Source organism: Camelus dromedarius, chromosome 30 (genome assembly GCF_036321535.1).
Source record: "Camelus dromedarius isolate mCamDro1 chromosome 30, mCamDro1.pat, whole genome shotgun sequence".
In the NCBI taxonomy this organism is placed as follows: domain Eukaryota; kingdom Metazoa; phylum Chordata; class Mammalia; order Artiodactyla; family Camelidae; genus Camelus; species Camelus dromedarius.
This window is the reverse complement of record NC_087465.1, coordinates 4,395,634-4,539,812: the sequence shown is the minus strand read 5'-3', so window position 1 is coordinate 4,539,812 and position 144,179 is coordinate 4,395,634. Positions and strand designations below refer to the sequence as shown.

Sequence of the window (144,179 nt, the reverse complement as noted above, 5' to 3'; positions counted from 1 at the left end):
GACTTGTGATTGCAGTCAGATGGTGGCTGGTGCTGGGCTCATCTTCAAAACTTCTTCATTCACAAGTCTGGTACCTGCACTGGCATCTCACCATATATCACATCTTCATGTGATCTTTCCCAGAATGGTACCGTCAGCACAGCTCAGCGGTCTCGGAGTACACAGAAGGAGGGAGGGAGGGAGGGAGGGAGGAGAGAGGGAGGTTGAAGGCAGAGGAACACAGACCTCACCTGTCAGTGAGGGAGTGTTAACGGCACATTGGAAGATGAGCATGTGGAATGGAATTCGTGTTGAAGCAGCAATAAAATACAGTCTACTGTGGGACACAGTGCGTGTTCCCCTGAGTTCAAAACTGAGACTCAGGTCTGGATCACAGGCACGTGGCCACTGCGGTCACACAGGATGCCATTTTGCGCCGGGCTCTGCAAATTATGTAGCTGGTTATGCTGAGATTGTGAACTGGACAATCAGGTAAGAAAATAGGGTTACGGTTTACTGGGGTGACTAACTCTGCGAAAAAATCCAGCTGCTAGTAAACTATAGTAGTTAGGAGCTGGCCACTGGCACATAAAAAAACCAAAGGAAGTCTATAAAAGAAGTACTACCAAGGGAACCCAGCCCTCAGAAACAAACATTTTCAACGTCCTGTAAAATGCTGGCTGAAGGCAAAAGGCCTGGGTAGGCGAGGAGGCAAGACGTAATTACTAAATAAAGCCTGAGGACCAGTTACAGAAGGAAGAACTCGAGCATGTAATTACATTTTATTCCTTGTTTTCATGCATATCTTTAGTAACTACTGTTCTTCTTTCTTCGCCTTTTAACCATTTGTGTGTGTGTGTGTGTGTGTGTGTGTTTGTACCATTTAGTCCATAGGCTACAAAATAAAAAGATAAGATTATGACAGAACTAAGGAAAGAATGAACATAATTTTGACATTCTGGATCATGATGGCTGCAGTAATTAATGGGAATTTATTTTTTATTTCTTACTTTTTTAATTGAAGTATAGTCAGTTTACAATGCGTCGATTATTTCTGATATATGACATAATGTTTCAGTCATACATATACATACATATATTCCTTTTCATATTCTTTTTCATTATAGGTTACTACAGGATATTGAATATAGTTCCCTGTGCTCTACAGAAGAAATTTGTTGTTTATCTATTTTATATATAGTAGTTAATATTTGCAAATCTTGAACTCCCAATTTATTCTTTCTTGCCCCTTTTTCCCCCAGTAACCATAAGATTATGGTTATTTACTATATCTGTGAATCTGTTTCTGTTTTGTAGATAAGTTCATTGGTGTCTTCTTTCTTTTTTTTAGATTCCACATATGAGTGATATCATATGGTATTTTTCCTTCTCCTTCTGGCTTACTTCACTTAGAATGATATTCTCCAGGGTCATCAATGTTGCTGCAAATGGCATTATTTTTTATCATTTTTTATGGCTGAGTAGTATTCCATTGTATAAATATACCATAGCTTCTTTATCCAGTCATCTTTTGTTGGACATTTAGGGTGTTTCTATGTCTTGGCTATTGTAAACAGTGCTGCTATGAACACTGGGGTGCATGTATCTTTTCAAATTAGAGTTCCCTCTGGATATACGCCCAGTTCCCTCTGGATCATATGATAAATCCACTTTTAGTTTTTTGAGGAATCTCCATACTGTTTTCCATAATGGCTGCATCAAACTGCATTCCCATCAACAGCGTAGGAGGGTTCCCTTTTCTCCACACCCTCTCCAGCATTTATCGTTTGTGGACTTTTTAATGATGGTCATTAATTACTTTTGGGACAGTGGTGAGCATATTTTCAGAGGGTTAATTGCATCTTGTGTGTGTGTGTGTCTTAAGAGTGAGCTGCAGTGGAAATTTGTCTTTTATTTTAGGCCACGTAGCACCTGTGAGGAAATATATTTGGCTAATTCCTTATCTTCTGGAGCTTAATTCAGCTTCAACTACAGAAGCTGAAAATGCCAGATATTCATTGTCCTGGCTCTCTTGGGGCTAAGGGGTGTGTGCATGGTAGGCCTTTGCTAGTCATGTGTTGACCTGGTGATGCAAAAGAAAGTCATTCTGGTGATAGATTGCATGGCAATAGCTACGTTCACACTTTTCAGTTCTGTGGTATCATTTTCAGTGCTACTTTTCACCAAGGAGTTCCAGCCCTGATTCACCAGCCGTCTGGATGAGTCTGTGACCTACTCAATATTCTTTTCATAAATTCCTCTTCTGCTAATTTCAGCCAGAGTCAATCAGGTTTTGTTGTTTGCACATAAACCTCTGACTAATACATATGGAAATATGGGTACAAAACATTAAGTGCAATTGGGAATTTATAAAAAGGTACCATTCTCAAGAATGGGGAAGGGAAATAAATACCCCTAGTAAAAAGATTGGCCAGAACACACAAAAAAAACCCCTAAAAGTGATTATTTCTGGTTCGTGGGACCCTACGTGCTGCTTTCTCTTCTTCCTCTTCCTCTTCCTTATCTTTTTTTCTTCTCTTTTTCTCTCTCGCTCCCTTAGGCTCTCCCTTCTCATCTTCCTTTTCTTCTTAAAACATCTTTTCTGACATTCTTTTACAGTATATAAAAATAATTGTTTGCAATGCCTTTGTTAAAACATGAGGCAGACAGAAGGTTTACACGTATAAATTTTAACAAATTTTAGAGGGTAGTAACTCAGAAATTAAGTTCTCCAACTGCCTCATTTATACAGGACAAGATATCCAGGGCCCAAAAGTTTACTAACTCACAGTCACACAGCAAGTTTGAGGTGGGATTAGTGCTAGAACATAGATCCTCATTCATTCAACAAATCTGTATGCGTCAGGCACTGTTCTAGGCATTGGCGAGAGAGTAATGAGTGAGGTCACTGTTCTCCTGAAGCTTAAATGCTATTGGGAGAAAAAAACAATAACCAGACAAACAAATAAATAATTTTTTTTAATATATATGTATTTTATTGAAGTACAGTCAGAGGTTACAATGTGTCCATTCTTGCTGTACAGCACAGTGTCCCAGTCATGCACATACATACATATATTTGTTTTCATATTCTTTTTCATTAAAGGGAGCAGAGGACACAGTCTTTCTGCTTTATTCCCCGTGTCCCCAGAGGCATGGGCTTGTTCCTCTGGACCTATCTGAAAAGTCACCAGATAGAACAACATTAATTAATTGCCAAGACCTTTATCAATAATTTGGGAAGCCACTAGGAAGAAATGGATCTCTCAGGAGGTAGACGGGAAGAGGGAACAGAGCATCACTGAAAGATGAAATAAAGCTAGTGACACTTGGACACGTCCAGTGATTTTTGGAACCAGTAGGCCAACCAGTTTTAATACCCAATAAAATAAGACATTTTGAGCAACATGGAAGAAAATTAGCTTCCTTTATAACGTGTGTTACATAAGTAATCAAGGTAGACGGGGTTGGCATAAGATTTTTTTACATCCTCCATTTTAAGGAATAAATGATTTTTTTAAAAGACCCTATTATGCCTTATTTCTCAACTTTTCCATAATTGTGACTTCATTAGTTAATCCAGGTATAGAATTTAAACATCTAATCAAGGTAGTAAGAATTAGGCACTTTAATTTAAACCATTCAGATACTCAATTTGGTATTCAAAATAACCCAAACGGCCTGGGATTCCGATGTTTTAATACGTTCCGAGTTTTTATATCATTAGCCATCTGCTTATGCAGCAGACAAACTGAAAACCCAGGAATACGGGCGTATCAAATATTCATGGAGATCAAATAGAAATACATTCTTCAGGGAAAACCACTTATACTTCTAGATGCGCTGCGACATGCAAATCTGCGTTTTGTCGTCAGGAAGAGGACATGGCATGTTTCTTGCTTTGTTTTAGACGTAGGCTGGTGGTTTTGACCGATCTGCTCCAAATTCTGCGTGACCTCCTTCTGTGGGAACCAGCAGGGGCAAGGGGGCGCTTTCCGTCAGCTGTGGTTTTTATTCATGAGCTCTCGCAGTCTTTCTTCCTCCCTTGCTTTAGATGTTTTCGTGTATGACACGTTCAGAGGTTTGGTCTTGATAAGCCTGTGCAAGTTTGGATGTTTATTTAAACCTCTTGCATCTGCAAAAACCCAGCCAGGATCTTTTGAGAGCAGCCTTTCTTGGAAGCTTGCCGACGCCTCTGACTTTCTTCCCTACTGGCAATCCCAGGTAGACTCTCTAGCTCGTGGCAGTTTATCACTTTGGCTTTGAGCCTTAGCAGCAAAGGAGAGACGCAGGTACTGAGTCCACATGCCCATTTTGAGAGAGAAGGGAAGGACTGTACCTTCAGCATTGGCTCCGTGTGACCTCAGTGGATGTGGAGGGACAAAGGGATGGCCATGACCTCTCAGACTTGAGATACTGAACTGTGATAAAATTTAAGGGACACTATGCTTTTAAGTTGTAAACTTCAGTATTAACCACTTTAATCCTGTAGACTAAAAAGTCCATTCTAGCTCATACACATCACTTTATGTTAATCTACATTTTTGGCATTCATTCATCTAGTTTATGTTAATCCTGTGCTGGGTGCTGGTTGCAGCACTGGGGTTCCATTCACGGATAAACTTCGGTAAATAACTAACTCCAGAAAGTGCTCCCCTGGGAGGATCCCTTTCTTTCCCCTTCCGCTGAATCAGTGCCTTTCCAGCACCCTCCATGGCACCAGAGTAATTATTCAACAAATATTTCTTGATCATTTTGTTCACTAGGAATTGCTACAATATGAACACTGCCAATGATGAAGCCTCGGGGACAGGCAACAATAAACTTATTTCTTAGTCCTTCATCTGCCTGTGAGGTGGGTGTTGGCTGGTGGAGGCTGGCTTTGTTGAGCTTGCTTCTCAGCGGTGAAATGGATCCAGGTCTGCTCCATCTGCTTTCTGTCCTCGCCAGACCCCTGGATCTCCAAGGACTGGCAGAAGCACAGGAGGGGCAGGAGGAGACGTGTGACGCTCTCGCGGGCAGAGCTGACACGTTCTATTGGCCAAACAAGTCACAGGGCCGCCTTCGCCATCCATGGCGTGGGGATGTGCACATCTTCTTGGGATCTAGTTGGGGAGGGAGGGGATGAGTATCTGCTGAACGGTCATCTGCTCTGTCACCAGCACCTGCCATGTGCCCACGATTTGCAAGCTGCTAAAGAGGAAATGCCTTCCAGAAGGTCAGAGTCTCTCTTTCCCCTCCACTAAATAGACAAGGACAGCAGGTCAGCTAAAGGCAGTGGAGGTGGAGTTCAGGATTCGAGTGCTGAAGTCAGGCAATCTGTGAATTCTGGTGGTTCCATTGATTAAATCTTGAACACAATCCTTTTTTCTCCTCTCTGAGCCCCAATTTCCGTATCTGTAAATTGAAAGTGACAATAAGTTACCCATCCCAGAGGGTTCTTGTGGGGATTAAATAAATAATGCACGTAAAGTTTTAAATTTAGAGTCTGGTGCCATGGAAGGGCTCAGTAAATGGACATTATCATCATCAACACCAGGCAGCCCAGATGGCCAAGAGGAGCATCCTTGTTCGGGATGTGCTGGGCAGTAGACTAGGACCTGGAGTGAGCTCTGTCCCAGTGTCTCTCCAGTTGGGTTACAGGCATTGGGTGTCCCGTCTGCATCCCCAGCTGCCCTGTGAGCTCCTCCAAGACAATGTTCATGCCTCCTTCCCCCGCTGCTGCCACCCAGCTGGCACTCAAGGCGCACTAATGGTAAACCACCTGCATCCAGTCCCCTCCCCACTGGGCTCTCCACAGCACTGCTGCTTAACGAGGTGCCGTGAAGCATCTGTTTGGCTTTTTGTTTGTGTTCATTGTTGTTGCTTTTGTTTCCAGTCTGTTGTGGACCAGTGTTTTATTTGCCCAGGGAGATAGACCTCCTGATCTTATGCCTGAACGTTGCGGGCACCTCAAGTTGCCATAAACGTTTCTAAACATTTCCTGGAACATTTACTCGCTCTTTCCCTCCGCATCTCTTTGTGAACTGGCAGCAGTCATTCTGCAGACCAGCACCAGTTCCCAAAGCCCCTCCCCTTTGAACAGGGCTGCTGTACTTTTTGTGTTTCCCCCTTACCTCCTTGCCAAGGACAGCCTACAGATGAGCAGACGCAGCCTTCTGAGAGCCTTCCAGGTACTTAGAGCCAATGGGCTAAACCATCGCTTATCTTGTCAATGGTTTTCTCCCTGATAATTTGTCCCTGCTTTTTCTCCACAGCCCAGTTTTCCTACAAAAGCACCGTGGAAGCTGCTACAGATGCAGGTCCATGGGCCAACTCCGAACAAATCTCCGGTGTGCGGGCCGGGGGCGTCTGAGAATGCTTCAGACCCGGGTGTCTTTCCAGCAGGGGGCTGTGATCTCCCGGAGAAGAGCTTGGCCTGCGCCAGAAGCATGTGAGTACCTCCTGAGGCTCCCAGGGCTGCCGGGAAAAGTCGCTGAGAACCCAGGCGAGAGCCCCTGGCGGAGCATCACGTGTTTACGGGCTGTTTCACTCCTGCCTGTTTCCGGATGCTCAGGGAGCTCCCCGCACCCCCTGAGTGGATCTTCCCGGCTGTGACTTCAGCCTCAGCTCTTTCTAACTAACCTAGGCCGGAGCGGGGAGCTCCAGGCCCGGAACAGGTGTCGGGACCCAGCGGAGGGTTTCCAAACCCTCCAGCCGCAACCCACCCCGCTCCATCTCCCCTTGCTGCCCGAGGCTGTGACCCTCACAGCTCTGGAGCTGCTCTCATCTACCGGGGAGGGGAGTCACAGCGCGTGGGTCCCCCCAGTCCCCAGGAGCTAGTGGGGGTGTGTAAGAGGGCCACACCCGCTCCCTTTCCTCCACTTCCCCAGGGGGAGGGGAGCCTCTCTCCTTCCCCAGTAGACTCCATATGCCTGTATCCTTAACACCCCAATCTCTCCCTGAACACCCCCATTCTCCACCTATGGGTGTTGGGCGCTCCTTGACCCACCCAGATTCAACAGTACAGGGGGACTCCCCCACTGCTCCTCTTTCCATCCTGTGACCCCATGTCTGGGGCCTCATCACCCTGGAAGATGGGGATAGTAAGGGTATAAGTGGATGGGAGGTGTGGGGAAGGTTTTGGACCAGAACCAGGGGTGTGTATGAAGGGGGTGACAAGGTCCCCCAACGGGGAAACCAACCTTGTCTGGTGGATGAGAAGGCATGTTTATTTTTCACTGCATAATACATAGCAAGAGAATAAAAAATCTAAATGGGGAAAGAGACCCTGAGACGCTTCCAACTCACTGTGCTTCAAGCATCCATTCTGATCAGAGGTTTCATTTCTGCTGCCACAGACTGGGCTCCAGCTCCCCGCTCCCCAGCTGCCTGTAGGCTACCGGGGACGCTCCAAACATTCCAGCATCATTTAACAAACAAACAAACAAACAAATGGGCTCAACAACTCCTAAAGCATGGAGCTTCTGTTTAAAAAAATATGATGGTTCTTAAGGAATTAGCCTAAATGGCTACAGAGCAAAACTCTAATTCGTTAACCCTTAAGCTGCCTTTCCGGTACCGCCGCCCTCTGCTGATACTCACGCACCCCGCAGGCAGGGGAACTGAGTCCTTCACGTAAGCCTGGTATTTCCCACCCCGGTATTGCTTGTCGGGCCCCTACCTTCCAAGTCCACACGCACAAGGTCTACCAGTCCTTTATCTCCCTCATTCATGTCCTGCATTAAACCTTCCCTGCTGTGCCAGAGCACGATGACTTACACATAGTAGGACGTCCATTAAATGTCCCGGGATGAAGATATTTAAGCAAAACTTCTTTCCTCTTCAGGATGGGGGCCGTGTCATTTTGTTGCTCAGTTCAGCCAATCAAGACTTAGGTTTCAAGAAAATTTTTATATCATGAGGTTTTTTTTTTGTTAGAGATGCGGCTTTGGACAGTATGGTTCCAATGATTGACTGGATTGAATGAAAGAATGAATGACTTTGACCCTTGTTGAGGGGCCCTGGGAGTTTTGTTTCATTTTTTGTTACCCTTGGAAGGGTTTTCCTGGCGGGGTTTGAGTTCTTTCTTTTTCCCTGTCTCAAATCTAAGAAATTGCAGTCATTTTATCAAAACTCCTGACTCTGAAGGAAATTGCTTCTCTTCATTCGTAGCAAGTTTCCAAATCGTCCTACAAATGAATGGTTGCTGAGTCTATGAAGCAGTTCAGACAGAGAGATCTCCTCCCTAGAATCTTAGATGAGGTGGGAGCTGTCTGTTCCAGGAAGGGAACCAGGGGTGCAGAGGATCCCTCCCCTGTGTTCCCAGATCCCTCCCCTGCGTTCCCATCGGGGGCTGGTGTCAGAGGCAGGACTAGAACTCGGGTCTGCAGCTTCCCTCTCGGAGCACTCACCACTAGGCTTCCTTCCCCTTGTGGGAGCCTCTCCTTGGCCTTTCTTGTAAGTTTGAGGTCCTGGGAGGGGCAGCAGGAAGTGGAGGGAAGGCGTAGGTGGACATGGACGTCCTGGTGACACTTTCTATCCTAGATCGCTGTCAAGGTATCAAATTTCACTGCATCTGTTACCAAACTGGTCAGGTCCTAGCCAGAGGAGACCCCCTTGTCCAGGCCAGGGAGGATTCACGGAGCCAATAATGAAACTGATTTGAGGTTGGAACAGCACAGGCTTTAGGCAATGGCCAAAGACTGGAGAAGCGGGAATCTAGCTTGCAAACCAACTTCTCAACCCAATTTGGGTGGAGACACCAAATATAAAGGCAAGTCTAGGTAAAAGGGAGGGAATTGGAAAGAGCAAGAGGAAAGAGTGGGAGTTAGCTGAGAACAGGGTTGTGGTTTGGGCCCAGAAATGATGCAGCTCTTCTTTTCAGTCTTTGTATGGGCTGTTCTGGTTGTTGTCATGGCGATCGTCAACTGTCATGGCGCCAGTGGCTGGCTCGTTCAGCATGTGCTGATGCAGCGCAGTGAGCATAAAATAAGGCTCAGGGTCAACTGGGAGGTGGTAAAATGGTGGCCTCCTAACTCCATCATTCTCTGTTACCTAAATTGAACTCATAATGTAACAGCGAATAAGACAAAGACTCTGCCTCGAGGAATTTACACTGTTTACTCCTTCAAGACATGTCTGTTGTGCTAGGAATACTTACCATATGACCCAGGAATCCCGCTCCTGGGCATATGTCCAGAAGGAACGCTACTTCAAAATGACACCTGCACCCCAATGTTCATAGCAGCACTATTTACGGTAGCCAAGACATGGAAACAGCCTAAATGTCCATCAACAGAAGACTGGATAAAGAAGATGTGGTATATTTACACAATGGAATACTACTCAGCCATAAATACCGACAACATAACTCCATTTACAGCAACATGGATGCTCCTGAGAATGTCATTCTAAGTGAAGTAAGCCAGAAAGAGAAAGAAAAATACCATAAGAGATCGCTCATGTGTGGAATCTAAAAAAAACCCGACCAAACAAAGCATAAATACAAAACAGAAATAGACTCATAGACATAGAACACAAACTTGTGGTTGCCAAGGGGGCACAGGGTGAGACGGGATAGACGGGATTTCAAAATTGTAGAATAGATAAACAAGATTATACTGTATAGCACAGGGAAATATACACCAGATCTTATGGTAGCTCACAGAGAAAAAAATGTGACAATGAATATATATATGTTCATGTGTAACTGAAAATTGTGCTCTATACTGGAATCTGACACAACATTGTAAAATGATTATAAATCAATAAAAAATGTTAAAAAAAAAAAAAAAAAGCATGTCTATTGTGACTCTGAGCTGTGTCCCAGGACCTGCGGTTAAACACTGGCAGCACATCGTACAGCCAGGCACCACCGCCCCTCTCCCCGTGGAGCTGACTGCTTTACGCCAGGGCGAAGATGATCCACGCACGAGCAAATAATGGAAAGAGGACAGATCTGCGGAAAGCGCTGCGGCGTCCTGACGGGGGCGGCAGGGAAGGCGGTGCGGAGCTCGGTCTGAGACGGGGGAGGGAGCAGGCATTTGCCAGTGAGGGTCGGGGTTGGGGGGAACCCACTCTCGTGGGCAGGGATGGAGACAGGCAGCTTTAAAGGAGTCCCTTCCTACTCTGTGAGGCTTTCCCTCCCACACCATCCCGGCCACCCACCTCCAGGCGGACTGAAGGCCACCGTGCCTGAGGGGACCCCTGCGTCAGCTTGGCCCCTACGGAGGGAAACATGGCCTGACCTCCCGCCTCCTGTCCCAGACGGCCCGTCAGAGAGATGCGTTCGTGTCTCGGAGGGAGAAAAGAGAACCATCTCCCTTCAAGTGCTTGGGTTGGGTATCAGCATCCTCCAGGCTTCACTCAGGGAACTCAGGCCCTGAGACAACGCCCTAGATTGAAAATGCAGAATCAGAATCCTCCCGGGTGGGCTGGGCCTCCAGTTGCTCAGCTGGAGGGGCTGGGCCGGGGCGGGGTGGGGCGGGGCGGGAGCGTGGCTGGGGTGGGGCGGGGTGGGGCGGGGCGGGGCCGGGGGGGGGGCGGGAGGGGCTGGGAGTTGGGTGTGGCGGGGCTGGGGCGGGGTGGGGCGGGGCTGGGGTGGGGTGGGGCGGGGCTGGGGCAGGGCGGGGCTGGGGTGGGCGGGCTGGGGCGGGGCTGGGGCAGGGCGGGGCGGGGCTGGGAACCACACTCTCAAGTTTCCTGCAAGGATTCAGTGTGATTATGCTTGGAGAGCCCTCGGCTCCTGCTCACACCTGGCTAATACACACATGTATTAGAGGCCGGTTCCCACTTTTATTTGATTTTTTCTCATTAGAGACAGGGTCTGTTTTGGTGACTGTTATTAATAGGGCATGACATACCAACAATTCATGTAATATAGTGTGGCCTGATACACGAAGCCATGAATATACGTAATATACCATCACACACTATATCTTATTTCAACGGAGTCGTCATTAAAACAGCCATTTGATATAATTTTCCATCATGTTAGAAAGAAAACTCACATGGTGGTGGAACTCTGCTTTTGTTCCAAAAAAAGAATTTTAAGAGCTGAGCTTGAACTTAGCATAATGATTTTTAAAAAGTGACAAATATAGAAATTAAAGAGTAGCCTTGCCCCTCATTGCTAATGATTATAGTCGGAGTCCCTTCCACACCGGTGGTGGAGCAGGGTCACCAGGCTCTGTTTGGGTTGGGGCAAGACAAACCCCATACCTATTGGGTGTGTCCCACCAATGCTCTTAGACTAAATCTCTGTGACAGCGAGAGGGACTCAAACCCAGACAAACAATACTTTCCATGTCCCCACACTAAGAGGACTGGGTGTTTCCGAAGTGCCTGCAGCTGTAAGGAGTTACGGCAAGGACATATGCTTCTCAGTAAACTGGCTGGAACTCATGCATCTAAATGAGGCCCACCCTGCGGAGCAGTTGTTGTGGGACATGCTCTGTACACATCCCCACAGAGGTGTCAGTTCTTAAAATACCCGGGAGCTGTGTTTTTGGAATGATTCTAAGATAGATTTTGAAAAACTGCATAAGAATGATCAATGCACCATTCACTCTATAATTGTGTCTTACTCTAAAACAAAAATAAAGTCTGATCACTCATGTGATTCTCCTTTGTTGTTTCCCAAAACGAATCCAGTTTATATGGGCTGCATTTGGAATACCAAGGAGGACACTGTGTCCTGGGACCAGGGCTCAGGAGAGCCCTGTGCCGCTGAGCTTTGATCCTTTGGGTGGAAAGAGGACTCCTTTTGGGCATCTTGGGAGAACAGAATGCAGTAGATGGGATACCTGCATCTGACGTTACTGAAGCTTAAAAACCTAGCAAGTCTCTGAGTCAAGACTGAACGCAAGTCCCACTCCAAAGCCCAGTGCCCTGTAGAACTCCACCTGAGCTGCCCCGAACCGTGTCATGAGATGTACCTGAGATTAGGTAGCTAAGCAGGGCTTGGGCGTCAAGGAAGCCTGGCCTGTCGTCTCCAGCTGCAGGGAGCCTCATTTACCCCTGGGTGCCTTGCAAGTATGATTTCTCAGCGGGGCTTGGAACATTTGGAAGTACCACCTGGTGCAGTGACACTTCGTGCCGTCACTCACTCACTATTTTAATTGATTATTAATCCTGACCATGAGGCCTGCACAGTGATCCATCTCGAAACGATCATAGTGAACGAGACACAGCCCTGTGTGTGTGTTTAATGGGCGTGGGAGGGATAGACAAGGATTAGCAACATCGTTACCTACACGAGTCATGAGAATTCGGGAGAAATGTTCCTCTCTTTCTTTTTGTCTTAGTTTTTCCCAGTTTTCCTATAACCACCATGTATCAGAGAGCAGTTCACCTCCTGGCAGAGGGAGCCCCGGGCTTGGGCTGGCCACATGGCGCTTTATGGCCCAGACCGTCTTAACAGCCCGTGGACCCCGTCCCTCTGGTCCTGCTCTGATGCTCTATGAAATCTTCATTTGCACCAAGCTTCCAAGGAGAGCAGGTGTCCAAGAAACTGGCTCATGTCTGAGAGTATTCACTGTCCTTAAATAGAAATGTTCTCAGAGGCACCATACGCAGGCCAGTAGTCAGAACTCTTTTTTGAAAGCCACGGAAAACCCAACTCAAACTAGTGCAAAGAGGTGGGGGCGATTTTATTTTTTGCCCACAGAATTGAAAGTTGGGTGGGCTCTGCTGAGCAGCCAGCCTCACCCTAGGCATTGGCCCAGCAGCTCCAGCCTTCCCCCCACCAACCCTGACTTATTCTAGGGACCCTCTCCCCACTTCTCACTGGGGGACCTCTGGCTGGGCTGCGTGGCCAGGGAGTTGGGACCCTGGAAGTCACAGACAAACTCTGAGTCATGGAGAAGCCTCTGAGCCTGGAGGGCCCTGCAGGCCAGCTGCCCCGCATGCGGGGGAGACGGCATCAGTGTTGTCCTGCTGGAGCCATCAGACCTCATCCGTGACATCACCACTTGGCAAAATATTTAGGGCTTCATTTTGAAGGACAAGAATAGCTGCCAGAGGTTAAGGTGCTCTGAGCACTTAGGAGGCAGAGCAGCAACAACAAGGTCAAGACCAGGATCGCTACTTGAGCTGCTTAGACCTTCAGTCCCGGAAGTGGCCTTGGCTTGCCCCCTCCCCAGTTTCTGTCCCTAAATTTCCTGCGTGGGTGTCTGCACGCTCGGTCAGCCCCGGAACCCTTGGAACAGACTTTCCCCAGTGTTCTTCGGGGAGCACAGCACCCCATTGTCAGCTACGCATCCTGGGACGCCCTCTCCTCTACCAAAGGGAAAACTGTTGTCACCTAAGAGATGCCACCTCACTCAGAGTCAGTATTGGTGCTGGACCCTGGGTGCTGTTTGGAGGGACAAGGCCATTGTTGCTGCTGGTCTCTGACTGAGTGGTGTGTGGGGGACAGTCCCGGTGAGGGTGTCTGCAGCTGCCACGGGCTGCTGTGTGGTTTGTCCTCCAGCCTCGTGTGTTCTCTGCAGGGACATCCGTCCAGTCTGCAAGGTCTCAGGGAGGGAAGGAGGTCAGCGGGCCTAAAAGATTGGCTCAGACAGAGTGAGAAGCAGAAACCAGACCCGCAATGCGGAGTCCTGTCCCCCATTCACACTTTCAAATCCCTAAAGTATAGAGTGCAGCTCCTCTCATAAACACCAGCCCTCCCCCCCCCCAACACCTGCAGAAAAGCATTCACACAGAAAATCCTTCCAGGCTGACACTTCCAGGGCTCGCAGCGCCCGCTTCCCACCAGCACCTGGAACGGCGCTCCGTCCTGTGTGGTGGTCTTGCAGCTCCTTAGCGCCCCCTGGGCTGGCGATGGCAGCCGCGCAAACCCCAGATCTCAGGCGAGCTCTGTGAGCGTGGTGGTTTTCACTCACTGTCTGTTCTTGGTCTGTTTTCCAGCCAGCTGCCACAAGTTCACGGCCATACCCCAGTTCTGCACAGCCGAGCCCTGAACCCCAGTGAGTAGATCTAACTACTTGTCTACCAGGTAAGCTACAGTGCGCAGCGTGGTTGTAATGCCTACGGAGTTCTGCAGAAAGCTTTATCTCAGGGAGTCCAGCTCACAACAGTGTACAGCGCTCGGGGAACCTTCTCTGTCTCTCTCCTTGGCTTCCCTTCCTCCCCCCACCCCAAGTTCACTATGTTGCTATTACTGTAACAGTGAAGCGCCATGGAAAACCTAATTTAAAGCAATTAAATGGTATTCAACTGCAGGCATTCACAGTGAAAGGAACGGCAACACTCAGTTCAGAGCCTGGATGGTCTGTCTGGGTCTTTAATTAACTGCACGTGTCTGCGCGTCCTTACACCCATTGGAACCAAAGTTATTTTTAGAACTACAGTTACTTGTGTAGATAAACCCAAACCAGAATGTCTTAGGAAGTAAATCCGAGTTAGAGTTCACGCCAGGGCAGCTTGTACGCAAAGCGGGTTTTCCCAGATGAAGCCACAGCGTGAACATTTAGATGGGTGGGCTTTCCCATTGCCTTCCCGGTGGGAAAAGTTAAACAGAGCAATGCCAGGTCTAAACAACCATTTCTAACACCAGTTTCAAAAAAACAGAAGACAGGCCACAGGGCCATGCATGATTTATTGCCACGTGTTCTCCACAGTGAATAGCTGTCATAACCCATGCAGAAGGGAGGCGCTTCCTGCTGGGAAGAGCAGGTGTGGGCTGTGCGGGGGCAGGACGGGGAGCCCACGGCGCTTGATTTGGGCTGAAAGTGGAGGGAGGCGGGCTCAGAGCTCCAGGCGCTGGGGCCCCGCCCTCTCCCCGCCCACCTGTCTCACTTCTGTCTGTGCGGAACCCCCCTACCCGGCGTGGGACACTCCTGGCCTGCAGCACATATACGTATACATACATGTATACGTGCACACACACACACATGCACACACACAGGGACAGACACATATGTGTACATGTACACACATATACAGTGTATACATATACTATATATACTAATTATATATAAACATATACACATATTTATAGTACGTGTGTACATCAATATGTGCATATAGCATAGGTATGTGTTATATGTGTATGTATAGTATACATATGTTACATACATATATGTATAGTATGTATTCGTGCATGTATATATTCATGTACATTTAAGTAAACATATATACTATACTATATATAGTATATATTCACTATATAGACATATATGTGTACATACAATTATACACATGTGTTATTACTTTATTATACAGGTCTGAAAAAGCTGTCTATTTGAAATTATATTATCCTGTATTATTTGCTTTTCTGTTACACAAATGCTATTAAGAAACAAAATGAAAATGGGACTAGCTCACAGCGCCGAGTGGCAGTGACGAGCAGCGGGACTGAGTGACAGCGTGTGCTTAGTCCCCTTCCTGTGTGCAAGGAAGACGTACTGTTTTTGTGATGTCCTTTCTGTCGCCTGGCACAGCAGGTCCCTTCAGCCCTCCTCCTCTTTCTCGAATGTTTGAATGTCTCGGGCTGGTTAGGATGTGCTGGGGACACAACCGGTGACAATGTGGCTCTCGAGTCAGCCCCCATTGCCACTCCCCCTCCTGCCCCTCAACTTCCTTCTGTGATCTATACAGAACTGAGTTGCCCAAAAAATGGTTCTGGACTCACATACACTTAGGAAACAGTTTGTACTAAAACTGCCTCTCGGAGATGAAAGGCTCCGATAAAGATCCCAGAGAACCAGCTTAAGTTTGTCTAACCTGGGCTTCCCTCTAAGTGGCATTTGATTGCTAGAGCATTTTTCTTTCTTAGCCCTTCCCACTAAGTAGCTAACAGGCCTTACCTGATCCCTCTTCGTTCCTCTTCAGCCCTACGGGCCAGCCTCCCACCCTGTGATCGCCGTGTCTGCAGCCTGATTGCTTTCTCCAGATCTCTGCAGGGTTCCTCCCTCGCCTCCTTCAGTCTTTGCTCAGACGCCGCCCTGAGTAAGGCCACCTCCTATCACTCATCCCTGCTTTGTTCTTTTTCCCTCAGCGTGTGTCATTGTCTGGCATTCTGAGTGCCTGACTTACTCAGCTTGTCGTGTTGCCAAGGGGACCAGAGCTCCTTGCGGTGGGTGCTTGTCTGGAGGGCTCCCTGCTGTGTCCACAGGCCTGGAGCCTAGAGTGGTGCCTGGTGCAGACCAGGGACTCACAGAAGGGCAATGCACCGGAGGAGACCACAGAGGGAGGGAAGCCCGGGGAAGGGTCAGGCACAGCCAACGGGAAGCCGCCTGCTAAGCCCGTCAGGTCTCTCCCCTCGGATTAGACTCCTAAAATGATCTTGGGTTCTCTCTACCACATATTCACTCAACAAACGTTAGGCACCCGCACCCAGTACGTACCAGACAGGTGACTAGGCAGTGGTCGTAGTGGGCAAACAAGCGCCTGTCTCCAGGGAGGTTACCTTCTGGCGGGCAGGTGTTCGGGGACAGGAAGAGGACTATCCAGTGGAACCACATCCACAGCATTAGCTGTGGTTCTGTCTGCTTAATAGGCAAGGCGTTTGCTCTCCATTTCTCCTTCTCCCCCAAAGCTGAATGTGTGGAAAAGCAACTCAGTCACGAGGAAAGAAGGGTTCAGAGCAGCTCACTGCTAAGGAGAGAAGGTGCCTATATTTCCTTTCCAGCTTGAAAGCAGCCTTACTACCCGCTGTCTGCGTAGCATTTCAGATCCCACTGAACAGACCCCCAATCACTAGGATTTTAATTTAAAAAAGAACTGTGCTGTAAGGTGACCCTCAGCACACTTGTCTGGAATAAATTCTTTAAGAAATCCAACATGTGCATGCATATGAACACATAATCGTTTAAGTGCAGAAGGTACAAAAATCCATTTCCACTATTAAACTGGATTTAAAAGGCATCACGTGGTGAATTCAATGCTGAAAACAAAACCTTGGGAACCTGCAATGCTGTCCAAATCTCAACTCACAGATTCTTTCAACCAGAGAATTCGCAGCAGATGGATGCAAATCCATAAGCTCAGAGCCAGGCGTCTTTAGGGGAGTTGGGTTTGTTTTCTGTCGGATGCCTGGACACTGAGATGCTCGGGGAAATTTGAAACGTGGACAAAAGACATCAAGCCTTTGTCCAGGCGAAGTGGAGTGATCTTCCTGCAGCCACAGACATTAGCCCTGCATTCCTAAACCCTGTGCAGCTGTCAACTCATTGGAAGAAAATAAGAGCCTTTAGTGACATAATCATGTGCCCATGAAGTTACTAGATGGATGTTTCAACATTTCCCACCAAAATAAAATGCTCAGTGGTTCAAGTCCTTAAAACGTTCAAGTCTAAGACTCAATAGAGGAAAGGGATGTGACTGAAACACTTGGAGGCTTGTCTACCAGAAGCTAGCTTGTGGTGCACACACGTAACTCACCTGGCTGCTGTGCTCCATCTCTGAGACAAGAGAAGAACCCACCGGAAAAGACTAAGGATGCTTAGAAATCCTTGAAAGTGTCCAACCTACTTACACGTAAAGGCAAAACCTGCGAACCCAAACGTTTTCGGAGGTGGGGCAGCGAGGCTTCTCCCCTCCCCCAGTTTTCCTTTCCCCACTTGAACTTCCATATGTTCTCAATTACGAGCCACACAGTGTGATTCAGCTGAGGGGGCAGTTGCATTCATGCATGGCTTGCCTTTTTTTTTTTTTCTCTTCCCCAGTGAGCAGAATTTTCAGAGAATGAGATGGTGAGCCCTCAGTTGACAGGTCAGATGCACATTTGAAGGCTAAGACATTAGGCATTTCTGAAGCAGATCTGTCTTGCAGACAGTCTGCCAGGAGACCTTCAATGGTTCGTACCCAGTAGCACTGCCTGGAGTGTGCATTTTCACGCAAAGGGTAAGCTTTTGTTTTTTTGGCAAAGAAAAAGGTATGTAGGCTTCTCCTTGACCTTTGGGACAAAGGAGAGTGCCAAGCTAACAGTCATGTCTGCAGCCTTAGATTTTTGTGAGCAGAGGAGTTAGGCTGGGATTCATACATTCCGTCCAAAGAGACAGATCATCCACCAACCCTGTGCCAGGCACTGAAATAGGTAAAAGGGATAAAAAGTGCCCAAGATAGACAATAACTTAATGAATGAGAGAATTTCAGATTGTGGTGTAAGTGCCAAGAAGGAAATGAGCAGGGATGGCGGTGAACACTTGGGATCTGCTTTACACAGAGCGGCCTTCCGGGGGGATGACCGCTGAAGAGGAATCTAAGATGATGAGCATGGAGACGGAATGTCCAGGGGGAAATGGCCTTTAAGGAAGAGTGGCGTGGTCCTGGACCTTGGGCAGTGGGTGAGATGCGTGTGGATGTTCTACAAACACGGAGTGAGGGTGTGAGAACGGGGAGCACCAGGGGCGAGGGGCAGGGAGACTCCTCCTTGACCTTGGAGACAATGAGGGAGTCAAGATAAAAATCATGACTGCAGTCTTAGATTTTTGTTGTGCCTCCCTGTCCGACCCCAACCAGTAGAGCCTGGAGAGTAAGGAGGAAACAGCTGCAGGGTCTCATTGGCCAAGGGACCACATTTTAAATTTTGTCATAACCGCAATGGAAAACGACAGAAAAGTTTTCAGCAGCACAATGACACTTTGTACATCACTTTTTCAAGGGTCAGTTTTGCTTGCTTTATGGGAAGAAGGTGAGGGAGGAAGAGCACAGCGGGTCACCCAGTCAGAGGCTCTGGTCGCAGTCCAGGTGGAAGACCACGCAGCTGGGCAGGGTGGGGCAGTGGGAACGGACAGAGGTTATAGCATGGCTCCGACCTGCAGACTCTGTCCTAGCAGACGGGTGGTCTGGAGTGTATTTTTCATGTCTGAAAATTAGACTCCGAAAGGCCAGCGCTTGTAACTACGATTCTAAGATGTAACCAAAGTATCTTCAAGTATCTGGCAACTGTAACATTTTCACCAGTTTTCCGGTTAGCAGCATTGAAAGCAGATTAATTATCTGTGAAAGTAGAGACTGGAATTTTAACATGTCTAAGAATCTTCTGGAGGGCACTTGTTAAATTCCTGGACCCGGAGTGGAGCTCAGGAATTTGCTTTGTACTGAGAACCTCAAAGAACTCAAACGTGTTTGGGGGTGCGCTTTGAGGAATAATGTGTTCAGCCTGGCTGTTTGATTCTAACACGGTGGAGTAACACGGTGGTCCTTTACGTGTACGCTGCTACGCCTAGACTGGGGCTGCTCTTCCTCTGAGGCAACAGTCAGGTTGTGCTGCAGAAAAAAATGATCCTCAGACTCTCAGTGACTTACAAGAACAAAGCTCATCCCCAGGGCTGGGTGCGGAGGGCTACGTTCCCCACTGTCCTTGTTCAGGATCCTAAGAGCAGCTCTGCTTTCTGGAATTTTGTCGGCTGCCATGTTTGAGGGAGATAAGATGGCACATCTGGGACTGGCTCTTCTGCGCTTCCTCCCAGCTATAACACTTGTCGCTTCCATTCCTGGTTCATTGAAATGCAATCTTCTGGTGAGCCCAGAAGGAGAGGAAAATGCCTGCTGGAAACAGTGTTAACATCTACCCCAAGGAATACAGGAAGCAGAGGCATCAGGCTTGGGAAAACTGTTCCTAAGCTCTTGCAGAACACCCAACACCTAGGGACGTGGAGGCATTACAATTATATTAAAATAGTGGTAATTATTTCCTGAATTGCCAATAACTTCCTTAAAGAAATGTCTTAATTTTTAAAAAGTATTTTATATCTGCTAGGGTTAATTGAAAAATAGTTAATGTATATCAACAGAAAGTCTTCTAATTGAAGTTTCATTAAATATCTGATCGTTTTTGAGATAAGGAACACCGCATAAGAATAACAGAGTGAACACTAATCAAGTCGCATGATGAAGCTGTCAGTGGTCCCGCTGCTCCCTGGCTCTGGTCCTTAGAGAGGGTGGAGGGCACTGGTCTCTGTTCTGGCCCCATCTGCCAGTTAACTGTGCTACAACCCGGGCTGAGTCCCACCACCTCATTTCTCTGCATCTGTTTCCTCCACTATAAAATAAGTGGGGGAGAGACAGTTATCACTAATATCTCTCAGAGGAGCCCTGAAGTTTCAGTCCTAGCGTGATCAAATATAATGAATAGTTTTGAGACACTCACTGTATGGAAGAATCAAAGCAGCACACGCAATCATGCTTTAAGCTTCTGAGAAATATCCTGCAACACAGCTTACTGCAAAGGAGCAGGAATGGCTCCTACCACGCTAGGTGCTGAAAATCCACTACAGCGTGAGTCTGAGGATGTGCTGTATTTACCCGGGTTTGCATTTCACTTTCCCCGCTTATTGGACGTGTGCCTTTGAGAAGCTGTTTTATCCTCGGATCGCTCATCGTCAAAATGGATTCTAATTTGCTTCTAAGGTTCTTGTGAGAATAACATGAAGTAATGTGACAACGGGCTTCGCACCGCGTCTAAGACATACTGATGGTCGTTTTGTGAATGCGAAGGGAGTGAAATGTCCAACTAGTGGAAGCCTGTGTCATCGTTACCCGTTGTGCGTGGTGTGTGCCTGCTTACGCTCAGCTCTGCCAGCTCCTGACAGCCCGATTCCTCGCATTCAGAGAAGGATCCTTTTACAGACGTCACTTCTTTCCCCAACTAGAGTGCTCTCTGCCGCCGGTCATGCAGCCCTTCCAGTGAGGTGTTTGGCCCCCGTCAGCCTCGCCCGCTCCCCTACTTGGCAGGACAAGTGGGGCCCACTCTTCCCTGAACATTCACTCCTCACATCTCATCCTGATGTCCCCCCGGAACAGCTCTCAGTGCTGTCACAAAGCCCCAGGGCCACGGGAAAACATGCGTGTCGGCTGGCTTTCCTGCCATTTTACAGATGAGGGGGTGCGGGCAAACTTCCAGGCAGATGGGTCTCTGTTACTGAAGAAAGGGGCTCCAGAGGGCTGCTGAGACCCCTCTCCCTCTGGACTTCCCTTCTGCTGGGGTTCTTCCACAGCCAGGGCGTGAGCTGAGAAGCCCTCCACGAGGCTGACTTGTCCAGAGCTAAACGTGCAGCCGCCGAGCCTCCGGCCCCTGGCAGGTCGGGGCGGGCAGCACGGGAGCCAGTGGGAGGCTCAGGCATCTCCCAGGGCGAAGCAGACAAGGCAGATCTGACACTGCAAAATCACAGTGAGATGCATCATCTTTTGTGAGTGAAGAATCTATGCCATGCCTCTGGAGACCCCGCCACCTGTTTATTCCTGCCCCAGTGCATCTTCTGGTCAAGACACACCATGTACATCCATCCCCGACGGTGGGAGCAGGGAGCGATGCTGATTCACCACATCATCAAAACGAGTTTCCTGCTTGTTGACCCGTGGCCAGAACTTTCCCTCTACTGCCTGCCCTTCGAAAAGTCCTTGATCAAAAAAGGAAGGGTGGGGTTTCAGAACGGCATACTCGAAACTGAAAAAATGGTATCTAAGCCTTGTCTCTCTGAATTCAGTGGTCTGTAAGTTACTTATGGTGGAACAGTGGACGTCTTCTTCCAATTTTTACTGGTTACCATTTGGGTAAGAGTGAGATTGCTGAAAATCTGACTCAGATGTGCTTGTATACACAGGCGGCAGATAAAGTTATCAAGAGGAATTTAAGGGCGCTTTGGTTTTTAAGTACAACACACTCTCTCTGCCTGGCCTTGTCTTGAGTTGGGCTGCAGGGAGGGGCAGAGCTGGGATCACAGAACTGAGTTTAAGTCCCATTCCGTCACTTACTTCCTCTGGGGTCTTGGTTAAGCAGCTTAATCTCCATGGAACTGAGGTCCTTCACTTCTAAAATGGGACAGTAACTACCACCTTGGCTTCAATGTGACAGTATTTATGGTGTAACTAGCACAGGACTAAAATGTGATAGGTTCAAAATATCACAGCAACATTTATTAAACATCTGCTGTATGCTCTGGGCTTCTGTGTGGCCTTCTGCCCAACTCTGGGGCCATTGTTCGCACCGTAATCATCAGAGCTTTGTGAGTTTGTTAGGACAGGTTTCCTCCCTCTCCCCAGGCAAAAAATAAAACATTTTTAGGAAAGTATATGACCTAAAAATTCACACAAAGGCACCCATTTAGTCTGGCAAAGGCTGGGCCCATGCTGGTAAAGACAGAAATGATCACCAAATGGGAAAAGGCGACACTGAAACTTAAAAAAATCTCACTGGTTGATAGTTGAGTCTGTGAGGCCAAGGAGGGAGAAGAAAGGATTTCTTACAGAACGAAGATCTACCGAAGCCCAGCAGTAGTGGTGATACTGAGATATGTCCATAAATTCCTTGGTATTCCTTCCTTTAAAAGCTGGGGCCACACTCTCCTTTCCATGTGTGGGCTGCATGTACTGACACTCCCCTGATGAACTGAGCTTGGGGGTGAAGGTGTGTGACTTAGGATGTGGGGTCACCAAAGGCATGTGGCTTCGATCCCTGCTCTCCGGGGTCACTCCGCCTGGGGGAAGCCAGAGGCTATAGTGTGAGGACTCTTGTAGACACCAGGAGCCATCTTGGAAGTACTTTCCTTGGTCGGTCAGGCCTTCAGATGACGCAGCCCTTGTTGACATCCTGTCTGCAGCCTCACATGACACCCTGAGCCACAGTCATCCAGCTAAGCCACTCCAGGATGCCTGATCCATTGACACTGAGATAATAAATGTCTGACTTAAACTGCTGAGTGCTGGGGACATTTGTTATGCAGCAGTAGGGCACTGATGCAGTAGTAAAAAGTCCCCACTTCTTCTGGGAAACTTCTCTTTGGTTGGAGCCTGGAGACCTAGGCTGGGTGGTTGAAGGGGACACAGAAGATGAGTCTGAGAGGGGAATGTCTGACTTTCCTCTGTTAAGAAGTTAAGATTTATCCTCGCAGCAACTCATTCAGGCTGGAGGATGTTTTTACAGGGAGGAGTAACGGGATCAGAGCTGGTTATGTCTTCGGCACGAAGTGGGATGTAAGAGGCCGACCGGGGGAAGAGGGAGCTTCCAGTTAGAAAGTTCTAGGAACAACAGATTAAGATTGGATGTGAGCCTATACTGAGGCAGTGGAAGAGGGGGTGGATGTGGGACGACTGCCTTAGAATACAGCGGTCTGCATGACGGTGGGGAATGAAAGGCTGCTGACCTGTACCACAGCTCTGTATTCATACCAGCAGTATCATCTCTCTCTCTCTCTCTCTCTCTCACACACACACACACACGATACTGCCATGAGCTAAAAAAGTGATGAGCATTTTGCAAAAGGACCTGACTGGGAAATGTCTTGCTCTTACAATTTAATATTAAGCGTTTGAAATCATCCTTTATAGAAACTCTAATTTCAAGAACAAAAAGAAAATAATGAGCTCCCATCTTCCATCAGGACCAAAAGCCTCACAGTCGTCCATGGTATAAATAAGGCCACAGAAGATTAGACCGAACTCCAGTCCCTGTACTGTGGGCCAGCTGCAGTGGGACAGCTTGTAGCTGTGTTGGAATACAGGTCAGACGTGGTTTTGAAGTGTTGGAAGATTCAAACAGGATCTATAACTAAAACAGCACAGGCAGAGACGGTAACTCAGCTCAGTGCTCCTCTCCCTCCAAAACTGGCTACCTGACGAAAATGACATTGATCTTTAGTGTTTCAATAGCTCCAGAAGTAGACGGATGTATAAATGTTAAGCTATGAATATTTTAGACAGCCACATTTCTGCCCAAACGGCAAGGGAAGAAAACGTGTATGTGTGTATATATAAATATGTAAAACTTTCGTCCTATTATCTTGAATGCACTGGGTCATCACCACTCACAGCAGAATTTCCGGGAAGTGGTGTTCTAGTTGAACTTAAAAATAAGCAGAGAACCAGAAAAATTCAGAACTAGTAGAGAGTCGAACCAGATTTGTTTTCAGAAGGAAGATGTCTGTGAACAGTAATAGTGGAATCGTATCATTTGTTTCTGTAACTTACTTTTAAAATAATCCTTTCTTTTACCTTTACATGTGATATGGAACTTTTTAAGAAATAATAATCTGCAAGTAACTTGATTTAATGAACACCTGTTGAATACTCAATGTCCTAATAATAAGAGAAAAGACAGGTCCACTAAGGGGACTGACATTTCTCTTAAAATAAATGTGAAAATCTAAGTTCTTCAAGGCAGACACTGTGCTGTTGACCACAGCAGTCCTGTGTCTACAGGGGGCTCTGAAAAAGAGAATCACTCTTCAAATGCACTTTTAAAAGAGGAATGAAGAATGAATGACGGAACGGACCGGTGTATGAATACACGTAATGTTAACGACAATGGACTTGTACAAGTAAGAACAAGGCTATACATTTTAAAGGTATGTCTCCACTGTAAGAACTCACACGTATTTACAACTGAAGAGCCAGGTGGAATATGTTTAAGAAAAGATAAAAAATAATGGAAGAGTGAACTGAGTAAAGCAGCAGCAGCATATTTTCGGAACCTCGGTGAAACTATTTTAGCACAAAGCACACTGCTCTAGCGACGAGGAAGAACACGGCTGTTCAGAATAATTGTGATCTGGTGAAAAGAACTTAATGAAGTGCTGTCTCTTCAAGACCATCAAAACTCAGCTCACAGTCCAAAGTGGAACTTCCGTGGAGGGCAGAGGAGCGGACAAAGAGAAACCACCACCGTTAGCGCCTGCACCAGAGCTGTTTATTAGAGTAACTTTGCCTTTTTTTTTTTCCCCTTAAAGATTTCATAACAACTGAAGTATGTACAGAGTCTTACAGCATTTACACCATAAAAAAATGTCCTTTGAGCTGATGTCTAAGGCAGTGCTGCCAACAGCTCTGGGGCATGACCACAGGGCAATGAAGCCGACCAGCGCAGGTGGACCCCTGCCTACCACATCCCGACTGGGGGGCAGGTTAGGGTGGGGGGAACAAGCTGATATGCAGAACTAGAGACCACAGGGTGGGAAGACTACAGGAAGTGGTGTTTCTACAGTTTCCTAGAGCAGTGATGAGGGTCCACAGCCTGACGGGTTAGCATATGCACGGGGACTCAGCCATGCTGCTCAGATATGGGTTTGCTACCAAAAGTACTGACGTTTGAATAGGAGTCTCTCTAGTGATACTGGTATCTCCCTTTGAGTTCATATCTTCAGATGGCTCCCACCGCCCCAGCCTGGCTGCCCTCTCCCAGCTACAACAACACAGGGAGGGAAGAGAATCCGCCTGGAATTAGTTCTTGACCAAAAAACCAACTTAAAAAAAAAAGACATTCAGATTTAGCCTTAGGGTGGCCATTCCTGCCACCCTAAAAGATTAATAGGAGATTAACAGGAGAAATTTCGGAATCAACCCAAATAAGAACAGTTATCAGCCTCGCCCAACACCCAATCTGATTTAATCACCTTCATGGCCTCTGATTGTCTTTCCTTGGGGTCAGGATTACACAGAACCACGCACATTTACACACCGAATAGGACACAAAACTGACGTAGCATTGTTGCCCCCGCCGTCTCTTAAGTGGCCAGACACCTTCAACAGGTAAATGGCTAACATCGCTCTCTTCCTCTGAGAGCCTCGCCTGGCTCTCTCCGTCAGTCACTATCTCCGCTGGGCAGCAGAGCCCCCTCATCTTCCCGTCTTTTCGGTCTCACAGGTTGGCATTATTGGCTTTTTATTTCAAAAAGATGCTACTCTCAACTTAAAAGCCAGTTGATAAAACTTTTAATTAAGACACAATAGCGCGGGATATAAAAACACAAAGGACCACATAAATATTTAAGTTGTATACCGTTTTCGTGTAAACAGTTCTGCTGAAGATTGAAGCCCTAATTAGCATCTGGCCGGAAACTTCTGGCAGATGACGGTGTGCTCAGCCAGGCTCTGCGGCGATGGTGGACGTGGAAGCCAGGTGAGGCCCCATGTTGGCAGGCATGCAACTTGAAAGACATTGCACAACAAGCAACACAAAGAGAGCGGCGAAGCTCACAACACTGCAAGGAGACCTCACAACCTTCACGACTGCGGGTGCACAGAGACCCCCCCTCCCTCCGCTGCGCGCCCTTTCATCTTACACGTGGGAGACCTTCTGGGATTCTCTAGCCTGTTTGATGCTATACAACCATTTGATGATCCTGGCATTTCTCTCGATGGCAGAAATGCCGTAGGGCACCCGGTCATTGGCACTGTCATCATTTCTAAGGTCACTGTTACTGTCCTGAGACTGTTCACAGTCTGAGCTGATCATGCTGGCGCTGCGGAAGTTGAGGGATATGATGTCGGAGTTGGCCCTGGCGAAGTTCTCCATGCCCAGGTTCTCCAGCTCTTCGGGGTCCAGCCCGCAGTAGTTGAAGAACCGCTCCACGTCGGCGTCCACGCGGAAGTACCTGTCGCTCAAGTCCGACTTGGACCGCTGGAGCGAGGGTCTCCTGCTGACCCCGCAGGCCGGCTCCAGCGCCTCGGCCTCGGGGGACTTGCCGGCGCCGGCGGCGGCGGCGGCGGCGAGGGCAGCGACCTTGGGCTTGGGCGGCAGGGGCGGGGCGGAGCTGCTGCAGGGGATCGCCTTCAGGGGCTTGACGCTGGTCACCTTGCGGATGTCCGAGGAGCTGTGCGACACGTGCAGGAAGGCGTCGGCGGCCGGCTCGAGCAGCCGGCGGCCCACGTGCGAGCCGCCCTCCTGCGGGCTGCCGCGGCCCGGCGTGCTCGGGTAGACCCGCAGCGACTCGGCGAAGGAGTGCCGGTGCAGCTCGGCCGCGTCGGCCCGCGGCGCCGGCCAGTTCCGCGCGCCGTGCTTGTGCGCCGAGCCCGCGCTCGAGCCCTCGGAGCTGTTGATGATGTTCTTGAGGATCTCCAGCTTGAGGCTCTCCCGCTGCGCGCCGCCCTCCGTCTTGGCGCCGCCGCCGAACACCTTGAGCGTGGGGCTGCCGAGCGCGCGCTTGGCGGCCGGGCACACCGGGGGCTTGGCCAGCACGGCCGGCTTCACGGGCTCCTGCTTGGCGTTGATGACCTCCTGGCTCTTGACGTACTTGGCCTTGTCGGCCTCCAGCCTCTCCACGGCGCTGAGTCTTTTGGGGTTGGGCTCGGCCTGCCGGCGAAAGTAGTCGGGCCCCTTGTTGAGGATGCGCAGGGGCACGGCCGACGTGAAGGTGCCGGCGGGGCTGACCGGCTTGACCATGCTACCTGTCTGTAGGCTCTCCGTGGGCATGGCGGGCGGTCTCTCCCCGGCGGCCGTGGTGGATGCTCTTCTGGGCGCCTCCGGATGCGCTGAACAGACACATGTGCGTGGAGCACAAAGGGCGGCGGACGGTCCCGGAACCTGAGCGTCAGCAGCTGCGGCGGCGGCGGCGGCAGCAGCGCCTCATCTCACAGCTCATGACCCGCCCCGGGGCTGGAAGCCACTTCCCCCGCCGACGGGCAGCCCCGCGCCGAAAGGCCACCAGCCACAAGTTCCTTTAATCTGCTTCGCCGCCTCCTTTCTTCTCCCCGAAGGAGGTGGGAGTCTCCTCCAGGTCTTTGTGTTCGGCTGCAGCAGGCAGAGCTGAAACACACAACAACCAACCGCGGGTTAGGATGGGCGAGTGACATCACGGCTGTAGCAACAGCGGAGCCGCGCGCCCCCGCCCCGCCGCCCCCGCCCGAGGGCGCCCCCGCCGCCCGCCCGGTGGGAGGCGATCCCGGCGGCGGCCCGAGGTCGGCCGCCCGCGCCCCGCGCCCCGCCCGCGCCCGGCGCTCGGAGGCCCGCGCTCCGGAGGAGGAGGAGGAGGAGGCGCAGGGTTCCCACGCGCCAGCTCCTCCGGCTGCCTCCCCTCTGGGGGAGAACCGCCTCCCGATCACGCCCAGTTGGCATCACTTATATCAGAACCCAGGAAATACTGGATGCGCGCAGAAAGGCGGGTTTGCCACAGCCCGGTGCACTGGGTTCCTGAGAATCCCTTCTCTGCTTTAGGCGACAGCCTCGTTTGCCATGAAGCAAAACTTCTGACTTCTCACCATCAGTCTCTCCTAACACTTCCACAAGCCCCTCACTCTTCAGAAACTGAAAGGTGGGCAATAAATAGCAGGAAAGATGAAAAGATCTTTAGAGAGTCAACATGTTCCTCTTACTTTTGCCCACCAGTATCTTTGACAACACTCTCCCGAAAATTAAGAATGTGTATGACGTTCATCCCATTAAATACAAGCTTATTTTTAACTAAAAAACAAAATACAAACAAAACCCCCTAAACCCCTAGAAACACTTCCAGATTAACCAACTGTATAGGTAATTGGATTATAAATGTCCCATAATTTTTCACACAAGGAGCAGAAATCAAAAGTTTGTGATATGTATTTTCCCCAATCCCCTAGAAAACTGAGAACAAAATCTTAAGATGTCAGTCATACATAAATGTTACTTTATAGAAAACTTGTATGATAGTTAAGCACTCCTGGGGCTTATTTATGGCTTTCTGAACAACTTGACCCCCCCCACCCCCCATCCAAAGCCACTATAATGAAAGTCTTATCAATACTCCCAAAATAAATCTTTAGGGAGTCTTTCTACTTAGCGCATAATATAGTGTACCATCCCCGCAGCCCTCTGAACAACTCCTCGTTAGCCTGTCACCGCTGGCAGAGAACACTGACAAATAATACATCAGCATTCCAAGGCACTGGTTAAAGACCTTTTCAGCATCTTTGGTGATAATCAGGAGTATTAAGAGACTAACATATTCAACTGACACATCAAATAGCTAATTCACAAAATAAATGAAGTGGTATGACTATAAAACCATTTGCTCTCGTGGTAGGAAAATCAAGAGCCTGTTAACAACACGCTTTGGAGGCGGGGGGAGCCTGGTAGATTTCCTTATCATCTTTCAGAACTCTTAATCTCTAAGCACACCCATCGTCCTGTTTTGTTAGAGACAGTTTTGGTAATCTGCAAAAGGATCTGTTCTAATAAAAATATTTTCGTTTGTAAGATTTAAGAAGCCCCAAGGCAATTCGTCCACAATGATTTCCTTTAATTGTGTGGTTCTATGATGATACTTCAATTTAGTTTAAAAACCATCTCCTCTCATGAAGATTAAGTGAGATTGTTTCTTTGAACAGTCTGAATGCAACGCCAGGGGAGAAGTGGAGTCCTCTGCAGAGCCTCAGAGCCTGCTCCTCTCCTACCCTGGGTCCACACAGCAGGGAGATGAGCGGGCAGAGGAGCCTGGGCTTGGAGACAAACCCCTGGGCAGCCCCCAGGGCACCTGAGAGCCCCAAGGACAGGCCATGTTTCTCCCAAGCGTGTGCAACATCTCCACTGATTCCCTCTGTAGCTTCCAAAATGTGTCCGCAGAGGGGACCTTGCTAGAAGGTTCAGGGACAGAGTGAAGGACAGGACTGCAATCTCTGCCCGCCAGCCTGGTACCCAAGGACCACAGCACACCTCCGGCCAGCGGGGAGAAGGCCCGGCGGGCGACAGGAGGCAGCCCTGCGCCCTCTCCCAGGGCCGTGTCTTCTCATCTGTGACGTGCGGTGCCTGGACAAGACTCCCACTCTCTTCTCCCTCTGAGGATGGCTCTCCCGGGCACCCCCATCCCACACACCACGCCCTGAGGAAGCAGTTAGTCACAAAACCAGCATGAGATGCTTCTGTCAGAAAAATAGTAATTATTTGTAACCAATTTACACTTCATTTCCTTTTTGTATCTACCCCTCTGCCATGTTTCCTCAGTTATTCCCAATATCCCTAATCATTTTTAACACACTGGTGATGTTTTGAAATGACCATGGTCACAGTTTAAAAGTTTTCATTTAAACTCTTTGGAAGAGGGGAAAAGCATCTTCTTAGAGAACTCGAAAGCCCTGAAAAAGCTAGAGGAACTGACTGGGGCCCCCGGGTAATCACGCAGCACCCTTGATGTTTTCCACCTGTTTTTGCGAACAACCTGAACCTTCTGCAAAGATAACGCAGGCGGAATCGGCTGCTCCTCGTCTCCATCTTGACATCACCCTTAAACTCCTGCTCTCTTACTTTTCGATGTTTAACCCGTGTTGGCTGAGATAAGCTGCACACCACGTACGTTCACGACGACCAGTCAAATGGTAAGTGACACACCTGGAAGCCTGGAGCTACATCGTGATGCCAGAGATGGGATAACCATTGGGGGACACCGGGCACGTGACCCTCTGCTGATGGCGGCCTGGCCCTAGGCCCCTGACACCAACAGGCCCCGCAGGTGTGCCCGGGCACTGATGGGAGCAGCCAGGGGCTCCTATTCCTCTTCTTGTTTCACGGAAGGAAAATCAGATCTCAGCTGTACAGGGTTTCATAAACAGAAAGAATTATCCAGCCCCGCTTGGTCCCCCACTGAGCGCAAAGGAGTGAGAGCACAGGCCTGAGGGAAGTGTCCATTCACAGACCATTTGCCTACATTCTACCCCCATTTAATATCCATTTGAAAATTTCATGAGAGCTTAAAAAAAATTGGCAAAACCAAGGCCCCCTGAGTCAGGGCAGACATGGACCCAACAGCAGCTGGCCTGGGGGTCATCATGGGAGGAGCCGTCTCCTTCCCACTGGGGGACCAGGGCTGGAGGGGGTCATGTTATCCATGCGGAAGGGCTGGTGGGGCAGAGAGTCAGCTGGGGACAGAGGACATGCTCCCACTGGTTCTCGCGATGCTTCTCCGTGCCCGTGCCCCTGGGGATCTGCTCCAGACCAGAGTCTGACTCAGCAGGTTCAGGGTGGGCCCCCGAGGCTGCATTTCTCACCAGATCCCGGGAGACGCCCAGGCAGCTGGTCCAGCCTTTGCACTCAAGGAAATGGAAGGAACCTCACTCCTGGACCAGCGAGCATCAGAGTTCGTCCTGGGTGCTGGCGTGGAGAAAGCCAGCCAAGCTTTCTTGTCTCGTAAGTGAGTACGAGTCTGGGGCTCTGGGGGCAAGGAAATAGCAATGCTAGAGAGTTCAAAACTTTTAAAACCAAAATGGCCTGGATCCTTCTAATTTGAAATCCGCCCGCGGCTCACAGGGGCAGTTAGGTAGAGACCAGGACCCAGGTACCCTGGTCTAAGAGCGTTTACCACCCCGGAGGCAGTTAGGGACAGAAAATGAGCTGCAGTACACACAGTTCATGGGAAAAATGCTTCAAGTCCAATTCCTGTAACCCAGGCAACGTGTACCTCCACGTCTCCGAGATCAGGCTGGTAACAGGGACTGTGGCCTGTGTGAGGGGGCCTCTGGCTACGGGCTGCCACGGGGAATGGCCTTCACTGCTGACGCAGCCAACCCAGATCTCTGAGTCATCTCTCGAGATTTTAAAATTCAATAATAGAAAACAGCGTGGGCCACATGCTTCCAGTAAGCAAAAAGAAACAGAATAGTTAATCCCTAATTGATTCTTGAATTTTAGGCAGGAAGAAAGCACCGCTGCGAGAGCAAGGGCCCTGAGACCGAACACCTGCCCGCTTTCACCCGCAGAAGTTTCACAAGTATGTGAAAACTGGTCCCTTCTCTTGTGTGTTACGGTGGAAAAAAAGGTGGGGATACTGTTTCAAAGAGGGAGTCACTAATGCCCCTTGGAGTCACCTAACATCTCAGTGTCTAGATCTCACCTATGAAAATGGACGTGTTCAATTTGGGGAGCCTGAAAATGTCTGCAGCTCAAACATTCTTGGAGGCAAGGAGCAGAAGCAGCAAATTTACCTTGGAGCTTAGAAGAGCTCTCAGAGAATGGATTCTCCTGGCTTCCTCACGTCAGATCAGAAAGCCTTTAAAATATGGGCACACTTGTCCCAAGCTGCTTTCTGGTTTTTCGTAACAGCATCTGTGCTTACTGACTTTAGGCGTAAGATTCCAACCAGCCTGGCGGTCACTCTCCTAACTGCAGTCTCGGTTTTCCCCATTTAAGAACAGAGACACATTCTTCTTATTAAAGTAAGAACGTAGTCTCGCATGACAGTGTTAACCTCTGAATTCTTTACAAACATAAGAGAAAGGCGCTCAAAATCTAAGGGTGCTCACTGACTCACAGGCTGCGCTGAATCAACTGATTAGCACATGTTGACTGAACAGTTATGTGTAAGATGGAAAGGAACAAGAAAGTCATGACAATTTAGGAAAAAAGATTGAAAAAAATATGATGACTACTAATTGAATGACGTTGATAAATATGGCAGGACTGTCACAAAGCACTTTCCCACCCCAAACTTCTTGCGAGTCAGAGGATGGAACAGTGAGGAGGGAAGACGGGGTTAAACGGCTGGAGACTGCGTGTCTGTCCCCACAGCAGCTCTTTCCTGAGCTCACGGTTCATCCAGGAACCCTAAGGCACACCCGACGGCGACGCAGAGCGCCAGGGGATGGCGGCGTGGGGAGGACTGAGGGGTGGATGGGCTTTGGGTTTTATGCAGAGTAGTGGGAGAGCCGTACAGGGGACTGCAGCATTCGTGACAAGGTCAGATTTGTATTTTTAAGAAGTCCCCTGGCTGCAGGCAGGGGACAGGAGGGGGGGCAGGATCAGCTGCAGAGGCCCAGCAGAGGGAGGGGCAGCGGGCTCTGAGTGGTGGCCCACCAGGCACTGTCTTTGGGTTTGAATCCTGGCTCTGCCCTGAAGGGCTGCGTAGCCTGGGGCAGGTCACCTCCCCTACCGGTGCCTCGGGCTTCCCATCTCTTGGTGGAGATCACTACCTCCAGTTCAGGGGAACTGAGCAGGTCAAATAAGGGCACAAAGATACTTCTCATTCATGTTGCCCTTTGGAGGAAGGTGGCTTTGGGGATGGAGAGAAGTGTGGACAATTTCAAGAGATGCTTAAGACGCCCACTGGACGGAACTTGGAGATGGACTGGTTGTGGAGGAGGAGGGCGCTGTTGAGGACAGTTGTGGATTTCCTGTCTGACTGCTGACAAGCGGTCTGTGGGGAAGCGCACACACCAGTCTAGTCCTCTGTTCCTTCTTCTTTTGCTCCCTAGGCTCGAGCCGAACCAGCTGTGCATTCATACATCTGCCTCCCTCTGCCTGAGACAATTTTAACCAGCAGGGTCTCACATCAAACTTGTCATCTCCTTAATGTGCATCCCAAAGTGTTAACACCATTGTGCTCATCACAAAAATTATATTTAAAAGCCAAACGTATTCATAAATCCAGTGCTCAGTTCTGTGGGCTGAAGGAAGCAACGCCATTGCATTTGGAAGACAAGGACTTACCCGTTTTAATTAATACGCCGTGTCTCTCAACGTCTTCCCTTTCCCTCCTCTTCCTAATGCATAGTCACTTTTATTAACTGCTTTTATGCCATGAAAATAACTTGTAAAGAATGCAAAAGGAGAGTAATGAAAGTGAAAAGGTAAACAGGGGAGTAACAAAAGTATGTATCAAAAAAGCCTGCGTCTGACACGGCAAACTGAATGGAAACTAAGAAGCCAGAGGGCCAAACATCTGGAAGCGTTAAGTCGAAACCACCACCCCTTTGGGACCTGTACTTTTTCAATTACTGAATGACGTGCCTCCTTCCTTACTGCCTGGTGAAGTCCCTCACCAGCTGCAGTTCTGACGGCTGGATCTTCCCTCTCCTGACGCCAGCACTGCCATCAGCGATCAGCTCCAAGCTGTAAATGAAATCATCTTCTTGCCAACACCACCACCACCACCACTTGGTATATTCTCGGAAAGCCACGGACTGGTCCTAACAACGTTTAAACTTTTGATTTCTGAATCCTTGTCATTTTTTTTTTTTTGGCTTCCTTTTTCAGTTGGCTCGAGCAGGTCTTCAATGTCATATAATAAAAAAAATAATCCTTGCCCTGGGTTTTCATTACTTTGTTTTCATACCCACCTTTTGTGCGAAGCACTTCTCCACATACTCAGCAAGGTCTTTACACCTGTTTCTTTTGCCACATCCATTCTGTGCAACCGAGTCTAGAAATGCCTGCTGGAATGAGTGAAGACAGGCTGAGGCCAACTCTTGCCTTCTAAGGCCTTCACGGGTACAGGCCATGGGGTAACGTCCACCCCCGGGACGGCTCTCCTAGGATGTGCGGAGGCAGCACAGACGTGCACAGGTGTTCTCCGTGAACGTGTGACAATGACTCCGTCAGGTACAGCGTTACGGCGACAGCCTCCAGGGGGCGCTGTGACCTGCGCTAGGCAGGCGGGAAGAGCGGCGGGGGTGCAGCTGTTGCCCACGGAGCTTCCACGGGAGGTGCAGTGGGCAGAGCAGGAAGTGGGAGACAACCTGGGCTAACGGGCAGGTATCAGGACAGGTGGTCCCAAGCCCTGTGCTCAGAGCCTGGCACGTGCGCCCACCCTCCCCTCAGACGGGCTGAGGTCGGACGCAGGCACCCTCCCGCCCCCAGAGCGCCTGACCCGGGTCTCTTGGAGCTGGTGGAGTCTGGCAACCCTGAGAGGTCTAAGGGCAGAGTTGGCCCTGGATCTTCTGCCGCAGGCCACAGGCCACAGGCCACTGCGTGGAAACACGTGTACTTGGGGAAAGGTGGTCTGGGGTTATCTTCAAAGGAACTCTCCCCAAACAGCCCCCCCCCGGCAAAGGAAGCCGAGCCTGCACTGAGGGGTGAGCCGCAGCGCCCCCAGGGACGGCCTGCCCCCGGGGAACCCAGAAGCTCCCAGACAGAACCACCTCTGGGTCCCAGGCCCAGGGGACACTGGATGACAGGTGTCAGAGCCAAGGAGGGGACCCCTTGTCATCTTCTGCCATGCATTCATACACCTCACGGGGCCTGCCCCCAGGGGAGAAGTCACGTCTAGTCATGAGTGGGAAAGGAGCCGGTGCCAGGAGAGATGGAAAACCCATGAGATTTATCAAGCCCCCTCCTCCACAGAGGTTTCCAGACCAACCCAGGCCTGCACTGGGAGAGAAGCCAACTGAAACAGGAGAAGAGGCTGGAGTTCCGGTCGTGGCCCTGGCCCGGCTCTTCCATGCCTGAAACTGATCTGAAGACTGAATTATTTAAGATGAACTGAAGAGACTACGGGTCTTGTCTGAAGTTTCATCCCAGAGACAGAAAAAAGAATTCAGGATGAATTCTAGGGCCCGAGGAAAAGGGGACGCTCACTGTCCCCAGATGAATTCAGGCCAGAAAGGAAAACAGGTCGTTCCGGTCTGTCTGCCTGTTAACTCGGGCCCCTCAGTCCAGAGCCAGGTCCCGGGGTCAAGGTCGACCGCGATTACTCCAGAGCCGGCCACTCACAGCCCTGCGACCCTGGGCGAGCTACTCAAGCTCATGCACCTCGGTTTCCTCCCAACAGCTCGGTGATCACGATGGTGCCGCCACTTCGCGGGGCTGAGGTGAGACTTCCACGAGGGCCCAGGTCGAAAGGGCCCAGCGCGGAGCTCGGAGCCACGTTTGTCGGTCACCCAGCGCTGTTACTAAGTGTCGTCCCCAGTGTCCACGCTTGGCACTGACCATCCTGTCATTAGATTTCAAGCCTGATGGCAACTGAGTGATCTTTTGTCTTAAAACAAGCCCGCTGCTCTCCAGCGATAGTGTGTGTGCTACTTCTGTCGAAGTGGGTGGACTCTGTGGTTTCTGTCTGAAAGGTCATTCGCGTGACCCCATTTTTATTTGAGTTACAAAGAAAATATGTGGTTTCAAATTTCAAAGCAAACAGTCATGTGAGCGAAACAGCCTAGGGTAAATAATAAAGCCATTATTAAAAATGAAATCCAACCGAAGTTTGGTAGGAGAGAAACCGCAGGTCAAGTCTCCCCCCCCGGGAACGGAGTCTGGACCTCAGTGTCACTCTCTAAGGTCACTTAGAAGACTTGTTCACAAGCGTCTTTTTCATTTGCAAGTAAATCCATTCTAACAAAAATGTGACGGGTTTCTTTTACAATTGCTTTTTTCTTATTTGGGACAATGACAATGAACTAGAGAATCAGGAAAAAAAAATCACCTTTCTGGTTCAACACTCTTCCTTGGCTGAAGGAAAAGAAAATTTTGCAATAACAGGGCCATCAACCTGTGGCGATGTTGGGCGGGGTGGGGTGGGGGGCACCCTGCTTTTGCACCTGAAGTCAGTGCTTCGCGGAGCCAGCACCAAAAATCACTTGGAAATACAATGACTTGTTGGATGGAAATGATGACAAGTAATTAAAAAGCAGGACTTCTAGAATTCTTAATGAAAATCCAGTAGCACTGCTTGCTTTATCCAGAGAAACACAAAATAACACCGCTTTCAGCCACTTCTGTCCTCGCCGGTGGCTCTGTGCTTGACTGAGAATGTTCAGGCCTGGCCAGAGTCTAAAGGAACGTGGGGTCCAGGGAGCACCGTCCTGTATCACAGACGAGAATGCTCAGGTCCCGGGCTTCACAAGACTTGCTGGTTACTGTTGAGGCTAAGAGGTAGCTGGGACCCCAGGCAGGCGGACCAGGAGGACCTTCTAGCAGCAGCAGTAAGGGCTCAGCGAACTCAAGGATTATCAAATCTAGTAACAATTCATGGAGTTCTTGGGGCCACTGCGCTGGGCTCACAGTCACCACCTCACGCACCCTCACAATTACCGTCCTGTACCAGCAGGAGGGTAAGTACTTGTGAGAGGTACCCAGGGAGCCCCAGCCAGGACCCAGGGCCATGTGGACCTGGGACCCTGCATCCAGTTCTCCCACCCACGTGGATTTGAAGCATCTGCACTTTGTATACTGTGTTTTTTTTTTTTTTCAGCTGTGTAGACTTGTACATACTCGTGGCAGCCGGAGCAGGTAACAATATAGATCGAAACTTTATTTGAGAAAATATTTTAAATTCCCAGGGAACAGCCTTGGGGCAAAGGATATTTACTCTGAAATAAATATATATTAAAACTATGAAACATTTCAACTTGAATGAAGAAAAAGTAAAGCAGCATTTTTGGAAGGAGTGGACCAAGTTCACTGTGAATGTATTTAGAACACTGCTGTCTAAATTATGTTTAAAAATTAACCTGTTCATAATGACCATTTTGTATTAAGCACATAAAATAATGCATTTTACAGGTTTTAAAATTCAATCTCACCAGCATCTCTAAAACAAGTGTTATTATCCCCATTTCACAGACGAGTAAACTGATGTCCAAAGACACCAACAAAGTTGTCTAAGAAATTCTGCTACTGTGTGGCCGGGGGCTCCACACCAGATCTGCATACCTACACCTTGGTCCACCTCACCGTGTCACACTGTCATTCCAGCTCTTAAAAAGATGCGTGAATGTATTTACCTTAGGAAGGCACGCTAATTATATTTTAGTTCCTAAGATCTAAGACCTACTCTTTTGGCCACTCACTGCTTAGAACCAGTTTCCCCCAGCAGGAAGAAGAGGGAAAGAAATCTTTTTAACTTTTTGTTAAATCAGATAATCATGTTACTTGCTCACAGCTTAAGTGCACAAGCAGAGAAGGGAAAAATGTTTATAAAGTGAGTTCCATTTATTTAATTTTCTTTCTTGACACCACTGACTGTAAGGTAGCGCAACTCTGGCGAAAGTGCTAAGTGAGGGATAAAAAGAACAATAAGCGATGTGAGGCGGTGTTTCATCCTGACCGCACAGAGCACTGGGGAGCAGGGATAACTTGCTTTTTACTACCATTTCTGACTAACGCCCCCAGCCGTGCACACAGTAGGCACTCACTAAAGCGGGCACCAACTTAAACCTAGAATCTAAAATGCTAAACCCTCAGTAACGATCTAGCGCATCATTTTATGCTGTAAAGGATCAGTGATGGTGTCAGATGAAGAACTTGGGAAGCGGAACTTGGGGTACACTGTTTATAACTTGGGAACAGCACTCCCGGTGCCTCCTTGTGGCTGGAGAGTGTGCGGGAACAGCACACCCGTGCACAGATCCTGCTGATTCACAACTTAGCGGACACACTAGCCCTGACCTGCGCTTGGAACACCAATGTGGCCCAAAGGGAAATCGATGCCAGGGAGCACATCGAAGCAGAACCAGCGGGTTCACTTAGCACATACCGGAGACTGCTGACCTCGCTGGCCCGGGAGCCCTGGGACGCTCTTCCGTCTCGTGAATCGCTCCGAGTCCAGCACCTGTTAGCACAACTAGTTCCCTGCCCCGAGTGTACTCAGGAAAGACTGCTTTTTCACTTCTAAAGATTCAGATGGAACTGCGGGACAAACAATAATCTTCAAAGTAAGACACGGACGTCTGCAGACACCTGTTACCGCAGCACACATTTTAACCTGTAGCTCTCACCACGGCTTCCATCAGCCACCTCCAGGTCTAGAATGGTGCAGGGTGAACAAGGCTTTGCTGCAGTCTGCGCTTGCAGCGCTGTCCCGGGGACTGAGCGACGAGGAGCTCAGCGACGACTCAGAAGTTCACTGCGGTTGCCCAGCCCCGTCCCAGCCCTGCTCTGGGAACTAAAGCAGCAGGCAGAGGGACACGAGTGGACATGAGCCAGGAAGGCGGGGAGCAAGGAGCACTCGTGGGCCCCTCCTCCCCGCCCCCAACCCGGGGTCACCAGGCTGCTCCCATCACGAAGCCCCTCTCCTGCCGCGGTGGCAGGGCCTGGGTACCCACCGCAGGGAGATGCTGTGGTCCCCAGTACTTGCTGTGCCAGAGGATAAAACAGTGAGGGGGGGTCAGGGGCAGGAAGATGTTCTGGAAGCTCTGTGAGCAGAAGGCATTCATAAATATACAAGACAGGCCCGAAGAATCCAGTGTGTGGCAGTGACAGTAAAGCTCTTTGGTAAGGTTCTCTGAAGGGCTCGCAACATTTCACTGCATCCTCCTTAGTGGAAAATAATTATTCCAGTATCTTGCTAAGGAAATGAGAGTATCTTCCGAACAACAGAAAGGTAACAGGCTAGTCATCACTCGACTAGATAAAAATCAAACTTCTCAGTGCTTCCCTGGAGGATGGGGCCAGCCCCTCCAGACCATGGAGAACCCCCAGCGTGGCAAAGACAACTTCCTGAGACCCTCCTGCCCTCCAGAGGACAGACCCCCACAGGGGCCTGATTAAGCACGTTTATACAGACGGGACAGCTGGAATGAAGGAAGCAGCAGGAATGGGTTTGTTCATTGAAAGATAATGTTTACTGAGCACCTATGATCTGCCAGGCGGCGAACACAGTGAGCACTACGTGGAACTCGTAAACGCAGCAAAAAATAATTAAGCAGAATCTGCAGTTTGAGAAGTGCAGGTGCTAACAAGAAGGGGAGCACCAGGGTTCAGCAGGGTGGTAACTGCTGCTGATTCCAGTAAGAAGAGTTTTTGGGAAAGTGATCGGCGGGGGTTCTGGAGAGAACGGAGTGGATGGGTGCTGGTGGCGCCCAGGAGCTCTGGGAGGCGCCGGAGGCTGGAAGCGCGAGTAGGACTGAGAGCGGGCGTCTTCGCTGAGACGGCTGAACTGAGCGCACGTTGGTTGGCTGACCAGGGCGATACGGCAGGAAGAGGAAAGCCATGCAGGTGACGCAGGACAGACGTCACACTGCCTCCTTGGCTACTACACACTCTGCGAGCTCTTCGCCGTTTTCCCCCAGCGTCTCTGATTCCCCGTCGATCAACCTGAAATTAGCAGAAGCAATACATTTTTGCTCTGTCTTCCAGGAGATAAAATTCTAATTCATCAGATGATTTGCTTTGGGCAGGAGGAATAAAAATGAGAAGTGGAAACTTTAATCTGCGGTAAGTCACGGCTTACAGGTGCCAGGAGGGTGCGTGGGACTTTCCACAGCTTGCCTGCAACATCGGAGGAGACCTCTGTTGAGATGACAGCTCTGAAGAAGTAGGGGGAAGGCGCTGCTGTGGGTGAAGGCAGACCTAGGGACCCCCTCAGAGCCTGGGGTGGACACACACAGCACCTGCCGATGCTGACGGGTGAGAAAAATGGTGGCGGTGCTGCTGTGGGAAAGCAGACCCCAGAGAGGCAGCGTGACCGTCCGGTGCAGATGCCGACCTGCCACAGAGGCAACGCCTGACAGTGACAGCATGACAACTCCCCATTTGCTTCTCCTCCTGCCCAAAGCAAATCATCTGATGACTTGTAATTTTACCTCCTGGAAGACAGAGCAAGAATGTATTGCTTCTGTAAATCTCAGGTTGATCAAAGGGGAATCAGAGATCCTGGGGAAAAACAGCGAAGAATTTAGAGTGTGTAACAGCCAAGGACGGGAAATTCCATCCTTTGACAAAGACCATCGGTGCCTGTCAGGGGCCAGGCACGTTCCAGGCGCAGGAGACACTGATGTGACTGAAACAGACACAGTGTGGCCGTCTGACGACGTGCCAGCCCGCAGACTGCACAACTCAGAGTCAAGTGAGCGATTCTACAGCTGGGTTCTAGGGCACCAGGGCCGGGAGTGCCCGAGTGGGAAACGAGCATAGTAACCCCTAACCATTCCAGTGGGAGGACGGGGGAAAGGCGTCTGAGAGCAGAGGACAGAGACCTCATGCGGGAAGAAAACAGCGAGGAGAGAGGGGCCCAGAGAGCAGGTGTGACCCTGAAGGGGAAGGGGCTCGTGGGGGTGCATCCTCCAGGGTCTGGGGTCAGAACATGGCTCCCCCCACCCCTACCCTTTATCCCCCACGACCTCGGGTCTCTCTAACCCTCAGGCTCCTTACCTGCACCCCAGGGATGGCCCCAGGCCCTAGCTTACTGCGGGGGGCAGTGACACGGCTAGCCACTGCTCTTTTTAAAGGGCTGGAGAAAATGCTACCAGACGAACCACACAGATGGTAGAGGCAATTTCAGACTGACTGAAGGAAGAATTTTTGGACAATTAAAACTGTCCTGAACTGGAATTGACTCCTTTGTAAAGAGTGAGATTTTTATTCCAGGACGGACTCGTGCAGACAAAGGCTTCCCATCAGCCCAAGAAATTTTAGAAGGGATTTCTGCAGTGGAGGACGGGTCCTTGAGGGGATGTGGCCGACGAATAGCAAGTTCTGTGGTCCTTTGACACTTTTCTTGCTGCTGAGATTGATTTACTGTGTTCAAAGCCAAAAGCCGGGAATGCAAGGACAGAGGAAACACACAGACAGAAGGCAAGTCTGAATATAAACTGTGTATAAGTTACTAATCACCAAAAGAATAATTACATAGAATATACTGTAGAGCACAGGGAACCCTATTTAATATCCTGTAGTAGCCTGTAAGAAAAAGAGTATGAAGATGAATGTAAGTGTGTATATGCATGACTGAAACACGATGCTGTGCACCAGGAAGTGACACAACGTTGTAACTGACTACACTTCAATAAAAAATGAAAGGTGCCAGGATATTTTAATAAGTGGATTGTCTCTTAAGAAACAGATAGTAAAGAAGAGGAGGGTATGGGCGAGGTGGCGTGGACGAATGAGAGGGGAGGGAGGAAGAGGCAGCAGGACCCTGCTGTGCCTTGGAATGTGGGCAACCTTTCCTTTCTGTCCTCCTGGCTCTGCACCACGGCTGATCTCTGACATCCTTTACGGCCCAGAATTCTCCTACTTCTTATACAGCATGTTTCTATATACAGAAAGTGTAGAGTTCTTTAAGCAGGGCACAGACTCCCCAGCTGCCCCCATGAGTTTGCAGGCTGACCGAGGAATCACCCTCCGGAGCCGTCTGCTGGGCTGAGGGGTGACGTCCAGGGAAGAGGAAGGAGTGGTTGGGACTGGAGGTCAGAGGCAGCATCTGACGTAACCAAGAGCTGATGGTCTCGTAAGAAACACGCTAACAGCCGTTATATTCGCACGCAGTGTGTCAGCTTACATTTCTCATGTCATCACAAATCCTTTAGAAAACATATTAACTGGCAGCTGCAATACACTGAGTAACCGAGCCATAGAAGTCTGCAGTTGGGACCTGGCGCGCCTGCGAAAGGAAGCCACGGGCTCCCGACGGGAGGTGTTGCCGGAAACCACTGTGGATGCAAAGTCTACGCCTCCAGCTGAACGTGCGGATTGATGTCATCTCCTCTCCCATTAACTTAGAGGGAGTCCAGTGGTTTGGTGATATTCTTTATTCTTTATTGATTTCTAGAGGGAGGGGACTGGATTTTTCTATTTTGTTTAATAGCCTTAAAGACAGACGGAGGCTCATAAATGTTCATGTTCATCTATTTTACTTACAAAGGTCCTTGCGATCACTCCAATTGCTGTTTCTAGAACTCAAGGAGATTAGGAGCCTTCCTGTGTTTACAAGTAGAAAGACACTTCAATAAATGAAGCCAATACATATAAAGACCACACTGCTCCTTTGATCAAGCTACAATTGACCATTAAAATGAAATTTATCTACGGAGACACTGGAAAAAGGAAACCATAGGGAAAAAAAAGCTACTGTCTATCTCAGCAAATAATTCAGTAGTCCATTTCTAGTCTTTGCACAAAGAATGACTCAATATTCAACACCTCATTTTTCAATGCCAGCTTTTTTCAAATATTAAGATAAACACCATGAGGTGACCTCCTTTCTCTGATACCTAAGAGAAGCGAGGTGTCGCTCCAAACTCCATTTCTCCCTTTTGCAGGGCAAACAACAATGCTTCTAGAGTCATCCTTCTCTGACAGATGGGCAAGGTTCTTTTAAATAAAAATTTCCAAAAAAAAAAGTTATTCTAGAAAGTATCAAATATTCCTTTTTAGCTGGGCAATTTAGCGCAGTCCTTGGGCACTGCTCTCCAGCTGGAACCAGAGTGTTCCTGGGGAGCCGCGGAGCGGAACCTTGCAGGGACTAGGCAGTGAGGGGCTGGAGGATTAGCAGGGCTCTCTGAGAGGGCACTTGGCTGAAACCGAGGAGGCACCAGGACCCCTGGAGGGGCAGGAACACTGAGTGAGAGCAGACTTGGACTCAAGTTGGTCTACATGTGAACCCTGCTTCCGTACTTCTAGCTCTGTGGCCTTGCGCAAGTACATCTCCCCCTTTGTGCTTCCGTCTTCCTTTCTGTGACACATGGACAATAACAGCGTCTTTACCTGCTGATTACGTGACTACAGAGACGACCGAGGATGGGAGGCACTCGGTGTGGGGCCCCCACACAGAGGGCAGGCACTCGGTGTTTGTCGTAAACGTGTTATTTCTAATTGAAAGCACTACAAGTACCTGGTATTACTGCAAAATCATCTCCCTGGTCAATGTATTGTTCTCAAGTCCCACAGAAAGGCCAGATGTTCTTGTGAAAAAGAAATGCATCAAAACAGAAACCGTGCCTGCAAAAACACCTACCTGGGATTGTGAGGGGCGCCGCATTCAACTGGCTTAGCGTTGGGGGGAGAACCGGCACCTTTACCAGAGTGAGTCTCCCGGTCCATTAACATGGGATGTCTCTCCATCGATGCAGCCCTGTTCTGATTTCCCTTATCAGACTTCTGTGGTTTATAGCACACAAGTCCTGTATTGTGTTTTGTCAAAAAATCAGCAACAAAGAGAAGAGGTTTGGAGTAGAACTGCCTTCTTGGTCTACCAAACTGACAAAGGAATCACTTGCTTTTCTTTTTAAATTCCCCAGTTTCTCTGTAATCTACTAAGAACAAGATTCAGAAATATCATGTTTAACCTTTCCTAAGTCTACCTCATTCATTCTGTTTTAAATGAGCATTCTAACAGAGACGTGTGTAACGTGGTCGGCAAAGTTCTCAAAACAACACTCACTTTGGAAATTTTAGCTCCATTTAAACATGGTCACCTGTTTGAGAATTAGTGAGGCTAAATAAATAAATAAATAAACGTTTCTCTGATCCTCTGGTATGTCTCAAAGATGCCCCAGGCCAGTTCAGAACATGTCCCTCTCTGTCCTCCACCTCCCGTGACACAGGTCACTATAGGGAACAGGGTATGACGGCTTTTCCGGGATTTTAAGACTGTAAGCAAAGGTTATAGCAAGGCCTCACGATAAAAGTTAGGTGGGCAATGCGACATGGAGTCACAGTCTCTATTTATAAACTAGTGTTTGGCTTTGAGGAGGAAGGTTTTCGGGCAGACAGAGCAACCCAAGAACAGACCCATTATGTAAGTCCTCTGAGCAACGGCCCACTGTGCTTTGCGATCAAAAAAGCTGAAGATTTCACAGATTTTAGAGTCAGAAGGGACTTAAAAGGCCCATCTGGTCCAATTCATTTTACTGCAGTGTGACCGAGCATCCTAGTTAATCCGGTGTGAAGGTTCTGCCAGTGTACGTGGTCCCTAATCCACAGAATCGGCCCAGGCCTAATTATTAGTCCTAGTGGCCAAGAAGAGGTGACCTGGGAACCCGGTTTTTTTTTTTTTGTTTGTTTTGTTTTTGTTTTTTTAGGGCTAAGTGCTTCCATTATCAATGATTCTAGGTTGACATTTTTATTAATTAACCAGGGACCACCCCCTCCCCGAATAAAAAAAAACCAGAACTAGATACAAAAGAGACAAGGTAAAGCAGACTAGCAGAGCTGTGAGGGAGGATATAAAATTTAAAACCCTTTCCTGTATGGATATCAAATCCTCCTCACTTGTAAAAAGAATCAGAATAACACATTTTCCACAGAAATAGAACAAAACTGAATCCCTGTCACACACACTATTAATTAAGTTAGGAGTCTGCTTTTATTCTGTTTTCCAAAGGAAGTCTGTACAGATGGAAACCGTGTCTCAGAATCTATCATCAGAGCAGCACTGAAAACGGTCTAGCACCAGGTGACAAACTCTTCTCCATCATCTGCACGAAGCAGAGTCACGTTAATCATCAGGTAATTCATAATCACCATCCGTATGAACATCTGTACGTGTCCTGTTCACGTGTTAGAGTTTAGCTCTTTCTGCACAATAGCTCCTAAAGATGGACAAATCATACGGAGAATATTATTAGCTGACAAAACTGACTGCTATGATTCACACAAGGTGAAATATATTACAGAAAGTGAAAAAAAAATTCCAAATGTAACTTTGGGTTCAGAAGAGTAGAGTGACTTCTTTTGTTCACCCCCTTTTATTTCCCAAGCCCTGTTAAATTGAGAATAAGACAATAAAAAAGGCAAAAAGAGCAAGAGAGACACAAAGGGGAGGGACGGGGAGTAACTAACCTAATGGGCCTCACGCCCCAAGTGTCTGGTGGAAGATTCCAGGGAAAGTGACAGGATGTTCCCGGCCACACCCCCCAAAGAGGCGCGACCCTGGAGCAGGACAGGCCAGAGCAGGGCTGAGAAACCAAGCTGAAAATAAGGAGCCCCTAAAACCCCAAGCACAGTACTGGGGGGTCCCCGAGGCTCCTCCGTGACACGGCACCGAGGCCAGTCCCCCACCCACCACTGCCCAGAGGACCCCCAGGTGGGCAGAAAGGGGCCGAAGGCAGGACTGAGTTCCCATGAAGATGCTGAGTGGGGGCCCTATAGCTCACTACCCCCCCGAGCTCCCCCCACACCAGCCGCAGGGCAGACGATGCTTTCCAGGAAGGAATTTTTCTCCCTCTGAAGAAACCGATCAGTCTTGAGTAGAGGTGTGTGTATGTGCACGTGTATGTGTTTGCATGTGTGTTCATGTCGGGACGAGGGGAACGGGGCACCTACTGAACTTTTGGGGTTCAATCTGGAGAAATCTGGCTCCCACAGAATACCATCCAGTGCGTCCTGCCATCAGCAACCCCACTTCACACACTGAGATCCCGTCCGAAGCTCAGCAACTCCCTTTAAAGTGTTAATGGGCAGCCAGGCATCTCACATGAAAGCCAGAGGCTCGAGTAATCAAACGGGAGAAAAAAAAAAAGGAACTTGGAGGAAAATGAGAAATTCAAAGGACATTTGATGAAAACTTCAAAAGGTCTAGGAAATCGTCTAGAGAAATACGTGAGGCTGCTGCAGCCCTAAATTAAGAACCCAAATGCTCTTAAAAAATAAAGAGGGAAAAATAAGAGTTGGAAATTAAATATTTAATCGATACAAAGATTTCTTCCATGACAAAACTGAGATTTATCCAGAAGGTCCAATATTCACATAATTAACATTCTAGGCAAAGAGAACAAAGACTATGGAAGGGGAGAAATTATTTAGGAAATGGCAGCAAGCAGCTAGTCAGATGCAAGGGCGGGACTGTGAAATTTCAGATCATCAGGATAAAGAGCTCACCGAGCTTCGAGAGGAATCCAGGACACACACAGGTGCCCGCATGGACCGGGCTTCCTGAGGGCAGCACTTGATTCAGAAAACAGCAGTGCCAGGCCCTCGCACTGGAGGGAAAGTGCTTCTTAACTTACAACATTATGCCCGGGCAATCCTGTTTCAAGCATGAAGGCACAATAAAAACCCTTGTCAGACACGCAGGGATTCAGAAGCAGCCTCCCCAGACACTTCCCTTGGGAGGCTTACAGAGGATGTGCTTAGACAGGAAACATAAACCTGCAAAGAAAAGATACAGCAATCGGAGAAAAGGGGGGACCCCCGACCCCCCTACCCCAGCCAAGAAGCGGCCAAGGGCGGCTCTAGCTTTCTGCCCACGAGGAGTCACAGCAGCTGCTCAGCAGCTCAGAGCAGCCGGCCCCAGACCGACCCCGGGGTCAGGCGTTCCAGGAAGAAGACATGCGGGTGTTTGTGCACTAGCGGTCAGCCGCACGCGGCAGAAATGCTGGAACATCTGGGATGAAAACTGCCGTGAGGTAGGTTAGAAAGTGCAGGAGAGACAAGCAGAGGCCACCAGTAACTTGACAGAACAGGACTGGTTTCTAAATGAAGACGGGGTTACCGTACACTGACTACCCAGGGTGCGGAGGCCTGGCTCACTGTTCCTTACAAAGTCAACCTGAAACACAGACTAATTACAAAGGCTCTAAATGCTGCGTCATTTCTGCTGTCTGGCTACTCCCCGGGCAATTCAAGTGACACAACAACAAAAAAAATGAGTTTGAAATGCTGCACCTGCCTACAGTACACTTTTTTTTTTAGATTCAAAACTTTGTCTAAGGAGCATTCTCTGACGGATGGTCGGAATCTGGGAACCAAACACTGAATAGAATTCAAGTAGCTTTTCCTTGGTTTGCTGAACTCGACCACACTTCTCAGACTGACATGAGGAGAAACCAGAGGCTCTACGATGCTCTTCTGTCAGTGGGACAATTTAAGCCGCATCCACCGTGTAGGCACAGGGACCAAGGAGGTCCAGGACCCACAGGTTCACCCCACTCCCGCCTCCGACCAGCAGGTGCACGGCATCTGGACTCCCACCTCTCCCCAGCCTCTTACAACGCTTACTTCTCTGCATGAACTTGTCACTGCCTGAAGTCTGACTCCTTTGTCGTCTGTCCTCTGCACGAGAATGAGGGCTGAGGACATCACAGCATCAGTGCCTCCAGGAGCACTGGCACTGAGATGACTGCACGGTCACATGGCAAGTCAGGGGAGAAGCATGTTCCTCACATGCCTCCAGAGCAGCGTCCACTGAGCATCCTTTAAACGGTTGCTTCTCACGGGGACGCTCCGAACACCAGCCCTCGGCCTCCACCCAAGTGCTGTGGCCTGATGGGCGAGGCCTGTGTCTGATGGACAATGACCTCAGCTGACTGATTCCAGCCGCCCCCAGTCACACCCATGCTCCTTTCCTCACCTTGGGAATTTCATGGGGTCCCAGAGGCATGTCCTGAAAGTATTAGATGCTTTGCCACTCAGCTCTTCAGTAGCTAAATCAGAACCTCAACAACACGGGCTGGTACTCTGTCCCTCCGAGTTCTAGAACACTTGACCGGAGCTACAGCAATGGGGCAGCTACTTCTGGGGTGGGATCCAGCTGTCTGTAAGCACGGATTCTCATTCAGAAGTGAATTACTGAGGGTGGGAGTAGAGCTCCGTGGTAGAGCACATGCTCGGCAGGAACGAGGTCCTGGGTTCAGTCCCCAGTACCTCCATTAAAAAATAGAAATAAGTAAATAAATCAATAAATAAACCTAATTACTTCCCACACCCTCTACCCTCCCCTAAAAAAGGGGAAGAAATGAATGGAAACAATCACAGAGAAAGAAGTTACCTGCGGAAATACCAGGCGTCCTTCCCGAGGTCCCCTGGCTGGAATTTCTCCTGGTTACTTCTTATCCCTACATTGTCCGTCACTCTACACTACTGAGCAATCAACAGGATAATTCAGACACCGAACCCTAGATGAGGAAGGTGGAAAGGGAAGCCCCCAGGAGAAGAGGCGCAGCGCGAAGACCTCCCAGAGCCACGCGGGGAAGGAGGCGGCGGAGCAGGCAGGCGGCGGCTGGGCGAGAAGGCGTCTACGCGGGGGCGCAGCCTGGCCGCCTCCTCGCGCGCCCCGGCCGACGCCTTTGCTGCGTCCTCGCTCCGTCGGAAGCCGCGTGCCACGGCGGGAGGCGCCCTCGGAGTCAGGGGCACGAGCCTGGGGGCAGGACGTTTTGCTCACTTGCTCGGTGACAGTACCAATGTGGACTGAACATAAGCCCGAACTTGGCTTAACCCTGGGCTCCGTCGCCTACAGGCTGCGTGTCCCCGACGCAGGTTATCTACCCACACCTGCACCTCGGCTTCCTTGGCCGCCCCAGGACGGCACGCAGACGCCACCTTACCGGGTGGCTGGGATGGAAAACCAGGTAACAGGTGCAAAGCGCTCAGCGGGATGTCGGGCTTGGCAGACACGGGGGAGCCGCGCCAGTCACAGCCTCACCCCAACCCCCCGCGCAAGGGGGGCCTGAGGAACAACGCAGCCCGCAGCGTCCGCCACCAGGCCGGCGGGAGGGACCGGGGCATCGGCGCTGTCAGAACACGTTCTATGGCAACGGTCGCAAGGCTGCAAGGTCCCACAAGAAAAGTAAACGCTTGATTTCAACCAAGTTTCCCCAAACCTCGCCGAGGAGAAGCCAGTTATTTGGAGAGTCTGACCCTCTATCACAATGAGAAATGCACACCCCGCGTTTCCCCCTCAAACTCCAGTGAAGACAAATCTTAAGAGAAAGGAGAGCAGGTGCCAGCTGTTGAGTGATGCTGCCTGGCCCCCATCCGGTTCTCCGCCATCCTGGGTTGAGTCCTGCCTTCCTGAGTCAGCAGGCACATGGGTGGGCACCCCTCGGAGTTTTTGGCACCCAGAGGATACTATTATCCCACTTTTTCAGAAAACTCATGAATAATGTCAATTCTGAACATTTAAGATAATACATAAGAGTAACGTCTGTAGGCAATGTTAAAATGAGAATCGAGAGAGGAGACTAAGGCTTAGAAGCACAAATACGGTTGAGTGGGTTTTTTTAAGTGTATCATTACTATTATCGTTGCTTGTTTTAGAATAGTAAAAGGGAAACAGCTTCCCCAGGCTGCATCAAACTAATATCTTCAGGTACAGCTGTGAAAAAAAAAAAAGGTACTTTTCAAACCACATTTTTCAGGTTCAAGAGGGAATTTTTGGAGTTTGTCACCGAAGGGGCCTGGAAGATGTTCATAGCCGGAGCTGTTGCAAAGCCTGCTGATTTGGAACTGAAAATCAGAGTTGTGCTGAGTCAAAACTCTCCTCAATGAGGCCTCTCTGGAAGCTTCTCCGCACCTCATACCACAGCCACGCCCCCAAGAACAGCCCTGGCTCAGAAGTAATCATTTGCCACCAAGCTCTCCACCCGAGCTAGCCCATCGGGAACCTTCTGGTGCAATGCCCTGAAGCTGCCATTTGGTCTCGCGAAACAAGGTGGCCAGTTTCGGGATGGGAAGCGTGTCTGAAATCTGAACGCCCCGGGATGTTTCCCTTCTCAGTGTCAGCGAGTCTCCAGAGACTGATGCTTGCTTCTTGGTTTATCACCCTGTCCGGCCCCCACTAGCGGGATGGGCGTTTCCAAGACAGAATGAGCTCATTCATCCAAGGTATGGAAGGGATGTCACAGAAAAGGTCAGGGCAGAGAGGAGGGAAGAGAAAAGGAACAAGTCAAATTAAGTCCCTGAGGGTTAGGGAAATGGCGTTATTATCAGTAAAGAGGTGGATGAGAACTGCGTAAACTTTTAAAAAACTTGAAGTTAATGACATCTGTGCACACAGGGTGTATCTTTTTCATATCTAACGATCTTACTCTAGGATCTTTCTCATACTCACCTTTTGGAGGACAAGAGATTTCCCAATATTGAGTATTTATAAAGATAGATACTTTTGACTTAATTTTTAAAAATGCTGTCCTGTATTTAATCTTTTTTTATTTTCTAATGAAAGAGGGAAACTGAGTCCCTATCAAGTTCAATGCAGATCAAATAAGGAAGCTGAAAAAATGCCTTCTGGTTGTAAAGAGATGGCATTTATGCATATACGCATTCATTAGGCACAAACTACATGACAGCTACGATTAGAGAAGTAACTCCTGGATGGTGCTTACTGTGCACCAGAACTGTTGCAAGGGGCTTCACAAATTAATATTTTGTAAATATTACATCAAATCCAACTATGACTCAATTAGGTAGGAGCTGTTATGATCTTTCATTTTATGAATGAAGAAACTGAGGCCCCAAGATGTTGAGATGTTTGATCATTTGCCTAAGAAAACCCTCACTCCACCTGAGCTAGAAAAAGTGGGGCTAGAACTTGAACAGGGAAATCCGACACCGCAGTCACATCCACCCAGCCCAGCGCAGAACTCGAGGTGCTGAGAGGTGAAGGACGCCCCCAGACCTGCCAGCCCCGCTTTCTGCAGTCGCTTTCTCTGTGCTTAGATGTCAGACCGAGGCCCCTGCACCTTTCCCTTTGTAACTCTTCCTGAGTGTTGGTGCAGGGGTTGTCCCTCGGGGGAGTGGACTTGAATAAACCGCTCTTTATTCCCAAATCTGTGTCCTCCGGCCGCCAGGAAAGCCCAGCACGGAATCCCTTCCACGGAGCTGGCGTGCCTCCTGCTTTGTTAGACTCAGAGAAACCTCTTCACTTAGATCCCCTAATTGGTTTGCCTACTATTGATTTTATCCTATTTTATTTTTCCTGCTTAAAGGATACTGCACAGAGCTGCACAAAAAGGCCATAAAATAAACACAAAAGAGGCATCTGGCTTTCAGCCAGCCCGTGGGGTCCCGAGACACCCGCTTTCTGGCCTTCTCGTTGGTTTTTCTTTAGGTCCTGAGGGAACCGCTAGGCTCTGGACCCCAGAGGCGGCCCCCCAGGGCCGTGTGCACCACATTAAGGAGAAGCCTGAAATGGTTTTGAATTAACCAACCATTCTGGATGCTCTAGAGTTCATTATATCCTCCAGCCTCTGGAATCCAGAATCACTAGCCTGAAATGGAATACACTCTGGACAAGAATAAGGTCATGGGCTTGTCTCTTCCGTATCTCTTCCCGAGAGGCTGAATCATCATTCATTTACTATCTCTACGTTACCTGTCATGACACATCCAAACATCATTCTGTGAGGAGGAGAACTCCCAGACCTTGGAAACACGCTGATTTATTCCAGGGATGGGCCGCAGAACTCCTGGAGTATAAAGACCCATTTCTGGTCTGGATTTTAGGGCTGGCACAATCGTCTGTTCAATGGCTAAGTCGGCTTCTCCTACATCAAGGCAAGATTTGACATGTTGGACAGGGAGGGCCGCACTGAAAAGGGGACATCTCAGCAAAGCTGTACAGGGGGGAGGGGGTGATCACAGGGGTGCTAGGGGAGGACCAGCACAGAGGCACCTGCGTGGCTGGTGTGGGATGAAGGAGGTGGGAGAGCTGAAGGCATCACCAGGTGGGCGCAGGGGGCCACCGCAGGACCACGACCCTCTCCACGCACAACAGGCACCGCTGGAAGGATGTTCTGCTGAGAACAGGTTGCAGGGGCCAGTTAACTGGCCATCCAGTGATCCCAGGGTCTGAGCTCAGTGACAGTAGTGGGGTGGGGAGAACTGGTCACGTTCTGGATACACATTAAAGGTGGGTCCAACAGGATTGCTGTGTCCTTCTGGATTTACTGTTTGTCTCCTATACGAGTATGAAGTTCCATCAGAGCAGCCTTTGTCTGCTTGTTCTCTGCATCTCCAGAGCCCAGACTCGAGGCTACAAATACCCACTGCCCGAGTGAGTGAGTCTTCCACAGGCTGCCATGTGGCCAAAGCAGGATTCCAGTCCAGGCCTGTCTGACTTCCACAGCCCAGGTCACAATCACTGTGCTGTTCTGTTTCTGCTAAGATCACACGCAGAACATTACAAGGACGTGCAGGGGAATTCCTTTCCGTAGTTCTAAAGGAAATGGGAAATGAGCCCGGAAAGTCGTCTTTTTAGAAATTGGGTAGGGTGGGGCATGGGGGTGGGCACCAGCAGGTGAGCCGTGGAATATTTCAGAAAACAGTGCCGGTCAAGATGAGTCATCGATTCTGAGGAAGGTAAATTTCCCCAGAATCTACGGTGATGCAACTACACATTAAAGCAACAACAACAAACTTTCCAATAGCGACACACGGGTGATCGCAGAGCACTGCAGAAGTCTGATGCCGATCAGGACCGCCTCTCCTGCTGCCTTTCATCGGAGGGCAGTGCGGTGCGACGCCCGGAGAGGCGCCTGCTGGGTTTGGACATTGCCGCTACCTGACTGGCGAAATGTCCTTCAGCGAGAGGCTTAAGCTCCCTGTGTCTCAGTCTCCTCGTCTGTAAAAAGGGGTATCACCCAGCTCCGATGGACATTAAATCAGGAGGAAGTAAATTAACGCACGTCGGGTGTTCACAGCATTGCGTGACTCCCACTGACTGCTAACCCTGTTGACCCCGGGCTGCTTCGCCTGTGGCTGTGTTTCTCACCCCAGTGCCTGTCAGCGCACCAAAAGCCCGACCCGTCCACGGAACTAGGGAAGGAAAGCCCCTGCAGTGCATGGGTCTAGGAGGAGAGGCCTGGCGTCCCACACCTGGGGTTCAAGAGAGACGAACGTGGACTCTCCTCGTCAAGCACGTACGCCCCGGAGGCCAGCGTGAGGCTGGCCGTGCTGAGGGGGGCCGCGGGGCCGGGAGAGCTCATGTGGATAGGGTGCCAGCATCTCTTCCGGAGTGCTACGCATAATCACAGCTTTCAAAGGAAGTTCTGAGAATTCCTGGAAATATGTCATTTATTCTTGTCTCATTATCAGGATAAATAACGATCAAATATAAACCTATTTGACTTTAGGAACAACAACTATGGGATAATCCTTTTAGATGAACACTTCCCTCGGCGTGGAAAGGACCCAGTCACAGACACATTCTCTCACGACTTTTGATTCCACCTCCCATCATTTTGTTAATCTGGGAAAACAGTGTCGCCTTGTACAAATATCAGCCTTTGAGCTATTAGTGAGACCTTTCCTTCTTAAGGGACAGGGCTAGTTCACTAAAGACCCAGAGGGCAAGCGAGAGCAAACTTACTAAGTTTGTAGATGACATTAACAGGAGGGCAGGATGTGAGTTACTTTAAAACACAGAAAATACCAAAATGAAGGGACAAGGGGCTAGGAGTGAGCATCAGCCTTTTAAAAACTGCGGGACAAGGCACTTACACTCTGCTCTGACACTGACCTTCCTCCTCGGCTTATGGAATTTTAGCCGAGACAAGTCCAAAGCAACTGTGGACCCGGACACCTACGAGGTGCCATCGAAGACCCAGACCCAGAAGAGCCTGTTTTACTAACGAATCATTCCAGCACATATTTGCTTCCTTCTTTTGCAGGAAACTTTTTAAAAGATCCTGTAAAGCCACAAAGCCAGATGATTATTTCCCACAGGAGTGCTCTTGGGAACACATTTCTGGAAATTGTTTCCAGGTTTAATGGGACTTAGGACTCACCCGGAAAGGGACTTGATCAGGCCTGAGCAGTGTAACGACGAGGTGGGCTGCACACCCAGCAGGACCCCAGGGACCAGGCCAGAGGGCTCTCAGCGCCACCCTGCTCCACACAAAGCAAAGTCCCACAGGTGAGGTTTGGCTGCAGGATGCGTGGGGGTCGTTACTAGTGATACAAACAAGTGCTCAAGGACAGAGAGTGACACTCAGAGTTTGTTTCCTAGAAAGTTCTTTTTGAAAAAAATCTTGTTTTTTATTGGAGGTACTGGGGATTGAACCCAAGACCTCGTGCATGCTAAGCAGGCGCTCTACCACTGAGCTATGCCCTTCCCCCAACACTCAGACTTTGGAAGCCTAGCTTATATATGGTGATATTCACAATTTTTCAGGTAAAAATGAGTTAAGAACTCACTTGTTAAAACTACTAAGTAAGCTACGGATGTGAAGATACTAACTTTAAACTTTAATATCATTCTGATTTTAAACTGTACTAAAAAACAATCCAAAACAGAGTTCTATTTTTTACCAACGGCCTTTTGCTGTACGTGTAACTAATCCGAACTGTGGCCATCCGGACATCCGTGGCTGAATTTGTCTCTCAGTTAAATAAGACACAGAAAGCGCCAAGCGTGAGGCCGGGGCAGCCCCGGCCTCAGAGACTGGCCGAGAGGGCGTGGTGTCCATTGCTTAATTAGTTCCGGTTGTCAGGGAGTGAGGGCCCTGTGCACACCTGGGGGGACACAGAAGACGGAAGCCCTCTCACTCACTCACCACGTTTATTTAAGGGTCGAAACTGTTTAAACAAGCATTTGTGATGAGATCTTTTAGAAGTAGATTATATACTTCTTTCCCTGTTTGTTGATAGTTCACGGCTATCACATGATGACAGAACATGTAAACACTGTCTGTAGACGTCCGCTTTCTCAGATGTCTGGGGTTCCCCAGGGAGCCAGGTCGTTAGTTACTAATTGTCTCGTCATTATTCTTGTGTCCAGAAGTCTCCAGCCTCTTCACAAGTCCTGCTTCTAATCTACTTGGGTTCAGAGTTTAAAAATCCATATTAAATATAAGCCAGAAATGAGGCACTGAAGGGACAGTTTAGGTGTGACGAGTATATTTCACGGCATTATACTGAGAGCACAATTTTCTGAGTGCAGAATTATTTTTTAAATTTACAGGTAGATGAGGGCTGTGTCTGGTACAAAAATTAACGTGTACATTTAGAATGTTTCTTTTTCTGTTTACAATAGCCAAGACATGGAAGTAACCTAAATATCTAATGACAGACGAATGGATAAGGAAGATGTGGGGGGTGTACATATACACACCATGGAATACTACTCAGCCATAAAAAAGAAATGAAATAATGCCACCTGCAGCAACATGGATGGACCTAAAGATTAGCATATTAAGTGAAGTAAGACAGAGAAAGACAAATATCATATGATATCACTTATATGTGATATCTAAAAGAAAATGATACAAATGAACTTATTTACAAACCAGAAGCAGACTCACATACATAGAGAACAAACTATGGTTACTAAAGAGAAAGGGCAGGAGAGGGATAAATTAGGAGTTTGGGATTAACATTTATACACTACTATATGTGAAACAGATAAACAACAAGGACCTACTGTCCAGCACAGAGAACTATATTCAGTGTCTTGTAATAACCTATAATGGAAAAGAATCTCAAAAAGAATATATATATATGTATGTATAACTGAATCACCTTGCTGTACTCCTGAAAGTAACATAACATTGTAAATCAACTTCATCAAATTTTACTTCAATAAAAAAAAAATAGAATGTTGCTTTCTGTTGGCAAAAAGAGATACAGAGAATTGTAAATAAAAACAAAACATACAATTATTTGTATAGAAATTATTCAGAAGTCCAATATTTTTCCTAACATAAAATTTATGAATTGCTATAATCAAGGGACAATATCCAATCATGTCCGTTTTATTTAGAGTATTAGAAATAAAGCCATCTTCAGAAAAGTAAAGCTCCAAAATAATGCTTAGAAGAAGATGCTATACTTGGCCTATTACAGTTTGGACTCTATTTTCCTATAGCATCTTTTATAGCAATTTAAAGAATAACCTTTTATTTGAGGACCGGTCACCATCGGGGTCTCCCCTCCTGTGTCCCTCCTTAAAGGGTTTGGCACAAATTTACAGTATTGTTCAAGTGACACACTCAAATGCTTAATCTATAATTGACTTTCTGTGGGAATTTTCTCAAAAACTGAAAAAAAAAAAAGTTGCAGTTGTTTTAATCTGATTTTCTTCCCCCTGTTGGTTTGCATTTGAAATAATAAAGGAAGTTTAATACTTGGCCAATAACGCAGTCCAAATCAAGACTTCATGTAATTTTTTTCAGAATCAAAAGAATCCTTGGTCAGGGGCTCTGATTTATGCTAAAGAAAGAGATGATAAGAAAAATAATGCTTCCAGGTAAAATATACTTGAAATACTGTTACTTTTACTTACAACTGAATTAAATTTTCCTTTTACATAAATCAGTGTAACATTTCCAACTATGATCATTCATAAATCATGGGTTCCCCAATGAAGAAACTTAAGTTTTAATAGTCTTAACCAGTCCCTTTCCTTTTTGTCCTCTACAAATTAAAGCACATAATAATGTCATAAATAAACATAAACAAATAAACATAAATTTCTTTTTTCTTTTTCTAATCATAGCATTTAGTGGCACTTTCTGGTCTGGAGCAAATTAGACTAATAATTATGTTTCCTCCTCTAAACAAGTAAGTATGATGCAATAACCACGTGCATTGAAAGGGTTCTTGAATAAATAATTCTAAATAGTGAAAAATGGGTCTTAGGAGTTCAATTCCTGCTCGCCCCCTCATCACAAGGATTTCTGTTAGACGGAAGCTTCAGACCTCCAGGGCGTCTCGTATCTCAGGCCCTCAGGGAATTCTGTTCCCTTGTGCTGTTTAGTTGACGGTAACAGAAGAGCAGAATCATCAGAATAAACAGAGAAGGCATGATGCTCTGAACTGTCCATTTGGCCCTGACTCCAGGCCACTGACAGCCTTTGAGTAAGTAAACTAAGTTCCAGCAGACTGTTTCTTCCAGGCCTGACTCAGTCCCATAATAAATTAGCTGCACGGAAGGGCAGCTTAATGACTGGAGGGCAGGGGTGTGTAATGTGGTCTCAGGGTCAACCATCAAGGGAGGGTGTTGTGAAGTCCAAGGGCCAGCGGGACCGCACTGGCTCAGACGGCCACTGCGCCACTCCCACAACCGCCTGCTTCTCTGATGCCAGTGGGGACGCCTGGCCTCCCTGCCAGGGTCCGAGCACCGGCCACTGCCCGGGATCTCTGACCTCGTTCTCCCGCCTGCCCTCCGGCCATGGCGGTGGAGCACACAGCTGGGAAGGAGTGACAGCCTCTCCAGACCTGGGCCAGCCCCGCTCCCCACGCTGCCCTCAGGTACCTCCAGCCCAGGAACCGGCAGGGGTGCCCCCCCAGGCTCAGTACCGCGGAGGACAAAACCGTCATTTCTCTGCGCCCTTAACAGAAACAGCTACTGCGCCTTTGTCTGAGACCAATGAGTAGATTTAGTCCTGGGGTCTTTAAGAGTTCTATTTACAAAAACTCTCACCACGGCCAGATTTTGAATAGCAGAAAATTATCCCTGCACATCTTATGTTAATTTTGTGAAACTGGAGTTTAGACTCTCTTGCTGATTCAGCTCTGACTGTGTAGCCCCTTGGGAACTGATTCAAACTTCCATTCAATCCCTCATCCGGTCCTCGGATACACTGTTACTTACAGAATAAGGGCTTTGGTCCAGCTGGGGGCTGGATGTTCAGGGCGGAGGCAGAAGTGATGATAAACAGGTAAGACAGGAGGGCTTCACAGCCTCGTGGGGAAGATAAGAACGAAGCAGCCAGACAGTGATCCTGAGAGGTGTGACATGCCGTGAAAGAGTGCAGGCTGCAATCCGGCGCCTCCCCTCGCTGGCGCCTCCGGCAGCGCCTGCAGCAGGGTGAAGCAGAGCCCCTGGTGGCGGGGACCCCACAGGTCTAGAGCCTCGGCGGCAACAGGCACCAGTTGGGTGGGAGAAACAAGCTGCTTCCGGAACCAGGTGAAGACTAACCAAGTTCCTGGGAAGGGTGGGGACGCATTCCTCAGGATTTTCACTGCGGTTCACAGAGCGACAAAGTGGGAGGAGGGGCAGGCATCCTGGGCAGAATTCTGGAAGCATCTGAGTCAAGTCGCACCCCACCAAAAGCCAGCCCAGGGAGGGTGGGAATCACTGCCCACGGGGGCGGGTGAGGATGGCCGGAGCTGGAGATGGAGGCCTCCTGGCGGCCGGGCTTGGGGGTCCCCCGTCCCCAAGCAGGGGACACTGCTGGCCAGGAGACCGACGAGAAACAGCAGCCAGTTCCAAGTCACCAAGTAAACAGCCAGAATCTGAGAATTAGCGAAGGAGCTTCAAAACCACCATTTCTGACCCATTTCTTTCCCGTCACTGGCCTCTTACAGCTCCTCCTCATGATAATCTTTGCCTCGGGTTCAGGCAAAAATATTTTGGGGTAAACATTTTTATTTTTTCTTTATAAAGTTGATGAACATGATTAAAGAAACCACGTGAAAACCTATATAAAGATTCGTGTATAAAGAGGGCATATCCGCAAAAGAACAAAATCAGCTAGTTTCCGTGCTATGTGACCACGAAGGAGGTTACTTTAGCAAAAAGTTGGAAGAGAAAAGGCAGAGAAGAAAGTTGGTCTTGCCGCTCTCGGGTTTCCCCTGAGCTGTGTTTAAGTCGGCTCGGCTCCCTGAACGTGACGAAACCACTCTTTTAAAGCACAGACCCTGCCCACCCCAGGCCCTTCATCACCCTGCGTGACGCAGCGTGTTGTCTGCGCAAGGCCCCCCAGGGAGAGGCACACTGATGCGGGTTCGCTGGTGGCGGTGCTGGGGACCTCCTCCCAAACTGTCACCAAGGTCCCTTCTCTTACACAGACCGTGGCACAGGCTCGGAGGCATTAAAACAACCCAGAGGCTCTCGTGATTACTCATCATTCTAGCATCTTTCAGAACCAAACCACTGGAGGCTTTAAATTACAGGTATTTTTTATAAGCTTGGACGGTGCCGGGCAGTTTTAATCATTTTAGATGTTTAATAATCAAACCATTCTGCCTGCACACCACAGAATTCACAGTGAAGCCTCACAGCTTGCTGATTTAAATGAGCAAACATGAGTGTGTGTCTCACCCCCAAGGGACCGCAGACACGGATGGTAAATCTGGTGATCACTCGGGAACTGTCTGTAAAACCCGCCGTGTGTAATCCAGCGACTCGGCTGTCTGCCTACGTAGCATACCAGAGGGGCCTTCGTTTACAATGAAAACAAACAAACAAAAACTTTTACTGTATAAAAATATTTCACCAAAAGCACCACAAAAACCCAAGTCTTTGAATATTAACTTCTGGACTCTTTGAAAAGTAACAAATACTAGAAAGTCGGTGAAGTTCTATGATCAATAAGGCATTTATTACTATATGAACTGCCTTTCAAAGTCGAGAAAAATACTTGAAAATACTGGCAATATTAAAACGGATGTGTGAACACATTTTTCAGTAATAGAAAATCCAAATGGCAACAGGATCTGTTGGACTCTCTTCTCTACAGATGGTCCCTCGCTTTGCAAGGGACCAAAGACCCAAATATGCTGAAACTGGGCCATGTGTACTTAATAGTCAATAGCAAAAATTATGGTTCTGTACCCTTTAAAATTTTCTGTCAAAACTGTAACTCGTGTGGCAGGGTATAGCTCAGTGGTAGAGCACATGCTTAGCATGCACGAGGTCCTATACCTCCCCAGTACCTCCATTTAAAAAAAAAAAAAAGGAAATCATCAAATCACAAAGGAGGAGACGAGAGAGGAACAAAGGAATTACGAAACAGCCAAAAAACAACTCATAAAATGGCAACAGTAAGTCCAAAACTTTCAGTGGATATTAAATAATGCAATGGGTAGGGACAGTAGGCGTGGCTCCATAAGAAAGCTGAGATTTAAAAAACACAAATAGCACATACACAGCAAAGAGTGATTCAATAAAATTAGGGCCTCCCAGATGCATCTAAAGCCAAGCCCAAAGCGGAGACACAGAAAAGGAAGGCTGGGTGAGCACAGGAGAACCTGTCTCCTGGTGGGGATCACTCTGCTTATATGAAGGATCATGACTAATAACATCAAATAAATTACTTTTCAGATGAGAAGAGCCTATTTGTAATTTTCTTTCAATCCTCGTAACTATTCAAAAGCCAGATGCTAATCTTAGACACTTTTTTTTTTTAAATACTAGTAGAGAGTTAATGTTCCTGGAACTAGCTGGAAGGGTTTACAGACTAGTAAGTGTGTTTCCATGGAAACAGATGCTTCCCAGGGAGCGATCATTCTACACGTTCTCTAAAACCCAGCGACCAGGGAGAAGATGGCGCTGGTGCTGGGAAGCCGCCTGACCTTCCATTTGTCCTCTTCTCCAGTGCATGGACGACACGAGGCACAGGGACTGGTGGAGGTAAAGTCACCCACAGAGGAGTTCCAGCACACCTGCTTATCCGGTCCTGACGCTGGGTCCTGAGGGATGCTGGATGTTTGCCACAGCCTTCAAGTAGACGAGGTGTACGGGGGCGGACACTGCCCAACAGGGGCTCCACGACACCAGCTGGACAACTGAGTCTTGACAAGCGACCAGGGGGCACGAGAAGGAGCGAGCAGAAAGCAAGGATGAGGGCACGCTTACACCCCAACCGGAAACAGGTGTAGCGGACGCTCTGTGACCTGACATTGACCTTCACAAATCCCAGAACAAGGGCATCTTTGCTGGGGATGTTGCTGGAAGTAATGTCTCCATTCCGCTTTGCTTCACGGGCAATTCTGATGGGAGAGGTGAGTGTGAAGATGCCTTTCTCTTTGTTCTTGCAGAATTCACTGCTAGAGGGGCACTGCTCTGGCCCAACGCAGGGACCCCGGGGTTCACCGAAGGGCACATTTACTAGGAGGACCAAGTCCCGGCCAGACCTGCGGTCACAGACCCAAGCAGAAAGCAGTCCCATGGGGACAGGAGTTGCACATCTGTCTCCCCATGGTGCAAGGATCCACACCAGGTTGTGAGGCTTGAGGAGAAAATCCAGGTAAATGCTTAAAAGGGGGCAGAGTGCACAGCAGGCACCCAGTGAGCATCAACTGCTCTAACCGTTACTGTTAATTGTTATTAATATCGTTAATATCAAAAATCAGGCGGTGTCTCTGCTAGGCCGTGTGGGGAAAAACTCAAGTTCATCTTTATAAAAGGTGAGAGGAAAGCACTGATACTCTCAAAGGAATTCTTGGAGAGCATACACATGACTTAGTCTCCATTCTGAATAAAGCTAGTTAATCGGGTCTGCGGCTGAGTCTTGCTACTGGGTTACCCAGCTGGGGAGAAGGACAGAATCATACTTTAGCTGTAATAACAGAGCAAAATTTTCCAAAAGATGCCATAGTGACAAAAAATATGTTTTTATGAATGCAATGAATGAATGTTTTATGTACGTATATGTATGACGGGAACATTATGCTGTATTGACAGCAGTTGACACATTGTAACTTAGTCTACTTCAATAAAAATTTTAAAAATGTATGTTTAAAAAATTCATTTCAATGTTTTTTGACTTCTATGAAATGCTTTCTTCGAAAAGATGATCTCCTGATCTAAAAATAAATAAGGGTTATGTGAACTTTTAAAATGAATACCTTTAACTTAGAAGGAAAATTTATCAACACCTCCATATTATATGTTTCCCAAGTTCTCTGTCAAATCGTCACAATGTTAGGATGTTTACAGTGTTGCTCCCACTGAGTGTCTTTTCAGACTATCATAATTATTTTGGTCCTTATTTTGGTCGTTATCCGTTTATCACATGGAATAAAATAACCACAAAGTAAAACCACAGGTGTTGATGAAAAAAAAAAAAGAGCAGGGAAGGAAATGTACTTTGGGTAGTAGAAGGTAAGGGCTTTGAGTTCAGATTCTCCTATGCTTTGTGTGTGTGTGTGTGTGTGTATATGCAAAGCAAAATCATTAAACCAAGCCCCCCCCCAATAAATCAAGTCGTGAAATGAAATTGCTGTGAGTCTGAAGTGCCGTGTTTTAAACACGACCGCTGAAGGAGGCAGCCGTCAAATGTAAGCATTAAACCTCTAAATGGATTCCAATGCAAAGGATGAGGTTGGGAGTGATCTCTGATTTTCTCGGAACTGCAGAAATTACAGCCCAGGCGTCCACGACCTTCAAGTGACGGAGCACTTTATGGTCCTGGTCCACGGCTTCCCAGGGCCGAGGCGCAGAGGCAGCAGGTGACAGGCAGTATGAAGACCACAGAGCTGATGTGAAATAAAACCATCCGTCTGTGAAGGTTTTATTTTAGCTTGTCCCTGCCCTTTGTTGGCCCATTTGACTGTCATCCTAAAACTTCAAAGCCTTCTCGCAGTTTCCACCACTGCGAAAGGAATATTCATGGCGCGAGGCTCTGCCCCTGTCAGAGGCATATTTATGTCCACGAGAAGATAAAACCGTTGTAACAAGGGAAAATGCCGCAGATTTACAAGGGGTCAAATTTATATGGCAGCGCGCTCATGTGCCTGGGCTTCACCTTGTGGGCCCCCTGATCGAAAAGCTAGTGAGGAGGCCGCAAAAGCTGCCCTGGATGGTTTCTGGACAAAACAGCACTTCCGCTCAGAAGGCGGTCACAACCCCTCACCGCCCCCGTCCCCCACTCCAGACGGGGCTACACCAAGGGCGAGGATGTAACTCTGAGCTGGTGTCCAGTGTTCTCGGAACTGCCACACACATTCGAGGGCACACCACCCACGGAGAATCACAGAGCTTTCTGAAGTCGGGGCAATGGGAGAACAGGAAACTGGTTTATTAAACCAAGGGTTCACGGTCGTAGTTTCCCATAAAAAGAACCGTATACAATCCCTGTACTCAAATCTCTTCCAGGAATGAAGATAACACAACACATGATGGGAAGAAAGAGGAATTCTTCACTGAATTTGAAATTTAACTGCAAAGGATGGAGAATTCTGTCTGGAAGTGTCATTTTATCGTAGGAGGTCTAAACTAGAGATATGACCTGAAAACATCATTTGGGCCCTGATGGAACTGGGGATTCAGCAAGTCAGTAAATAAGGAAGACAGCTGTGGAGTGACCGGGGAGGTGAGGAAACTCGGTGTTTTCCAGACACTGACAAATCTACGTAAGCATGTGGTCAAATGAGACTTCATGGCAAAACCGAAAGGTCTGATTATCCTCTAAAATTAATTATGAAATTATTTGCAATCCTAGCACGCTGTAACAGGTGTCAAGCAAGTACATATTTTATATTCTGTGCATTGCTGAAAATAGATACCATAACACTATTTCCTTTTTCATTTGATTTCATTTTCGCCAGCAGTTACCAGGGCTGCTCCTGGGAGTCAGCTGCTGTTCTGACCACGAGGGATACAAAAGTGACTGAAGTCCATGCTGGCACTGAGACCACAGGCTAGACAGAGGAGATGCCACTTGAACAGAAAGGGTCTGTCTCAGTGCAGAGAGGACGGCCCGTAAGGGGCTACGCAACCACTGGAGAGGGGCGGGCGGGGTTAAGTCACAGGCCCCAAGAGGAAATGAAGCCATCCCAGGAGAAGGGACATCTGAGCAGACCCTGAGGCTGAGTGCCAGGTGCAGGAACAGTCCCAGCTCAAGTCCAAGGGCGGAGAGAGCCTGGCATTCACCGCGGCCGTGAGTCCGTTCACCAGCCTGGGGGAAACGTTGTGGGGCGGGAAGAGAGAGCAGAGGTGAAGACAGCCCATCTCGTGGAATCTTTTATCCAAGGGAAGGGGCCTGAACTTGACCTTGAACGTGATGGGAGCCAGGGAATGGTGAGCGGGGAGCCACTACCTGATGCTTCAAACCTGGCTGGTGCTCTTGGAAGTGTGCAGAGTGGATCTGAGCGGGCGAGGGGGCAGCCGAACTCCAGGGACGGAGGGACGAGGTTCCCAGCGAGGTGTCTGGCACTGAGCCCAGGAGGAGGGAATTTTGCTTCGAGGGAAGCTTCCTGGCCTCCTCCAACAGATACATTTTTTGAAAAGTTGCAAAGTAATTTTGTAAGCCAGATAATATTTTCCTACTGACAATTCACTCATGTTTATATTTATTTCATTGATTTTTAAAACATTGGTTCTGGCCCCTAGAGCCAGAGCTTAGGATGTAGTAAGAACCTTGGGGTTCGGTGGTCTTTGAAGCAAGTTTCAGCCGCAGAAGCTTTTCCTCGGGTAAAGATCACGTGGAACATGGATGTATGAAACAGGCAGATGCGGGGAGGTCGGGGCTGCAGCAAAGCCTCCGTCTCAATGCCCCTCAGCCTTGAATCCCCCAGTACTTGAGGGACAGAGGTTGAAAATCACTAATGGAGGTGAAGTCATTCATTTTACTGGAGGGCCAATGAAGTGCTGGTACCAGCAGAGGTCTCGCTTGGGAGCCGGGATGTGGTGGGAGGTGGGAGGGCTCGTATCCTGGTTTTCTAGTGTGAGCCATGCAACTCTGCAAAGTCACTGTCTCCCGTGCATCTGCTGCCGCGTCTGTAAAGCTGAGATAACAGTTCCCCCACCCTTCAGAGCTGCTGAAGTGTAAAATGTGCCAGTCTGTATTAAAAAAAATACAAATTGCCACTGCTGATCAGTAGCCCCAGATCAGAGGGCTGGGAGCAAAGCCGGTGACCTGAGTCCCAGGTGGCGAGGAGACCTGTCAAAGGCCCCCAGACGAGGACAGGGGTGAAGAACAGCACTGGTCTCCTCTGGGCCACACCAAGTGATGAGCACAGCTGAAAGGGAGCCTTGGTCGGCACCTGCAGCAAGTCTTGTGCTTCCAAGAAAGCGTCAGTAAATCTACTCTGCCGAAAGAATACAGTTTCTAAATAGGAAAAAATATTTGCCTCCAAGGTTTGAGAAACCCTGGGCACATCAAACTATCACATGTGACACACCTTGGGAAGGTGGGTGAGGCTGGACCTGCAGCCAGACATACCTGGGCTCGAATCTCAGTCCGTGATCACCTTCTTTGTTCCAACAACTACCCTGCAATTGTGAGAACTACAGGAGGTGTTAAGGACAGGACTTGACACCACGCCTGGCCCCTGGGAAACGCCCAGTAAATGCTAAGCGAAGCCCCAGATCCAGTCTCCTACCTGCACCACATCACATACGTCCTTACGCTCTGGAGCTGTTTTCCACTGATGTGCCACTGCCTTCTCTGGGAAACACACCAGCACCGAGACGCACTCTGAGAGCATCACCCACGTTCCTGACCAGAGGGGAGACTGGAAACTAAGGGAGGGGGGCTTGTCCGGAAACAGACCCACAGACAGAAAACAAACTATGGTTACCAAAGAGGGAAGCGATGGGGGCAGAGGGCTCAATGAGGAGTTTGGGATTACCAGACACAGACTACTACGTATAAAACAGATAAACCACAAGGACCTACTGTAGAGCACAGGGAGCTATATTTAATGTCTTACAATAACCCGTAATGGGAAAAAAAACCTGAAGAAGAATATATATACACACATATAAGTATAACAATCACATTGCTGTACACTTGAAACTAACACAGCAACACAACACATCAACTATACTTCAGTACAAAAAAAAATTTTTTTAATAAAATAAAATGAAGGAGAGGATTTATAAAGTACTCTACACATCACAGCAATAACGCACAAGTTGAAAACAGAAGCAGCGCTCCCTACGAAACACCCTGGGAAGCGCACGCAGCCCTGCTTACATACGAGGCTGAGTGCCAACAAAGTGGCTACTTACCAGTTGAAAATCTGAGAACACGTCACACAGCACCTCAAAACCGGGTTTCAATAGTCTTAAAAATTAGAGATCGATTGGATGCAAATGTCTCATCATCAAAGTGCTTTGAACCGTAGTCGCTGTATTTAGGACTAATGAGATGCACTGCAAACATGTATAGTGTCAAGTATCCTTAGTAAGGTACTATGAGAAACCCTAAAATGCTGCAGATCTGGCATAAAACATCCCTTAATTTCCTGTTCCTTAAGGGGATGTTTATGGAGTCTTTCTTAATCACACTTAGCATCTCTTACTCAAATGCTTAGTGACCCCAGGATGTTAAGAGTAAGAGAGAAGCACTCGTGCGAAGGCTGTGAATGAGGCAACTGACTCCGCCTCGCACTCCTGGAGTCTGAGACAGGATGAAGGATCGGCCGTGAAAGCGAGCCCCGGGCACAGCGGATATGAACACCAGTGCGGCGGGCGATGCCGCCAGTGCCGCGCGGGCGCACCGGCGGTGCCCAAGGAACGCTGCGAGGAATAAACAGCTCCACAAAAGCAGAATGCAGCACGTTACGTAACGGGGACCAGTCCAGGGATGCTGGCCCTGTTAACCGCCAAGCGGCCACATCCTGTGTCTGCAGATGCTGCTCATCACACTTGCAAAACAGCAGGTGAGAAACCTACGACTGTCCTTCACGAGCAGAGAACGTCCTCCAGCCCTGGGAGAGCCCACCCGCTGCTGTCAGTGCTCTGCCATTTGTTCGATTCTGTGCTGGATTCTAAAGACAGAGTAAACAGATAAACAACAAGGACCTACTGTAGAGCACAGGGAACTATATTCAGTTTCTTGCAATGAGCCGCAATGGAAAAGAAACTGAAAAAAAAATACCTATGTATGTCTATGTGTAACTGAATCACTTTGCTGTGCACCTGAAATTAACACTGTAAATTGACTACACTTCAGTAAAAAATAAGAATTAAAAAAAAAAAATCCCGTAATTCCTACCCTCACGTTGCTTATAATCCACCAGAAAGAGGCGAAAGAAACTTCCCATAACACAAGCCAGATTACGCTAAGCGCCATCTATGTCCTCAGAGAATGAAAAAAAAGTGCCTGACTTCACGCGGCACCAAAAGGGACCACAAGTACACAGAATGCAAGAATGAAGGCAGATGCAGGGAGAAGGAGAAGGAACGTCTACCCAGGAGAGGAAATCTGAACCGAGCCTCACGGGTGAGCGGGATTTGGGTTGAGTTTCCACGTGTGCCTCTTGCTGTCAGTGGGTCTGTTTCCCCTCCGGAGGAGATGCTGTTACCTTCCCCCTGGACTGTGTTTCTACGTGTCTCTTTAGATGTCACTCTATCATGGACATTTAAGAGCTGACAGTAGCTTTCCACTCTGCGTTGTTGAATGAAATTGTTATTTTTGTGAAGGGCTTCCAGGGTGGGTAAACAGCTTCGTCCCTCTCCGGGAAGTCAGTCAGCCCACAGAACTCTGTTAATGCTGCCAAACCACCTCTAGGATTTCAGCCCCAGCTCACGGCCTCACATGCACGGCGTGGATGCGCCAGGTGGCCTGGTGTGACACTCGGTGTTTATTCATCCTCTCACACAACTGAGAGCCTGAGCATCCTTCGCATTAAGGGAAAACTTTTAAATCAACTTACCCTGTAACTTGAGAATCATATAAATGCTTAAAGCAAAGAATAATTTCAAGGCTACTTATAAATGTACTTGGTATATACTGAACTGTACAGACATTTGTTGTGTGAATGTGCTGAATGAATGAACAGTAAAAATTCTTGGATTTTGCTCAGAAAGGCTTTTTTTTTCCCTTAAATAAGGAAAAAGTAACTTTTGAAATGAAATGGGCCTGAAAGGAACTCCCAGACTTGGGGAGACAGGAACGGACAAGCGATCTCACGCAAGAAAACGCTCACCGCCTCTGATGGACCAGGAGAGTGAAGAAAAGGAGGAGAGAAATGGATGCTGATTCTGGGTGAGTGCAGGGGGCCCAGCTGGCAGGTGCCTTAAGTGCCAAGCTCTGGAATTTAAATTTGATCTGTAGGCAACTGGGAGAGAACAGGGCTTGGAGCAGGGAGGTAACATGATGAAAACAGTGCTTGCCAGAGAACTTCCTGCTTACTAAATGGACCGGTCTGAGAGCAAAGACGAGAGGCCGGCTGAGGAGCAGATGGTGAAGTCAGCAATGGAGCTGTTTGGTGACGGAGAGACCGCAATTTCAATGCACGCAGGTAGGGAGGGTCAGCGATGCTTCATGAGGGCACGTGGGGTAAAGAAGCAGGAGTCATGCAAGGAGGCATCCTTCCAGAGGGAGGTCCTTCCGCTGACTGTCCTGGTCACAGCTGCCTCTCTTGGACTGAAGATGATGTTGAGCTCGGCTTTAAGTGTGTCCTACAGAGAATTAGACTCACGAGACTTGAAGAAAGGCAGTAGATGCGTATTTCAGGACCAGGATGGACCAGTGCTCCGTGCGTGGGCACTGAGAGTAAGTGTGTCCCACCACCACCCAAAGACCAGGTGCAGAGAAAGGGCCTCTCCTCTGCTAAACAGGAGGGATTTCCCAAAGAAGAAATGGAGATTAGAAGGGTTTTCAGGCTTTCTGTTGTACCTATGAACGTAACAGGATAACAGAACTGAATATTTAACATACTTTTATCCTAGGTATTTTAGAATGTTCAGGCTGCTGTAATAAAACAGCATGGGCTGGGTGGCTCACAGTTCTGGAGGCTGGAAGTCCAGGATCACGGTGCCAGCACGGCCGTGTTCTGGGGAGGGGTCTCTTCTGGGTTGCAGCCTCTGCACATGTCCTCGCACGGCGGGATGGGAAAGGGCTGGTCCCCCTCATGAGGATGCCACTCCCAGGCCTTAAGCACATCCCAGAGGCCCCAACCTACTATAGCATCACATTGGGCACCAGGAGTTCAATGTATGAATTTGGGGGGGGGGCGCACACACTGGGACCACAGCACTGGGCTATGGAAAGGAGACCAGCATGGAGAGCACACGCCAAGACTCATGAATCACGTGGTTGTAAGGGGCATCGCATGCTTCTGAACTTGGCGGAGTGTTGAGAACGCACGGGAGCTTTCGCAGTCCACGCGGTGATGGAGCAGACGCTCAGCAGGGTGGAGGACCGATGAGGAGGCCTGGCTAGCCCGGTGCGCCTGCAGCCGCTCTGCACGTGTCCTCCTCTGCCTCAAACCTGGGTGCCCTGCCGGGTACTTACTCCATTACTTGACTTTTCGGTCTCTTCCCTTCTGTTATTCATTGAAGACTTTCCCTGTTTTCTAGGGGATCATTCCAATATTCCCCGAGACATCTGTGTCGTCCTGTAACTTTCCCGGTCCCCCTTCCCCACAGCCCAGTCTCCCTCAGCCAGTTTCCTGTTCCATGTGTGACTCCATCGTTGTAAAGAAACCAACAGGTGTGAAGGCGCCGGGGTCTGGACCTGGGTTTTACACCCAGCATGTGCCTTGCCATGCGGTTGCCCTCTGTATGTGGCTCCCTCTTTGATTCTCGTACCCTCATCTACACCCCGAAGATTCTAAACATGGTGCCTCCAGCACAAGGCAGGCCTTCCACAGATGATGGCATTAAGGTTTCTGCTGGTCTTTGTAGAAAAGCAATGACAACGTTGACAACGACCCGACTTACATTGTCACATACACTAATAATTACCCACAGCAAACTCAGCCAGCACAGAACCGACAGAATTTATCTTTCATTTGATTTTTTAAAAATACCCTTTAAGTCCACCAAGTAACTTAATTGGTAATTTAATCATTTAAATTGTAATCAAGAGTGGTCTTTTGAACTTCATACTAAGCATGTGTTGCATTCTCACAAATATAACTTGTGCTTCGGGGTATTGATTTTCGAGGGGACCCTCCCTAAATCCAACCTTCTAGAAGCCAATGTGATTTTTGTGAACAAGGAGAATAAAACAACTGAAATCCTCTCCCAGAGAGTGCTCCCTCCTCTCCCTCTTCTTTTGTAAAAGGCGCTGAGCAAGGTCAGGAGCCTGGGCCCTGGCAGGCCGCGCGGTGGGTCTCGGCGGCAGCTGGCTCGGCCCGGCCCCGGGAGACCTGCTCAAGGTCAGCCGAGCCGGCTTCGAGGAGACACCGCTGAAGGGACTGATGTTACCTGAGCTCTGAGTCACTCTCTTGGCAAAGAGCTGACCTGGGAAAAGGCAGGAGTCAGAGATGCTGGCGTGGAAGGCAAAGAGCCATGGACAGAGAGTGGATCTCTCGCTGCGCAAGCCCAGCTTTAGGGAGACACTGAGATGGGAGGAAGGGTGTCTGGGGAAAACTCGCACGTATGTTTGTTCGCGACCACGTGACACACACACACCTGCAGAGGCTGCTCGTGCTCCGGGCAACTGCAAGTCCCCAGCTCACACTCTAAAAGAACGGAACTCCCTCCCAGAGACGTTCTGAAAAAGGCAGCCTCCCGAGAGAAGCTGACTTTATCAATTACGTAGGTTTGATTAAGATAACAAGCAACTACAAACAAGGGGAACATTGTAACTTTCTTCCTGAAATCACCATCATGTGAATAACAGAGACTGGTGGCTGTGTGCTGTGTTCCTTGAAAGGCGACTTACATAAACGTTACACAGGAGGATTCAGGTTCTAGGTTGAAAAGCCTCAAAAGTTTGACTAAAAGAACATTTACAAGGTCATTTTATGCCTTCATTTTCTATTTTATTTTCCTTAAAGAAGGGACTTTCTTTCTCATTTTTTTAAAACCATATATATAAGCATGTATGTTTATGTTTTTTTAAACTGTTTATTTATTTATTTATTTAATGAAGGAACTGGGGATTGAACCCGGGACCTCCTGCATGCAAACAACACACTCTACCACTGGCCTATATCCACCACCCCAAGAAGGTACCACTTTTAAAAAAGATCTACCTTGTATTCTAAAATCGTAATAATCTTAAATGCATGTATTCAAGAGTTAAGAAAAAAATTAATAACAATAATAAATATTCTTCATAAGGTGACTTACCTGTAATTTATAAACTCAGAAGAGAACAAAGTTTTAATGAACGTGAAATGTGAAAATAGCTTAAAACAACTGCAAACATTTGGATAATAAGACAAAAACTATGTCTTTCACAACACTCTTTTAGTTTCTACCTTATTTGCGGGAAAGCTGATATAAAAACAATGTAACACGACTCGCACACAATGACCTGGTGTTGCCTGAGACTCACAATACAGGGGCCGAGACTCAAAGTCCACACCCAGATGACACCGTGGTCATGAGTGCCATCCTGAGTCAGTTTGATCTTCCTGATGCAGAACCTGGCTGAGTAATAATACGACAAAGTTCAAGTCAACGCTGCCTGGGAAGGGGACTCACTCTCCTCTCCAGAGAGGCGGTCTGGGAGGGGAGGGGAGGGGCCCCACTTCTCCGTGGGACCCTGGAGCAGCAGCACCTCCTGTCGCTGTGTCAGGTGACTGTCCCCCAATCCTTCCTAGCTTGTTCTTACTCTTATCTGGCCTCTGGGAAGTGAGGCTGAGACAGGTAAGGTCCATTCACAGCGTTGGTGAGCAGTGGAGCTGAGGCTACACCCACGTCTACTCAAAGCCCCCGTTCTCTCTGGCCACTAGGGCTGCCAACTCACCTGCCGGGAGGAGCCAGCGGGGTGGGCGTGGCTGGGGGAGACAGGACAGGTGCTGGGGATCCAGAACGAAACCCGGGGGCCCCTGGGGGCTTGCCCTGCTTTTACCACTTGCATCTTGTGTTCCAGAAACCCCCCCTCCCTGTGAGCAAACTGGGACGAGTGGCCGCCCAGAACGAGCAGCGTGGGGAGGCACGCCCTGATGGGAGCACTCCCCATGAAATCCACCTGTGCACAGGTGCGATTCTACAAACTCGCGACTGGGGACAGGAGATGCTGAGTTCCTGCTAGGCAGCAGGAGCCCAAGGCTTTCCCATCAGAACCTCTTACATGGGGGATAAGCTAACGTGGTGATGAGGTTGGTGGGTTTCAGGGCGTATAACTGACACATGTTGCTGGCTTTTTCTTTAATCTCTCCCTCTGCACAGACTGCAGAATTTCACCTGGCACAGGCTGATTCTTACTTGTTAGCTTACGTTAGATGCTGAGGTCCCTGGAGAGCAGTGTCATCTACCTAACAAAGTCCTGCCTCGTGCAAAGGTGGACAGCCACCAAGGGCGTGGCACGCTCTACAGATGATGGTACATTACATATGGGCGCCGGAAAGGGGGCTCGAGGAAGGCCGTCAATCACATCAAAGCACGTGGTCACTCGGGAATACGGGCGCAGAGGGTAAGTCTCAGTGACCTCCCGGGGGCTGCTCTTCACCACTCGGGGCCTCGCAGACGTGAGTCCACTGGGGGGCTGTCTCTCAGTTTCCTAAACATCCCCAACCTCCTCATTTGGGGACACGGAGCTCTCAGCCCCTCTGACAAAGGGGAGGAACCATCTGGACCTTGACCACTTCCTCAGCTTCTTCGTGGGAAGACAGGCCTGGCTGTGGGATGTCCCAGCTCGGCACCAGGAAGGAATCCGGGAGTGGCGCGGCCGGGGACAAAATCCCCTGCAGTGTCCTCCGTGGACACGCACGTTCCCACGTCTGCAGGCTGCCCTCCGACACCTGCCCCGTCCCCTCGGGCTGTTCCCTGGCTGGCATTTCAGTTCTGTCCCCTTGACGCAGCCTCTCTTGGAAGGCCATCCTGCAAAGATCTCTGTGCCCCAAACTCGCAGCGCACTTGCTGCTGGCCACACACCACTAGGCCTGCCGGAAACCACCATCTCGCTCCCCAGCCAGTGTACTCCGAGCTGGAGTGTAGACATACTCATTTTTTAAAAAACGTTGTCTTCAAATCCATGTCCTTCTAAACACCAGGGAGATTACTAGTAAACACTACACAGCCCTTAAAAACCATAACTACTAGTAAACATGTAGTGACAGTCCACAGAAGCCCCTGGCGGAGGAACCATCATTACTGCTACTCTGGTCCTGCGGGACCTCAACGGTAGGAAGGGAGGGCTCTCTTTTTTTTTTTGGCCAGATAGCAAACCATCTGAAGCCTCAGCCCCTGTTCTTAATGCAGTAATGACACAGGCTTTCGGAGTGAATCAGTACCTCCTGCTCAGAATGGATCAAAGCAAAGCAAAACACTCACCTAAAAGAGGGACGAGTGGTTTAGGGACTGCAGGCAGAAGTCATAGGGAATCCGTCCTCTCTTAAAGTACCCTCTGCTGCAGGCAATGCCTAAAAACAGAAGGAAAAAAAAGATTGCAATAGAGCTTTTATTTGACAAACACAGGCAGGCCATTCAACATATACAGCAATGGAAAATGGTAACTCTTTAAAAAATTGGCCAATAAATTAGAAAAACAGATCACAAACATGTAAGTAAACCAACATGTGTTAGTCTTCACATACGTATTTCATTTAGAAGCTAAGTGTTTTGCTCACCTCGACTCTTTTCTTAAGGAGACATTTAACCAGAGATAGGAATTATGTCGACAGAAATATATAAACACCAAGTTGTGGGAAGTCACACAAATCCAAGCTGACAGCATGTCATTGCACTTCCGGAGTCGGAGCCTCCGCGGTGGGGGTGTGACGGTGGTGTGTGACAGTGGGGGTGTGACGGGGCATGGGGGGGTGAGCGTCTCACAGGGCCTTAGGGCCCATCCAGAAGAGGGCCCCTCAGGGCATGGGCTCGGCCCAGACCACCCAGCTGGCTGGGCCAGAGCTCCTGACTGCCCCAGGGCAATGCCCCACTGCCACGCCTGTGGTCCTTCCATCACTCTCTGGCTCATTCATTCATTGTCTAGGGCCGACTGAGTACTTCCCGTGGACCAAGTTCTGTTCTGGGCTCTGTGGGGTAAGACCTAATCTCTGAGCTCAGAGTTCACATTCCAGAGAGGGGGCACTAAATGCCAGCGACGCTGTCTCAGACTGTCCCACTGGAATGGCAGCTGGGGACATCTGAGCATCCCCCTGAAGGCAGTGAGGGAACAAGCCCCGGGCCTCACTGGGGGCAGCCGGGGCCGGAGCAGAAGGGCACAGGAGGCCGGTGCGGCTGGAGCAGGGGGCGCAGGGGGATGCAGGAGGGCGGCTGAGTCTGTGGCCACGGATGAACCCATCAACAGAAAGCAGGTGATGGGAGGCTGAGGAAGGGCAGAGCCTTGGAGAATCACGACTCAGAAGTGGGTAGAAAAGGAGGCAGGAGGAGACAGTCAGAGGTGGGCGGCCGGCAGGGTCGGGGCTGCAGGATCCGTAGTCAGCTGTGAGCAGAACGCTTCCGACCCAGCGAGGCGGGGTGGGGTAAGGACAGAGGGGAGAAACGCAAAGGCTGCCCTTCTGATTGGCTGTGCAAAAGTACATCTGCAAGCCTGAGAGGGCAGCGCGAGAATCAGGAAGCACTCTAACTGCAGGTCCCAAAGTATCAGAGCTGTGGGGCTGGCTCCGCTTCCAAGTAGACACTTCATTGGTGGCAAGACCTCACGCAAGTGTGGCACCCTTAACGTGGACTCCCCCTCCAAATCCAGCAAGATTTAACATGTCTACAGTCAATCAAATATATGAGGGGGGCAGAAGGCCTTAATCACAGCAAGGTGACATCCAAGTGCTACATTCCAAGCCCAGGTTTTACAAGCTTGTCTTTAATGAGCGTGTACAAAGTGAATGACTTAAATAAATAAAAGAGCCAATTAAATAAAAGAGTCAACAGGCATCAGCAGCAAATGATAATTCCTGGCAATGAAGCAGTTCCAAAAGCCAACCCTAAATTACTCAAGAGCACAACAACAGTAATGAAGGTATTTTGTGATTCCTTTAAGATTCATTTTTAAATTAGCAGGTATATTAAAAAATTTTTTTTCTAAATTCCATGTCATATAAATCTATTAAAATAAAAATACTTCTATGTAACAGTCTACTGCGTATTCTGAAAGGGTTAGTAGCAGGAAGAAAAGACACGACAGTTTATACTTTTGACATTTATTACAGATCACAAATAAGATGGCAAGGGCAACTGAAAGTCAATATAACATAAGGACCAGGTCTGTGGTCCACACTGACTCCTACTTGACATTAAGAGTAATGCATGTGGGATGACTAGATAAAGCTGTGGTGTGTATACACAACGGAATACTACTCAGCCATAAAAAAGAATGAAATAATGCCACTGCAGCAACATGGATGGACCTGGAGATCATCACACTAAGTGAAGTAAGTCAGACAGAGAAAGGCAAATATCATATGATATCACTTATACATGGCATCTAAAAAAAAAAGATACAAATGAACTTATTTACAAAACAGAAACAAACAAAAAACCCCAAACAAAACAGAAACAGACTCACAGACATAGATAACAAACTTAACGGTTCCCTAAAAGGAAACGGGGATAAATTAGGAGCTTGGGATTAACAGATGCACACTACTATATACATAAGATAGATAAACAACAAGGGCCTACTGTAGAGCACAAGGAATATATTCAATATCTTGTAATAACCTATAATGGAAAAGCATCTGAAAAAGAACACATATGTATAACTGAATCACTTTGCTATACACCTGAGACTAACACAACGTTGTAAATCAACTGCACTTCAATGAAAAAGAGAGTGGTGCATGTGGTGCAAGGTGGGTGGGAATCAGAAAGCTCTGGATCGAGCAGTACTGCCTTCCTCCTGAAGCCTTCCCATCACCCCTCCAAAGAACTGGGCAGCCCTCCTCAATAGCCCCAGTTTAGGCGCCTCCCTTCTGCCCCCCGCACCCCTGTAATGACTTATTTCCGTCCCCTCCGCAATCTGCTGCTTCCTGCAGGGAGGGCCATGCCTTCTTTCCTTCTTAGCACAGAACCTAGCACAAGGGCGATGCCCATAATTATAGAATAAAATAATGAAAGAAAAACTAAACACACTTAGATGAGGCTTCATGTCTCTTCAAACATTTTTCCAACCCAGGCAGGTTTGGGAGGGTCAAACTCGAAACACTTACCAGTTGCCAATCACAGACCACCCTCAGTTCTTCCAATATCAGAGACACCCAGATGACCAGCTAGAAAGCCACCCACAGGTACCACTCTGCCCCTCTCCAGCCAGCAGCCCGGGCAGCCCACTGAACCTTCCCTTTTGTTTTATTCCCTGAAAGTAGTAACTTTCAGGCCCTTTTTGTGGCAAATCATAGTCTACATGGAATGACTTTTCATTTTAAAACTGATCATCATTTTCTCCTGCTGTGACTCTAAGCCCCTAGGGGGAAAAAAGTTAGAAAATATCGCTTACAGCAGATAACGTTTTAATTTAAAAAAATTATATATTTTATCCTCTAGTTCATGCTAATAGACCTATTTTTGATTCATCGAAAATGTCATTATTCATCAGTAAAGAGCTATGGAATTTATAAGAACAAGAGAGAAGACAACTGTAAAGTGTCCAAGAAATTTATGTTTACTTTTTTAAATCTCAGAAATATATAAAGATTTCCCTTAATGGAGTTGAAAAAAAATTGAGATGTGTTTCATCTGAAGATAAAAGTGTAGATTTTGTTACTTTGCAAAAACATAAATAACATTTTATTAGTGTGATAAGAAAAATGTACCTTTAGTAAATGTTAAAAGGCCCTTCGGGACCTCATAGTAAATTACTACTCAGTATTCATACACTGTTATGTTTAAATTTACATTTACATTTTCAAGAAGTTCCTTCTAGACCCAGAAGATCTTTTAAGATCCAACCTTGAGAATCGACAGCAGTCAGAACTAGTTCTCCCGGCTTCCCACGACGCACAGCCTCATGGCAGGATGCTCACAAAGGGAGGTCTGCCCTGCTTGTGTCCCACAACAATAATTTACTTCCAAGGCTGCCGACTGCCTAGGATGCTCTAAGACCAAGATAATTTACGGAGCATTTCATGAGATTAAGAGAAGGAAGAGGGAGAGACAATTATGGGATTGCAGCAACGGACTCTTCCCCAACTGAGTGTCCAAGCCCAACTGCAGACACGGAGGTTATTTTCCACATCCACACAGGGAGCACTTCAGACAAAGAATGAAGAGGCCAGAGGGGTCCGGACAGGTGCAGAGCACCAAGCCGCTGCTCTGCAACCTTGTGCAATCTGCCCGGGGCGGGGTTCCCATCGCAGCGGGGTGTCCAAGGAGGAAGGGCTCCCAGCAGAGCCACCCCTCCAGTGCTGCCTCACCAGACACGGTAGGTATGGTAAAACCGAGATGCTGGATTCCACTGGACCACAACCCAACTTTCTTATTACAGACGATATCCTATCATAGTAAATGACAAACTTTCACAACAGTCCTTTTTTTTTCTCTTCAAACTGTTATTCGGGAGTAATATTACACCCCGAGTTGGAGTAGGGAGGGAATTTGCAGGGGGTGGGGGTAGAGATAGGGAGGGAACCACAGTGCGTATTGTGAAGTTTTCCTCTACCGAAGAACACACGGAACCCCTTTAATCGGATTAGAGTTTTAAAGCAAAGCAGTTATTTTAACCAAATTCTGAAATGGCAACGCCTGGCTTTTCAGGAGCAGGGAATAATTCCTGATGGCTTTCGGAGATCAGCAGGGCTCTCCACCGATCCCAGACGCATGGTGGCAGCCAGCCAGCCGTGTGACTGGTGACTCAATACACAAGTTTCTGTGGTCTCCACCATCTGATACAGTAAGGGTATCAATTTTTAAGTTTGAGGACTAGATGGCGGCCGGGGGCTCCGGCAGAATAAAACAGAACTCCCTGGAGAAGGGACGCCAAGAAGCGAAACTCACATTGCATTTGTTTGCATTTCTTTGAGCTCAGCCTTGACTGTGTAAGTATTTTTTCCTTCGGAATGTATATCATCTTGATTACAGAATTTAAGATTATTTATTGTTTGATTTGGAAAATAATCCAGGCAACCATTAACAGAAATTTTAAAATGTTGTCCAGACATCAGTCAAAGTGGTAAGAACCCCACCTTCTTGTGATTCCAACTCCCAAAACAATATTCCTGTTAAACAAAGCCCAGGTCAAAAATCCTCTCCAGCACAGGCCGCACACACACCTAGGAGTGTTTCTGGCAGAACAGGATGTGCTAACATCCTCTATGTGGAAAGGGCTTAATGAAAACTAGAGACAGTGAAACAAAGAGAACCATCCAAAATGAAGGCTGCACACATCTTTGAAGAAACAATAGACATTACTTCTGCCGAGGCCCTGCATTGACACCAGGAGAGCCACTGCTCTGTCCTAATTAAAGTGTGTTTCTCTGAACTCTTCCCCCATTGCTCATTATTCAGGAGGGTCCGGACCCCAGGCAAACAAAGTCGACCCGGTACTGAAATGCACCTCCAAAGACACCTAAATCGATGCAGCCTCGGGCTTTCCAAAACAGCAGCGAGCCAATAAGAATCGCTCCCCAGCACATGCCCTCTGGAATCCAGGTAAAAACACTATTTCTGCATGAAGAGGATGCCTGTTTATGAGCCAAGCCCTTCTCCGGGAGAACATATCTTAGACGGAGCGCTGGAATACACACAATATTAACAAAAGCAAGATCAAATTAAACAGATGACAGGATGCGCACGCTTCATTTCATGCACGGCGGTGTTTTCTCTGTGAGAGAAAGGCTCAGAGTAATTACCGTGAACTGAAACTTCTTCCCCGACCTCTGGCGACTGCCCTGCTCTCACAACAAAGACGAACGCCTTCTCCTCGGGGCCTTATTCCTCCTTATTCCTCCTACCAGCGAAGCACCTCCACCCTTGCAAGAGCACAGCGGAGAATCTCTGTATCTGTGTCTCCGATGCAGCATAAAGAGTCCTGTGGAAACCTATCAAACTGGCGAGCAGCGAGGCTGGCAACCAATGAGCAGCGGCCCAGGCAGGACCCGGCACATGCTCTCTGAGGCGCAGGCTGTCACCAGCGTCGAGCAGGCTGCTAATCTAATTATAGCCAGTTTGCTAGCACAGAGTGATTGGAGCAAAGCACACGAGCAAATTAAATTTTAATAAATTAAACCCCGCAGACAAAATCATCTTGATTTCCTGTCATTTTGAGGATTAATGTGTCACCTTATAAACTGTAAGCGATTTTTAAAGTGCATTCTTGCTTTCCTTCCAAACTAATGAAACAAAGAGTGGTTAAATCAATGTACGGTAAGACCAGCTTCCTTAAACTTAGCAGATTCCAGCACCAAGGAATAAATAATGAAGTCGATGGCAGGAAGACATCAGCGGGAGAGCGATAAAATCTGAGACGCGCTTTATTGCCTCTGATTAGCATTTCGCCACGTATTGTCCGAAAGTGCTAATTAGTCTCTCAGTACAGTTTGAAAGGCCATGCACATTTCCATCCATCATGGAAACGGACCAATCGAGGTGTCAAAAATTGTAATCTTGACCACAGTGATCAGCAGTGATTCAGAAGTACAAGAGCTGGAAAAGGAGCATCAGAAGTCGTTATAAAAGGACAAATTAAGGAAATCTGCTCCCTGCGCCATTTAATGGTAAACATATTTCTAGAAGCCAAATCTTGTGAGAGGTACGGGAGAAAACATGCATTCCCACAGCCAGGAGGCCTGGGCTTAAGTTCTGCACCAGCTACTCCCTCCTATGTGACCTGGGGCAAGTGACTGGATTTCTCTGCGTCTCAGAGGCCATCCTGCACTATGCAGAATCACTGCCAGTGAGGTACAAGCGCGTAGCACTCAGTGCGGGCCTGGCACGGAGTGAGCTCTAAATTAAACAATTATTAACAGCGGCGATCTTTTCACAACACCATGCATAGTGCCTCCCTTCTTCTCTGGTCTTAGACTACTCAGAAAAAAAGTGTCTAAACTTCTCCCGTCCACAGCTTTGTCAGGAACACCAGTTAGAAGTAATGAACGGTGACAAGTCAGTGGCAGACTTGATGAAACACACAGAACCATTACTGGCGCTCACTGTAGTAACAAAAGAGTATTTCACCTGCGTCATTCTGGATGTGTGTTAGTCACTAACTTCAGTGGATTCCATATGGACCAAACTTAACGGGAATTTTCAGGAAATTGGGTTTATATAATTGCCTTTCATTCATGATTTGCAGTATAGATTAAATGATATACATTTGAAAACACGTTTTCTATGGAATATAAATTGAGGAACATCTGTAATGAGGAGTTTGATTAAACTTTGATGACAAATTTATGTGAAAAGGGGAATAGGAGAGGTCTGCTGGTCAAATGTGACTTTTGTCTCTGCGGCCAGCTTATATATTTTTCCCTTGAAGTCATTTCCTTCCTCTCAATATGTTCTACAAAATTAATAGTCCTTCCATAATATTAATCAAATCTTTGAACCTGTTCAACTTCTCTTCCGTAATTCCTCCAAACTGGTATGTTCTACCAGTCAGGTTCCAATCCAAGGATAACACGCAAACTTCTCATTTCTGTAGTTTTGCTTTGCTTTGGTTTTGCTTTGAAAACCTCTGCAAAAAGCTGGCATGCTCAACAGGTGTTATGATTTGCTCCGAGGATCCAAATGTTCCCAGGGATTAATCCGTAGCCATGGACAAGAAACATTGATAAAGGGGCATTCTCCATTCTTCAATCTTTGTGTACAACAAACTGTGTGGGAAAGAAACTCAGGGAAGGAGCAGTGTGGCCCCCAAACAGGGGAAAGCACAGAAACATACGGTCTATCCATCCAAGAGTGCAAAAGTTCGTAGAAGTGGAGACCCAGACCCAAACTGGGAGAAAAGATGTTGGAGACAGATTTCCTAACACGCCGGGCACATCTGCTACCTCGGAGCAGCGTCCATGTGGGTTATCAAAGTGCAATCGCCGTGATCAGGAATGAAAACTCCAGGAGAAATTGGCTTCAGTGATTTGGCCTAAGGCACACCTAGCTCCCTGGAGGCTGCCAGGGTACAGACCGGGAGGACTCGCAGGCATTCATCTAGGAAACGCCCGCAGCTCTTTCTCCCTCTTCATTTAACAGTCTGCGGCTCAAAAAAAAAAAAAAAAAAAAAAACACTTTAAAAAAGCTGTTTGATTAATTTGTCTCATGCCTGTTTTGTATCAGACACTTTGTAAGGGAAAAGCAACTGTCCTTTCTTGGGTCTTATCTTTCGACATGTTGAGAGCCCATATATTACTTTGAAACTGAGTAACAGTCCATTGCTAATCCTTGCCATTGGTACTCTGCTAGGGGAGCTCAGATATTTTTTAACCTCCGGAATGAGCACTTCTTTGAACTTCAGTCAACTCAGTCTTGATTCTGAAAACTCATTCATTCACTCAATGAATCGTTTGGGCACCAACTCCATGGAAGGACCGTGCTGGACACTGGAGATGCTGCAGGGAGGGGCAGGGTCCCCTGTTGCTCAAAGGAGCTTCTATCCTAATGAAGGAGATAAATAAGTGATGCATCAACAACGGGGTGATTATGATAGGGGTCAGAGTGCTGTGAAAGCGCCCAAGTCGGGGCAGGCAGTCTGGTCTGTGGCTGGAGGAGGCTTTTGGCACGAGGGTGGCTGGGGGTGGAGAGGGCTGTGAAGTCCTGGAGAGGCGGGCGGGGCCAGCGGACGCAGGAGGGCGGTGGAGGCGCAGCCGCAAGTGGCACACACGCAGGAGGAGGAGGTGGAAGTCAGACTGTGGTGCGCTCCTTCCGCCTCTCCTTTAGCGTTATCCTCCGAGTCGAACCCTCGCTCACCCTTCTCTGCTCATGGAATGAAAGCGTGTTTGCTTCCCACTGGCGGCACAGGGCAAGGAGGAGCTTACGGTCATCACAGAAGCGCTTCCCTCTCCAAATGGGCTTGAGTTGTGTTTTGACCCTCTCACCGCGGAGGATCCGGAGAGGAGAGCCTGGGGCTCAAGAACGCCCACAGGGAGCGCTGTACAGCTTTCTTCCCTTGGAAAAGAAATCAGGGTTCACGTACTAAAAGCGGTTCTGTTTAAGCCCATGGCTCCAAGATAACTTCAGCCTGGTCAGAATATTTCGGTCAGAACTGGCTCTGTTTGGGTTGTGTGTCAAACTCGATCTTGCTGAAAGGGTCCCAGGGGACCTGTTTCTGCTCTGAGGAGACCTGATCGGAGGCTGGGCCGCCAGCTCTGATGTCCCTCCTGCTGGCTGTGAACAAGCACACTGTCCACCCCCAGCCCTGCGGAGGCGGGAGGAGGGACCAGCAGTCCAGGATGGGCCACAGACCCCAGCCCACGTGAAGAGGGGTGGGCTGGCGAGTGTTGGCACAAACAGCTTGTGGCATTTCCACTGATATTTCAGGACACCAACGGGCATAGAACTGGGCAGAGATGCTGACAATCAGCTCCCTCAGCACAAGCGAGGGGCTCCAGCCCCTCCACCAAGCCCCCTCCAGTTCGGATGAGAAGAGAACACTCAGGCTGTGACAGTCTCCTCTGGCCACTGGGACAGGACAATTCATGAGAACCCATCTGGGCATTCGGTGCCCCTTCCTTCTCTGTTCATAACACCCACACATCCATCCACTTTTTTTTTTTTAAAGAATGTGGCATATGTGGCGCTCAGAGCAGTTGCACTGTGTGTGGCTGGGCTGGGAGAGGCTGAATCGGGCTTCTGGGCATGAGTCCTGCTGCTCCCCAGGCAGGCGTAGCCCTCATCCCCCTCTCCTTTCAGATGCTCAGCATCCCACCCTGGTTACCAGGATGTGACTCCACTGCCCGAGTAGGGCCTCAGTGGGGACACCACCATGTGAGTCTGTTCCAGGGCAAGACGGGGCTCCGCCTGGACGATCATCTTGCCAGGTAAGGGGCTTGGTGTACAATCCATATGAGCATCTGGTAGCGTCTTCTCAAAGCCTGGCCCACACCATCATCTTTTTTGTTTTCACTTTTTTCTCCTAGTGATTCACATTTTGTAGTAGTGGTGAAGCGAGCTGGAAGGCTAGGGGACAATGAGACCAAGGACTGATGACGCTGGGGGAGGCCAGCTTGGAAGACACTCTGTCACAAGGCTTGCTTCGACTGGCTAGCAGCTGCTACCACGCTGAGTTGTGAAGCACTGGCTATCTGTCCAGTGGCCTGAAATACACTGTGTTTACCTCTAAGCTGCGAATCCAGGCCAGCTCACACATCCTTGTGGAGGGGCCTTCTGGGACCCAAGCACCTGGCACGGCTGGACTGTGCAAGTCAGCAGCGCCCCACCACAGCACCTGGATGGACTGCCTCCCGGCTCCCCTTCACCCCATTTCCTTGAACCACCTTTCTGCCATGTGCCTCTATTAACAGATGTAAGAGGCCCTATGTGACCCCAGCTCTCAGGCCATTTGTCATCCCAGCCCGCCCAATGGACCACTGCGGGCAGGACTTTAGACTTTGGAACGGCTTTATCATAGGTCAATATTGCACTGGGATTAGCCGGGAATGCCTGTTTAGGTGAGAACTGAGTGGCTTCTCAGCCCTTGAAGCCAAAATTCACGTGGTGGAAGAAGAGGAAAAAAAGAATTTCTTAGGTGTGGGACTGACCCTCAAAAAGAGTCGCACAGACAACTTCACTGTCCCCTACCCTCCTCCTAACCTCTAGCACGCTGGCCCCAGGCTGCAGAAGGCCAAGTGCCCACAACACTAACCGGCCAGGGAGGCCTGCCTGGGGTCTGCCCAGCCCACACCTCCCTCCTAAACCCACCCGGCCAGACCCCGCTCTCCTAACCCAAGTCGTCACCCCCTCCTTATACCGTGCTAACTGTTTAAAGCAGCACATACGATTCCTGCCCTGGAGGTGGACTTCTGAACCTGCAGCGGTCAAGCCTAATGTGATCCAAATGAAGACGAACCCGCAGACGTGCTTCTGCACAGGCTGACGGGGAAGAAGGCACATGGCAGCGTGGAAAGGACTCGTCTCCAAAAAGCTACGAAAAGAAATGACTCGGCTAACATAAAAAAGCTCTGAAATCTGAATGCAAAAAGCACACTTCTCTGCCTCGTGAACCATCAGATGAAGAAACCCTGCATCTTGGGGTTCTCGTTCACAAATGCAGCCCCTAGTGTGCTTAGGAGGAGGGTCTGGAGGTGGACGGCTCTGCAGTCGGGCACGTCCAGAATCAGACTGTGGCATCTGGCTCCAACACCCAAGGGCACTGTCAACGTGGCCAAGTCACTGACCCTCACGTGGGTCTCAACTGTCCTCACCTGGCAAGAAGACTGACCAGCAGAACTTTCTTCCTGAGGTTCTGTGATGACCAAACATGCACTGGCACGGAAAGCGCTGACGAGGCTGCCAGTCATGTGACAACACCTGACGGTGAGCAGTTCCAGTTACGCTTACGCTGGGGCCTGCAACACACTCGGTTCTCAAACGGGGCTCCGTGTCAGCCAGGCTCTTCTGCCAACTCCTCATAAGGATGTTTAACTGGTATTTTTTTATCTCCTGGCATTTGTCAAGCGCTGTGCTGGGATGAAGACATGGACCCACCAAGCCAGGGAAAGAAGCAGATGAAAGAACGCTAGTGATTACACCTGAACTGGTTTTCACATTGACAAGGAAACTTCACAGTCACGTTCTGCTTTAGGACCCCCCCCGCCCACCAAGAGGCCATCAGGGCGACGTTACTATTATTCTCATTTTAGAGAGAAAGAAGTTGGTCCGAGGTGGTTACATTTGCAAAACTCTGGACTCAACTGGTTCCAATTTTGCTCCTTTTCTCACTAAAACCAGGTTGATTCCTACACATAAAATAATGAGTTGTTATAATCTAGGGGCATAAAATCAGATACTATTAAATATTATTAAATAATCTGATAGACAATTAAGTACTATAATCTAATAATTAGATATCATCATCATAATGCTTAGCTATTATTATCAACAAAGAGCTATAAATTAGGCAGAAGTCGTCCTGAACTTATTAGCTTCCTGTCTGTCCTCAAATCATACCACATTTTCTGAACACTGCCAGGCATGTTCCAGGATGCAGAAGTGTTCACCTCATCGACAATCTCTGTGCTACCAAAGGGACCCAGGCCTGGACTCTCTCCGTGGACCATGGGATAAGTCCCACAAAAGCTTAAATTACAGTAAGCGGATTAATGTCCTAAATTTCAGCTCTGTCTCCTGAGATGCCTATGCATTTCAGTTAAATGAAGTTCCCTGTAGTTGTGAATAGTTCTGTAAAGCACCAGTACCAGTTTCTGAATGTAACCCTATACGTAGTGTCCAAAACCAAGGCATATAATCTTGCATGAGTAACTCACGCTGCTATTTTAAGCAAAAGCTTCATGGAAGAACTTCAAGTATGCATGGCATGAAGGATCATAATTATGTTTTAGCATTACTAACTTTGAAAGATTAGACTTTTATCTAAACAAAGATGTAACTACAGAACATAATTTGGTATTATATTCATCAGAGGTGTTTCCGAAACTTTTAGAGTCAGTAGAGGCCAAAGAATAGCTCTCATGAAAAGGGTCTCATCAAAACTTGGGAGGTTATTCCCTGAAGATACTCCTTGGGAGAAATTATGTTGCTAGACTGTATTATTATATGCTTCTCACCTTCTACTCCTTTCTATTTCATCCCAGTCTAGCCACCTTCCAGCTGGTGACTTGGGTTAGTAACTTAACTTCCTTATGCTTGAATTTTCTCATCTGTAACATGAGTACGAGGATGTTGTGTAATTAAATGAGTTTATACACTCAGAAAGCATTCAGGGAATGCCCAGCATTTTGTCAACATTATCTAAGTTCTCCTCACTTGACTGATGGCAAAATTAAAACCTCCAGGCCAAATGATATTAAAGTAATTAGAAAAACCGACTCTCTCCAGAAAAACAACTATGTAATAAAAATATAAAACCATCATGCCCTGAGCACAACCCAGAGAGAAAACGCTACACTGTGAAGTCTGTTAATAACATCTAGACATTCTGAAACTTATATAAGCATGACTTTTTTTTTTTTCCTGGGGCAATTTGGAAAAACTCCTTGAAAATTTTGCAAATGTGTATACCTTTACCCTTGGCCATTTACTTTGGGAAAATCATCCTAAGGAAAGAGTTGGAATCATGTGCTAAAGTAGAAATGATTGAGGATACATGCAAAATATATATATATATATATATATATATATACACACACACACACACACATACATATACACCTAAGGTATTTATCACAAAATCCTTTACAAAGCAAAAACAGAAAGAAAGAAAACAAAATCTTATTCAACAACAGCCATTCCATAAATGATGGTGTGCAAATAAAATTAATGGAATAGTATGTCACCTTTAGAAGTGATATGACAGAAGAATATTAAATGGAAGTATAGCTGAATATTAAGTAAGAGTCACAAGTCAATGTATATTATAATTCCATTTTTGTTAGAATTCTCTCTCTGGGGACATACACACATATCTCTGGGAGTATCTACAGAGAAAAAGTCCAGGGGCAGATGCCACAGTGTGAAAAGTTTTTATCTCTGCGTGGTCAACTGGTCTGAATTGTTGAATTTTTCTACTGTGCTATTCCTAATGCTGAACATACATTTTTAATTAAACCTTTGCACTTTCCCCCAGTCCCACCCAGGGAAAAGACAAACACTATGGGTAACAAGTTTTTATCGAGGGGCCCCAGTAAAACCTGAGGCTTGGAGATTCCTGCTGCCCGGCTAGGACCTGGGCTCTGGCCCCAGGCGGTCAACATGACGTGGCCCTGCTTTGTGACCCAGCTAGTAAGCGGCAGCCTCAGCATCAGCAAAGCTGATTTTAACGTTCTAATCATTCCCAGCCATAAGTCAGACCATTAGGGGTGGGAACCAAAAGTTCAGCCTGGACTGTCAGTCAGTCTGCTGATTCTTCTCAAGCATTAGGGCCTCTGTCGGCACCGCCAAGCACAGCTTAGACAGCCCCATCCTTGGTTACTTGGGTAATTCTCTACTTTCATCCAAAGGCCCTCCTATGCACTTAAAAGATACGTCCAGGTTCAAATGCCTGGAAAGAAGCCAGGACATTTAAGCGATGGAGGAAAAGGAAAATCATTTCTTAGGACAGCAAGTCAGAAACATTAGCATGACTGAAGGGTGACTGGAACCTTGGCAAGTTTCTGAAGCTCATGGATTGTTACCTCTGAGTGGGAACAGAGTTTAAGATCAGGGGAAGCAACGTGATCACCTTTCAGGGTGTCTGCCTTATGCTCTTTTTACTTCCACAGTTTAAAAAGCCTTGTGAACCACAGTGCAGCATCATTAACAGAAAATGATTCCAAGGTTTGGTTAGAAAGGTATTTCCATTCATATGTGTGTATTTTAAAGGTAATTTTATTATATCGAGGGACCAATTTTTTTAAGTTCTACAACAGAAATTAATGTGCAAATGGGGTTTGTTTCACAAGAAATTTGCCTTGAAGCAAACGGAGCTCTGTTCCATCGATACTGTTAAGTGTGTAATTACCTGGAAAGCCTTTCCTACTGAAAATAATCACCCCTCAGTTTCTTTTGTGAATGTTAAGTTTTTCATAAATGGTGACTAGTTTTCTGAATCTGGATTCCCCATATCTCTCCTGTTTCTTTTTTCATCTGCAGACATCCTTTTCTCCGTTTTCTTTTACAGCAAACAAACGATTTTTCATTATGCAATCCTGTTAAAGGCAGCAACAATAATTAGGAAACCCTTTTCATCTAACAAGCGTTATTCTCCTGAAGAGTTTACCACTCAGTGATCTGAGCTGAACAAAAATACCACGTCCTTCAAGAACGAGGAGGATGTTATCCAAAGAGAAAGATTCCTTTGAAAATATGAACATCGGAATAGTTTCTAAATAAAGAAGAAAATCTGTGTCACTTATTTCAGGTTCTTTCTTGGGCTAACAATGTACGTTTTATGGACCCAATAAGAAAGACATTGTTCTTCCAAACGGCACTGAAACAGTCTGTAAATCTCGTGATGTTTGAAAGTCATTCCGGCAGATGTGGGCTCCGTCTATGCAGGGCACCTTTTCTAAGCCCAGTATCAGTGTATCAGGCAGAGCAGCACATGGGAAAGATAAGCTCCACTGCATGTGACTTTTATGGTGTGTGCTATTAGCTTTGAAACTGGAAGTGATCTGAAGGACATTAATTCACCTTAAGGAAACTTTCTTGGGCTTCTCTTTTACTTTATTTTCAAAGTCAGCTTGTAAGCCAATTTAAATTTCAAGTATTTGATTACATGCCTCTTGAACGACTGCTCCTGATCTTTGCCAAGTCAATGCTCCCATTCAGGGCAAAGCTATTTTAATTCCATGGCAGGGCAGGTCGTCCACCGGAGAGGAGAGTCTAAATTCCTCTTATGTGGAAGAGCCCAGGATGAATGTTTTTTTATGACAAAGTCCAAGTCAAGCTTACATAAGCAGGCTTTTTGTACTAAATTACATAGAAGGCTTTTAAATTAATAGCACAGAAACGTTCTGCAATAGGAATGAATGGCGCAAAGTGCCTCACAGGTGAGTGTAAAAGCGACAGGAACTGCCCACCTGATATCTTAATGGTATCTGGCACCTTTCAGAGACTAGACAAGCTTTTGAAATTTTAGTCATCTTCCCCCAAAGGGTAAGTGTAATCTTCGCATCTGTTTTTAGTGCTGTTTAAGAACGAAAATAATTTGAATATGTGATGTAAGTCAGTACCAGGCTCTAAAAAAGATGGTGCCTGGTGTTCCATTGTCCTGAGCATTGGGGCTGGGGGAGAAGTGGGTGGCTCTTGGTTAATTTCATTTTGTCTACAATGGGTGTGGCTTGTCCACGTGAAAGAGTGGATCCTGACTTCTCTGGGTGCAGAAAACAGAAAATCTTACAGGCCTCGCTCCTCCATCGGTAGTGCCGGGTGGTCCAACTGATGAGAACCAGTACTCCAAGCCCTTGCGATGCGCTGCATGAAAGCCAGGGTCCCACAGAGATGGCCAGGGGCCTCCTGCCCCAAAGCCCAGCCTGGGACAGGCCAAGGGACGAAGGAGAGGGAGGGAAAGTCTTCTCTGAATTGTAATTACCACTTTTCTTCAAACGTCCTCATTTTCAGCAATGGAACTTACATAGAATTTTTTTCTATTATTTTTTATTTTTGAAAAATAACTTCATTTCTGTCCTTCCAAAAGATACTGACGCAGTGTACTTTTTGGTAGGATGAAAACAGACAAACAAACAAACCCAAAACAAAAAATTTCTGTCAGCAAGCAAGAGAGAGCAATACTAAAGCACTCGTTTTCAACACTGGTGAGTCTCAGTCGTGTGACGTTAATTGGAATTGCGGTTAACCTAGTGTCCTTTCGGATTTCCTAGTTTTGGGGCTGCTCTGCAGTCTGTGCTCACTCATGCCTTCATACTCCCCCCACCCCAGCATTACTCTCTGACCTAAATTGCAATGAAATGGAACGTATTACACCAAATTGTTCATATCTGAACAAACTGAGGTCATCCGACAGCAAAACACATTCCACCAGCAAAATCCCCATCAGAATCACGTATTGGTGATGTTTCGCATTTTGTGGATAACATGTACCACAGTGAGGAACCCAGACGGTCGCTGACCTGTGTTCTCGCTGATAAGAAAGTATCCTCCTCCCAGAAAAGGATGGGAAACTGTTCCATGAAGACACTGAAATTCCATCACTGTGGTGTTAATAATAAACAAGGTAGATCAGTGAAGCAGACGGGAGAGCTCAGAAATAGATCCACAAATGTACACCTGGTGTTTAACAAAGGAGCCCAGACAATGCTGTGGAGAATGAAGAGCCGTTTCAACAATGACAACAGAACAACTGGATATCAGTAAACTTTGACCTCTACCTCCCACCAAAAATATCAACCTGAGATAGATCATAGACCTAAAAGTTAAAAACTAAAACTATAATGCTTCTAAAAGAAAACAGAGGAGGATATTTTTGCAAGCTTGGAGTAGGTAAAAATTTCCTAGAGTCACAAAAAACACTTAACCGTGAAAGAAAAAAAAAAAATGACAAAATAGTCTTTAAAAACATTAAAAACCTCTACTCAATGGAAGACACTGTGAAGAAAATGAAACGGCCAAACACTAAATGGGAGAAAATGTATTCCACACAGATATCTCAAAAAAGACTCTTAGCCAGAAAAAATAAAGAACTGCTAACCAATAACAAAAGGACAAACAGTCCAACTTAAAAAAAGGACAAAAATCTAAACAGACATTTTGCAAAAGAAGACGTATAAAGGACCTGTCAGTACACGGAAAGACAATGTCATTAGTCATGAGGAAAATATAAATCAAACCCGCAACAAGACACTACTTCATAGCCACTCAAGTCACCGAGAATGAAAAGACAGTAGCAAGTGTTAGCAAGGATATGGAACCAACAGAACGCTCACACGCCGCCAGCAGGAAAGCCTGAATCAATCAGACCCCGACCCTGTTATCCAGCAAATCCACTCAGGGTTCCATCCAAGACAGAGGAAAACGTGTCCCCACAGGAAGACTTACCCAACAGTGTCACAGCAACTTTATTCAAGATGCCCAACTGGAAACAATCCAAATGCCCGTTAATAGAACAGACAAACAAACTGCAGTATATGCACACAACGGAATAAATACTACTCAGCCACCAATCTCAAAACACCATGAACCTTGAAGACATGATATTGGGTGAAAGGAACCAGCACCGAGGGTATTCACTCCGTGATTCCATCCACATACACTTAAAAACACACAAAACTAATTTACGGTGACAGAAATCAGAACAACTTTTTCTTTTCTGGGAGTGAAAAGGGAGATCTGACTAGAAAGTGGCCAAAGGCAATTTGCTGGGGTGATGGAAATGTTCTGTAACTTTATTAGGGTGGTTACAGAAGTGCGCGTATTGTTAGAACTTACCACACTGCACACCTAAGAGGTATAAATTTGACTTTGAAAGATTCCCTATATTCTATAAAAAGGCAACATTACCAATATAGTCTTACCATGAAGTTTTGAAAAAGGTCTTATTACTGATTTCACACACTAATAAAATTATTTTAATCTAAAATTCTTCCAACTCTTTCGATCTCTTATTTACATCCAGTATACAAATAAACCGCAATGTATACATAGAGAAAAAAGCCATATACACACAGAGGAAAAAGGATGACTCCATTCCAGGCGAATTTAAGCGAAAGTTATAGTTTACTCATCTGAACGTCATACTGTGCCCTTACATTGAGATGACTTTATCAGAACCTCAGAATACTTTTTTCTATTTATTCAGCTCACTTTAAACAGTTAACCACTGTTAATACCCATTTCAGACAACTTTCTTTTAAGTTCTTTTTAACTCTTCAGCTTTGACCAATTTTTGGTAAAGGAGGTCAGCTTCGACCATTTTTTCTTTTTTTTTTGTCTCATGTTTGTCATAAAGCAGTTTTCTAAAAGATATTACTATATATTATATATGAATATAATTATACAACTGAATTCTTTTCTGAACTGATTATACATCACTCATAAAAGCAGCTCACAGCTAAAGTCAAAGGAGGCTGTAATAAGAGTCTTGGGTTTGAATAATTGTTCTGTTTTTTATGAGTTACATGAACTTAGGTTAAATTATTTAATTTCCTTTAGACTCAGTTTCTTCTTAAATAAAAATGGTGGCATCAGTAGCTATCTCACAGCTTCAGAAAAAGAGGAGAGGCGGGAGTGGGCCCTGCAGCGAACAAGGGGGCACAGTGTACGTAGAGAAGGTGAAAGACAGAAACAAAGCCACACGCAGACAGTTCTAAAACGTATCAGGGATAAAATGCGTGTCCCCATGGCGCAAGCCATTCCCAGAGCCACACAGTGCCGGGGGCGGGGGGCGAGGGGAGGGAAGTGGCAGGAGACCACGGTGAATGATGCAGTCATGGTCCAGAACGGCTGGCCTTTCTGGGACCCTTCCATGTGCCTGGCCCCGACTCAAGCGGTCCCTCGTTTAATCCCCGCAGTAGTTCCGCAGAGCAGATACTACTGTCACCACTCTGCGGTGGAGGGAACCGACCGAGAACCTTCTGAAGGCCACTCGTCTGTCAGTGGTGGGGCCAGGGGGCAGGCTGGCCTTGAGCCCTGAGGCCGCACTCATCTCTGGGCTCCCCAGACTTCCAGGGAGCTTCACAGGGACTTGGGGGTGGAGGGGGAGCGGGGCTCTCCATTAAAGCAGTTTTGAAGAACTTGGACCCTCAAGCTTGATTCACAGCAGCGCAAGAAGTAAGAATAATATAAAGCACAGAGCCTCCAGTTACATCCCCGAGGAAGATGAACTGCAGTCTTATCTCCCAGCGTCCAGGAGACAGAGAGGAGCAGCGCTGCCCAAAACGGTGTGTTTAGCTACCAAAATGTGCCTTGTGTGTGTGTGTGTTATGGGTGTATCTGTATGTGTGTATACATGTATATGTGTGTATATGCATGTATTTGTGTCTGTGTGTACACGTGTATATGTAATATGTGTGTGTGCATGTGTGAATGTGCATGTGTGTATGTATATGTGGCTGTGGATGCATGTGTGTGTACATGTATGTGTATTTGTGTATATATGTATATGCATGCACGTGTAATCTGTATGTATATATTTGTATATGTATGTGCACATATGCATATGCATGCATGCGTATTATGCATGTATGTATAAATGTACATGTTTGTGTATGCTATGTGTATATGTGTTTATGTAAGTGTGCATGTGTATATGTGTGATTATGTGTACGTGCGTAAGTATGCATTATGTTTGTGTAGGTATGTGTTTGTGTGTATGTTACGTGGGTGTGTATGTATGTGTTGTGTGTGTATGTGTGTCTGCACCCACCCCCACCCCCAGGTACTGTACAGCAGGCCCAGGTTCCTGGCCCTCAGCTGGCCGTGTAGGGGCAGGGGACCTGTGAGCCGCCCGGGGCTCTCACTGACCAGAGCACAGCCCTCCAGGCGGCCCAGGGCCGGTGGAAGGTGCCTTCAAGGTGGAGAACTGGGCCCTCAGCCACGGTGTGCACGTGGCTATAAATCGAGCAGTAAGCAGATTCTACAGCATTTATTTAACACCCCCTCTCTGCTGCCCTCTTCGCCCAGCAGCTCTGGTGGCAGGAAAGGCTGAGCGCTCCCACTGTTCCCACTGGAAACGCAGGCCCCTTCACTCCGAGCCTGGTTCTGCCTTCGCCCCCCAAGCACCAGACAGCCCTGGAAAGAACATTCTCTCAGGGCCCAGGTTCTGGGACAGTCCGCTGCAAACACACTGGGGACGGGATGGAAGGGGCGCTGATGGGGTCCAATCTGTCCTCATCACCCTGGAACCCACATCAACACTCAGAGCTGGAAAACGCAACAGCAGCTCAAATAAACGACCGTCAGTCTGAAAACGGAGCAGCCCTCCCAGAAGGGCGCGGGCACCTCCGCGGACAGGCGCGCGCGCGGGAGCTGCGCAACCAAGCTCTCGCCTGATTTTAGCCAAAGCGACCTCAGCCTGCGGTGCGAGCGATAAACACGTCGCCCTGGGTGATTTACGAGGGAGACCTCGGGAGACGTGCGCGTTACGCCGTCGTGAAGATGCCAGTTGTAAAGGCTAGCCAGCCCTACTGAGACGCGGCCTGACAGTCAGGTTTACAAAGAAGCGCCAGTGCACCCTTTCAGGGAGCCCCGCTGTTTTTATTTTACATTTCCTCACATTACGCTTCTTCAGTTAAATAAGTTTTGATAACCTGCCCAAATTGAAATGGTACTAAAACGCGTAACAACACTTACATTTTATTGCTTTTAAACTACTGGCTATTTTTTTAGGCAGCCGTGTCCTGACAACTTTAAAACGCTGAAGATGCCCATTATTCCAAAATTATTTCATGACCGAAAATTTTCTTTTTTTCTTGAAAGTTGTGTATTTTAGACCAGAGCTTGGCCAGTTTTTTTTTAGGCAGACAGTGACTGAGGCCCTGCAGGCCGCACGGTCCTGACCGCTCACCTCAGCCTCAGTAAACACGTCAATGGTGGACATGGCTGTGTCCCAATCAAACTTTATTTACAAACACCGACAGTGGGCTGGATTTGGCCCATGGGCCATCATTTGCCAAACTTTGATCGAGGCTAGACTGACACAGTGTGGAATCTGGTCTCTTATGTATATTAGAAACTGATACTTCAGAGGAAAAAAAAATATAAAAAGGAGCCTCTTGTATCCAGATGTTTGATGTTAGATGTGGCAACTGTTGCTTGAGTTTCTGGACGTTGCTAATTTTTATCATGTAATGTTAAGACTTGAAGGGGCACAGAGCACATTAATGGGTCAATGCTGATTGCAGCTGGAGACAGCATGTCCTGAGTGTGACTCAGGATGGTGCCCAACTCACAAGGGAAGGCTGCCTCTGCCTGGGGCTGGATCTCAGCAGGCCCAAGGCACCTTAAAAAGAAAGTCACTTCTGTCACTGAAGAGCACAGCTGAATCCCTCGACTCCGTTGGAAATGCCACGTGTGGAAGGACGCACAGAACACGAAGGGGCCGAGGAGAGCGTGATGTGTCCTGAGCCGACACATGAGAACTTGGGTCTGCAGGCCCAAGGAAAACGGACGCAAAGGTAATCCTGAGATCAGGATTGGGGACTACTTAAATGCCAAAAAGGAATACAACCCCCAGTGGGGGAAAAAAAGACAAAAAAGCTGCAGTAGAGAGCTGGGAGTGCCTGCCGTCGGGTCTGACCAAGTCCAGCCCTGGGGACGTCCAGCAGCGTGAATCACACGCCCATGCTGAAATGCTGACTGTCTGGGTGACAAGGCTGCCCCGGGCTGCCACCCTCACTACAGAAGGCAAACCACTCAAAACCCAATTCTCAAAGTTAGCCACCAGAGTCCTTTCTGGAACAAGATAGGGTATGAATAACAATCTCAGGTCCCAAAGATTTTATATCCCCATCTGTGGGAGTCTTTTTTTAAAAAGGTACCACTTTGCAAAGGTAGCAACTCAGTCCTCGATAAAAGAGCCCATCTGATAACATGGTGCAGAAGTGGAGGGGGAAAAAACAAAGAGTAAGAGAAGGCTACGAAATAATGGTTAATTTTTAAGATAGATGAGTAAGTCTGTAACTAGGCTGAAAAACAAATTTACAAAGTAAGCCATTCCTTATATACAAGCAGACGTGGCCACAGGTAGAGATCTTTTGCTTCTTAATTTATTTTTTAATACCTCTATTGTGATACGATTCCTATAAACTAAACATATTTCAGATGTACAGTTTGATGAATTCTGATCGCTGTACACACCCATGAAACCACCCCCACAATCAAGACAGCCAGCATTTCCATCTCTCCCCAATTTATCCCTTCCCACCCCTTTTCCCCTGGTAACCACTGAGTCTGTTCTCTGTGTCTGTGAGTCTGTTTCTGCTGTGTAGATAAGTTCATTTGTGTCCTTTTTTTTTGGAAGAGAAAGAGCTCTTTTGCTATTGAGGGATGTGGTGATCCCCACTCCAGCCATCAGCGCTGACCAGCTTCTAGCTACAGATACCTCGGGAAATTACACAATGTTTCAGAGACTCCTCTTACCTCCTCTCAGCTGTTCTGCACTTGGCAGTCTCCAACCTTCCCTGTCTCCTAAGTCCCCACAGTGTCCCCTCCTGTTCTTACTCATTTTCTCAGTTGTGTCTAACAAAACACAGCAACTCTATCCAGCCAGCAACGGGTCTTCTGGAAAGCCCTCTGTGGAGAACCACAGGGCCAGCTACCCGACCCTTCAGGCACAAAGCTGAGGACCAGGGCGAGCTGCAAAAATGCAGAAGTGCTCTGCCCCCTCCTGCCAGCCGGGCTTGGAAGGAGACCTGAGACATACAAGTCTGTTTGCCCCCAGGAAGAAGGGGTCTGGTCCCCTGGGGGTAGACCGCTCCTCGCTGGTGCTGGAACCTTCTTATCAGAAGTGGCAAGAGGATTTTCATATCCAGCTTTACTCCCCCACCCGACAGGGTGCAGTGTCTAACGCTGTACCTGGAAGCCAAACAGGAAAACTTTAAAAGTGAGCTGAGGTTCTAGAGAGGGAGAAAAAAACCCTGTCAGTCAGGGGAATATTGAGCAAACGCTTATAATAAAACATGAAAGTCACTGAGAGAAAATGACTGAAAATATTTTACAGGCGCACCAAGGCTGGGGCTGGAAACCCTTTCCTTGCATCTCTGCAGTCATTGCATTAGATCCCGTGGCTCCAGACCCCACACACGTGCTCACGACTCCCACACGTGTATCTCCAGTTCATCTTCTCCCCAGACCTCCAGGCTGGTACGTCCAAGGGCACCTCAAGGCCTCCGTTTGTTTCTCCCCTCCCCGTGAGAGGAGGCCTCCCGTCTGCATCAGTTTCCGTTGCTGTGTAACAACCACCCCACCCACTCACTATTGCACAGTTTCTGCCAAGGCCCAGGCGTGGCTTAGCTGGGTCCAACCTAGGCTCAGGGCTCATGAGGCTGTGATCACGGCGTGGTCTGGGCAGCCTCTGGGATTAGCAGATACACACAACTGTATACAAAGCAGATAAACAACTAGGTCCCACAGCACAGCTCAGGGAACTATAGTCAATTCCCTGCAATAACCGAGAATGAAAAAGAATATACACATGCGCACGCACACACACACACACATATATAAGTGTGTGTGCATAACTGAAAAAAAATAAAAGCAGCTCAGGGACTTCCCTCAAGTTCCCATGGTTGCTGGCAGAATCAGCCCCTAGAGGCTGGAGCACTGAGGTCCAGCTCCCCTGCGGGCTGCGAGTGGGGGCCACTCCCCCGTCCTAGAGGCAGCTCACAGCTAGCTCCCCACCCCAGGGCCTGCAGGAGAGTCTCTCTCCACCACAGCCTGCTGAGACAGGGTCTCATACCAGGTAACCCAGGAACCACTGCAGTGCTATCCCTCACCCTCACCAAACGCTGTTGGCCCCACCCGCCCAGCACGGGGTCCTCTTAGGGCCCGGCCAACCTCGCTCTCTGAAATGCCGCCGCCCCACCCCCACAACACACATTACCCCCTCCCCGCTTAATTCTCCTCTACAGTGCTTTTCACCATTTGAAATACCAAATATTTTATACATTTATCTTCTATTTCTGCTTCATCTCACTGAAGTAAAAGCCTCACCAGGGCAGAACGTTCTGTCTGTTTTTGTTTACTGCTATATCCCGAGCCTGGAGAAGAATACTGCCTGGCTTAGAGCAGCTTATCAACAAATGCTTATTGAACGAACAAATGATTTACTACACAGGTTTGCCTGAAAAGTGTCAGCATCTCAACAGCTCTGATCCCACTGCAACCTCTTTCCACTGTAGGTAGCTGCCTTACATCCGAACTTGGCTTAGTCACAAGAAAGCAAGCTAAACGCGATCCTTCCCATGTTAACAAAGCTATATAGTTTTAGTTTATTTATAGTTTGACCAGCCAAGTATGTGGTGAGAACTCCACACTGAATATTTGCAAAACCAGCATTTTTAAGCTTATGGGAAGACAGATACGTTTAATGCCTGGTTCCCAGGCTCAGAGATGACTTCTGTTTGTTTGGGGTTTTTTTAATCTTAAAAATAATCTTCAGCCAAACAGTGGAGAAAACAGGAAGTGAAAATCAAGCTCCCTTTTGAACACTGACTACAAGGAAAGCATGAGCGTGTGACCAGGTGGGTGATCTGACAAGAGAGCGAAGTGTGGTGTTCGGAAGCAGTGAATGTAACTGTAAAAGACAACTGCCTGCGAAGTACACACGGGGCATCTGTTTCACCCCACGTGCCTCTGGTTAGCAACGGTTCTTTTTAAGCAATAAAAAAAATGCATGTGCACTTAAAACTATACTCATAAATCCAACTGCAACTGTAAGTTCTGTAATAAATTGCTGATTTACCTGAAGTCCAGCCTAAAACCCACTCACGCACGGTCCCCACTAAAAGTAACTGAACGCTACTCAGGTGACCACAGCTCGTAAGAGGCTGACTGTCTCCTTCATCCTGGTTAACTTCCCCTGCTCTTGTCTATTTCACCAGCACTGTTACTATTCACGCAATTCAAGGGACACATTAATTCCTGGCTCTCCCTTGCCAATGATAAGTGAGTGGTCACTTCTGCATTCCTGGCTGGTTTTTGCTTCTGGCTTCTCCTCTCTAACCATAAATCCAGTTTCCAGGTTCATCTGCCAAAAACAGTGATTCTGGCAAGTCTTTCCTCTGGCCTTGAACTCTGGGCAGCTCCCGGTGGCCTCACTCCTCAAGTTCACAGCCCCCACTGTGGCCTCACTTGTCAAGCTCCTCACCTGCGTCAGGCCCTTAGCTTGGGTCGGTCTGGTTTTTGTGTTAACCACAAGACTCTGACCACTTGACTCCATCCTTGTCCGGCCACTGCTGGCCTCGGGCTGATTGGCTAAGAGAATGCAGATCAATGAATGCAAATCACAAACCTTAAACCCTCACCCCGACGGACTATAGACACATTTCTTTTCGTGGAGGACAGACTGCTTCTCCTTCCGTTAGAAATACAGACAGGCTAAGAAAGAAGAAGATCCCTAAAACCCGGTCCTCCGCATCTCAAAGTGAAAGCATGGTAGACGAGAAGGTAGACGAGAAGTACCACGGAGGTAAACGTGGCATTTCCCAAGCATCTTAACTGACTGCGTGGAGGCAGATGTCCACAGGGCCCAGGAACTCGCACCCCCTGGTGCACACGACTGCGCGTGCCCAGGACCACAAAGGATGCCTCTCCTGCGATGAGGACGTGATGCGGCACGTTAACCTCGGTGACCAGGATGACCCGGACGGGCCCGGCCCCATCTCGTGGACCCTTTAAAAGTAGACGGTGTTCTCTGGCTGGTCCCAGAAGAGACAGAAAAGCTGGGGCAGGGGGGTGGTCTGACAAGGAATTCTACCGGGATGCTACGAGAGGACCCAGAGCAAGGAACTGCAAGTAAATTCTAGAAATTCCTAGGAACTGACAGCAGCCCTCAGCCTCCACCCCACCTACCACCTGAATGAGCTTAGGAGCTGATTACTCCCCAGAGTCTCCACCGAGAACACGGCCCGGACAACACCCTGAGTGTGAGACCCTGAGCAGATCCCAGCCTGTGGGATGACGGACTTGTGAGCACAGAACACCGAGCTGTCACTTGTGGAAAAGTTAGGCAGCAAAAGAAAACCCGTAAGCTTTCCTCTAAGCCTAGTCTCTGCCTGTTTACGTGAAAATAGCCTCTTAAAAGCACCGTCAACTGTCCCCGTGGGCATGAATGTACCGCCAACAATGGAGAAAGAAAGAAAGTCTAAGAGCCCTCCAAGGGCACCTCCGCCCTCCCTACGAAGCCCCCAAATCTGGGAACAAGCAGAACATACAAATCTGTACCGCCAGCAGCTATTCTGAAGATCATCGTGTAGAAGCAAGACTTCTCAGAAATGTTAAAATGGGAATCAGCCCTCCCACAACACTTTACTAATGCGAACATCAGTCCAACGGCAACGTGAACGCTAGCATTTACTCAAGTTTCTAGGACACAGATGAGGAAACGGGTTCATCTTTCATTCATCAAAGTAGTAACTGAACTACTACCTCCCGTATCCTCTGCAAGTGCTTGCCGACTAACCCCGGGGGGGCTCAGAAAGACATGCCATCTACGTATCAGTGCAAGAAAAAGTAAATGTTAGAGGACGTTTGCCCACTGCTTTCCTTACGAGTAAACATCAGTCACTAAAAGAGAAACACCCTGTATCTCTTGGCCTTTAGAAGCAATCCGAAGTCTTTTAATTTACAGACATGTGCGTCACTTCTACTCCACGCCAGGCTCTCTGCCAGGCACTAAAACAGCATAGACGGTAATTCAGCTCCTGATTTCCAGTTGCCCACAGTCTATTCAGAGAGAGAAACGAATCTATTAAGAACTGAAACAAGCAGTTTCAATCAGTGCAACATCAGTGGTATGGAGGCTGCGTATGATGCAGTGTCGTCTGGGAATCATGTCACGTTTGGTATGATGGTGGTGGGCAACTAATTAAGAACCTGTGTCTCTCCACCCACCCACCCATCCATCCATCCATCCATCCAAGACTATTATGAGCAAAACAGAAATATCTGACCTCAGAAAGAGCCATCCTGACATTTGCTGTGTGCCTAAGGACTATGACCAACTACCTCTTTTTTAATTTAAGAAAACCAGCTTTTCATGAAATACATCTATCCGCTGCAGCCTATTTAAATACGGAAGGCAGTCTCAGCGGCTCTCAACCTGCCACGGTCGAGTTTTGTACGTCTCTAGTACAACAGTTTGAGTACAATCAAGTTTTACCCACCCGTGGAAAGGCAGCACCATTTTGTTCACTAACCTCTAAAATGCCCTGAAGAGAAAGTCATAGTAAAACCACGCTGACTCTCCAAGAACAGAGTGTATGAGAGTTTGGGACCTGAATCAAACTAAACATTTCATTCCCGACCCTGCAATGTAAAATGATAATAAATGTATTCTTGGGGGCATAGAGCGATGAAAGGAGAAAACACTGAATGTTACAGCCTAAGAACACACACACACACACACACACACACACACACACACACGGTACCTGTTACACCAGTCCTGCTGGGAGGAAATGAGAATCTTAATCCCCATCACTCTACCACGGTTCTTAAGTGAGAAATTTCCCTGTGATAATGCTTGTCTTATTCGGCATTTATTTTTAAAAGGATGAGCTGTGACTTTTCACACAAGCCGTTTTCAAATTCCACCGCTAAAAATTGTTCCTAAAAGAACTTTCTTAAGCTCAGTCGTCAGCTGTTTAACATCTGCTGTGCGCCAGACAGAGTCAAGGAGGCAAAACACAGTGCCTGGAAATAAAAGGCAGAGAACAAACGGATGGAATGCAGTGCAATGGACAGCATGTGACCCCAGGCGTTAAGGACCTCATACAACAGCGGCAGAGATGTGGCTAACAAACACGTGAGACGTTAAAAAGCAGTAATACACAAAATAACAAGAGAAGCAAGAGCAGATAACCTGGAACGTGACACCCCTGGTGACGGGCTCTGTCCCAAGAGGTCACGTGGTCCCCCAGCTGTTTTCGCTGCATGACATCACAGGGGGGGCAACGGGGCCTTTTCAGTCTGTGAATACCACATTTTAGTCACTTTAACGCAGTTACTAATGAGTAGCCATTTATTCCTAAGTAAAAACAAAAGTCTAAAGACGAGCAGCCTAGGCGGGTGAGTTTCAAAGGAGGCGCTCAGAGCCAGGCTGCGGAGATCGCGGCAGAGCACGGAGAAGCCTGGAGCCATGGTCACACACGCCGGTGCCCCCAGCCCCGCCTCGCACACCGCATCTCCCTGTCCTGTCTGCCCAAGGGGGATGAGGAAAGGGGAGGTGACAGTATGTGTAAAGGGGACCACGGGACAGCGCCGCACCAAACACTTGAAAGGAGCGTCTCATGTAATTCTCACTAGAACCTTTCCAGGCAGGAAACGGGAGGACAACACAGAAATAGTAACAGACTGACGCCAGCATCACAGAGTCGTCGTGAGGATGAAGTGACAACAATATGCCGTGATCGGGAGCATTTTGTCAGGCACACGGTATGTGCTTAACAACTGGCACACATCACCATTACCTGGCTAAGTGAAGAAAAGCGGCGGGGATTTTGAGGAAAAGAACAGGGTTTGCAAAAACCTTCAAGATCTCAAGTGGATCAGTACAGCTGAGAAGGGTTCCAAGGAGGAGAGCAGGAGAGGCTGGGGAGGTAACTCTGACCTTGACTGTGGCTGCAGGTGGGCGCCCAGCCTACCACACCCATACCTGTTGCCCCCAGTCTACGGGGGTTAGCACCAATGAAGGTGATGAGGAGATACTACTTCATCGAGATCTCCTACAGGCAACATGCAGGGAAGACGGAAAATGGAACACCTGCAGGACAGAGTGACCAATCGGAGGCGGTTTCAGCAACTCTATGTAATAAGAGAAGATGGCGGTTAGCTTGGAACTGGAAAGACAGAAAGAAAAGGGCAAACATGAAAGCGTCAAAGATCAAAAATGTTTAATAAGCGGATGCCCAGGACTCAGGTGATTCCCCTAGGTTTCCCAAAGATGGCTCCTTGGGAAGCTCAGTGGCACTAGGAGGGGACGCTGCCTTAGCAGGGACATCAGGGAGCCATTCCTGACGCAGTGGATTGGAGTCAGGAGTGGGACATTGATTAGGAGGGTCTAGCAAGAGGCACATAGGTTGGGACAGTTAATGGGGAAACACAGCTGGAACCAGGCATGGGTGTGATGCTCCGGGGCGTGGGCTGACCCAGCGGCCGAGCCTGAGCCCTGGTGGACGTGCACATGTAGGTCAAAGGAAGTGGATGGACAGAGAGGGCCGGGAGGAGACTCTGACACGGGAGGGCAGCAGAAGACCGAGCAGCAAGTCACAAGGTCCTGAGGTCAGGGCAAAAGGAATGAATGGAATGTGTCTCTGGTTCATAGATTAGGATCGAGAGCCCAGAGAGAGCACGTAACGGAGGCAGAGCCAAGGGCGGGAGGAGAGGACAGTAAGGAGAAGGATGGCCACAGGCAGACGGCGCATCCAGACGTGCTGTGAGATGGTGAGGCAGGGAGGGCGTGGAGGGAAGGTGCTGGGGGTGCGGGCATCAGGCCTCGCAGGGCGAGAAGAGCAAAATTAACACTGACTCTTAACGTCAGTCAGTCAGTGTTAACATCCCCTTGAAAAGGAAAAATACTCAACACCACCATAATAGTCCCCGCCAAACCTGCACTAAAGGAACAGCCAGTGCTTCTGCTTTTATCCTCAAACTATGAACAGATCATTTTTTCCTGAAAAGAACTTGCAGGTGCTTCTGAAAGGGACTAAGTTAGAGAAAAGCCACTGCAAAATACTGTCTGGTAAACAGTCTGCCTCTGACTGACGCTGCGGTGATGAGCTGCGCTTAAGCTGCAGGGCTCCAGGCTGGGTTTCAGGACTGGCAGGCGGGTATTCAGAATCAATGCTGCACTTCAGCAGGCGGGTGTCACCCATTACACTTTCATGCTAATAATTGTTTGTTGAAAGAGAGGTAAAAGAAAGAAGATAAAGTTTAAATTAAGTCTCACTTTGACATTAAAAAAAAAGTTGTTTTTTTTTTCAAAATTCTCAAATTGGTCGCCAAGCACACTGACCTCCGACAGGAAGAATCTATTTTTAAAAACATGAAAATCTCAGTGTTCATTATGCACATGAAACGCCCTCTCAGGTTTAACAAGAGAGCGGTCATGTACCAAAACAAGTATCAACTGCACGGAGGCAGAAGCCCCCTGTGACTGCTGGAGAGGAAGTGACCTCTTCACATACTCACGAAGCGTCATTACCTGATGAATGTGCGCTGGGTAAGGAGAGAGACAGAGGAAGAGGAGCAGTTAACGACAAGCTCGGGCAGAGCGCACTCCACTCGGGCAGAGCCGTAAACAGGTCGCTTCATTCACACAGCGACTCTCCCGGGAGCACCCCCGGGGGTCAAGCACGGCTCCGGAGCCTGGGGACAGGCCAGTCAGTCAACAAACACACTTCCTGTCCTCACGGAGCTCATCACCTCGTAGCTCTTCTTGTCGGCTTTCTAACCGAAGAGGGACACAGCAGAGAGGGAGAGTGCGATCACGCCGTCAGAGATGGACACGGTGCAGCCCGACTGCCGTCACACACCCGGTGCTGCTCTGAGCGGTTAGAGGACGCCGTTCCGGTGGCCCTGAACCACACACGTGCCGGACCCAGTGCGAGGTCTCCGCCCGCGATAAACGTGGCAACAGCCAGCCCCACTGCACAGCCCTACCCTCACCGACTCACTGTCAGATTCATTTCGCTTTATTAATTTTTTAAAAAATTTTATTGAAGAACAGTTGATTTACAATGCTGTGTTAGTTTCAGGTATGCATAATGTGATTCAGTTACACATACGGAAAAGTATATATATATGTACTTTTCCATATCTGCTTTCTCAAAAAGTACACATATGTACTTTCAAAAAGGACATATATATACTTTTTCAAACATATATATATTTCAACTATATATAATTTTTCAGACTCTTTTCCATAATAGGTTGTTACAAGATACTGAATACAGTGCCCTGTGCTCTACAGTAGGTCCTACACTTTACTAATTTTTAAAATAACTCTTTAACAGGTTATTAAGCTTCGACTTTTAACAAATTAAAGCTGTTTTTTATTTTAGCCAGTTAACTCATTATTTCCCAACACTAAACAGTATAAATGCCATACAATCTATTCGATACTGAGTGTATTTAGCGGACAAAGCTGTTTGCAGGCTTTGCTTCCATTCATCCACGCAGTTATTTTGTCCTTGTTTTATGTGACGTTCCAAGAGCCGCCAGATTTTAAGCACAGCTGGCACTCTGCTAAAGGGCGTCCGTGAATCCCCAGATTCCAGCGCGGGAGTGAGTTTTGTTGGCCTGAAGCTAAACGTGGGCCAAGATACTTCAGACTGGCTTTTGTTTTGTGATGCTACTGCACGAGGTCTACAATTCGCACAATTACCAAGCTGATTATTTCGTGAGTGTAATATCCACAGCCCGGCCAATTTCGCCTACATAAGAAATCAGCCCGGGGACTTATTCTGATCCTTCTGCTGTGGTTCCAGCGTCGTTATGTACCTGGTAGCTGCTGCTTTCATGCAGGCGCTTTAGCATATAGAAGTTCGCCACATAAAATACTCATTTTTTTCATTCGTACAGTTTTAACTGAAAGGGAGCTCTGATGTGCTAAGCTGAGCTATAAAGCATGAACTGCTATCACAGGTACAGTGCATTCTTCTTCTCTATGTTCCTGAAAGTTTGGTAAACAAGGCTATCGATCAGTTCACAAAGGGCTGTGCATACAGTGGTCCAGGCTGCATACTACACATCCTGGGAGACATCACAACCATGATGGTTGATGTGGGTGGCGCCCTAGGAGCCCACACGGTTTGCTTGGACAAGTGCACGTGGTGCTACGAGCGCCCGGATGTCTCAGTATGTGCCGCAGTGGCTGCAGAGAGTAATTCCCAAGGAGCACGAATCCCCCTAAACATATGTCAGTATCAGGTGAAAAGTCATCGCATTCAGTGGTTCAAATACCTCCCACGAAAGGGTAAACGTATATTCATACAATCAAACCAACAAAAGGAATCAGGAAGTGGTACGTTAATTTTTCAGACAGAAAGCACACAGTTATCATGTAAGAGAGTGGAAACCCAAAGCCAATCTGACCGGGCTCAAATCCTAACTCACTGCTTCTTAGTGGTGTAACCCTAGACGAGCTATTTCACCTCCCTGTGCCTCGGTTTCTTCATCTATAAAATGGGACAAGAGCCGAACCTAACCAGAGCTGTTGTCAGGATTAAACGAGGCAACACCTGTAAAGCAGCCAGAACAGGGCTTGGCAATAGTAACCACTATGTAAGTATTCAGGTTGGCTGTTAGCATTATTGGGTGAGAGTATGAAAGCAGAAAGAGATTAAATAACTTGTCGTGGGTGTAAGAACTAGTCGGTGATTTACTGCAGAAGGAAAATGAAAGCACTTGATTTATAAGAAAGAGTTTTCCTGAGACCACGTGTTTCACATTGCAACTTAGGTCTGAAAGGCAAGCTCCCATGCACCTTGGGGCTTGATGATGACATGGGGTGTCCGTCACAGGCCACCCGGGCTGGCGGTGACCTGCTGCCTGCCCTCGTGGGGAGGGGCACGCCCAGTGGACTAACAAGTCCAGCGCGCATAATCAGCCGTCGATGAGACTGCAAATCCTGGAAGACAGTAATTGTCAGAAAGCGCTCGCGCCTTTCCCGGGTGAGGTTCCTGCTGCTTTCATTCCTGTTCTTTAAATATCAGCCAATCCCCGCTGTGTTACGCTCGCACCTTGGAAAATCATCTCATTCACTTCAGTGCAAACAGTGTCCCTTCCTGGTTCCCTGAGGGAGCCAGGTCTACTTCCACAATGTGAAGTGGGACATCCAGAATCAGAGAAGGTCCCAGCATGTTAACAGCGGATGCTTTGTATCTATGTCAATTCTTACACAAAGGTCCAGGGAGATTTGGTAACCGGTTTTGATGCAGATTATGGCTTTCAGATCATGGAAAACAACATACACAGGAAAGAAGTTCTTCCCTGGCCCCTCCATTGAGGGCACGAGAAAAGTGCAGTCCTGCCCACAGAACTCTGCACACAGACAGCTCACACGCATCCAGCTGTGCCACGGTCGTCCAGAGCATCTACCCCCCTAGACTGTTCTCCAGGAGCTGTGCTGACGTCACTCAACTAGCTCCCCTCTCTTAAGAATGAGATGGGGAGATCCCACTGGGCAAAATTTAAACTTGCATAGCGAAAAATCCAGGTAAACCAGAAATCTGAATAAGTCAGGAATAAGTATGTTGTATAAAACAGTCTGTGTAAGAGGCAGCCCCAAACCAAGTGGGTCACACAGTGTCACCTCTGAGTGACATTATCACTTCACCCACAATTCTCATTCCCATTGCATTTAGTTAGAAGATCAGGAAAAAACAGCCAAACCCTGTTTCTCAACAGCTTAATCAAAATGCACAGGTTCTATTTTTAAATCAACTAACATCTGTGATTTTGAAAACGTCTTCATCACAAATGTAATTAGTGGAATATCCTGGATCAAGCAGAGAGTGTGGTTATCTAAAAAGAAGGAATAACATTATTTTCAGTCCAATAGCATTGCTTGTCCTAACTTCCTGCCTGATTGGAAGAGTCAAATCAAAAATCATGTCTTACAGAAGCAGAGGAATCAGAATCAATCTCTCCTCATGGTAAACATGAGGAAAGTAAGGGTTGGAGAGTGTATATGGCGTATCTGAGCCCAAATGCTACCCAGGTCTGAAGCTAGACCCCAGCTTCTTTCATACAAGACCCAGGTACCAGGAAGGACCGTCAGCTCCTAGGGCCGCGTCCTGACTCACAGCCGAAGTTAGCTGTCCATCAACCACGTGGTGGGCAGGAGACTATAGGACTGCCGAGTCTCAGAGCCGAAACTGGGGGTGGTGATGTAGGCACCAGTTTAGCGGACATCCTCGCTTACCAGATGTTCACAGCAGGAAGTGCTGACGACCTGGAGTTCTTCTGCCGCCAATCCGTGCAGCACAAAACCTAGATGCCACACGTTTGTGACAGCTGGTGACCAAATTGGTGAGTGAATTTCACCACCAGGGTGAGGCCCTTGCCTTCCCTACTGGCCACAAGACTCCCCAGCTCACGGCACACCTGCAGTGACTTCCTCTGGTGGCGGCGTCTCCCAAACAGGCAGGAGCTACAGAATAATGACGAGTCACTATGTGGCGGGGAGACACCATATCACAGAATAACAACTGCTAACATGTTGGTTGAAATATCACCACCAATTAAATGATGAGGAACACCAAAACACATCATCATGATAGGATATTTTAAGTTTTGGTAAAAGAGCAGAACAAGAGAAGAGTTGGAAACACCACCATGTTTTAGATGAAAAGGGTGGTCCTATCTGGTGCTAAAATGAACATTTCCACTTAATGTTTATTCACGTGGTTAAGTTACTGTGCTGTGCCCTACTAATTAAGATTTTCCCAATTCTAAACCCCTCTTAGAAAAAAAAAAACAAAAGCAGTGTGTACATTTGTCCCTAAAATTTATTTTACCAATAAACTGTATGCTAACAAGGTTGCTGAAATAAGGATGGTAGAGAAAGGAAAAATCATAAAGGGACACTTAAAGCCTCATTAAAATTGAGCTTAAAAAATCCTGGTCCTAATCTAAGGGGAGCCCTAGAGCATCCGCTCCTGGTCCTGTAAGTGTGGGCACAGCAATTTCTCTTTGTGAGCACTCTTTGGGATACTGGGAAAATGGAATGTCAGAGAAAAGCAAACTGCTTTTGATGGCTAGACAGTCAATAATTTGTCACAGAACACAGATGAATTAGTTTTGGGGACAATAATCTATGTCCCAATCAAAAGTAAACAAATGTAAATGATTTGCAGGAAAAAAAAAAAAATAAGGGAATGACCCAAGGAGCAGCAGGTCAAAGAAGAAGAACCTTCAGGGGAGACTGACCTTTCTTGGGGCCACTCAGACCAAGGTTAGAGGCAGGGCAGGACATTCCCAGTGCACCTCCCACTGCTCCTTACAGTCCTCTAAACAGAGATAACTTACTTACTCTTTTAAAAATTGTGCAAACAAAAGTTCCAGGAAGTAAAATGCAAAACCATGTGAACTCAGTGGGACCCCACACTGGTAAGACCTTCCCCAGGGATGGCAAGACGTTCTAAAGGGAACAAGGAGCTGGTGACGAGGGCTTTTGTGCTCATGGGGACACTGCCCAGGGTTCCTCAGGGCACCCTCAGTTCCCTGCCAACCAGCAAAGAATCAAGCAGGTGTTGAAGACATTGCATTCACTCCGAGGGAGGTGGGTTCACTCTTCGAGTCAAGTGCAGACTGACCAAGCCCTCTGCATTTTTAACACGTCCCACATGTGGGAGTCTCTCATGGGGAACTGTCCCTCCCAACATTCCCAGGGCTCATCTCTCCTCCCTAAAGAGGGGCCAGCGAGGAGGGGTCCTGAGATCCTTGGCTGTTAACACAGCCAGGTTCACTCTGTCACCGAAGTGAATGTGGGTCCACTTGCCCGATGAGCAGCAAGGCCAATCTGCTGACACCAGGTTGTGGTAAAGAAAAGCACAGCATTTATGGCAGGGCACCCAGCAAGGAGAATGGGCAGCTCATGCTTAAAAGATCCGAACTTCCCGATGGCTTTCAGGGGAGGGTTTTAAAGACAGAGTGAAGGAGAGGGTTGCAGGGTGTGTGATCAGCTCATGCACAATTTTCGGATTGGCTGGTGGTGAGGTAACAGGGTGATGTTTGGGGAATCTCAATCATCAACCTTTTGGTTCCAATCAGTCTGGGGTCTGCCTGTTGGTGGTCAGCATGCAGTTAACTTTGTCCACCTGCTCGGGGTTTCAGTATCTGCAAAACAACTCAAGGCTCTGGTTCAGGGTATTATCTATACACCCTGAAGAGGAACTAAAGGTCCTTGACTTTGTTTTACACTTGAATTGTTATTATTTTGTCTTGCTTGGCTGCCTTTCTTTGTTTCTGCATTTTTAAAAAAAAATTTCTGACAAAACTTGTTCTCTGGAACTGGGGGAAGGCCTAGGAGGTTAAAGCTTTTTCACAAACTAGAGTCAGGGGACAAGGGGGACAGGGGTGGGGAGGCCTATTCCCGGGAAGGCCCCCAAGGATCCTTCTCAGTTTCACCTGGAACCTAATCCCAGGCACCTCGGGCAACACCCTGCAGGGCTACCCCAGAAGGACTTGGGGACATGCCAGTTCATAAACCCTAACGCAGGGCTGCTATGCTTTGCTCAGCTTCCTCGGGGATTTCTGGTGGCCCCACCAGATGCTAAATTTACAGAAATAGGGGGTCAGGTAACAACTCTGGTAGATTATCTCTGAGCTTCTCAAGAGTACCAGCCCTGCCTTCTCACATGGTACTGTGGATGCCCGTGTGTTAGGTGAACTATTAAAGGAGCAAGTGCAACCACATGGCCACTGAGGACACTCATGGAAGCCAGCTCTGCTCCCAGAGGCCCCAGTTTAAACAAAGCTGTCCCTTCCTGGGGTGCATACTGAAGGCTGATCACCTTTAATATGACTTAATGCACTAATTATTTTTTGTAAATATTTTAATTACATGAAGAATACCTCCATTAACAACAATAGAAAAAGATATCTTTGCCGCATTTATATTAAATGAAGGCAACTGCAAAGTGGTCTCAGTTTTCTCCTCCGTACAATAAGGAGTTAAAGTGAAACCTGCAACACCTCCATCTCAAACACTCCTCGATTTCATACAGAAAATACGCCCCAGTTCTGAGTAAACAGAACAGACACTGATAATGTCCTAGGGCTGATGTGAGGAGTGACAGCAGCCTGGCCACCGGATCCAGAGTGAGCAATGCCTGAGCTTTAAAATGTAAGTGGAAAAAGTCTACAACACATTTTTATGTCATCAGCTGTCACTCACGGTGAGAAGAACGACATGCTTTTTCAGTAGGTACAATCAACCTCCTAAAAGTACCTTTTGAAGATTAAGAAACAAATATTGGGGGATTTACTAGGTCAGAACAATCTGGAATTCACTGGGTCCCCTACAGCCTGCATTTCAAGTCCAGACAGTCCCTGCATGTGTCAGGTTTTGGTGACGCCTACTTGCTCAGGTAACAGAGACCAAAGAAAGCAGAGCATCCTCTGAGACGACATGCAAACGGCAGCTGGACAGAGAAAAGGAGAAGCAAGATGACGAGGCCTGGTGGCCCCGAGCAGCAGTGAGAAAGAGAGAAAAGAAGCATCTGCTTCCCAATTCTAACTAACGTAGGAAACAAGTCAGAAGACGCAGCCAAGAACGGTACTCTTGGAAAAGAGATGCTACTAAAAAATGTGAAAGATAGCTCTCCTCCTTAAAACAGAACTTCATCTTTATGACCAGAGTGTGCAGCATAAATTGGAAACATTTTAAATCAATAAAATAATCAAATTTCCCCTTAGAGAAAGAAAAGCCAAATCGCACACTTGTGTACAAAAACCTGAAAAAGAGCTAAGTATTGTGTTGTTTGTTTTTAAATCATCACATGTAACAATTAGAATCATTTACTGTTGATAACAGGTTTTGTAGAAGACTAATCAGAGGCCAGGATTAGAGACTAAGTTGGAAAAAAAAAATTAACAAACTTGTACTTTAATGCCATGAATACATGAAAAGTCTATCAATAACTTAATGGTCTCAAAAAACCCTCAAAAGCCAAAACCTTCCCCTAGATGTTTTTCTCCTTTAACTAAACGATAAAACAGAGTAAAAATACATACATAAAAGTATGACTGGATATTAATCAGGGAAATTCAGTCTAAGAAAAAAAAATCTAAGTTTATACTACAGAAATTCAAAAAGACAGGACTTGGAGAAGAAAAATTAAAATTCTCAGGCTTTGAAGGGTTTGAAGAACTGCATATATCACTACATATTGAAATACTCCTGCTTACATGGTTTGCTCTTTGATGGTTCTCAGGTCAGATCGATACCAAAAGCAAATAAGGAGGCAAACTCAGTGAAAGTTTAAATCAAAGGTCACCTCCGGGTGTGCATCTGTGGGGGGTGCGGCGGGGGGGACCCACTCATTTATCCCATTCTGAGCAGCAACTCAACTACTCTGTGGTTTTTAGAAACTTTCACTTGGCACTGCAACAAATTTTGAGAAGTATCTGTTTACTTGTTTAATCTCAGGACAAACCATAACCTATGTGCAACCGTGTAACAAAGTCAAATTTTTATAGTCGTGCAGATTTCCAAAACAAACGAACAAACAGACAAACAAAACACCTAATGAAAAGGCTAACGTGTGCGGTCCGGAAGAACACGCGGCAAGATCAGGAGACACACTGCTCGAGTTCCACTGTGAGAAATGAGCGCTGCAGATAAGAGAGTAAGTCTTGATTTCAAAGAGAACATAAAACTTCTGGCTGAGCCTCAGTGTCTCCCGCTGAACACAACCATTATTCTGTTCTCTGCTACAAAGTCGGGATGCTAATAGAGCAGAATGTTTTCTTCCCAAATCAGCTGAGAAAAGATACAGCAAAGAACACTGGCAAAACCATCTGGGAGGTGGCTCTGAGTCAACAGCGGAGAGGCAGCACCGTGGATCCAGCAGAGGGGCTGACTGCTCCCTCCTGGGGCCGGTGATGTAGTGGGGGGTCTGTGGGAGCACAACTCTGCTGCAGGAAGGGAGGGGTGGCGTCATGGCTCAAGCCTCGTTACTGCTGGTAGTGGGAATTCTCATCAGGACCTTGGAGGAAGTCCAGGTCATAGCACAGGGCCGCTGAGAGAGCCAGGACAGACAGGGCCACAAGTAAGATCCATCTTGTAAGCAGGTGGGTTGAAGGAGGAAGAGGGTTAGATAGAGAAGGGGGAGAATGAGGAGGGAGGGCAGAAAGAAAGCAGAGACAGGCTCCAGCCCAGCAGCATCCTAAATGCAGGACAGAACAAGACCGAGTTTCACCGCATTCAAAACCACACAAAATACCTCCCCCACGGAAACGTCTTTATTTGCTGTATTACAGTAACAATAAGGGCAAGTTTGAAAAGTCATCATATTCTCAGCGTCCTAACAAAGGGGCTCTCAGTGCTCCGATTCCCAAGCTGCATTTTCCGTTCAGCTGCCAGCTTCACTGAGCAGCAAGATGCCAAGCACGGGAGCAAAGATAACCAGGCAGGGCTCAAAAACATTCACTTCCAGGGGTGACTCACCATCACCTGAATTATGTCCTCTCCTCTTTTCAAGTAATGCCATTTGTTTCAAGTGTAAGGAAACCAGATGTGTCAAAGAGTAAGAAATTCTCTAATACACCAATGGCTCGAATGCATTTTAGATTCGAAGTACAGGGACAAGAATGTCAACATTCCTCCTACAAGCCTCCTTTAATTTAGATATGGTAGAATCAAGCGTTGTCAGATTCCCGTTTGCTTCCCTTTTTATAGTTTTAGAACAACCACAGAGCATGGGTGATAATGTGTTCATATACTTCACATTTAAGAACGATGGAAGATGGGGGAGGGGAGAGCTCAGTGGTAGAGCACATGCTTAGCATGCCTGAGGTCCTGGGTTCAATTCCCAGGACCGCTTCTAAAAAAATAAATAAACCTAATTACCCTCCCACACCAAAATAAAATGATTAAATAATACAGTAATAAATAAATGAAATACTTAAAAAAAAAAAAAAAAGAATGATGGAAAAACAACACTATCCAATGAGAGAAACCAAAATAACCCGATGTTTGGATCACGATCAAAGCCTGGTCCATGCTAATGGATTCTAATGCTACTCAAGATCTATTCTTAAGTAAATTTTAAAAATTTCATAGAACACCTTCATTAACAACATTAGTATATGCAAAGAGAGGAAAAGAATTAAGGTGTGTGCACCCAGATTTAACTGGCATTATTTCTGGGTAGTGGCTTTGGTGTAGATGGTCACATTCTATGTTATGGATCAGGATCATTTAACTTTTTTTTGCAAGGTATGTATTATGTTGGTGGTTGGAAAAAATAAACCAGGTCTCACACCAAGCGAGCACATTTACAAATTCACCCGTTAGGAGACAGTACACACCTGCTCTGTCAACCCAAGTGACTGCGCATCTAACCGAGGAGGTTGGACAGCCACCGAACCTGCAGAAAAAGCCACCGCAAGCAAACGCCAGGCAACTTCACAGAGATCGGGGGAAGCGCGGGCATTTCAGGGCCGAGGGGGAGGGCCTGGGGGCAGCGATGGGACAGGCAGGAGCCGGCAGAGTTGGGTGGGCCGCCCGTTTCAGAGGCTGTTTCCGCCAGACCCTCCTGTTCCCGCCAGTGGCCCCGAAGGACGGACTCCACACACCTTTGCTGGGTGGATACGTGGAAAGAGGGAGAGGAGGGAAGAAGGTAGGAGAAGGCAGAGAGAGAAGGAGGGACTGGGGGGGGGCAGGAGAGGAGGGACAAGGAGGGAGGGAGGGAGGGAAGGAGGGTGAACAGGAGGGAGATGGTGGAAAAGGAGGCAGGGGCAGGGGAACACCCACATTCTGCTCAACAAATGAGGGGTTGTCATTACTTTATGATCACAGATGAACACATGAATTTAATAATTCACTTTTTAACATGTAATTACCTTTACTTCCCTCTCAGGCCGTGGAGAGCCTTGCTGACTTCCAATTCTAGACTTAACAGGACAGGCGCTGGGATGTCCAGTTGGAGATTTCTAAAATAAAAGTACAGATTAAACATTATCCTGGAGAATAAAAGTGAATAATGTTTAATGTATCATTTAAAAGAAACCAATTATCACTGTGTACCAGAGACAGTGGATTTCCTAATATACCTGGGGAAAAACTGGGTCCAAAGCTTCTTCCTAATACAATTGTGCTAGTAAAACTTTAAATTAATTCTAGAAGAAGATAAAAATCAACTATAGTGTTGGCTTTGTTTGTGAGTTTAATGGAAGATACCCAAACGAGCCTGTGAGTTGCCATTCTCTTGGAGACCCCAGCATGGCTTTGTCCAGGCTCCACACCCCTAGCACGACCCACAGTCTTTCTAATCCACAAAAACCTGGCAGGAACTAATGTAGCCTTTTCACAAGAAACCCCATCACATGGGAGGCAAAAGGATACAGTGTTTATATTTCAGGAACTTTGTTAATGTTTGCAGCGGACTAAAACATTGCCAAGTCAGCATTTTCTCTTCCTCGTCCTCCACACACACAGCTCCCACACAACCTCACAAACACGAGCCTCCTTTCTCCTGGAGCAAGGACAGCCCTTGGAGGCGACATTACCCCAATTCTGGGGTCTACAATATTTCATTTTTAGGAAAGAAATAATTAACATGGACCGGGCATGTTCTTATGGCCAGAAACAATGTGACAGAAGGAAAGAAACTGGGGCTTTTGGAGGAAAGTTGTGTCCCCAAGTCTGGGTGTCACATAAATGTTCTTACTCCTCTAGGAGAGACTCAGATGACTCATGCAAGTGATCATTATCTGGACATCTGGCAGCTCATAAGAAAAATACCATGGTGGAAAACGTCACCGTCTCCTCCCTTAGGGTCTGCTTTCGACCTGTGTGGTCAGTCCAGATAACCACATCTTCATTTACTTGAAAGGGGAGTGAGCAAAAAGGGAGGGAAGATGCTCTGACCATAACAGGTATCTTTCTGATTGAGATTCACTCTATGTTTTGCATGGCAATAGGAGTCAGCAATAGTAAAATTTTCAAGGAGGCACTTGGGACTTCAACAGAGGATGGCCAAGAACTACTTCATTAAGGCTGATTTCCAGCTCCCCCACCACCATTATCTCCTTTCTGGAGTGACTGGTAATGAACAACATGCCAGAATTTTATGAGCTAGGGTGCAAATCTTGACCTAGATTTTGAATAGCTTCAAAAAAAAAAAAAAGAAAAAGAAAAAGAAAGCCTGAAAATGTCTATTTAAATAACAGCTAAGACTGATAATTCCAACTCTCGCATTTAAAGCTTTCAAAATAATCTACCCTCCCTTGACTCATTACCCAACAATGTTCAACAAGAACATAAAATAAAAACTAGTACTAAATTAAAATGGAGATGGAAACTCCAATTTCCATGGCTCTTTTTGATTGCTTACTGCCAGCAATTTAAGACTTTATTTTATTTGCCTGCTGAAATACATGGGATTCCAGGAATGCAAATGAATACAATCATAGACTTTGAACAGGACATTAGAGGAATTTTCATCCAAAATACCTCTGGTCCAACATAAATTGATTGTAACCCATAATAACAAAATAAAAGTTTTGTATTTTACTATTTTGAAAACAGTACTTTTTGTTTTGTCCTCAAGTTGTATCAAAAATTCCTTTTCATCTTTAACACTATTTCTGCCTTTTCCTTCTCATACTTTGGAAGAGAGAAAGTAAGAAAGAGTTGAACTTTGACTCTAATGATTCAGAGGTAGAAAAGTCACACATATACAAGGAATTTCAGGACTGGATGTATTTTCAAAGTTGCCATGTAGACTCAAGGCCATCCCAATAAAAATCATTCACAGCACATATTCTTTCAATTGACTCACTTCATAGCTGAGGAAATGAAAGCCCAGAGTGGCCAAGTGACCTCTTCAAAGTCACACAGCTCAGCTGGTCCTAGACCTCAGTTTTGCTAGTAGGTGCCAACCCAGTGCTCTCTTAGGTCATAACTGATCTTTAATTTTCATAAATAACCCTTCAGCACTCATAATTTCATCCATCTTTCTACACATCCATTATTCTACACGGAATGAACACCACTTGGTGAGTCAACTCAACTGTGTATTAATAGGAAACACTGCTCAAAAAAGCCATCAAGAACATCTCTGCCTTTTGCTCCACTGAGCCAGCTAGATTCAACCTTTTTAAGGGCCTTGAGAAACGGGAAATGAAACTCGGGATGCTCCGAGGCTGTCTAACCTATATAAACCTACTCTAAAAATAGAATTTCCCTTTCTTGTTTGTAGTCAAATCATAATCATAGCTTTGCTACCTCTTCAAGTCGATTTGATAGAAAGCTATCCAGCAAGACATAGGGATTTGACAGCTTCCATAAGCAGTCTTTAAAGTAAGGATTTCAAGGTAAATTATTCCTAGAGCCATGAGTTCAGACAGGACTCTTATTCTCTACAACTCTGGAGTCATTCAGGAGCACCGAACCTACCCAGATCAGAGACTTACCATCCACAGTCATGGGTTGACTTCCCAGTTATTGACGTTGCACGGCCGCAGCTGCCAGAGAACCAGAAAGCATGAGAGGATGCCCTCACCTACTGCAGACTGGGACCATGAAGGGACCTTCACGGTGGCACCCGAGTCAAGGTTTGCACATGACAGATGTAGATGTGTGAGCGTGTGTGCTTAGAGCCTTAGTTCGTACCTCCACATACAGTTTTCTGAGTTGACAGATTCAGTAAAGAGATTCCACGTGGGGAAGCAGGGCAAGATAAATCAAAACAGGCCAACAGATGACAGAAGATCCCCTCTACACACGCTCAGTAATTCCACCCCTAGGTAGGTTTAAAGACACAAATTCCACACAAAGACTTGTACAAGAATGGTCACAGTAGTCTTATTTATAACGGCCCCAAACTAGAAAGAACTCAAATGTCCATCAACTGGTCAATGGATGAAAAAATTGTGGTGTCTCACACAAGGGACTGCTACTTGGTAGTAAAAATACTACTTAATGACTGATGACACAACAACATAGATGAATCTCGAAAGTATTACACCATGGGATGGAAGTCAAACACAAATGGCTAAATATATAAGAGATTATAGAGAAAACAAACTACAGCAATAGAAAGCAGATCAAGTGTTACCAGGGGTCGGTGGTAGGGGCAGAGGCTGACTGCGGAGAGGCAGGACAGACCACGTTGGGGGATGGAAAGGTCCAGTGTCATGACTGTAGTGGTGGGGACATGACCGTGTGTATCTGTGAAAATTCACTGAATTATACACTGAAATCAGCTAATTTAATTGTATATACAGTATCTGTCTCAACAAAACTGATTAAAAACAAACAAAACAAAATTCCGTGCCACCATTATTTAACCTGAAAATCACGAACCTCGGCAATAAGATCTGCAACTCCTTCAGCAGATGGTGTCAACATCTTCCAATACTTAAGCAGGATGATAGCAACCTGATGGCTAAGTACCTGGACACCATCAAAAAAGAAAAAACAAAACCTGCCGTCAATCATACTGCTTACAGGGAAACTAAATTATTCTACTGTCCTGCAGCTTCCTACAACCTACTGGTTGTGGTCTTTAAACAGGTCTTCAGACAGTGGTCTAATAACGTTTAGTCTAAGATAAACCTCAGCGTAAACGGGTAGCCTTCCTAATACGACTGAGGACCCATGGAGAGTAACACATAAAAGGGAAAAGAGTTACCAAGAAATATGCAGGAAAAAAACTAACAAGTATGGGAACTTAAACGTGGGCCAGGCTACAAATCAACTCCAAAGCCATCCTTTAAAACTCTTCGACACATTAACTGGGAAATACTTCTTAAACACGCACAAGGCTCTCTCCTAGTCCACTGCACGTGCTTAACTATGATGTAAACAGAGACACAAGACAGGCTTACCACAGTTATCACTAATTCGAGGTTAAAAATGGCTAAAATTTTACATAATAGAATCATGATTCCAAATGTGTGAAGATGGAATAATTTCCCAGTTCTAAAATCAAATATAGGGAAATAAATAAATAGTGTTCATTCCGTAACTATTTCCTGAGGTGCCACCATGTGTTTGTTGGTCACAACACCAGACGGAAAAAGGGACGAGGATTAAGTAAGAAAGAGCCTTTGACCTTCCAAAGTTCATCATCCCCCATCGTGGGAGTAATGCATCCACCGCGGAAGTTATCAACTAATTAATGAGGAAGAGACCTAGGAGCTTGAGTTTCTCACTCGACTCTCAACTATCACAAAAATACTAGAGAAATTACAGGCTGAACTAACAGAAGCATTGAACTCAGTACAAATGCACGCAAGCACTACGCTGCTCCGAATCGGTCCACCGGTGCGGGGCACTGGGTGATGTTCTATTCTGCTCTGGACGGACTCATCACAGTCCTTCTTCTAAAGCCCAGCTTAGCGCCTGAATCTTCCCTGGAGTCCCCAGCCTCCCTCCCCCTCCCCACTGCTACATCTCTCAGAAGACACATGAGCCTGGAATTACCCGGCACCTGCAAGGCAATCCAGGCCGCTAAGAGTGTTGAGTATCATCAGATCTTGACAAACTGAGGCACAGACAGTTAGGAAGAGGACCCAGAAAGATTTAAAATCAACTGAGGAAGTGCCTGGGAGTGGGCGTGGAGGGCTGACCGTCTTATGGGGAAGAGACATCACTCTGAGTGGTGGATGTTACAGGGGCAAATACGGCTCGTGATGAAAGCATGCCAGCAACGAACAACCTCAGATCTGAACAGACGGCCTCCTGAGGTAGGGAGACCTGGCAGCAGCGAGTTTACTGAGCTGAAAATGCAGCCACACTCCCTTCCCAATGTTTCATCCTAACATGCCACCTGGACCAGTACCATCGCCTTGCAACCTGTCTCCCGACACCCAGACTGCCAGTCTTCCGCGTGGCAGCAAAATCTATATTTTTATATCGGATTATGACCATGCCCTCCTATTCCCCCACTCCTATACCTACTCTCAGTGGCTCTCCATCCTCTTTAGGGTCAAAGCCAGACCCGACTCAGGCTGGCAGCCCGGGTATCCTATCAATTCAAGGAGGGGCATCTCCTGCCCTCTCCCCCTTCTGCACGGTCCCCAGCGATTCTGAACCCCTGCATGATGCTCTTGGGGGCCACCCTTCCTCCTGGCCTCACACTGCAGGTGCCACTCACGGCCTGAGGGACCCCACGTGTCCTGATGTGTGTCTGCGGGCTTCAGCCCACTGGGTGTTCGCACAGCTCGGACAATCCCTCCTTTGAGACACGATCCCTTGACCTCCCCAAGCTTTAACCAGTCCCTCCTCCTCATGCCCTGGCGCCTCACCGGTCTCCAGGAACACATTCAGCCCAGAGAGGAAGGTTAGTTACAGCTGTACCTCCCCAATAAACCACGCCCTCCACTTGGTTATCTTAATCCCAAGACTTAAACCCTAGGATGTCAGGATGTGACGCTCCGTAGATATTTTTAAACAAGTCAGGGATTCCAAGAGGGCCCAGGTCTGGTGTCCTGTCGGATCTTAGACCCAGCAGCATGCATCACAGTGGGTTATGTAGAGAGTGAGCTCAGGGCACATGCCATCTTCCTGAGGCTGCAGAAGACAGAGTTGACAGCTCTCCAAGGATTCCAGGCAGCCTTATGTCGGGACACAGAACTGGAACCAAAATGATTACCTACTGGACGCTCTTGGGTGTTTGTCTATCAGCTGGGTTTAATCCTGCCTTCACAAACTACGTGATCTTGAGTAAGTAAACCTCTGAAAGCCCAGATTTTCTGGTCTGAGAATGGAGAGAACTGTAGCCCTTACCTCAAAGGTCACTGTGAAGATTAACTGTCAACGTCTCACAAAGGAGGTGACAAAGGATTCAGGACACGGTGCTTACTCACTAAATGGGGGCTGGTCGCTCAGCCATCTCTTCCCACCAGATCTTCACCAGCAAATAATACGTACCTGGGTGTTTCGGTGAAAATGTGTCAAAATGACAGGCACAGGGGAGTCACCTGATTATGAGTCATTGATTTCTAAACATTCTAGGAAATTATCTTTTATTTCCAAAAAGGCAGATTTATACAACTGGACATCTCCTTGAGGTTCAAGCTAAAAAGACCTCGCTGACATACCCCTCGCATGCTGTGGATTCACCTTAAAAGAGGCCGTTTATGTGCTCCAAGAATTAATTTATTTGGACTGAGTTGAAACAGATCCCTCTATTTCTCTAGGCTTCACAAAAAAAGAAAAAGCACACTGGAAAGTCTCATTAAATTCACTCAGATGTAACCCGTCACTTTTGCTCATTGATTCTCTAGACACAATAACACTTAGCAAACCCACGTAGATCCAAGATAGAAATTTCTCAAAATGTCATAACGGAAAAACCTGTAAGATGCTGACTACAACGTCAGTGTTGCAATTTTTTTTTTTTTTTTTTTTTTAGGGATAAAGACACCTAGTTCCAAATAATACATTTTAAAAGAGTGTTGCACGTCTCAAATGTTCATTTTTAACACTCTTCAAAACGGCACTGACACACAGCTTATTCTAGAAATACACGTTTTTACACCTAGCACATTATTAACTGATCCAGTGACGAACGTTGTCATTTTCCAGGGTTTTAATGATCATGAGGCAGTAGCTGGAAATAATATCTCATTGAGAATAGATTAGTAAAATAACAAAGCAAACAGAGTGTATGGTGGTTCCCAGGCTAACATCCCAGCCGCAGGGGGGTGGGACTGTTACTTAGATGCAGGAACATGAATATAAATAAGGCGGTTTTGACATATTCTGTGGGACTAACATGCTTCTCTGGGAAAAAAGAATAAAGAAGCCTCCTTCCTTAAAAATGTTTCAGACTTGTGCAGCACTAGAGATTTCCTAAATCCAAAATATATTAAGAGATGTTTTCTTTTTGGTCAGCACGGTTCTTCCAAAGTCATTGTACTTCTCACATCATTTACAAAAATAAACTCAAATTGGATTAAATGTAAGACCGGAAACCATAAAACTCCTAGAAGAAAACACAGGAAGAAAACTCTTTGCCATAAATTGTAGCAATATTTTTTGGCTCTATCTCCTCGGGCAAGGAAAACAAAAAGCAAAAGTAAACAAATGGGACCTAATTAAATTTAAAAGCTTTTGCACAGCAAAGGAAACAACTGACAAAACAAAAAGACAACTTACTGAACGGGAGATAATATTTGCAAACGCTGTGTCTGATCGGGGTTAATATCCAAAACACATAAGCAGCTCATACAAGTCAATATCAAAATAACAAACAACCCAATTAAAAAATAGGCAGAGGATCTGAATAGACATTTTTCCAAAGAAGTCACACAGACGGCCAACAGGTCCATGAAAACGCACTCAGCATCACTCATGATTGCATGACGGAAGCGCAAATCAAAACCACAATGAGGTATCACCTCGCACCTGTCAGAATGGCCAGCATCAAAAGACCACTAATAACAAATGCTGGAGAGGCTGTGGAGAAAAGGGAACCTTGTGCACTGTTGGCGGGAATGTAAATTGGTTCAGCCACTACGGAAAACAATATGAAGGTTCCTCAAAAAAACTAGCAAAACAAGATCACTGTATTTCTTTATCCAGCGGAAACCACTGTAGAAAACATGTATTTTGTAGTTATTCAAATTTTTATGTGCAAAATTCCTTACTAACCTATATTGTGAAAAATATTTCTTCCAAGAAAAAAAACATAGGAAGTTTTCAATTTTTCTACTGTGGTAAAATACACTTAACATAAAATTTACCATCTTAACTGCTTTGAAGTGTACAGGTCAGTGGTATTACACACACCAGAAGGCTGGACAATCATTACCACCGTCATTTCCAGAACACTGTTTATCTTGTACAACTGAAACTCTAGACCCATTAAACATGAACTCCGACTCCTCCTCTGCCAGCCCCTGGTAACCACCATTCTTCCTGTCCCCATGAGTCTGACTAAGTAGCTCATATTAGTGGAATCATACAGCATGTCTTTTTGTGAGTGGCTTACTTCACTTAGCATGATGCCCTCAAGGTTCATCCATGTTGTAGCATGTGTCAGAACTTCTTTCCTCTTTAAGGCTAAATATTATTGCATTGTGTGTATCGACCATGTTTTGGTTAGTCATTCATCCTCTGATGTACACTTAAGTTGCCTCCACATGTTTGCAATTGTGAATAATGCTGCTATGAACATAGGGGTACAAATCTCTCTTCGAGACCCTGCTTTCAGTTCTTTTGGGAGTATACCCAGCAGTGGGACTGCTGGGTCACAGGATAATTCTACTTCTATAAATTATAATTTTTAAATGACTATCTATTAAATAAGTCACCATGGCCCTTGAAAAACAAAAATAGAAATTATGTAATAGTACTGAAATAACTCTAAACATCATGCCAAGAAATTATGTCAACAAATCTCTGTTTTCTGCTATGATTACAAACTGGCAACTTTCCCGCCTCCCAGGCATCTCTAAATGCCAAATAGGAGAGAGTGTAGATGAGATTCAAGTCTCCTCTTTTTTTTCCCCCCCTTTAAAAAAACTGGTCTGCACAATAACAGTCAGTGTTGGACTACAGGCGTTCTCCGTCTCCCTCAAGCTGTTTGAAAGACACCACGCCTTGCGCTCATCAAGCACGTGGGCCTGGCTTTCCCACGTTAGTTTTCTGGTCCTCAGGAGACTGGATCTCTGTCTCAAAGCCCTGAGGTTTGGGGCTCTCCTGTCGAGGCGAGAAGTGTAACTGGAGTCCCCTTCAAGTGCTTTCCAGAGCAGGTGGCAATGATTTCAGGCCAAAGAATCTCTACTTTTAGCTTTCTCTAAAAAAAAAAAGCTATTCATCTTATTAATAAGCAAGTGGAGAACAGTGCTGACGTCAACACTAGGATCTTCTGCTGACCCACAAAAACTAAGCGCGATGTTAATCAAATGGAACACAATCTGTTGGGCAGTTTTTTATTAACACTTAAACCCAGGCTTTCTGGAGGCATCGTATTTTATATTATTTCACTTTTTTAATCATGGTAAAATACATACAAAATTTACCATCGTAACCATTTGCAAGTGCCCAGTTCAGTGGCATTAAGTGCACCGACACTGCTGTACCGCCATCACCACCAGCCATCTCCAGAACTCCTCATCTCACAGAACTGAAATTCTGCACCCATTAAGCATTCCCTTCCTCTTCCCCTCCCCCCCAAGCCCCGCACGCACCACTCCACTCCCGGTCCCTGTTCCTCTGACTGCTCGCAGTCCCTCCCGTAACTGGGGGGTTCGGTACCTGTCCTTTTGTGACAGGCTTACTCCCCTCGGCACCACGTCCTCCAGGCTCATCCACGGGGAACACGTGTCTTCTGGGCACGTCTCACTCCTCATGTCACTCCTACAGATGCAGAGCCAGGTGCTTCTCACCCGTGAAGCCTTGTGCATGGAGGGGAAACCATAAATCACCCTGTTTGTGACAGCAGGGGTCTGGCTGCGCGCGCAGCCTCATCCAGAAGGTCCGGGGTCAACAGCACCACAGGAGGCTGCTCTCAGCCCCCACCTCCCCGGGCACCCCAGAAGCCTCCAACGCTGTCTCCCGGTCCGGCCCGACAGCAAGAGGAGGTGTGACCCAGGCTACTGGCGCGTCTGTAAAGTAAGTCAGGGTAAGGTTCCCCCGAGGACTGAACTTTCATATTTGATGTCTGCCAGGGGCTGTCTTTAGGGCTTCGGGGAAATGAATGTCAACATAAATGACTGGCGGAGAAAGATGGACACTTTGAGGAAACATCAAATTAATGGCTCCATTACATTTCAGGCAGTTCTGTGATCTGAGCAGTAACAAAAAATTGCATGATAAGAAAGACGGCTTGCTCCATAAAATAGAGCATTTATTATATGATCTTTGGTAGCATTTTGTGGCTGTTTGGCTGTTTTATGTAAGCCTTATTTTTCCAACTAAACTGTATGTTTCACAAACACAGTCTTTGAATTATTTCATGTCCATCGTGTCCCGTGCTTAAATCACTGTCCTTAATAAAGTAGGTGTTGAATAAAATACTACTGGTTGATCAAAAGCTGATTGATAGGACCATCTAAAACATAAAAAAATTAATTGATTAATCATCCCAAAAAAGTGTTACACAGGTAGTATTTATAGCTTAGTGGTAAAATGTGTACGTTCTACAGTCAAACAATCCCAAATTTGAGTCTCAGTTCTACTCAGGGTTGTTCTGAATTAAATGACAATACATTTAACACTATCCGCTTGAATCTGAAATATAAAAATATAGTAAATCATCAATTACCTTTCCACCATTAGCAGTAGTGGTGTTATTGCAATGGACTGAATGTTTGTGGTCCCCCAGAATTAATATGTTGAAACCCTAAACCCCACTGTGATTGGTACTGGGATGTGATTAGGTCATGAGGATGCAGCCCTTAGGAATGGGATTAGTGTCCTTACAAAAGAGACCCCAGAGAGCTTCCCCACCCCTTCTGCCAACTAGGGACAAGATTGTTGTCTACGAACCAGGAAGCCGGCCCTCACGATACATTCCGCCTGCATCTCGACCTTGACTTCCTGATCTCCAGGACAGTGAGAAATACATGTCTGCCGTGCAAACCACCCAGTCGGGGGAGCCACGCAGACAGGCCACGGCAGCCGCGATGCACTTTGCACCTGTATCTTTACCTCCTCCTGTTTCCTGAACTGCAATTTCATACCTGAAAAGGAGTTTGTCTCAGGGTAAGTCCTAGAGAACAACGCTTGGTTTTATGTTTTATTCCCTTTCAGATATCCTGTTCTGTTACCAGGAAGCAGTAACCAGTGGTAGCGCATTAGAACAGCACAGATATCATGGATTTTCAGTCTTGGGAAAAGGAATAATTAGAGGAATGCCACTCGGTACAGTCAACTGGACGCTGATCATCTGTCAGTGTTTCCCATTGGTAGAACCCATTCAGAATCCAGAGGGCGTGGCAACTCACCGATGGACTTCCTACTTCTAGGCACTTATTACAAAGATGCAGGTGAGACTTCTGCTTCCAACTGGGATACAGAGCATACGGAAGGCCTTGGATATCATGGTAACAAGAAACTTCACCTGGACAAAATAAAAACGTAATTTCCTGTGCATCTAGGGAAGAGTAACAAACACAGAGAAGGCTCGATGACCCTAATCTGAACAAGAAAAAAGCGCTCCACAGGTGGGCTGAATGCCCACGGAGGTTCCGTACCCGTGCCCTGCTAGCCCGGCTCAGGGGAGGAGAAGCCACAGAGAGAGCCGGCGGGGACCGGAGGCCCCGACCAGCCTGACAGTGCCAGCTGGCAGAACAGACTGGAATCCGGAAGAACGACACATGCAAAAGCAAATTACCTTTCCGACAAGTCTTCCGACCTACCTCAGCCCCCAGAACTACCTGAGCAAGTGACAGCAGGAAGTTTTGAAAACCGAGAGAAATCAGTTCAAACATTTCCGTGATGTTTCCATCTCTCAGTTCACTGGCAAGTCGAAAGTATCTAAAGCTGTTGTCCAACCCTCTCCGAGCTCAAGCACTGGCAAAGATTTAATTAAAAAAAAAAAAAAAAAGGCAGATTAGGTGAACTCAAACTAGTTAAAAGTATAACTCAGACTATGACTCAACATGTGTTTCAGGTGAGTCTTATGAAAAACCAGTCTTCTGGGACATTATGCTGTACGCTAGAAACTGACACATTGTAACTGACTCTATATTTCAATAAAAACAAACAAACAATAAATTGCTAACAATTCCAAAAAAATAAACAAAAAGAAAGCAGTTTGCATGTAACTCTTCCGGTTAAGTCTTCACATTGATGCTCAGCCCTGCATTCACCAGCCGCACGACCTTGTGCAGTCAGTGTCTCCCTCACTGCCTCTCCTCTGTAAGATGGAGACATCCCCACCTCGCAGGCGTAAGGGGAGCAGAATAAAGCCTTAAACCTGGTAGCTGCTCTGGGCTCCACCGAAGGAATGGATGAGAAGAGACTCATGCACCACATACTCACAGCATGAAGTCCAAACTCTGGATCTGCCATGCCAGGTCTCTCCATTCCCCGACTCTTTCCCCAGCTCAAGCATTTCACTTTATAAAGCAAATCTAAACTGCCAGAGGTGCCCCAGACCTGCCCTGCAGTTTCCTGCCTCAGTCCCTTGACCTGGTCCTACCCATCTGGCTAGAATCTCCCTCTGAATTTCACCCCTGACTCCCCACCACCAGCCAATCACATCACCTACCTAGCACCCACCTTTCCTTAAGAGGAAGGTAGGTCTGACTGGGCTCAGATCGGACCTCCAGGAAAGCCTCCCTGGGTGTGCACCCTCTGCACCTTTCAGGCTGAGCTCACTCTGCCCACAGCATCATCTTCTGGGGGGCACAGGACATGAAACCTGGCATTTTCTGGTGCAAGGAAGCACCTCAGGGCAAACTTGCTGAGTATGTGGAGCTGGGGAGCGAGCCAGCCGGGGACACCATGAAAGGTCACCCTTCTGGTGCTTCCCTAGCCAAGAAGTTGACCTCTAACCCAAACAGTTCAAAGAGCGCCAGGAAAGGCCCCAGGTGAGGAGGGACCGAGCCCCTTCTTCCCACCCACTGACAGCTGCACCCACCCCTCTGCCATGGAGCTGGGACCCCTGGATGCAGCTCCTCCAGGCCCCACCCTGCCTCCAGCAACCCCTGGACCACAGCCTCCTGAGACACCTGAACCCCACCGCCCAGAAATGTGAGGATGAGAGGCCTTTATCATTCGGGGGACACTAAGTTTTGGCGTCACTTGTTATATAACAATGGATAATACAGATTTTACTTCAACCCTTGGCTTTCTTTTTGTCCAGTGTAGCCATTTATCTCAGTGTCTATTTCACAGATAAAACCATCATCAAAGGGGCATAAAGAATGCATGTTCTAATTCCCTGCGGCCACACTCACCAAAGAGACACCAGACCTCTCGGATTCTAAAATGGTTTAAAAGGTAGCCTAGTTTCTATTCAGATAAAGTGGGTCAACTATATAATTAAACCATAAAAATAAAATGAGCTGAATGATACAATAAGAAATAGTTCCATTTTCTGTGAGTTAGATTTGTTTCCAAATAGCACTTATTTTAATTATAGAATACACATTTCACTAGATGTCACTTTAAATCCTCATAACTTAAAAAAATATATACGTTTCTGCTCACCGGTGGGGGCAATCTAACTTAAGGACCTAAGACTAAATTTAGAAGTTCTCTTCACTCATTTCATTTAAATTTAATCAATTTAATAGTATCTCTATAGTAATTTTTATTGAAATAAGAAAAAGAGTTCCAAGAACATAAATTGTATGTACTCTAAAACAAAAAAGAGACAAGCTATCCGGATATAAGGAAGGTCATTAACTCAGCTGAAAAAATTAAAATTCCCAAGAAAAGGATATTATTTTGTAAACATTTTTAAATCTAAGGAAATAAGTACGTTCTCATGGCCCAAAGTCTTCAAGTCAATAAACAAAGATATCTCGGGGTTGGGGGGAGGGTATAGCTCAGTGGTAGAGTGCCTGCCTAGCAAGCACGACGTCCTGGGATCAATCCCCAGCACCTCCATTTAAATAAATAAATAAACTTAATTACCCCCCCCAAAATAAACAAAGATATCTCATACTCACTGCATTTCAAAATATTTTATAAAAACTGAGTATGCTCCAAGAACAGATTTCCATTAATTTTTTTAATTTTAAAATAAAATCTGAAGGTGACAGTTTTACTTCTAAATGTCTTAAAATGTTTAATTAAATGGTGCCCCAGAAAGCAAGTCATAACTGAACTGATATTCTATATACGAAAACGCACGGGGACTTAAGTACAAATAGAAAACGGGCAGAGAAAACCATACGAGCCTGCAGCTCGTTCAGCAGAAGTGCTATATTAAAAATTATCCACTTCGTTCCAGGTTCTTGGAGAGAAAGTCAAAGCCTGTGACACCACAGGTGGTCTCCTCCGGGAGAGCGTGTTAACCCCTCTGTCTTCCCAGCATCTTCCCTACAAGACATCCACCTTCAGTCACCCTCCCTCCCTCCCTCCCGCTCAGGATCCTGCAAAGTTTTCTGGTGCCTGGAGGCTCTCAAATCAAGCACCACGCACCTCTAGAAGGTGACTTTTAGGACTTCACTCTGTTCAACGGTTCAACATCACCAGGGAATGCCTTAAAAATGCAAATTCTCAGGCCCTCCAGGACTCACTGAATCAGAATCTCTGGGAACAGCCCCGCAGTTTGTGTTTAACCCTCCAGGTGAGTCTAGTTGCTAGAGTCTGTGAGTCACTGGCCCAGAACAAGATCCCCAGGAGCCACCTGTGCATCACCGTCACACCAGAGGTGACCTCTACAGACGCCCCAGTTCCCACTCGGACGCGGCACAACCCCAGGCGCTCTGACCGGCCGACAGTGGGGACCGCTGGCCTCTGTCTTCTTGAAGGGCCTTTCGAGGAAGAACTGACACCTGTTATGCCAAGTTCACCCTGCGAGGCCCTATTCTGCTTGGCCCTCTGCCAAGGCAGAGAGAGCAGAAGGCAAAAGCCTGCGCACGGTGGGGCCGGGAGCTTAATGCACAGAAAATCCCTGTTCCCGGGAGACACGCGGTCCAGCACGGGAACCAACGCTCCAGAACTGGAGGCCGGCTCCCTGGCTCCCCTCCCACTCTACTTACAAGCATTTATCAGTTTATTTTGGTGTTAAAGAGAGACGTGACCTTGGTTTCCAGCACTGTGCCCCTGAGAGAGTGCCCTGAATAGACTCTGTTAAATCTACCGTGGAGCAGACTCAGAGTGAGCAAGATGGAATAAACCCAAAATGAGGAGGAAAAAAGATGGTGCTAGAAATGACAACAGCCACACTAGGTTATAGGTGAAGCTGATGTGTGTCTGGATGGAAACGATCTTGGCCTCAGTGGGGACAGAGCCCACAGTCCAGCCCCTCTGGACCCCTCCTTCCCATCCTGCCAACAACCCCTCTAGGCCTGGGGAAGGTGGGCTTGGCAGAAGGCACATCCGAGGGTAGAGTGAACCCCAAGGCCTCTGGGAGCAGCCCCAGGCAGGGAGGCACCAGCCAGGCAAGACAACGTGGGAATGCTAACTCCATCCTGCCAGCTCGGGTGGGCATGGTGAGACGCTGACGCCGGGAAAGGGAGGGTCAGGCTGGCGCGGGGGAGCAGAGTGGGAGCCTCTCTTCCTGCCCACAGCCAAGGTCAGGGCTCTGGTTCACTGTGCACAGACACTAGACCAGCTCTTCCACTCGCCACATCTCAGCTCTCAGCACCACGTTAGGTGGAACTGTAGTAACACCAACCCTGAAGTTTGCTCTGAGAAAGAGAGAGGATCACCCAGGTGACTTCCAGCTCCCTTGCCAGCACAGGAGCCCAGAGCTCTGCCAGCCAGGTACCGCGACCACCCAAACATGCCCAGAGAGCACCCTGTTCATGGCCCAGAGACATAACCAACTCCTCTTTCAGATATTCTACTCAAGAGATGATTAAGTTCTAAGAAACCCTCCCCCCTCCACACAGGACTTAATAAGACTTGCCATTTTTTTTTTTTATGAAATAATATTTTCTTGGGAATTTTAATTTTTTTTTTAGCTGAATTAATGCTCTTCCTTATTTTCAGACAGCTTAGCTCTTTTTTGTTTGTTTTAGAGTATATGAAATTTACATTCTTGGAATGCTTTTTCTTATTTCAATAAAAATTAATATAAATACTATTAAATTGATTACATTTAGATAAACAGAATGAAGACAATTTCTAATTTTGAATAGAAAAAAGTAACCTCTAAGTATTGTTTCTCATCTACAAAAAATACATAAATAAAAAACTGAAAAAGGTGCCCACCGCTAAGCTAAATATTTAATATGAAAACTTCAACAAGGTCAAACATACAACACCTACCTTCCTAATGTAAAGAGTTTAAACAAGCAACTTACAGGCCAAAAGTTACATTAAGAAGGCCTCTAGTTTTACTTTAAACCTTGCTTTCTTTCACAAAAAGATGTGAGATACCTTCAAGAAAAAATAAAATAAAACCAGAGAAAAACAGAAAATTAAAATTTCAAGACTTGGAGAAAATTAAAGCCTAGAAACAGAGGTCAAGATAGAGAAGAAACTGGCCACAATTTCCTTCTAAGTTGCTACAGCTGAGCTTCAATTTGCTTAAAATGTATTGTTTATAATCAAATTATTTGCCTCGCATGTTTCTGACAAGGTTTTAAGCGTGTAAAATGTCGAGCACACTGGGCGATGACAATGCAAGACGTACTGACGTCTCCACCAAAACACAGGGGGAGATGTGGTGCGGCCGCTTCTGGAACGTCCTTCCCCCACCGTGGAGAGGAGGGCGGTCGAGAGAGCTGCTTGGTCAGGAAGGTGATTCCAGGAGGGTCTAAGATCACTCCTTGCCCCCAAAATGTTGCCAACAGCCATTTACCAGACACTTGGAAGATCAAAGTTGAGGGACCCAAAGCAGTGGATGGGTTACATAAATCAGCTCTAGAAAGAATTTTCCACAACATGCCTCTTAGATTGTTAAGAGCTCAGACAGTTCCTAACTTTCAACTGCAGTTCAAAAGCCCTGACCATTATGCAGAATCCTCCACTTGTCTATGGAGGCAGCCACCAGGTACCCAGTGGTACCTAGCCAGAATGTTCTTTGAAAACAACAGTCTGAAGGCCACTCTAGAGGTTAGGGACAATATATCATTAGTCCTTACTCCCAGCACCCAGCACAGAGCCTGAGCACACACGCCCTCCATACACGCGCTCAGTGGTTGTGCTCCGGACCACGGCTGGTGTGGGCGACCTTCCTCAGACCACCAGGACCTGATCAGACTTGACCTCTTCACAGATAACCTTAGTTTATGTTCCCTCACATCACTAAAATGAAACAAGCTCTATGGGAAGCCTGAGAGCATCCCCCAGCCTGTTCCTGACACAGCAATCAATATAAGATATTCTGGGAACTGAGTTCAACGAGCTACAGACACAGACACACCACAGACACGACCACGCCATCAACCACAACTCTGCATTCCCTAAGCTGTCCTCAAGCTCATCAGGGGAGACGTTTCCAGCATGAATCTACATAATTGTTCTGATCTTCTAACCAAAAAAAAAATGCAGTTAGCTTGGCATGCTTTGTTCTTAGTGAAACTATTCTTGCTTTTAGTTATTACTACTTCCTTTTCTACAAGTGCACAGCCATCTGCTTAACACTATGTTTTAAAATCCTGCCAAGGATATGAAGTAACAGCAATGAATTGTAGAATCTAAAACAGCGTCCTCCCAGGGAAATCGAATGCAAGCCACAAATGCGAACTACGCGTGCTATTTTAAATGTTCCTGTAGCTATATTAAAAATCAGAAGAAGCAGGTGAAATCAACTTTGATAATATACTTTACTTAACCCAGTCAGTCCAAGATACTATCATCTCAACATGTAATATAAAAAATTATTAGTGAGCTATTTATACTCTTTTTTCAAGAAAATCTTCAAAATCTGGTATTTTACACTCACAGGATCTCACAGTTCAGGGCAGCCACATATCCAGTGCTCAGTGACCAGTGGCCAGATGTGACCAGTGGCCAGCATACTGGACAGCGAAGGTCCAGGATCTCTTGGCATTTTCTGAAAAAAATCAGAGCACTTGTTTTTTCCTTTTTTTTTTTAATTTTGCTGTTGTTTTAATTTTATATTTATTTTTATTGAAGTATAATTTACAATGTTGTGTTAGTTTCAGGTGTGCAGCAAAGTGATTTAGTTACACGGAGATATATATAGATATCTATCTATCTATCTATCTATCTATATATATATGTTTTTTTTTTTTTTGATACTTGGCACCTCTTGTCTTCCCTACGATCTCTCAGGATATTATCAATAGCGATAGCTTGATCTCATCTACAAACTCCTTCAGCACCTGAGAGGCCACTCGCCTCAATCCTGAGATGCAGGCTGCTCTCCGAGTAGCAGCATGGGTCAAGACTGAAGCAGATATTCATTCACATGAAGCTGCTGGCTTGAATACAATTCACGGCGCTCTATCAGGGCTTGCAGTAGTGATAAGGCAGAGATAAACTTTTATGCCTTTGCATTCAAGTTACTTGAGCATCACAAAAGAGGTGATTGTTTCTTCCGCTTTCTTAATTTAGACCACACACAGTCAAGGAAATAGGAAGGAGGGATGGCAGAAGCCTTTCAGGGTGACCAGGATCCCAGGAAGCAGGGCAGAGGGAACAGCAGGTGCAGGAGCAGGCACAAACCAAGGGCGCACCGTAAACCACAGGTCAGCCGGCTCAGTGGGGAGGCGCTGCTCCGGAAGGCCCAGGTGCACCGTGCCAGCCCGTCCGGCAGGGCAGCGCCTTCCTGGAGGAGCGGGAAGGGGCGGGTAGCCGGTCTTAACACTGCGGGGCTCGGCTCATTCACACAGGCTTGGGAAACGGTACTTTGACAACACGTTATCAAATGTGTTACCCAGTTCCTGAAATGCTTTGATTCTACTACATGGGTGTGCGGTCTATTTTCTGTATCAACTTGACCAGGACTGGAGGTGCCCAGATAGTGGGTTAAACATGGATCTGGGTGTGTCTGCAGGATGTTTCTGGCTGAGATGAACATCTGAATTAGTGGACAGAGGAAAGCGGATGGCCCTCGCAGTGTGAGCAGCCTCGTCCAGTCTGTGAGGGGCCTGAACACAGCAAAAAAAGTGCGAGAGGGAGAGTCGGACCTCTGCCGGATGGGCGAGCTGAGACGCAGGTTCCCTCCTGCCCCACACTGGGGCTGACCCGCCACATCGTCCCTCCTGGGCCTCCAGCGCGCAGACGACAGGTTGTGGGGCCCCCCAGCCTCCTTAACAACATGAGCCAACTCCTTAAAATAACTTTCCTCGAGATGGAGACAGAGGTCCCATTGGTTCTGTTTCTCTGGAGAACCCTACTACGAGGTGTAGTGAAAAATAAACACTATCTGGTAAATGGAAAATCCAAGTTAAAATGAAGACCCTTAAGCATTTCAGACATGAAACGTATGAAGAATCTGAGAACACCTTGCGATGCTGAATTAAAAGGCCGTGCAACGGGGCCTCTCTACCATTAACTCAACCCCACCTAAACACCTTTTGGGAAAGACCCAAAGAAAGGAAACAGCTTTTCAACAGCTGAAGGCTTCACACTGAAATGACTCTGGACAAGGCACATGGAAAGAGCAACTGGGGATTAACAACCAAAAAAGTTCGGTCCTGTGCTAGGAATTCTGAAAGAAAAAATACCTGCAGGGGAAATCCGAGAAGCACAGGACACACGAGCTGGAGCACGTCACCACGGGGTGAGGGCAGGGCTGCTTCTAACGGGGAAAACGCAGCGCCTGCGAAGCTCGCACTGAACACCAGGGTTACAGCTGGAGAAGTGGAGTTCTCATACACACAGCCACGTACACACCCCCCCAGCTACATGACATGTGTGGGGCTCCCATCACTTGTACAGAAAAGTCACTTCCAACCTATTTCCAAACAACACAGGTAGACCACAAGTCCCCTCTAGCACGACCTAACAGAATATTTCGACTTCCCACAAAATACACATGTATACGACTCTAACACTCTCCCCTTTTAAGAGCTGTAAATATAAATTCACTAACAAGAATTAGAAAAAAAAACACTCCATTAAATTAAAGAACTGAGTTACTGGACAGTCTGTCCCCTGAAAGATGGTGGCCACTTTGACCAAAACACTGTAAGAAGGCTTATGGCTACACACCCGAGCCTTGCTGCAGGTTAACACAAAGCCTGCAGAAGCAGGGACTAGTCATGTTCCAAACCCACACAATGATTTCTCTTCTTCCTTCATGGTCACTAAACAAGAACAAAATTTACTGGGAAGAAAAACATCTGATTCTTAAAAATCACAACATTCCAATCAGTGATCATTTGAATGAGCACAGGACAAGGATAGATTAAAAGGATTTAAAAATCCCCAACTCACAGTCAAGTGTACAAGAAACCTCTTAATTCACCCTGTTCTAATCATGCAGTCAAAACACAGTAGTGCTGTCCAGGTTCACCGGTATTTCCCGGTGAGTTCCCAGTTTCCAACTGTCCATTTCTGACCACCACTGAGCACAGTGGTCCCCCGGTAGCCAGGGAAGGGAAGACGGTGAACAGCCTGCACGTGTGTAAATAAATACACACACACATCTAGGATTGTGGAGCGTCTGCGCAAGGATTTGAAAATCCGTCTTTATAGTTTGTTCACTAAACTTTACCCAAAGACTGTTGTCAACAAGCAAGCACTGGAAAAGATTAAAAGCCTGGAGAAGAACATATAAATGTTCTTATTCCTAAAATGGGTACGATTTCCTTTTGAAAAACACAAATAGCATCCAAATCAGTGCACCAACAAAAGTCGTTATAATGGGATGCGGCATCATTAGTAACAAAATATGACTTAGAGACCGGGCGAATAACCCACAGTCCAGACTGCTGGCTGGGCAGGTCCCTGGGATGCCGGCTCCTTCCGCAACTTCTGTGCTGGCTTCCCAGGTGGCCAGAGCACCGAGTCAAGCACCGGCCCCTTTAACAGCCGGTGCACTTCCCCACCACACTCGCCTTTGTGGTTTACAAGAGGCGGGTGCCTGTGAGCTGGCATCTCAGGCAATAGGTAAGCCTCTGGGGACATTCACTGGAAGACAAAGCAGGTGACCCTCTCTGAAACGCCAGGCAAAACGACAAGCATGTCCCACTACCCCGAGAAACCCATGTTTCCAGGTAGAAATGCTCCCTCTCTGCCAAACCCTGACCCCTGACTCTAAGACACATTTATTTTCCTGGGTTCTCTCAAGGCCAACTGCGGGCATGATCGCTGGACTGCGGGTCATACTCCTTGACTAAAAGCCCATTATATTGGAGCACAAAAAACACAGTGGAGAGAACCCTGCCTGAGGACAGGCCTTTGTGCTGTGCCTTCAGGGTCCCCTGGGGGACCTCGTCGTCAGCAGTGTCGTGCACACAGTACATTCAGTATATACGTGGTAAGCCCTGCCATGTGGCCTGGCACCCTTCTGGGCCCTGCGGATACAGCAGCCCACACGACAGTGACTTATAACAACACATAAACAAAGGATACAATTTCCCTTAGGAATGAGGGCTGTGAGTAAAATAAAATAGGACTTCAGGACAGACTGCGGCTGAAGGTGGGCGACCTTAGCTTCAGAGGTCAGAGTGAGTCTCTGAAAAAGATGCCTTCTCACGTGGAGTTTCTGCATGTGACCCTTGTGATGAGAATATACAGAACGCACGGAAGGCCGAATAAAATCCACGAGACAAGACCACCTAACAGCAACCAGCCTCCAGAGGGCCTGGCATTCTGCAAGCACCATCCTCCTAAAACCTCACAGTCATCCTATGAAATAGGTACTGCAATTATCCCCACTTTACAGACCTGGAAACTGAGGTTCCGGAAGCCTAGGTAACTTGCTCAGCTCCTGCAGAGCTGATCTTTGCACCCAGACAGGCTCAACTAGAAAACCTGTACTCTCCCTGTCCCTCGGTAACCAGCTTACCTATTTGCTGGCCTCTAACTAAGCATTTGGCCTGGAGTCCCCATGGCTCTGCCCCAGGCCTCATCCTGTCCTGCTCCCAGTGGTGACACAGAGAGAAACAAAGCTTGGAACTCCCGAGGGACTGACACCCATTCTGATCCAGCAGATGGTGTTTGTGACTCCCCTGGAACAAACCTGGGCTGTCCCAGTTTCCTTGATCTATGGCAGCAACAGTTTGTGGTGCACCTGGAGCGAGAGCCTCTGCAGATGCCTTCTCACGTGGATTTTTAAGCCTCAGAAAGACTACTTACGCAGGACCAGTCTTCTATACCAGCTTCCAATCCAGGGGCAGGCGATTCCCCTACACAAGGCCCCAGGTCCTTCCAAGTCACAGAATTCAACTTGTATTGTTCAGATACAAACAGAAATGAAATACAAATTGGCAAGCCCGCTCAGCTTGAGCTCCAGAAAATATCGTATTTCACCAACTCTAAGGCACATCTATTTTCCCGTGTTAATACCTGAAATCAGGATCCTTGTCACCAAGGGTGGTGTGTCCTAGCTGAGCGGGCAGTTTGCTTTCATTCTTAGTGGCACAGGCGATAATGATGAATCTTCAGATCACTGGTGTGTCAGCTTAGCAGAAATTCGGCATCCTGCAAACATTGATTTCCCGCCAACAACCGGCACTGGTCACAACAGCTTTCTAACCAGCTCCTCGCTCCACTCCTCCTGAATCATTCTCCTCAAGGCAGGCAGAGTGAGCGGCCAAATCTGCAAAGGAGGGCCTGACCCGCCTGTGTCACACCCTCCGGCAGCTCCCACTACATTTATAATAAACAGACACACCCTCCAGGACCTACAGGGAAGGCCTTGCTGAGCTGGTTCCTTTGCTGCTGTCTCCTATTTCCTGCAAAGGCCACAGAGCCTTTGCACAGGCCATCCATCCTCTCTGCTCGGAAACCTTCCATAGGTTGACTTTCTTTTTCACTTGTCTCAGCTGAAGCATCCTCTGTGAGGCCCGCCCAGACCACCCAGCCCAGGTAAGAGTGCCGCTCTCATTCCTGACTGCAATTATTACTGCTTCAAAGCAGCTTTCCACTTTTGTTTATTTTGCCCCACTTCACACTGGAAAGCCTTAAAGAGCCACTTAAAGAGCCACTGCATGCCAGGTGCTGGGACTAGGCAGTGCCCAGGGATGGCAGGGAAGGCACTGCCTGGTCCCAGCACCTGGCATGCAGTGGATCCTCTATAAATATCTGTTTAATATAACAATCATAACTGAAGAAATTACAAAACTGCATTATTTCACAAAATCATTTTCTTTTCATGACATTCCAGTCAACAAGACAAAAAAAAATTGCTGCCAAGAATGACCATTTTGAAGGATAGCAGTGATGCTTCCTGAAAAAGACAAAAAGATGAAACAAACTTCTAGTGCGGCTCTGAGGAAAAAAATTCTTTGCATCACAACAGAACTAGTCCAAAATTTCCCATATGCTTCTGAATTGTATTTTTAAAAGCCCTATCTGGAGCTGGACAATTTCAAAACACACTGATCTTGCTCTGATGTATAAAACAGCACAGAATTCTTACAATTCTTCTAGGAACCTGTCTGCCAAATGACATATTGTTTCCTTTGGCTGAGTATTCACCTTTGAACTTCTCTCTAAAGTGTTTACAATTTTAAAAACTCATCTTTAGCGCCAGTTTCAGTTTAGAATTGTTTAATCATACTGGGAAAAGGAAGTAATTTGTTTCACCGACTAACATTTCCTTAAAAAAAAAAATAATAAAACAAGACTCATGCCTTTAACTCCTGTGCTATTATGTGATTCTCTTTATGCGACTCAAACTGCAAAAAATTAAAAATGTAAACATCACATGCAGGCCCTTCTCACAAGTAGGAGGGAACCTAACATGTCAGGAGAGGAATGAATATGCATGATTTAAGTTCATTAATTTTGTGTCACAAAAGATCACGCAGGAACAAAACCAAGTTTAAAAACAGGATGAAATGTATTCTGCAACACATTTCCTTGCCCATATCTAATTGCTTGTAATTAATTGTTTAAATCATGACATCCATGAACAATGAAAAACTAAACTGCTAACTACTATTCTCCAAAATCTTCCATGCAAATCTTCCCATAACTTATCCGGTCAAAATTCACAATCAATGCTACGCTTAGCTTCTTTGATAAACACTTCGGGCGTAGTCTGTGTTCTCTTCTGAGCCATTCTCAAGCATTGCTTTTGTGTATTTCTATGTTTTCAATACCAAAGAAGACCACCATTAAAAAATTAAATTAGGCTCTGGCTAAACTGTTAAAGTTTAAAAATTAAAAAGCAAAACAGAATAATGAATATATGGAACGGGGATTTGATCCAATGTTCCATTAACCATCAACGTCCCCTCTGCTGCATTTCAGTCATGAAAATGAATAAACCTCCCTCCACCCAAAGGAAAGTAAGTCACTGAGGGGACAGGGGAGCTGGGACTTTCGCCAGATCGCCTGGGCCACAAAGCCAAAAACAGACCAGACATGATGACTTCATAATCTAAGCCATTTGCATTGACCTTGACTTAGTCCTGTCATTGTTATCCTCAACCCTCTGAAAATAAGCAACTTTTAACAAGGTGTTATGAAATCTTAGGAGGTCTCCTCTGAAAATTAAAAACAGTTTAATTTCTCCCATTTGGAGCCCTTTAATGCCCAAATGCTACTCAGGCCATTCAAAACATGTCACTGAGTTCCGAAGAAGAGATTTGTGGGGATCGGACCCAAAAAGAATGTCGTCAAGGCTTTGCGAATGCACAAAACAGGGGTTCTCATGCCATGGTGATGGGGCAGGAAGACCCAGGCACTCCAGGGCACCCACATACCTGGGTGAAGATCGCAGCTTTGCTACTGAAGAGATCTGTGACTTGGCTGAGTCACCCTGCCTCACTGCAGCACAGAGATAACAGCCCGAGCCCTGTGCTGGGGGAGCTAGGAGACTGGACCGGCACCGCCCTGGGACTGGGCCAGTTCCAGAGCCGGCCTGCAGAGACACCTCAGAGCACAATCCAGAAAGCCCTCACTCCGAGCGCACCTCCCCCTTCCTATCCTTGGTGCGACACTATAGGATGAATATATTTTTTTGTAGATGAGTCATGGCCCTGCAGAGCTTCAGAGCCTTCATCCTGAATCTCAATTCTCACTGCATCACACCGGGAGTCAGCATAATGGTAAAAACCAGAATAAATGAGAATTCACCCGAGGAAGCTGTTCTCGTAAATAAAGTCAAAAAGCAAGTAGGTTCCTTAGCATGTGTTTCTCTCTCCTAGACGTTAAGTATTGGGGGGAAAAAATCCAGGTTAGCTGGAGATCCCCTAGGCTCAGACCGATCAACCTTACTCTGTTATGGGAAAATAAGAGGAAAGGGTACAGTCGATTAAATAATATAAAAACAATGTTTTTCTTAACACTTGGAATACCATGATTTTCAGAAAGAAAAATCCATAAGTAAAGAGTCTTAAAAAGTTTAAAATACAAAGGACAAACTTTTAAAATATTTTATTCCTAAGAAGATTGTTCGACGGTGTCAGTGCAGAGAGAGTACGGCAGGCTAGATGTCGGTCCCTCGGGTTCTGCTTGACCGCACACGCGCCCCGTCCACCAGCACTGCTCACAGCGCCACCTACCGCCCCACTGTGCCTCCAGCAGCCTTGGCTCTGCAGGGCCCCAAGAGTTAACCCCAGGCATTTGCTTAGCTAAGTAAACTGTTCAAGAATGAAAAAGATGTCACTTCAAAGTTAAAATCGGGGAGGCAGCGGGGGGGCTCAAAATGAAAGTAAACTCCTGGCAATCTTTTAAAATCCAATTAGCACAAACATCATCTTTCGGTTACTCACCCATGACAAGCAGTTTTTATTTTTCTTAGCTAGTTACACTATAAACCCTGCTCTGAAGATTTTAAAGCATGGGTAAGAATTCTAGGTGCTGGGTGATGTGTATACAGCACAGATATTTACCTTTCAGTACCTTTTGACACTGGGAGTTTCCCAATTGCTGTGCTAGCTGCAACTAGAAATTGAAAGTATTATTCCAAACCTATAGAACAAGGGGGTTCGCGAGGGGGTTCAGAGCCCAGGCTTCTCCTAATGCCTAGGCTTCTCCTTAGTCAATTAGGCCCATAAGGATAATGAAGTCTCACTATGAAATGAACCTGGATACCACCGGGTAAAGGGCTGTGTCCTCATCCTGACGGATCCACCACATACAGCACACAGCACCACACAGAAGTTCGTCGGTCATAAGCAAAACAATAACCCAGCCTCAATTCCGGTCTAAAATTAAGCCACAGATTTAAAACAGACCACGATTTAAAAGATTTGGGATGTAAAAACCCCCAAACAACCGTCTTCCAAACCGAAAAAAACCCCACATGGACTGATAATAAAAATTAAAAATAAAGCCAGCTGACACCTACCTAGCACCATGTTCCAGACACTATCCTAAGCACTTTGCAGATTATCAGGTTGACAAAATACCATTTACAGTAATACCACAGATTAAAAACTATAGGGTAATCGATGAGTCGTTCCCCTCTCGGAAGAACTCTGGCTCACCATTAACTCGCCCTTACATTAAAATAACTCTGCTTAATAAATAGTTCACTTGAATGACCGGAGGTAGTGATTCACAAAATAAGTACAAGTTAAGGCAGGTATTTTCCATGGAATGACTCTCAGTATAAACTGGTCTTGGAGGAAGGGGGTAAATAAATATCCTCACTACCAACAGGGGAAATGAAGAAAATGGAAGTCATACTATTTATATGGCCAAGAATGCTTATTCTATCATATTCCCTTTCTCAAAAGCAGACCAGTTTGTAGTCCTTACCACGCCAGCCATGCAGTGTTGTCACAGATGTGTGCCAAATTTTGCACAGGGCATGACCGTGAGGAAAAACACAAGGCTGGCTTGGACCTCGGGTACGAGAGCAAGCCGGCTTCTTTCTGTGGCTCAATAAATCTGAGTAACAGCTTGAAAGGGTTAAAAAGCCGGGCACCGGGGGTTTTCTTTCCACTCTACAGAATGACTGAGGCATACAGGAAAGTTCTCTCCGCTTCCCGCCACCCCCGACCCCCAGCCTGCATGGAGGGCGAGCTGTCACTGCCCCTTCACACGCCGCAGCTCCGGTTCTAACCAGCATCGCAGGGCACCCGGCCGGGCAGCAGGCTTCGGCGGCTTCCCACAACCTGCACGCGCTTGGCTGCCAAATTCCGAGCCCGTCCGCGGGGTGACGGGGGCACGAGTGAGCCAAGGATAGTTTAATTCTGTGTCAAATCTCTATGCTTTCAAAGAAAGTCGAGACAGTTGAGACCACGGATGGAGCTGGAGGTGGGTAACCAAAAACAAACTTTCTGAGCCTCTGAATCTGCATTTCTGGCCAGAATTCCCAGCCAGCGATTAGGAGATACTGATACGCCCAAAGTACTTGGCACCCGAGATCGGAAGCCGTGCGAGGAGACCTGGCCGAGGGGAGCCCCCGTCCCTCGCCCATCCCTTCCTCCTCCTCCGGAGCCCATCGCCCGCGCCCCGCACGCCCACCCCCGCGCCGCCGCGCTGCCAGCGCGCCCGCCCGGCCCCCGCCCCGGCCTCCGCCCGGCCCTCCGCCGCCTCGGGGCGCGCAGCGAGCGCGCGGGGGGCGCAGGGAGGCCGCGGCGCCGCGCCTCGGCTCGCGGCCCGGAACGCCGGCCGGGGTCCGCGCGGGCCAGGCGGCCCCCGGGCGGGGCTGGACGGAGACCCAGGCCGGCTGGGGAGCGGCAGGGGCGGACCCGGCTACTCTCCCGCCGCGCGCGGCTTCGGCTTTGTCCGCCATCGGGGCGCGGCGCGGCCACCCGACCCGGTCCCCGGCCCCCGGCCCCCGGCCCCGCCTTACCTCAGCCGCGCTCCCGGGGACGCCGGGGACGGAGAGTCGGGGCGCGCGAGGGACGGGGTCCGGGCGGCCGGTGCCGACCGAGGGCGGAGCGCGGACGAGGCGGGCCGACGGCGCCCCGGACGCGAGGCCGTGGAGCGCCCGGCTGGCGGCGGCCGCGGCGGCTCGGTCTGCGCCGAGTGGGAGGGCGCAGGCCGGCTTCGCCCGACAGCGAGGGAGGGAACTTGGAGCGAGTTGCGGCGGCCCAGAGCGCGTGTCCCCGCGGGGTGGGCACGCCCCCAGGGCGCCCCGCCCCCGGCCCCACCCCCGCCCGCACCCCCACTCCCAGCCCCCTCCCCCATCTCCGACGCCTCCCTTCCCTCTCACCCAAACCCCGCCCCTCATTCCCACCCCAAGCCCCAGCCCCCGCTCCCCGCCCGCCCCACCTCCAAAGCCCTCCGGCGCCCCACCCCCACTCCCACCCCGGTGAAGAATCGCGCATCTCCACCGCCGGAACCCCCAGGCCTGGAGCCTGCCCTGTGAACGTGATAACCCCACCAGTCAACCCATCCGGGAGCTCTTGGTGCCTGACAACATTCTCTGCGGACTAACTTTCCTACACTCAGATGGACAATCTTAGTATTTGTAGAGTAAATTTCTGAAGGCATTTTTAAGGCTCCCGAAAAAGGTTTGAAGAAGACAGTAGAGAATATAGAAAAAAAAAAAATCTCCAGCACAAGGTACTGTCCTTAGAGTATGCGCCAGCTGATGTTTCAAAATTAAGTAAACCATTTTGGGATGTGGCCTTATTCATCTCATAATGAGGGGTTTGGTATTGCTGTTTTTTTTGTTGTTTTTTTTTTTTTTTTTTGATTTGCTTAATAACTTGGTTGGGATTTTGAAGGTTTTTAATTGTTTTGGGAAGATTAAACCCATTCTCGTTTAGTTTTTTGCTACTGGGAATTCTAAAAGATAAAACCCTGTATTTATCAAAATGGTTGAATTTGAATAAAATACCATCTCACAACATAATTACTTCTCTAAAGTAGCAGCAAAAATTGAATTTATATCTTTCATACATTTGAAATACATTTGCATTCATCCCATCTTCTCAGAAAGATCATCTATATTTGAATTGTGTGACTTGTTTTCATTCTAGTTCAGAAATTATCAACTAAATAAAACTCAGGCTCCCATAGTAAATTTTTGTCTATTTACAAGAGAACCATTTTAAGAAAGTGACATGATACTGGGTTTTCGATGGAACTTTCCTTTGGCATACTCATGCATTCCATGTGATCACAGATTATGCTGTGGTCTCCATTAACTCCAAAAGTCGTGTAACAGTAGAACGAAGTTATTTTTTCACCATTCCCATAGCAAATGGAGCCAACCAACATATCTCACTCCAAAGTAGTCCATTAAAAAGAAAAAAAATTTACCTTCTTTGCCCCAGCCTCTTCCTTTTGGGAATTGCTCCCCCTGCCACTGTAGGGGACATGTGACCCAGGCCTTCCAATCAGAGTGCAGCTCATCCCCTGGGCACAAAAGGATAGGGGGCTGGCACACCTTCTAATCAGAGAAAAGGGGGTCCTTTTTCTGAACCGATATGGCAGCTTCTGAGACCATGCCATGGAAGCCAGCAACAGCCTGTTAGAGAAGAAACTCAAGCCAGAGGAAGGCCAACTGAGCAAGGGAAACGGAGTCCTGATGACATGAATGAGTGCCTCCAGGCAGCCATCTCTGAAACCAGTCATAACCCCCAGACTTCTGAGGAAATGCACCAATAAAATACCTTCTTAACTTGTTTAATTTTGATCTAGGTTGCTTTCTAAAATACTCACTTAGAAGGCCACGAAAGTTTCCCATATGACCCATGCTCTGAAAGTCAGGGATGTAACCAATGAGCGATGGCTTCTCTGCCACCTAAATTGCTTCTTCATAGTAAAGTTTATGTCAAGGAGGTGACTTACCAGGCAGCCCTACCTTTGGAGAGGACTAAGGTTCTCATTTAGGGCATAACCATTGCCTGGCGTAGATTTAAGATTTTCACATTGTCCTTGCCCAAATTAAAAATTAATACAAGATGTAGTTAGAAAACCACGTCTAAATTACACATCTAAACTAGAACATGCCATTAAATGTTTTTGTCTTATCAGTTATTCCAGTAAAAGGTGCCTTCCTCATCCCCAGTATTTGCTGATAGAGGACAGTTCCTCATTGTAGAGTCTGCTACAGGCTTTCAGGGACTGCTGAAGTTGGCTTGTTGTGCTGGAATTTTATTGTGTTGTATGTTGTTCAGGAGAAGTGGGCTACTGGCCTTTGCTTGGAATTCTTTTGTTTCATAAGAGATTTTTGCCTCTAAAAGTATGTAACCTTATTTGACTAGTACCCTAACGGGCATCCATTCACTAAGCAGTGGGTTGCTTAACCATTACTCACAGGTCACTGTGAACAGTCAGAGTGTTGGTGGCCGGGGTGGGGGCTGAATGGGCCTGAAGGCATTGTTTTAACACTCTGATTCCAAGAGTGTTTTCTTAGGGAAACTCTGATCCAGGTTCAGTTATCCCCAGTCTTTTTTCACATGGGTATGTACCCAGTCGTGTTGACAACTAGTGAAATTTCATGTGCAAAAACCCATCAGCAGAATAATAATATATCATAAACAGATCTGAGCCCCAGAAAAGAACAGTTGGAAGAGGTGGACCATCTCCAGAAACATAGCAGAGTAGCTTAGGAGGAAAAGGAAAGAAAAATTAGTTCTGGAATCCTAGCCCAGCTCTGAATGACACTTGTTCAAATGACCGGCTATGATTCCCCAGCAAAAATGTCAGCCAAATATGCAGAGTTTGCCCACATCCATGTGCCAAATCCCTGTGACGTCTGTGCCATTTCCTTACCCAAGTGCGATACAGCAATTTCTCAGTTAGCCTGGGCTCCGACCACCCCATCTGTCCAGAACCCACCCTGAAAACATGGCATATACTGGTTTTCCAACCCTGAAACAGAACTCTGAGAGCTTCTGAGGATGCCAGGTCTCCAATTTGAGAGGGAGGAGGGATAGACATGTGTATTATTATTTTTTTAATTTCCCCGAGAGATTGTGATGGGTAAAGGTAAATAAGGTCTGTGAATATGTGCTCTTAATTCCACAGGAGAAGGCTTGAGACCCCTCTGATCAGATTCTACTGACTTAGACTTGTATGTAAGATTCAAGTTGTTGACTGAACAAGCTAGATCTGTCTTTCCCCCTAAACATCATTTAGCTCTTCTGAGGTTATAGAAAAAGCAGTCAGGAATTCTCCTTAGGAGGAGGAGGATTTGCTAGAAGCAATCACACTGAGAAAGGACAGCTCACAGCAAGGCAGAGATAAGAGAATCTTTAACTGGAAAGGCATTGCCAGTTGCTTAAGGAAGGAGTGACTCCACCAGAGGCATCTCAATGGGGTTATCTCATTGCATATTTCACAGTTTATTACATATTCATGCTAATGATCAGAGCAATCAAAACAATCAAGTTATGTTCATGAATCCTGACTCACATCATCTAAAACTGGTAATAGCTGTCATTTATTGGATATTTGGT

General features: G+C 47.3%; 1 protein-coding gene across 6 annotated transcripts; it reads right to left on the bottom strand.

The window, feature by feature from the left end:
- Positions 1-24,601: 24,601 nt before the first annotated feature.
- On the bottom strand, positions 24,602-140,750 carry FAM110B (family with sequence similarity 110 member B). 6 transcript variants are annotated; one of them, XM_031441594.2, is made up of 4 exons: positions 140,618-140,750; positions 113,040-113,129; positions 72,582-72,670; positions 24,602-27,427 (listed from the first exon to the last, which is right to left on the bottom strand). In XM_031441594.2, the coding sequence occupies exon 4, from the start codon at positions 27,092-27,094 to the stop codon at positions 25,961-25,963; it is 1,134 nt and encodes a 377-aa protein (XP_031297454.2). In that variant the 5' UTR covers positions 27,095-27,427; positions 72,582-72,670; positions 113,040-113,129; positions 140,618-140,750; the 3' UTR covers positions 24,602-25,960. The 6 variants fall into 6 exon arrangements, with proteins under 6 accessions (XP_031297454.2, XP_064336897.1, XP_064336895.1 ...); XM_064480827.1 differs by lacking the exon at positions 140,618-140,750 and adding an exon at positions 124,101-124,256; XM_064480825.1 differs by lacking the exon at positions 140,618-140,750 and adding an exon at positions 116,506-116,665.
- Between the last annotated feature and the right edge of the window lie 3,429 nt (positions 140,751-144,179).

What these genes read in the sequence shown, in the direction of transcription:
- FAM110B (XM_031441594.2), bottom strand. Translation starts at nt 27,094, where the DNA reads ATGCCCACGGAGAGCCTACAGACAGGTAGCATGGTCAAGCCGGTCAGC.